Source organism: Arachis hypogaea, chromosome 8 (assembly GCF_003086295.3).
Source record: "Arachis hypogaea cultivar Tifrunner chromosome 8, arahy.Tifrunner.gnm2.J5K5, whole genome shotgun sequence".
Lineage (NCBI taxonomy): Eukaryota > Viridiplantae > Streptophyta > Magnoliopsida > Fabales > Fabaceae > Arachis > Arachis hypogaea.
In genome coordinates, this window is record NC_092043.1 from 15612398 (window position 1) to 15756576 (window position 144179).

General features: G+C 34.5%; 10 protein-coding genes, 2 long non-coding RNA genes and 1 pseudogene across 26 annotated transcripts; 6 read left to right on the top strand and 7 right to left on the bottom strand.

The window, feature by feature from the left end:
* Nucleotides 1-5454: 5454 nt before the first annotated feature.
* LOC112705048 (uncharacterized) lies at nt 5455-7070 on the top strand. Its single transcript, XM_025755906.1, has 4 exons — nt 5455-6243; nt 6327-6704; nt 6801-6918; nt 7015-7070. Exons 1-4 carry the CDS (start codon nt 5455-5457, stop codon nt 7068-7070), a joined length of 1341 nt encoding a protein of 446 aa, XP_025611691.1.
* Nucleotides 7071-22192: 15122 nt separating this feature from the next.
* LOC112706288 (phosphoenolpyruvate carboxykinase (ATP) 1) lies at nt 22193-28790 on the top strand. The gene is made up of 12 exons (XM_025757512.2): nt 22193-22734; nt 22819-22991; nt 23438-23591; nt 23702-23786; nt 26251-26351; nt 26482-26780; nt 26891-27064; nt 27141-27206; nt 27522-27700; nt 27894-28063; nt 28149-28317; nt 28392-28790. Exons 1-12 carry the CDS (start codon nt 22448-22450, stop codon nt 28533-28535), a joined length of 2001 nt encoding a protein of 666 aa, XP_025613297.1. The 5' UTR covers nt 22193-22447; the 3' UTR covers nt 28536-28790.
* Nucleotides 28791-30264: 1474 nt separating this feature from the next.
* On the bottom strand, nt 30265-32645 carry LOC112706289 (ubiquitin-fold modifier-conjugating enzyme 1). The gene is made up of 3 exons (XM_025757514.2): nt 32139-32645; nt 31987-32048; nt 30265-30622 (listed from the first exon to the last, which is right to left on the bottom strand). The coding sequence occupies exons 1-3, from the start codon at nt 32469-32471 to the stop codon at nt 30493-30495; spliced, it is 525 nt and encodes a 174-aa protein (XP_025613299.1). The 5' UTR covers nt 32472-32645; the 3' UTR covers nt 30265-30492.
* A 12430-nt stretch (nt 32646-45075) lies between these two features.
* On the top strand, nt 45076-48697 carry LOC112705050 (uncharacterized). Its single transcript, XM_025755909.1, has 5 exons — nt 45076-46501; nt 46654-46709; nt 46791-46926; nt 47020-47686; nt 48694-48697. Exons 1-5 carry the CDS (start codon nt 45076-45078, stop codon nt 48695-48697), a joined length of 2289 nt encoding a protein of 762 aa, XP_025611694.1.
* A 2132-nt stretch (nt 48698-50829) lies between these two features.
* On the top strand, nt 50830-69176 carry LOC112706290 (uncharacterized). 8 transcript variants are annotated; one of them, XM_029288357.2, is made up of 20 exons: nt 59721-60319; nt 60424-61041; nt 61507-61572; nt 61996-62109; nt 62213-62458; nt 63075-63122; nt 63212-63343; nt 64059-64220; nt 64328-64390; nt 64724-64834; nt 64938-65021; nt 65094-65141; nt 65506-65580; nt 65758-65853; nt 66258-66338; nt 66418-66489; nt 67225-67269; nt 67346-67429; nt 68062-68165; nt 68690-69176. In XM_029288357.2, the coding sequence occupies exons 1-20, from the start codon at nt 59963-59965 to the stop codon at nt 68802-68804; spliced, it is 2721 nt and encodes a 906-aa protein (XP_029144190.1). In that variant the 5' UTR covers nt 59721-59962; the 3' UTR covers nt 68805-69176. The 8 variants fall into 8 exon arrangements, 7 of the variants coding, with proteins under 7 accessions (XP_025613304.1, XP_072056868.1, XP_025613303.1 ...); XM_072200764.1 differs by having other exon boundaries at nt 60037-60319; nt 60424-61379; XM_072200765.1 differs by having other exon boundaries at nt 60037-60319; nt 60424-61379; nt 63212-63337.
* A 1011-nt stretch (nt 69177-70187) lies between these two features.
* Nucleotides 70188-77299, top strand: LOC112706294 (uncharacterized). Of its 2 annotated transcripts, none has more exons than XR_011864566.1 (7): nt 70188-70733; nt 71663-72132; nt 72224-72401; nt 72533-72607; nt 73083-73195; nt 76462-76610; nt 76709-77299. It is a non-coding gene; the product is annotated as an uncharacterized lncRNA (long non-coding RNA). The 2 variants fall into 2 exon arrangements; XR_011864567.1 differs by having other exon boundaries at nt 73083-73183.
* A 1531-nt stretch (nt 77300-78830) lies between these two features.
* LOC112706292 (transcription termination factor MTERF4, chloroplastic) lies at nt 78831-83166 on the bottom strand. Of its 3 annotated transcripts, none has more exons than XM_025757520.3 (3): nt 82727-83166; nt 80951-81052; nt 78831-80606 (listed from the first exon to the last, which is right to left on the bottom strand). In XM_025757520.3, the coding sequence occupies exon 3, from the start codon at nt 80422-80424 to the stop codon at nt 78904-78906; it is 1521 nt and encodes a 506-aa protein (XP_025613305.1). In that variant the 5' UTR covers nt 80425-80606; nt 80951-81052; nt 82727-83166; the 3' UTR covers nt 78831-78903. The 3 variants fall into 3 exon arrangements, with proteins under 3 accessions (XP_025613305.1, XP_072056870.1, XP_072056869.1); XM_072200769.1 differs by having other exon boundaries at nt 80951-81477; XM_072200768.1 differs by having other exon boundaries at nt 80951-81489.
* Nucleotides 83167-83869: 703 nt separating this feature from the next.
* On the bottom strand, nt 83870-87996 carry LOC112706293 (probable beta-1,4-xylosyltransferase IRX9H). The gene is made up of 4 exons (XM_025757521.3): nt 86772-87996; nt 85361-85610; nt 85011-85214; nt 83870-84752 (listed from the first exon to the last, which is right to left on the bottom strand). The coding sequence occupies exons 1-3, from the start codon at nt 87659-87661 to the stop codon at nt 85044-85046; spliced, it is 1311 nt and encodes a 436-aa protein (XP_025613306.1). The 5' UTR covers nt 87662-87996; the 3' UTR covers nt 83870-84752; nt 85011-85043.
* Nucleotides 87997-92437: 4441 nt separating this feature from the next.
* Nucleotides 92438-94808, bottom strand: LOC112706295 (protein DETOXIFICATION 48). The gene is made up of 3 exons (XM_025757522.3): nt 94586-94808; nt 93753-94489; nt 92438-93430 (listed from the first exon to the last, which is right to left on the bottom strand). The coding sequence occupies exons 1-3, from the start codon at nt 94649-94651 to the stop codon at nt 92617-92619; spliced, it is 1617 nt and encodes a 538-aa protein (XP_025613307.1). The 5' UTR covers nt 94652-94808; the 3' UTR covers nt 92438-92616.
* Nucleotides 94809-119556: 24748 nt separating this feature from the next.
* On the bottom strand, nt 119557-123221 carry LOC140174804 (uncharacterized). 2 transcript variants are annotated; one of them, XR_011864568.1, is made up of 2 exons: nt 122760-123221; nt 119557-120255 (listed from the first exon to the last, which is right to left on the bottom strand). It is a non-coding gene; the product is annotated as an uncharacterized lncRNA (long non-coding RNA). The 2 variants fall into 2 exon arrangements; XR_011864569.1 differs by lacking the exon at nt 119557-120255 and adding an exon at nt 122315-122573 and having other exon boundaries at nt 122760-123206.
* LOC140174885 (sucrose transport protein SUC4-like) lies at nt 121369-122209 on the bottom strand (annotated as a pseudogene).
* Nucleotides 123222-127342: 4121 nt separating the features above from the next.
* Nucleotides 127343-130929, bottom strand: LOC112706297 (pentatricopeptide repeat-containing protein At2g20710, mitochondrial). The gene is made up of 4 exons (XM_072200770.1): nt 130581-130929; nt 130264-130296; nt 129559-129820; nt 127343-128702 (listed from the first exon to the last, which is right to left on the bottom strand). The coding sequence occupies exons 3-4, from the start codon at nt 129808-129810 to the stop codon at nt 127848-127850; spliced, it is 1107 nt and encodes a 368-aa protein (XP_072056871.1). The 5' UTR covers nt 129811-129820; nt 130264-130296; nt 130581-130929; the 3' UTR covers nt 127343-127847.
* Nucleotides 130930-136805: 5876 nt separating this feature from the next.
* LOC112706298 (uncharacterized) lies at nt 136806-139923 on the top strand. 4 transcript variants are annotated; one of them, XM_025757532.3, is made up of 3 exons: nt 136815-136952; nt 137128-137389; nt 139570-139923. In XM_025757532.3, the coding sequence occupies exons 2-3, from the start codon at nt 137152-137154 to the stop codon at nt 139797-139799; spliced, it is 468 nt and encodes a 155-aa protein (XP_025613317.1). In that variant the 5' UTR covers nt 136815-136952; nt 137128-137151; the 3' UTR covers nt 139800-139923. The 4 variants fall into 4 exon arrangements, with proteins under 4 accessions (XP_025613316.1, XP_025613317.1, XP_025613319.1 ...); XM_025757534.3 differs by having other exon boundaries at nt 136859-137021; nt 137178-137389; XM_072200771.1 differs by having other exon boundaries at nt 136877-137021.
* Nucleotides 139924-144179: the final 4256 nt, after the last annotated feature.

A 144179-nucleotide genomic window follows, 5' to 3' on the forward strand; every position in this document is an offset into this window, starting at 1 on the left:
TCCACTTCCGGGGTCCACTTAGTGTGTGCTTGGGCTGAGCATTGAAGCTTTCATGTGTAGAGACTTTTTCTGGAGTTAAATGCCAGCTTTTATGCCAGTTTGGGCGTTTAACTCCAATTTTTATGCCAGTTCCGGTGTTAAACGCTGGGAATTCTGAAGCTGATTTGCAACGCCGGTTTGGGCCATCAAATCTCGGGTAAAGTATGGACTATTATACATTTCTGGAAAGCCCAGGATGTCTACCTTCGAACGCCGTTGAGAGCGCGCCAATTGGGCTTCTGTAGCTCCAGAAAATCTACTTCGAGTGCAGGGAGGTCAGAATCCAACAGCATCTGCAGTCCTTTTCAGCCTCTGAATCAGATTTTTGCTCAGGACCCTCAATTTCAGCCAGAAAATATCTGAAATCTCAGAAAAACACACAAACTCATAGTAAAGTCCAGAAAAGTGAATTTTAACTAAAAACTAATAAAAATATAATAAAAACTAACTAAAATATACTAAAAACATACTAAAAACAATGCCAAAAAGCGTATAAATTATCCGCTCATCAATTATGCAGCATATAATCAGTCCAGGGTTAATTCTACATATATAGACAGCAGCCCAGTGTATTAACATCAGATAGATAACTACAATAGATAGGTTGACACTAAATAACTTAGAATTCTTAAGTCACAACCACTGTATAAAAAAGTCACAATAGATTAATTCAGCAACTATAGACAGCAGCCATGTGTTATTATCATCATGTTGAAACACACCCAATAGGTAACTAATAAGTAACAACAAGTGACTTGTTATAACTAAGAAGTATTAAGTCACAACTAGTGTATAAACATCATTTTAAGTCACAATAGATTAATTCAGCATATATAATCAGCAGCCCAGTGTGTAAACATCATTTTAAGTGACAACCTATAAATATTGCATACCTTCTGCATATCTGAGATAAAACAGAGCTTGTTCTTCTTATAATCCCCCAGGTCTTGATGAAGTAATTCCAAGAACCATCTCCAGTTTTCAGTGTTCTCAATAGGGACAATTGCATAGGCAATAACATATATATGATTGTTTGCGTCTTGGCCAATTGCAGACAATATCTGACCACCATGTCGGGTCTTCAGAAAAACCTTTGATTCATTATCCATTCTTTGGATAATGTCTACGAATCACATGATTTTATTAAATCACAATAATTACACTTTAAACCACAACAACTATGACACACAAAAGAGCACACACACACAAGATAAACCAACCACTCCTAACACTACTCATAAAACAGAATAATGTATACTATTATAAAAGAAAATCCATCACTAGCTCCGCTTCACCTGTAGCAAGTGATTTAAGCCATTATGTGTGTGATAGGAACAAAACACAATTTTTTACTTATAAAAATAAGAAGAGTAATAGTTCTCACTCATAATAAGTAATAATAGCAGTACAATAATATTAAATAGCAGCAAAAAAATTACATAAACAAAAAATTACTCATATTTTTGGATAAGCATGGACATTCGGAACTAAAATGATTGATGAGGAAAATAGCATCAGAAGACAAAAGGATACACTTGTGCCTACATGCCATAAATAAAATGTTTGAAAAGAAGATCATTGACAAAAACCAATGTACCTGAACCTGCAATTCTTGAGCAGAAAACTCCAGCAAGGCACCTAAGAGTCTTCTCTTGAATATAGGCAATGCTTCCTCAAGCCTTCAAGACATTCAAGAATAGTAATAATATACATTAGGACCTTTTTTTTTCTATTCGAAAAAGTGTAGTCATTGAAAACTTTTTGGCAAAATAAAAAAGTTTCCAAAAGTCTTCTATGAAAAGCTAACCAGTATCATAATTGTGTATTCCAAGAGAAAAATAGTTAAATGAAGCACATAAAGCACAGAAGCACATTTCAGCTAAACTTCAGATAATGGCTTATCATCATTTAAAACCATTCATGAATTTTCTCTTCTACAATTTTCATCATCACTCTCACTAATCAGTCAAGTTCAGAATCCATTATCAGAGTTAACAAAAAATTTCAACTCCCTAAAAATCTTTACTTCTACTGTGATCATGCAAACTCTGTTAAACAAATACATTGATCAGAGTCATTCTCCTCAAACACATTAATAGTTTGGAAACTCCTCCACTAAGAGCAGTAAACCCTAACACATAGAGAACACATTTTTATATCATCAAAGCACAAGAAACACTCCTACTCTACAATTTTGCTTGGCCAAACCACTACGAAGGCCAGTAGTGATCAAATCCTAACACAGAGAACAGAACAAAGGTGTTCATACCCACCAATTACAATCGAAAAAAAGGCATGAACTTTGTGAATATTAGATGAACAACAACATCAAAAAACAGAGGAATCACATTTTTTTTCATTTTTGGCTTACCTCTTTCAGAGAAACAAGGTTGCCCAACTTTGTGTATGAAGGAGAGGAAAGCAGCGATGCTCCAGAGCCAACGTCTTCCACTGAAATCGGTCCGGTTAATGGAGGAGCACATGCGCCATTGGAGATTGACGGAGGGAGAAGAAGAAACCACACTCTGTGTTGTGTTTGTTTTGTGTGTAGAGAGGAGGGAGACAAAACGTTATGGAAACGTTGAGGGAGGGACATAGTGAGCGTGAAACGACGTCGTTTCATGTCATTTTGGTGCCACAGCCAAAACGACGTCGTTTCTATGAGTCCCAGGTGTCAACGACGCTGCCAGCTAAGCTTTCCGGTTGCACCACGTGTGCTGAAATGGCCGGAAGGACCACTTTGAGTCCCGGAGTGCAAGTTCGGGGATGACTTTGAGAAACTTTTAAGTTCAGGGACTACTTTGAGGCTCGAGTGCAACTTCATGGACTACATTGAGACTTATCTCTTTTTTATCTTTTTAATCTTTATCTCTAGAATAATTAGAGAAGACTACTAACATAAAATAATTAGATCGAATTAAAGATAAATAAAAGAGCAATTACAAGTATTCGGGAGAGAAAAAAGATAATAAATAAAAATTTAATAAAAGCTTATAGTTTCAACAATTTTTTTATTATTTGTTGGATTTTTTAATTACTTATTTGAACATTAACGCTTTTAAAATTATTAAAATATATGTTCGTAAAAATTAATTCTTTTTTTAATTGTAACACATTTAAAATTATTAAATTATACAAAAAATATTTTTAAAATACATCCAAAATTATAAATCTAAAATTTAAATTTAAACATTAAAAGTAAAATTAATTTTTTATATCTTATTTGATAAAAACTCATCTAATATTTCTCTCTTTTTTAATAGTAAGATTTTTTTGTTACTTATTTGAATATTAATGCTTTTAAAATTATTAAAATGTATGTTCATAAAAATTCGTTTTTTTTTTCAATTGTAACACATCTAAAATTATTAAGTGATACACAAAATATTTATGAAACACATCCAAAATCATAAATCAGAAATTTAAATTTAAACGTTAAATATAAAATTAATTTTTTTATATTTTATTCGATAAAAACTCATCTAATATTTCTTATTTTTTAATTATTTGTTGGATTTTATTGTTATTTATTTGAATTTTAAAATTAAAATCTTCAATTTTATTGAATTTAATTTTTAAATGTGTATTTAAATGATAATCGGTTAATGATTAAAAATTCTAAAACTAAAATAGAAATTTTAAATTTTAAATTTTAATTTTATTTAGTTTGTATTTTGAATGTGTATTTAATTTTAAAAAAATACTAAATCTATTTAGATGTATTTGTTTTAATTTTTTTAAATTATTGTAATAAAAGGTTGAATAAATGATGACTTTTAAAGGATACCTAATCGTACTGATAAAATATAATAAATAAAAAAATGAGTAAAGGACAATTTCGTCCCTGACCTTTGTTACCGCGGACATTTTCGTCCCCGAGGATTAGGAAATACTTAAATGTCCCTGACCCTGTTAAAAAGTAGACATTTTGACCCCTCCGTTTGAGTGTCTCCGTTTAAGGTTGACGGAAAACGGTGACGTGGCCCCGTGGCGCTGACCTGGCCTTAACGGGTTGCCATGTCGGCTGGGCTTTGTAAAAGAGGACAAATATGTCCCCAGAGGCCAAAACGCAGCCGTTTCTCCTCAACCTTTCGAAACTAAGCACAACTCACCCACGCAATACACATAACACCAAGACGATCAAAATCCCTCCCCCTGTTTCTCCCTCCAAAAATTGCACTACGTGAAAGAGCAATCGGCGTTCGGTGAGTGAGCGGTCAAAGGCAAGAAAAAAGGTTACCGTGGAGGTTAGCACCGCCGCCTTCCTTTCAAGGTAAGATCGCCTTCCTTACTCCTGAAGTTTCTGTAGTTTGTAGTAAGGGTGAAGTGATCATGCATGCATGTTGACAGTGTATGTAACAGAGGTTTAATGAGGGCAAAAAATGGTTTTTAGAGCATGGTGTCTAGTAGTAGTCGTAGGAGGTACTGTGTTAGGGCAAAGGGGGATTTTGTAATAAATTTTCAATGTAATGTAGTACTCACACATAGTTGTTTCTTGGTAATTTTCAGATGGTGGATGTTTTTGTGGTGCCAGTTTTTCACCACGGTGGTAGCTTCGTGAGAGGTAGTGATGGTGTTCTTGTTTATCAGAATGGTAAAGAAGAGAGGTTCCCGGAGATGGACCTAGATTTTGTGAACTTCGGGGACCTTGTAACCTTATTTAAGGGTTTGGGATACCAGTCCTACAAGGCAGTATACTGGTATGATCGAACAAGTGCGTTGCTTGAGTCTGGGCTGAACGAGTTAACCGGGGACGCAGGGATCAACGCAATGCGGGAGAACTTAGTGAAGTACCAACAAAGTCTTGAGTTCCACATTTACTTTGACCACCCCGTTGATGCTCCGGAGGAAGTATTTGATGCTGGAAAGGATGGTGACAATGAAGTGGATGTGGATGAAATATTAAAGGAATTGAAGACATCCTCTTCATCGGATGATGGGTATGAGAGCACCGAAGATGTATTATATAAACCTCCACCAGCTGGGTTGGAGAGTGATGGAAGTGATTCTGAGAGTAGTAAAGGGGCTGTTGGTGGCAAGAGGAAAAGAGTAAGGGAGCCAAGAAAGAAGGTGATAACCCCCAAGAAGAAATTCACAAAGAAGGTGCAAGATGGTAAAAGGGAGCATCCAACTGGAGAAGATAGCGGTCAGGGAAAAAAGGGGGCAGCTGGTGAAGCTGGTTTAGGGTCTGCTGCTGGGCCTAGTGATGGAGGAGGTGGTGGTAATAGGCCAGGAGTGGATAATGCATGGAGATACTATGTAAGTGAAGTCCCCACAGAGCCTGAGGAAATCATATTTGAGTACGAGTCGGAGGACTTGCACACACCTATGGGATCCGATGATGAAGGTGAAGGCCACAAGTTTCCAGAGTTTGACGATGACTATGCTCATGGTTAGGGCAGATTTGAGTTAGGGATGAGGTTTGCAAGTGTTGAACGGTTTAAAGATGTGGTGAAGGACTCATTCATTGCTGAAGGTATGGAGGTTAAGTGGATCAAGAATGATAAGGAGAGAGTGAGAGTGGGCTGCAAGGATGAAGAATACAATTTCTTGGTTCATCTTTCTTACAACAAAACTCTACAATGTTACCAAATTAAGACCTACCAGCCAGAGCATAGTTGTGCAAGGGATTTAGGGAGTAACGCAGCAGACCAGCATTGGATCAGCAAGAAAATTGTGAAGAGGATGGCTACCCAACCACACATGACTACTAGGGAGGCAACTGAGTTCCTAAGGGAGGAATTTTCTCTTGCTCCCCATCCTAAAATGGTGTATAGAGCAGTGGTTGAGGCCAGGGATAAGATTATGGGAAACGAGAAGGAACAATACAAGAGGACAAGGAATTATTGTGAGCAGATTTTAAGTTCTAATCCAGGATCTACTGCAAGGCTGGAACTTATGATACTTCCAGAAGCTCCCCCTGTTTTCGACAAGATATACATATGCTTAGATGCCTGTAAGCGAGGGTTCAAGGAAGGGTGTAGGCCTTTGCTGCACCTGGATGGATGCTTTCTCAAGACATACTACATGGGGTGGCTTCTATCAGCAGTTGCCCAAGACGCAAACAACCAATTTTATGTGGTTGCATATGGGGTCGTCAGGGCTGAGACGAAGGATGCCTGGAAATGGTTCCTCACTAACCTTCAGGCAGACATAGGAGACGACGCAAACCATGGCTGGAACTTCATTTCAGATCAACAAAAGGTTTGATGTTTTATTGGTTCATTCTTGCACACTTACTATATATTTGCTGAGTTGTAAATGTTGGCTGCTCATGTTCAATGCAGGGTTTACTCCCTGCCTTAAAGGAAGTCATGCCAAAAGCCAGGCACATGAATTGCGTGATGCACATGTGGAAGAACTTCGTTAATAGATTCAAAGATCTATACATAAGAGAGGTTGTCTGGGAGTGTGCCAGATGCACAACAGTTGCAGAGTTCAAAGACTGTATGGAAGGGCTGAAGGCAGTGAATCAGGGGGCTTGGGAATACCTCTCCAAGTTTGAGCCAGAGACATGGGTCAAGGCTTATTTTTCACATGGCCCGAAAGTTGATAACCTCACCAACAACATGTGTGAGGTGTTCAATGCCAAAATCGTTAACTATCGCTGCAAGCCAATCCTCACTATGTGTGAAGAGATCAGGTGTTACCTGATGAGGAGGATGGTAAACCACAAGCGAGTGTTGGAAAATCACCCTGGTAAACTAGCACCAGTGCAGCAAAAACGGATGGAAAAATTACTGACTCTTAGCACAAAGTAGGTGGCAGAGTGGGTTGGAGATAATGAAAGAAAAAGGTTTGAGGTGAGCCGCAAAGGAGTCAAGGTTGATGTGGACCTGATTAAGTACACATGCTCCTGCAATCGATGGCAACTTACTGGTAATTGTTTGTTCACCTATAATTGTTAACTGTTTGTTCACATGTAATTTACCTATTCTATACTCTGAGTTAAGCCTGAATACATTTTTTGGGTAGGAATGCCATGCACACATGCACTTGCTGCTATAATGAAAAGGCGTGACAGGGCATAAGATTACGTGCACCCCTGGTTGTGTATGGAATCAATCAAGAAGACTTACTCACATTGCATCAAACCAGTCCCGAATGCAGAATTCTGGCCCCGAACTGAATACTCACAACCAGAACCCCCCATCATCAAGAGGCCTATTGGCCGGCCAAAAGTTCACAACAGACAGAAAGATCCTGCTGAGCCATTGATGCAAGGGGGAAAATTGAAGAAGTCATTCTCCGTGGCTTGCAGTAAGTGTGGTGAAAAGGGCCACAACTACAAAACCTGCAAAAGAGCTCCATCAAACCCCAATTGGAAGCCGAAAACAAAGAAGCCTAAGAAGAAAGAAGGAGGCAGCTCTCAACAACTGGTTGTGCTTCCTTTGTCACAGTCAGCTCCAACTGCTGGGGTAAGTTTGCATTCCCTATTTCTGGTTTGAAGAACACACTCTTGTGGAATTGCTGAGTTAGAAATAACTTTATCAGGGACTGATCTGTCTTACTATCTAATAGGATAGGGATTAATGAGTATTAGTATGGAATTCCTCAAGGATCAATATGTCTTAGTATAGAAAACCTAGGGGACTCATCTGTCTTATTATCATGCTTATTGATCATGTTCATTAACTCTCCAGGATTCTTCAAGTAGCCATCCAAGCAATACAACACCCCTGCAACAACCAACTACTGTAACTATTTAGTTTCTTGTCTTTGTGATCAATTAGATATATGACTTGTTTGAAACCAGTTGATGTGCTTTATTTTTACCCCATGTTTTGGTCTGCTATTGCGTGCAGGTTACGAGTGCAGCTGCACCAAACCCTGCAAATGTTGCACCAGCTCCATCCAGATTTACTAGATCCACACTTGTGATACCAACTCCGGGAGCAACAGTCACTCCATTCAGGCCACCCGCCCCAACAACAACCCCTCCAAGTAAAGTTCCAGGCAAGGTTCCATCGATGGTTAACAACACTTCTCGCCCTAAACCTTCAAAATTCAGACCAAAGCAGAAGATCTTCAGGCCACCGGCACCACTGACTCAAGGACAATCTAGCACACCGCAAGTAGCACCAGCTCAGGAAGACCCCCAAAACAATAACACCAACTGAACAAATTTCTAAGGAATCAACATGACTGACGGCTGACGATATTATGCTTTTTTTTTGGTTTAGCTATGACCCAATGTAAATGATAACCAGAAGTTCTAGATACTGTTTCCTTTTTTTGGTTTGGGTCTTTATTTTGGTTCAAACAATACTTGTGAAGTAACAAGATGTTAATGGTAGAAAGACATACTACTTTCCTTTTATTTTGATGTTAATGGTTGAAAGTTTGATCTCTTGTAACTTTGCCAACTTTATGTACATGTTAATGGTTGAAAGTTTGATTTCCTGCTACTTTCCCAACTTTCTTTTCATACATACATAATCACAAAAATGACCCAAACATATGTCAGATACACAAATGATTAATACATTTCATTTTCACTATTTGGCCGGTCTTACATCATTTCTTATAACTAAATAATGCAAATATCAGCAATACAAACATCACACATATGCTCCACCCAATTGGATTTTTCTTAACCTCTAACCCTTCTATCCTCTTCTCCAGCAACCTTATCCTCTTTTCCATGTCTTTGTTCCAGTGATGCTCTTTACCATGCAAAATTTGCTCATGCCCCAGGTACCTTGTAACACCAACACCAAGACCAGCTATGTGCTCGTCCAGCCATAGAAAATACTTGCACCATGGTTGTCTAACCTACACAAAATCAATCCTCAAAGTTCAGAAAATCAAGAATTAAGGATAAACCCTACCATAAACGGAGTTACAAAGATTTTCGTTGCTTACCTTATAAAAGGGACATCCCAGAAACAATCTCTTCGAATTTCTGGTCGTCCTTGACATGAACAAGATTGCGTTTTCTCCACAGAAGCACTTTGGTGACACGCACTCATTTCCATCTTTGGCGGTCGGAACTGGGCCTCTTCTCGAGCTTGAGGACACACCTTCGAATGCCATGGTCGGACTACTCCCTTTCTTCCTTCTCCCACATCACCCTCAGAATGCATTCGAAGCATTAGGGCTCTAGGATTTCATAGGTTGGGGATGACTGAGAAACGGCAGCGTTTTTGAGTCCGGGGACTACGTTGTCCTCTTTTTAAAACCACATCCGACATGGTAGCCCGTTAAGGCCAGGTCAGCGCCACGGGGCCACGTCACCATTTTTCGTCAACCTTAAACGGAGACACTCAAACGGATGGGTCAAAATGTCTACTTTTTTACGGGGTCAGGGACATTTAAGTATTTCCTAATTCTCGGGGACAAAAATGTCCGCGGTAACAAAGGTCAAGGACGAAATTGTCCTTTACTCTAAAAAAATTAAATTTTGTCTATTAATATGAAATGCAACCCTTCTTACTTCACAAAGAATATTTAAGAATAGAAAACAAAAAGGGCAAATCACTTATATAAGTCAAGAGGAGAAAATATTTACACAAATCAGCCAAATCAAAAATTGGTTCATGAATGAATCAATAGACATTTTTATATAGTTCAAATCAACCTAATTCGAACTTCATCTCTATGTAATTCGAATTATACCCACGCACGTGTTTCCAAGTAATTCGAATCATGCCGTTAAAAAACTTAATAATTTATTAAAAAATTTTATTAAAAAAATTAATAATTTAAAAATTAAAAAATATATATTTTATTTCATACATTAAAAAAAAGGTAACAAAATATTTAATTACGAGACTTCTTTAAAATATTAATAAGCTATCAATTTGAATTCTATACAATACTCTTTTGTCCATTTTTATTAGCTCATGAATATTTTTTAATAATTTTTTTAATAAATTTATTTAAATTATACTACAAAAAATATTTTATTCTATGCAAAATAATTTTTAAAAAATGGCTTAAAAAAGGTTAGGAGTACTATAAAAATTTGTAATGTTCTAATGACTTAGGTAAATACATACATGTACTCAAATTTTAAATAAAATATTCTACATAGTCAATAATAATTTAGAAATTAAAAAAATATTTTATTCCATAGAAAACAATTAAAAAATATATTTTATTCTATCTATACAAAATAATTTTAAAAAAATTGTTTAAAAGATGTTATAAGTACTATAAAAGTTTGTAATATTCTAGTGATTTAAGTAAATATATGATAAAAATATATTTTCTTTAATTTCTAAATTATTATTGACTATGTAGAGTATTTCTTTAATGTCTTAAGTCATTAGGACATTACAAATTTTTATAGTACTCCTAACATTTTTTAAGCCATTTTTTAAAATTATTTTGTATAGAATAAATATTTTTGTAGTATAATTTAAAAAATTTATTAAAAAAATTTATTAAAAAATATTCATGAGCTATTAAAAATGGACAAAAAAGTATTGTATGGAATTCGAATTGATAACTCGTTAATATTTTAAAGAAGTCTCGTAATTAAATATTTTGTTAGCTTTTTTTAATATATGAAATAAAATATATATTTTTTAATTTTTAAATTATTAATTTTTTTAATAAATTTTTTTAATAAATTATTAATTTTTTAACAGCATAATTCGAATTATACCATGAATAATTCGAATCAGTCAAATTCTAATTACTTGAGAACGCATGCGTGTGTGTAATTCGAATCATCTTTATTCGAATTACTGTGTGTAATTCAAATCAGGTTGATTCGAATTAGTAGGTGTGTGCGTGTGTGTAATTCGAATTGGTGTACATAGAGATGAGGTTCTAATTAGATTGATTCGAACTATATAAAAATATCTATTGGTTAATTCATAAATCAGTTTTTAATTTAGCTGATTTGTGTAAATATTTTCTCCCCTTGATTTATATCAGTGATAAAAAATTAAGTTAAAACAAACATAATATTCAACATCGACATACGGTTAATAAAAAAATATTGTTACATACTTACATAAGTGTCTAATCATATATTAATCTAGTTAAAAAGTATTAAACTTTCATATTTTTTTTATTTTGTACTAAATAAATAATTGAAGAATTGTGTCAACTTTTTATCTTCTTTATTATCTCTTTTTTTTTTTGGAAGGTTTATGTTTACAATTTGACTCACCAAGTAAAGAGAATTAGCATACTCGTTCCTTTTGACATTGCCGTTAAGATGAAAATAATGAGGTCATGCTTTCAACGATGTATCACTTCACTTTGATATATCTCTGCTTATTTCACATTTTCACGGTAATAAATACTTGTGATTTCTACTACCAATCAATCTCTCCTTTTTCTTCATTTTATCATCTAACTTTTTTTTTCCTTCTTTTTATAGTACTACTAATTAAATGTTTTAGTATGTCAACAAAATTTTGTCCTACTAGATGAAGTCGGATACATAAATCAAACGATACTATTAACTTTTATCATGTATGATGTCTAAAAAAAACTGTTTACACCACAAAATTATAATTAATTAAGCAAACTTTCAAGGAAATGTTAGAAAGGCATATATATCATAGAAATTACATATCGACCTAAGTGAACCTAAGATGTTTGGTAAGAACATATTGCTTAGAGAGATCACCATTACTTGATGTGCAAAATCATGAGCTAGTTTCCTTTAATGCAAACAAAACATAGTTTCATTTCCAATCCCAAGCAAACATTGTTTCAGAGATATTTTGCTACCTGTGCCCAACATCTGTAAATAGCTCCGACAACCTTAACTTGGTTCACACTATAGTTTCTTGTTACAATTACATTTTCTCCTCCAACCTTATGGTTTAAGCATTTGCAGCTATGTTCTTACACACACGTCTTGCTGAGGCATTGACTAGTACAATGAGTGCTTCTCAAATTTGTTTCATAAATAATCAATGTTTTATGCATTCCAACTAATTGTGATTTTTATTGAGTTGTCTTTGGCTTGAAATAACTTTCTTTCTATTTATATAGGAATCATGGTTTGTGTCCTAAGGTATACTTTGGACTACTCTTCTCCAAGTGTCACTCATATAATTCCAAAAAATAGAATGATACTAGTATTTTTATCTATAATAACATTACAGGAATATTAATTTTTTAAAATTATGGTCCACTTTATTCTGACAGGATAAATTATGCATAATACAAAAGATTTATAAAATGTAAAAGTCATAGATTGACAAAAGTCTCTGCCTAAAAAGACCAATATATCTGTAGATAAAAAATCAAATAATAAGATTTTTAGTTATTATTTTTATATGAAAAAATTTAATTTTTATTAATAATTAATTTTAACAGTCGTTATCTAAAATTTAAAACAAGTTAACATGTATACTTTTATATTTAATTAGGTGTTAACTGTTAAGTCTGTTACACAAATAGAAATAAGTAAATTTTATACTTTTTATTTAAAAATAATATTTTTTCTCCATGTGTATATAAAAATATAATTAGATATTAGCATAAAAAATTATACTGATAGTTATAAAAATTAACTTGAAATTAATTTTTTCAAAATAATTGAATCTTGATTCTAATTTTAATTATAACATTAGTATTCTCTCCAAATTATATGTAATAAATATTTGAAAGAAGAGAAATAAAAATATAGATTAGAAAGATAAGCGATGAAAATTTAAAACTAAATAAAAAACTATGTATATAATAACAATAATAATAATATTTTTTATGTAAATTATATTATTTTGTTAATTTTGTTTTCTGTAGAAGAGAAAGATAAAGATGAAGAATGAGAGTGAGGGTCAGAGTTTTGTTAATTTTGGAAGAAAAATTTTTATTTTAATTGTAAAAAATATCGGATGACATATTTTGATTTGTCAAATTACTAATATAAAATATAACTTATATATAAAGTAAAAATAGTAGAGAGAACTAAAAAAATAGAGAGAGAAAGATGAGAGAATTTAGGAAGGGAGTTTATTAATTTTGAAAAAAATATTTTCTTTTAATTTTAATAAGAGAGTGTCATGTGACACATTGGATTATTAAATTAGATAGTAATATATGATACATAATATAAGTATATTTTAATTTCAATTTTAAAATTTTAATTTTAATTTTAATGCAATTAAAAAATGTTATGTTGCATATTTTGATTGTCAAATTAGTAATTAGTCATTGATGTTGATAATTATATATAAAATAAATAGAGTAGTTAAGAGAAATAGAGAAAGGAAGAAGGAGGAGGGAGAACTCTTTAATTTTAGAGGGAAAGATTTGATTTCAATTGTAATGAGGGAGTAACATGTGGCATATTTTGGTTGTAAAATTAGTAAGGAGGAGGGAATAATTTTTTAATTTTGGAGGAAAAGATGTAATTTTAATTACAATGAGAGAGTGACATGTGGTATATTTTAGTTGTAAAATTAGTAAGATAAAAAGGAGAATTCTTTAATTTTGGAGGAAAAAAGTTGATTTCAATTGTAATGAGAGGGTGACATGTAGTACATTTTAGTTGTAGAATTAATAAAGAGGAGGGAATAATTTTTTAATTTTGAAAGAAAAGATTTAATTTTAATTACAATGAGAGAGTAATATGTGGCACATTTTAGTTGTAAAATTAGTAAGAAAAAGAAGAAAATTCTTTTATTTTAGAAGGAAAAATTTGATTCCAATTATAATAAAAAAGTGACATGCGATATATTTTAGTTGTAAAATTAAAAATATATAATAAATAAATGAATTAGTAATTACTTTGTGATTTTAGCATATGAATTACTCATCCAGATGCTTTCCAATTATGAATGATATAGAATTTGATGGAGTAATTAGAACTTTGAAGTAATATAAAATAAGAGAAAAGAAACTCAGTTGCTTCTCCAAAGACAAAGGCACTATTTGGTTAGTATCTATGTCTATCACAAATAAAGATATAATGACCCGTGTCTATCATTTGATTAGTTAAAACACAAATTATTGGTAGATTCGGAAGGATACAAAAATATACAAAAATATACTGAGACAAAAAATTTGTATTATTATAAGAAATGGTAAAATACTAATTTTGAGACATGAACACTATTTTTAACACATATTTTTTATATATATCCTCATTTTAGATTCATAAATCTTAAAATACCTTTTTCATATTTCATATTTCTTCCACTCTTTTCATCAAGTCAGTTACTCTCAGCCACCACTCTTTTTATTTTAGATTTTTTTTTACTTTGCTCTTTTTCTTTTTTTTTTGTCTTGGACTAAGACCAAAAATTCTATCCGAATCTACTTCTCCAATCTATCCGAACCAAATTTCAATTTGATTTTTTCTCTCTCAGAATTTTGAACCTTAGCGTCGAGAAGCTCTTTTCATGGCCATCATGCAATGACTATGGTTAACCTTCTTTCCAGTTGATTCTCGGGTCTAGATTCAAGTCGCGAATCGGTTAATGAGATTCGAATCAGGTCTCTCTGCTGGCATCACCTGAGCAAGTAGTTCCGCCTCAGAGGTTAACGAGATGGATTCTGGTGAAGTCCTATCGCCGGAGAACACCATTAAATCTTTCAACCAAGCTTCGTACCCTTCCTTGTTGCTGCTTCAATCTTTGCCTGGTCTATCCCGTGCACGCCATTGTTCGATAGACGTTGCGCGGACAGCTTGATCACTCCCTAGCCACTGCAATGTTCCTCTTACCTTCACAACCTCCTTCATTCCTTAGATCTTGAGTGAATGAATATGATGTTGTACTCTCTATTCAGTGGCGCCGTTCTCATTAATGGCATCCTGACTTTCCTGCCTCCTTGCTTGGTCTGAGCATCTTCTTTTTGCCTAATTTGATTTTTCCTATCATTCTTTATAAATCTTGCTTCACATTTGAAATTCACTTCTATTAATGCTTTGTATGTCTGCATGTGGTTTAGTGCTCCAACTCGTTCGTAATGTTTTTGCTTCTACTGCTTTTTCCACTGCACGGGCTAGACAATTTCCGTTTCTGGGAGTCTAAGTCATTCCCTTTTCAGGTACATTCTTCATTAAAATTTGAATATTTTGGATTATGGTCATTGCCTCTGCCAATGTTGTCTTGGATTTAATTGCTTGAACGAGCTTTAAGTTGTCAGATTCTATTAGAGTTTTGCCCATTTGTAGATTGTTCACTATGATTAATGCTTGCCTTATTGCCTGGGCTTCTACCACAATACTTGATTTGGCTTGAATCTTTTCTGAGAAACCTAAAATAATCCTTCCTTTACTATCTCTGATGACCACAGCTATTGCACCTGTTCCAGTATCCTTTCTGAAGGTTGCATCAACATTTGCTTTCAATCAGTTCTCAGGGGGAGGTCTCCATTTTACCAAGTTAGTTTTGCTCCTATTGGCTTCTGTTTTTTGTGACAGCTGTTTTTCTGCTAGTTTTCAGTATGTTGTCTCTAGTTCTTTTGCCCTGCTGATTGTCCAACTAGGGTTTACTTTCTGTTGTTGAAACAACTTGCTGTTCCTCATTTTTCATATCTCCCACATGAGAAATCCTAACTTGCTAATTCTCTTCTCCTGGTCCTCTCCACCACCTGCTCTCACTTTTCTTATGCATTCCACTATCCAATTTCCGATTGAACTGACTGTCTCAACTGTTGGGGTCCATTGACATTCCGCTCCGAACCATGTTGCCCTAGCCCAATCGCATAACAATAATGCATGTTCTACTGTCTTTAAACTTTTCAAGCATATTTGACAAATTGGATCCGATGACATCTTTCTTTTATGTAAGTTAGAACCTACTAGTAATATATCATGACATGCTTTCCATAAGAACTTTCTGATCTTCTGTGGGACTTCTATTCTCCATACCTCCTTCCATATCTCCCTTTTATCTTCACTTGTTGATTGATTTTCATATTTCATGTTCTGCCCGACTCTTTTTGCAGCATAATATCCTGTTCTTATTGAATAATTTTCATCTTCCTTCCATGGCCAATACAATTAGTCTTCTTTGTTCATTACACTAACATGGGTGCCGAGAATCTCTTTGCAAATATCCTGGAAAAACATGCTCTCAATCATTCTTTTATTCCACCCTTCCCTATTCACAATGAGATCATTTACCTTCGAGTCATCTGTGCTGTTCGCATTAAGAGGCTTGCTCCTCCCAATGATCCAATTGTCGTTCCATATGTTTACTTTTGAACCATCTCCAATGCTCCACTTTGCTCTTTCCATTAATAACTCTCTTCCATGCAAGATGCTTCTCCAGACCCATGACGCGCCCTTTTTACATGTCGCTGCCCAAAAGTTGCCATCCGAAAAATATATCGATTTCAAAACTTGTACCCAGATTGCACTCGGGTCCTTCAATGCTCTCCATGCTTGTTTGGCAAGGTAGGCAGTATTTTGTTTCTCGAGGTCTTTAAACCCTAGCTCCCCATCGCGCTTGCTATCAGTAATGTTGTCCCACTTTTTTCAATGGATGCCCCATTCCTTCCCCGATGCTGCTCACCAGAATTTCGCAACCTTTGTACAAATTCTCCTGCAAAAGCTCTTAGGAAACTTTGTGACATTCATGGCATATGATGGCATTGCTTGAATTATAAATTTTATTAGTGTCTCTTTGCCTGCTTGATTCAGTAACCTTTCTTTTCATCCCTCTAGTTTATTCATGATTTTTTCTTCAATCCATACTAGAGCCTTGTTATGAGATCTTCCCCATATAGCTGGTAACCCCAAGTATTTTTCCGGTGTGTCCCATGTTGTAATTCCTAAAATCTCTTCAATGTCTACTCTCGTTTGTATCAACACTTGGCTTCCAAATGTAATGCCTGACTTGTTCAAGTTAATCCTTTGTCCGGATGCCTCTGTGTATTCATTAAGCACGGAGATAATTTGAAATATCTCATCCTCCTTTGCTTTCGCGAATATAATGCAATCATCTGCGAACAACAAGTGAGTAAGAACCGAGGCTGTTGGAACTATCTTTAGACCTGTTATATAGCCTTTCGCTTAAGCCTTCTGCATTAGAATCGTGAATACCTCAGCTACTAAAATGAAAAGGTAGGGGGATAATGATCCCCTTGTCGAAGACCCCTCTGAGGCATGATCTTCTTAGATAACTCTCTGTTGACCTTCACCCTATAACTTGCACTTCTGACACATTTCATCACCAATTCAACCCATTTTTTAGTGAACCCGAGTTTCATGAGCACCTTTTCAAGGAAATCCCATTCTAACCTATCATATGCCTTGTTCATATCTAACTTGATTGCTATATTCTGTGATCCCTCTCTTCCTTTCTTGTTTAGGCTATGATAAACTTCTTGGACAATTACCTTCCTCCCACAAAAGCACTTTGGGTTGGGGACACTATATCCTCGAGGAGCCCTTTCAACCTTAACACTATGACCCTGGTTATTATTTTGTAAATGAAGTTACAGCAGTTTATTGGTCTCAACTGATTAAGTTCTTCCAGATTCTTGACCTTTGGAATTAAGACTACTATGGTTTCGCTAATCTCTTTCGGTAAGTACCCATTTCGAAAGAATTCCCTAACTACTGCACATACCTTCTTTTTAATTGTCTCCCAGTATTTTTGGTAGAACAATCCATTCAGACCATCTGGTCCCGGAGCCTTAAGGCTGCCCATGCTGAAGACTGCTTTTCTAATATCCTCTTCTGCAACCTCTGAAATCAGCTCCCTATTCATGTCTTCCATGACTCTCACTGAAATTTTGCTTAAGACTGATTCACAAAATCATCTCCCTAGTGATAAATCCATTCCTCGGATTGCTGAACCACGTGAATCTTCCTCCTTTTATGTCTAAGTCCATGAGATATTTCATATCTACAAACTGCCTAAATTCTCTCACCTGGCTTTGAGGCTTTGGATGTAGACCAATTTTCTCCTCTTGGCTCAAAATGTCGTTGAAATCTCCTATGAATAGTTATGGCTCCCCCTTGTTGCCATTATTCGCTGTGATAGCTCTCCATTGCTCTTTTCTTCTTCCAGAACATGGGTTTCCGTATATGAAGTTGCACTCCCATATGTTCCCTTTTCTATCATCAATACGAGCTTTTATGTGATTATCACACCAAAAATAAATATCAATATTATATATTTCATTCCACAAAAGACATAGCCCTCCGGACAGTCCCCAGGGTTCTATGTGAAATACATTCTCAAAATGTAACTTTCTTTTCAGCTTCTTAATAGTACTTTCTCTAGCTCTAGTCTCAATAAGAAATACTATTGTAAGCTTTAATTGTTTGCACATGCTGTGCAGTTCAGAAACTATCACGGGAACCGCTACTCTGCGGCAGTTCCAACTTATGATACTCATGGTTGAGTTGGGGGCTTGTGTAGGCCCGCCTCCTCAGCCATTGAGTCTTCCAAGTCGTCTCTGATATGTGATTCTTCCTCATGCGCTCTTCCTTCTATTAGGCCTCTGCTTCATTTGTTCTTCTTGTTGGCCGTCTACATCTGCGTAGCTTCCTCTTCCTCCTTCAGAAAATTTCCAGTCTGCTCCTATTGGTCCTCTTCCCTTCTTCTTTTAAGCTTCAACTTTTCCTCCATTCTTTGAACAAGTTCTATTTCATATTCTCTGGCCAATACAATTGCTTTGCCATTTTTCTGCTCTATTTTCTCTTCTTCTTCTGCTAGTTTTACATAATAGAAGCCTCCATCGCTCTCTATGACTAGTTGCTTGCTCCTCTGTTCTGACTCTTTCTCGTTTAGTTTATACTGTCAGATTTACCCATCAATGTCCATGTTATTTCTATTTTGGGCCTCCTCTTTAATTTCTCTTTCTGTGTTTTTCTTCCTTTTTTCTTCAGCCATGTTTTTGTTGAACTCCTTCAATATTTGTCCAATAGTGAGGTTCCTTTCTTTTTCATTTGGTCCACTTTTAATTTGTTGTCTATTTCTATTGGAGCTTTGGTTGATGAAAGCCCATGCTCCTCTTTTTGTGCTGTCTATTCTTCTCATACTTGGCCCACCTTTCTCTTTATACTTCCTAGGAATCTTGCGGCTGTCCTCCCCATTCTCCCCTACTTTATCTAATTCCCTGACCTCATTCACGTTTTCCATTGCTACTGACTCACTGGCTTGCTGATTTTGTGGGATGACCTCTTCCATTTTTCCTTATTTGTGGTTTGCTGTCTCATCATCAAAATTGAAGATATTGTTGTGCTTCTCACCATTCAATCCATCATCATGAGCCCCATCATCTTGATCTTGCACTTCTTGTATTGCCACTTGTCTCTCCCCATTTATTCATGTGGGTTTGCTAACCTGTCCCAAGATTTGCAGGGGCACTAGCTTGAGAGCTTCTCACACAGCCTAGACTTGACTCCCCTCTATCTTTCTGTGATTGTCTTTTCAGCCACTCTCTCCCTTACAAACTTTTTTCACGCGCCTCCCACAACTCCTCCACCCAATTGTTTTGTTCCTCCTTTCTCCTCCTGATTCTTGCCTTTCTTGCCTCATTCTCTATCGTCCTCAGCCCCAGAGTTGTGAGTTCATGTCCATATCTAGGCCTTTCTGGGTTCACTAATGACTTCACTAGCTCCTCAACACATGCTCTTTTGTCATGCCCAATTCTCTCACACTTGTAACAATAATCATACAGTTTTTCATATTTAAATTCAGCCCATAAATGACTTCCATCATTTTTTTTGAACCAAAAACCCGTTTTCAGAGGTGTTTGAACGTTTATCTCCACTCTGACCCTCAAAAAGGATCTAAGCATTTTTCCTTCAACAAAGGAATCTTTAGCACTTATCACTCTCCCTACTATGGCTCCTATTTTCTCAGCATTTTTTATATTAATTTTATCATAAGGTAACCCATGTATTTGTACCCAAATAGGAAGCTGATTGTAGTTTACCTCATCAATGGACAGGTTTGAGCTCCACCATTGCAGACTCAGTATATGACTTTTAATTCTCCATGGTCCACCATCATACGCTCTTCTAGCTTCCTCTGGACTTTTGAAGTTCAAGATAAAGGAGTTTGGTCCTGCATTGGTAATCACCAGATCCTGCGAATCTCCCCACATATTGAGAACTGTTTTGAGCACTGTGACCGTATTTAGTACCTTTTTCGTCAACACCCGGCCAACTAATTTCTAATCTGTATTATCTCCATGTTGAGCTGGAGATTCCTCCAGTTCTGGAACATCCCCTTCCATGCCTGAGTTTTCTGTACCTTTCATGACTTGCCTTATTGAGTTGAATTCCTTCTTTTGTTTTGTCTCTCTCAGATGTTTGGTGATTGTCTTTAAATTTGTACCTATACTAGACTTGAAAATTTATTATAATTAAAGACTCGCTTGTCGAAGTAGTGTATCTCCACTTTTGGAGAGCGTGAGGCTCCATACTTGGAGAAGTTTTTTCCTCCAAAGAAAGTCTATTCACGTGAAATCTAGACAATGGCCTTGCTCTTTTCATTTTAGATATTCTTACATAATTAAATTTTCTGAATCAATGCCATTCTTCAATGATCAATGCGATCCCTATTGAAGTTTTTGGTTTTTGGTTTCTGGGTATGTGTGGGGAAAAATTTCTGTCGGGACTTTAAATTTGACCTTTTAAATTGGCCCAATTCAAGGATAATTACTTCCTTTAGTCCAAAAAAGACACTTTATATAAGCCCAAATCCATAGTGCCCGCTAACAAAGATTCTACTCCTGTAAACCAAAAAAAAAAAGAGATTGTACTCCTGTGGTCCTGTCCAAAAATAAAAACCAAGATTCTCCTCCAATGAAAAACAATCCAAAAAAGAAAAAACTATGGAATCCACGCGAATCTGAATGTATGTATATCTAGGAATATAAAAACGATTATTATCCAATATATGGTCCACATGCATGTCATTCTTAGGAAGATACTGACTTTCAACCGTCCAAAAATTTGAAACAGCGAAGAAGATGACGAGGCCGATGAATCAAGATTCAAGACAATAATAATGCATTCATAAAGTTCAAGATTGTGACTAAATATGAAATTATTTGCTGTACATTAAAATTTATTATTAAAATTAATCATTAGTATAAAATATATTAAAATATAAAATATATATTAAAAATAAATTAAATTATAAATATTTGTATACACCAATATGTAATAATTAAATTAATAACTAATTTTATATTTGCACATATCATTTTTTATAAACGTAATCATTTCTATTTATCAATTTTGGTGGGTATGAGTTGTAAAGAGGTGTAATACACTTTTCAAAATATCATAATATATAATCATTTCAATTTTTCTAATTAAAAAAGTTATCCACATAGTGTTAAGTAGTTTTCAATAAAAAAATATTTGTTTATTACTAAGTTTAAATTTAATATATTGTTTCGATTTATATAATTATTATCGGACTTACTTATAAGTAACTTTTATTCTTTGTTGAAAGGAAAAAACAAAGGAAAGTAGTTCTATACTTCTATCTAAAATGCTAACATTTGTATTTACAATTATAACTACATAAGGTAATGTTATGATATACAGTTTTTTTTTTTTTTTTGTAAATTAAATTTAACTAAGATCATTTAACATCAACAAAAATTATTTTTCTCATTTTCACTCATCCGTTTATTTAATTTTATTGTTCAATTTGTTAGATTTTATTTATGAAAAAAACTTGTTAATTTCTTTTTAATTTGCATTCATTTACCACCGTAATGAAGGACAAAACTGTAAAAATAAAATCGCGATAAAATAGGCTGATTTTTTAAAAGATGGAAGAACATTGTGTATAATACTTTGTGATGATAATTTAGTTTATTTTTTTAATATGAATATTAATAAATTTGAGAGTCAGATTTGAAGAATAATATAATTATTTAAAAAAATTGATCTTCAAATTTTACAAAGGCTGAAACTTTAAAATTTAATGGAACACAAATAGAAGAATGGAACATAAATTTAAAGGATAAATTTGTGTATTTATAAAAGAAATAAAAATCTACAAATCTAAGAGTTATACTTGTGTATTTTGAATTTAATCTGATTTATTAATACACATCATGATAAAACGTACCAAATTTTAATAATAATAAAAATAATTAAAAAATTATAATAATTTATTAATTTTTATTATTATCTAATTATTAATTTAATTTTTTTAATTTAATAATTTAATAAAATATTTTATCTTATATTTTTTAATTTTAATAGTACTCTAATATTTTTTATAATAAAACAACACTTTTGTTTGTCCAATGTTAAAATAAAAAAGAGGATAAGATGAGAGGTGAAAACTCAGTGCAATCGACTTCACCTAAAATTAATATTTAAGAGTCAATAAATAAAAATTTAATCAAATCAATCACATTTCTAATGATTTTAAGATATCATCTTTATATAAAGGAAAAAGGAGAGAATTAAATCGCATAACTTAAACATAAAATTAGTTGTGGCGTTGGAGAGAAACGAATCTGACACGTGGTTTAGCAGAAAAGAGTGTGAGAAATGGCGAAGAAGGAAGCATCAACAGAGAACGGTTTCAGCTTCACGAGAAGCGCAAGCAGCAATGCCCGTAACGGCCTCGCTAGGATCCAAACCCATACCAACACGCCGGAGGTCTGTCACGACGACAGCACCCCTCCGGTGAGAGCCCAAACCATTCACGACCTTCACTCTCTCCAGAAGAAGAAGTCATCTGCCCCCTCCACTCCCATCACTTCTTCTTCAGCCACCTCTCCCTTTTCCACCATTCTTGAAGAGGAACGCCAGCGCCTTCAACTTCAATCCATCAGGTACACCTTCGTCAGCTTTGAGTACTACTTTGCGATTCTGATAGCTGAAAACCGTTAGATAATTTAATATGTTTCACTGAATAGCGCGTCATTAGCGTCGTTGACTCGGGAGACAGGGCCTAAGGTGGTGAGAGGAGACCCTGCTAGCAAGGTGGTGACTCATCATCACCATGATCATCACTATATTACTCCTACCTTTGATGCTAGTGACAGTGCTCTCAAATTCACCCACGTTCTTTACAATCTCTCTCCTGCTGGTAAATCGATTAACCCTCTCCTGAGATTTTCGATATCCGAGATTGGCAAAGGTGCATCACATCACGATTAACATGGTGCACTTTTGTTAATTCCAAGGACATAGTTGTGTTAAGTCACCGTGAAAAGTTTTCGATCATCGTATAAATTTTGGGAGAAATCAAATGAGAGAATAAAATAGAAAAATAATAAATAATAAAATAAGGTTCTCTCACTCGATTTTTTCTTAAAATTTCTCTGAGAGAAATTTCGGAAGAAATTAAGTGAGAGAACATAAGATAAGAAAATGCTAAAATAAGATTCTCTCAGTTGATTTCTTCTCAAAATTTCTCTCATGGTCGAGAACTCTTCATTTTAGGGAAATTTACTGAACCATTTTGTTACTAATCTTAATTTTTAGAGACTTTTATTACTCATTTTCGCTTGTGTGTGTTTTTGTTTGGTGCAGAATTGTATGAACAAGCAATTAAGTATGAGAAAGGATCGTTTATTACGGCAACGGGAGCATTAGCCACACTTTCGGGTGCAAAGACTGGACGGTCTCCCAGAGACAAAAGGGTTGTGAAAGATGAGTCCACTGAGCATGATCTTTGGTGGGGCAAGTAAGTGTGTGTTAAGTTACTGATCTTATTCTTGAGCTGCTTGGTGATTAAAATCGATGATTAATCTTGTATTTTGTAAACCCAACATTCATTAATCCATTCCGTTCCAGGGGCTCACCTAATATTGAAATGGATGAGCATACTTTCTTAATCAACAGAGAAAGAGCAGTTGATTACTTGAATTCCCTTGAAAAGGTGAGCAATTTGTGTTGCCCACTTACCTTGTTCATACTTCTTTAGATACAATGTTTGATTGATCCGGTTTTCTAGAAGAATAAATAAATAGACTCAGTGTTACTCGTATTTTAATTGAACCGTGTCAAAAACACATCAGAACCGTGAAATAAGGAAATTATATTAGATTGATAGATGGTAGTATATAGTTACGGCTTTATCTGTGCCTGGATCTTTGGGATTGGTACCTTCCCACTCTTTTTCTTAGTGATCATGACTCATAAATTATTTAACAATTTTGCTAACCGTAATGTTCTTTTGTTAGTGTTAATAAAAAAAATAATGTTCTTTTGAGTTTATACTACTAATAAATAAATAAATAAAAGAAAAATATAGGTACACAATAAAAATACTAAATAATGTGAATAATAGATATATTGAATGTTTATTTTATTATGTGTGCAAATTATTATTTTAATATTAAGATTTAAGTTAATAATTTAAAAATATAATGTATTTTAATTTAATTGATAATTGTTTATGTTATTCAAAAAAAATTATTAATTACTTAGCATAATCCATAGAAGAAACACAGTCTTTAGTGGATCCGATCGGAACTGAGTAAATTGGTGATTCAATTCACACTTAAAACAAGATAAGAAAAATATAAAATCATCGGAAAGCTTGCACAAACCACAAAGCAAAAAATAAAAAATAAAAAAAAATTGCCAATCGAACGGATCAAATTCATTTTTATACATACACCATTAGTAATACAAATGTCAGCATCTTAAATTAAAACAAAAGGAGATATTTGTTGTGAGCTGTGAGGTGTTGCCTTTCTTTATTTCATTGCATTGAGGGGTTGATGGAAATAGATCTTCTCAATATTTTTTTTAAGGTGTAATTTTTTGTTATTGAACATTTTTTTCATAATTTCAGAAAAAATATAATAAAAAATTATACTTTACAAAAAAAATTAAGAAATTTTATTTTCCTGTAATCTTGATACATAACACGGGAACATGATGGTATTCCCACACTTTTGTGATATTTTCCATGAAGTTGACTTTGATGGTGAACGTGTCAATGAGTAATCAGATAAGTTGAGAGAATTAGGATAAGGTACAAGTCACAATTTCTATCTTTCTATCTGCTTTCCCCAATGCATGTGACTTGGGATCCGATTTTGCGTGTGAGTCCCACCACCTCATTAGATAGCGACAGTTTTTCCCTAATTTGGGTTACCACTATTATATCATATAGTAGTGCGAAGTCATTTATTGTGTAATTAATTATGTAAACTTTTTATTAGAAATAAATAGTGTGTATGTAACTATGTATATCAATATAGAATTGTATTAGCAGGAAGGTACATCCTTTAGGCTGCGTATGTTTCTAAAAATAAGACAGGACAAGATCGTGAGAATAGGATAAGACGAGATATTAATAGATAAAGACACAAAATTTTGTATTTTTATATTCTATTTGGTAATAAACTAGAACAAATTATGAAAATTTAATTTATTCTCATTTTTTTCATTTAAAAAATTTGAGATGAAAAATATAACAATAAAAAATATAATTATGAAAATTTAACAAAAATAATGAAAGAAAAAATAAAAAATAAGTTGTGTCCCTTGTTAGTGTCTTCATATCCTTCCTGTCAGAATGGACACAAAATACACTAATTTAATATCTATGTACACATTGTCTTTGTCCATGTCTCCTCTGCCAAACACAATTTTGTGTCTCAGTGTCCTGTAAACAAACGTAGCCTTATATTCGTAACTTTCAAGTGTATCGATACACTGAGATCCACGTTAAATTTTACTGAAATATTAGTATACGGATATAAACTTTCCTATTTTATTTTATAAATTACATCATCCTCTGATACGTCAGAACTAGAAAGTCACCAAGAATAATGTTACTTTTGAAATAAAATATTCATTGAGTGAGACACATCACAATCCATGTGACTAAATTTAATATCTAGTTGGCCATCTTCAAGTTTGTTAACTCGCTTTAGAAGTTTCTTTTAAAAAAAATTGGTTCTAAATAAAAGTGATTTAGCTAAGGTTTCTTGAGGGACAAGTAAGATTTTAGGATATGTAGTTACACTATAAAGACCTTAAAGCAACCGACTTGGGTTGGTCAACTAGTTAGTTTACTTGTTAGTTTAAATAAGTCTCCGGAATCTTCTTATGTATGCAGCAACTCATTGGCCAGCGCAAATCTAAAATAGAGTTCAGATTTGCGGCGGATTAGTCATTGGTTTATTAGACTATGAGATACTGTGAGGTATCAAAAATAAATAAATAAAGACCTTAAAGTTCAAATGGATTGTCTGATTAATTGGAAAATACAATGTAAATATCCATTACTGTTTTATCAATAGTAGAAATCTGATATGATCAAGTAGGTCGTGCTAATGATTATCTATGACTAGTTCTTTTAACTTTGTAAATTGATCTGAGTTCAGGTTTTTGTGAATGATCAATTTCTGAATTGGGACCCAGAACATAGAATCAAGGTCCGAATTGTATCAGCAAGAGCTTATCATTCCTTGTTTATGCATAATATGTGAGTAATGAAGCTAAGCTTTTGAGCATTAGCATATATTTCTATACAATCTTCAAAACAAAAGTTGAGTAGACAATGAAGAATGCTAGATCTATAAGAAGCACAATTTTAAGAGAATTTTTTTTGGCAGGTGCATTCGACCAACTCCTGAAGAGCTAGAGGAATTTGGGACCCCGGATTTCACTATATACAATGCCGGACAGTTCCCTTGTAATCGGTACACGCATCACATGACTTCATCGACCAGCATTGACATCAACATAGCAAGGAAAGAAATGGTCATCCTTGGCACACAATATGCTGGTGAAATGAAGAAAGGTCTTTTTAGTGTTATGCACTACCTCATGCCGAAGCGCAACATTCTCTCGCTTCACTCGGGCTGCAACATGGGAAAAAATGGCGACGTTGCGCTCTTTTTTGGATTATCAGGTGTAGTTGAATGAGTACCTTGTTGCTGTAGAGTCATCTCTTGCATATCCATCAATGTTGTAACCTATGTTGAGTTTTCTTTAAACCCTTTGATGTTGTGATCCTCATAGGTACTGGAAAGACAACTCTTTCTACTGATCATAACCGGTATCTAATCGGAGATGATGAGCACTGCTGGAGCGAAAATGGGGTGTCGAATATTGAAGGAGGTTGCTACGCAAAGTGTGTTGATCTTTCAAGGGAAAAGGAGCCAGATATCTGGAATGCTATCAAGTTTGGGACTGGTAACAATATTGTTATATTTTGGCAAAATATGCTTACCTTACACTTCACCTGATAGATGCTTGCCTCGTTGTGCAGTGGTTGAAAATGTTGTTTTCGATGAGCATACTCGGGAAGTAGATTTCTCAGACAAATCCGTAACCGGTAAGTATTAATAGATCCATGTCGAAGTAAAAAATGTTTAAGGATGTCAATCAAACTAACTGAATCTTATAGTAAGTGAGATCATAGCTGAACTTGTGAACTACTACTTCGTAAAACCAATAACAAAGTTGTCATTGGAATTTTGTACATAATTTTTTAAGCAAAAGTTCCATGTCTAAAATTGCGCAAATATGAAATTTTACATATTACTGTGAATGATGAAATAACTATAATTGAAATAAGTTATATACAAAGTAATGATTCAAAATCTAGGATTTATACTATAATATTAGTTTGAATCTGCTGGTTTTGCAGAGAACACTCGTGCAGCTTATCCTATTGAGTACATACCTAATGCTAAGATACCATGTGTTGCTCCACATCCAAAGAATGTTATCCTTCTAGCTTGTGATGCATTTGGGGTGCTCCCACCAGTAAGCAAGTTGAGCTTGGCACAAACAATGTACCATTTCATCAGTGGCTACACGGCACTGGTAATTTGTGATACCTTTCATTTCTAAGATACTCATGTTTGATTTACAATGTTTGAAAGCTATATATAAAAACAGAAAATATGTATTGCGGATGCTCATAGAACACACACTATTTGTGCTTCAGAATCATGCAAGTATTAGTTAGTTGTTCGAAGAGTTGTTGTCGTTGTTAACTAAGTGCATTGTGAAACAGGTTGCTGGGACTGAGGATGGTATAAAGGAGCCACAAGCGACCTTCTCTGCTTGTTTTGGGGCAGCATTCATAATGATGCATCCTACCAAATATGCAGCTATGCTAGCCGAGAAGATGCAGAAGCACGGTGCTACCGGATGGCTTGTCAACACCGGCTGGTCAGGAGGAAGGTGCGGAATCAAAGACACAATGCATATCAGTTTTTCATCTTTTGTAACACTGAATTTTCTTTTATCTTTCTTTATAAATTGGCAGATATGGAGTAGGCAATAGGATAAAATTAGCATACACAAGGAAAATCATAGATGCCATTCACTCCGGGAGCCTCTTGAATGCAGAGTACACAAAGACTGAGGTATTTGGACTTGAGATCCCAACAGCAATTGAGGGTGTCCCTTCTGAAATATTGGACCCTGTGAACACTGTAAGTTGATATATTCAACGTTACTATTTTCTTTTTTCTCTTGTCAAGTGTTATATTTTGGTTTTATTTTGCAGTGGGCTGATAAGAAGGCATACCAAGATACTCTTATGAAATTAGCGAGTCTTTTCAAGAAGAACTTCAACGGATTCATAAGCTACAAGATAGGGACAGATCAGAGTTTGACAGAAGAGATTCTGGCAGCTGGTCCTACCTTGTGAGTTGTGATTGCATTTGGAACACTTTAAACTAAGAAATGGACCCAAGTTTCTGAATATTCCATCCATTATATGTTTGAGTTTCACTGAAAGATGATCATTTACATTTTATGTACCCTTTCATGCATCTGTCTGTATATTTGTTATTCTGAGCGAGTGTTATTACATATTTAGAATTTTGCATTATGAGGCTACGGTCTCTTCTCTTGGCTATATTTGAATTGAAGTGTGGTATTGAAAAGACATCAATGTTCTGCAGATAGTTGGCTATAGCTATATTCATGGTTGTAGTAGTAACAACTTGAAACTAAGTCACCAATATCTCCAACACACTAACAATGTTATTTGACGAGGGAAGTTTGGATGATTTTTAAGCATGGTGGAGATGCCATATATGGAGGCCAAACATCAGGAATTAATTAAGCTCTGAAAAAAAAATTAAAAAAGAAGAAACAACCCCTTAACAATTTAACTCGCCATTTTAATGAAGCGTAAGCATTGGAGTTTTTTTCCCTTTAACCAAGTGTTGAAAATTCGGAACTTGTTTGTTTTAGTGAGTTTTTAAAAAATAAAAATTTTCGAGTTATCTTTTGTTAAAAATCTTTTAAAAGGGTAAAAATAATTTTATGTTTAGATATTTTATGTAAAAATATCTTTTTACCTATCAATTATGTTTGGATTACAATATGATAACAATATTTTTTTGTTTATTTATTATGTTAACAATATTTTTCAAAAAAAACTTTTAAAAAATATATCAATTGTAACTTTTTAATAAAATATATATTTTTTAATTTTTCTAGTACTTTTACTTTTAGGATTTGTTTGGGTGAGTTTCTAAAAAATATCTTTTTTCGAGTTATTTTCTTTTAAAAGATCTTATGGAAAAGTAAGTAATTTTATGTTTAGGTATCTCATGCAAAAAGATCTTTTTATTTATCAATTAGTGCTTGTTTGGGTGCCATTATCTTGATAAAACTTTTTTCAATGAAAAAGATCTTTTTTTATTTTTTAGTGTGTTTGGAAAATTTCTAGTAGTAAAAGTAAAAATACTAGAAAAATCAGAAAAATATCTTTTTTGAGAAGCTGTAGTTTACATCTTTTTTTAAAAGATCTTTTTTCCTTAAAAAAAGATGTTTTTCATGTAATAAATAAACAAAAAAGTATTTTTATATTGTTATACCCAAACATAATTGATAAATAAAAAAATATTTTTGCATGAGATATCCAAACATAAAATTACTTTTACTTTTCTATAAGATCTTTTAAAAAAAATAACTCAAAAAAAAGATCTTTTCTTAGAAACTCACCCAAACAAACTCTATGTTTAGGTATAACAATATAAAAATACTTTTCTGTTTATTTACTACATGAAAAACTTCTTTTTTTTTAAAAAGAAAAATCTTTTAAAAAAAATATTTTTTATTTTTCTAATACTTTTACTTTTACTACTTAAAATTTGCCAAATACGTTAAAAAATAATAAAAAAGACGAAAAAAAAATCTTTTTTATCAAAATAACGATTCTCAAACAAGCACTTACTATTAAACATTTGCTAAACACACTAGAAAATTAAAAAAAAAGACTTTTTTCATTGAAAAAAAAAATCTTTTTCTATGAATTTAATAACGGTCAAACAAGCACTTTATACTCACATTCAACATGAATAATTTTAAAATTTTGGATCAACTGTCTCATCTATTAAGGTTCCTACAAGTAATGAAGCGTCTCATTTTCCAAACCATTCGGTGATTAAGAATCATGTAGAGATATGTTGCATCAGAATAAATTATCCTTTTACAGAGTTTACAAGGGTCAAACTTTAAATATCAGAAGATACATGTATATAAGGAAGATCCTGTAAAATTGCTGTCACACAGCTAGTTTTATTTCCTTGGATCAATCCAGTAACATTAAGACTTGAGCTCTACTGTTACAGCTTTTACAAGAAATAGATTAACTAAGATTCAGTTGATGTGGTTGCATCGTCTTTGTGCTTGATCATACCAGAATCCACAAGAATGGGAACCTCTGCTGCAAGCCATGGGGCAAGGCCTAAGCAAAGTGCATGAGCTATGCCAAATCTGGGGCTGCAAAAGGTAGTCAAAAATAAAAAGAATATAACCATTTAGAATTCAGCATAACACGAGACCTCAGAATTCAGTATAACAGCGAGAGGTGCTCAAGCAAAATCTTCTATGAAAAACGAACTCAATTCATCAACAAAAATAGGTCATTTATATGGAGATTATGCAGGTTTTGATCTTTGCTATGCCCTATGAACAAAGAATGTAATTGCATTCCCAGGCAGAACAGGAAACATTTCAAATCACCAATCTTGAGATTGAAATAGAAAGCTCTACTCAATAATCTGCTTGTCACAAATCAAGCAATCTTATTGTGCCCAAGCAGTATAAATTCTGGATATTCAAGGTATTATGCAGGGTGGATAAGATAATTAAGGACCACCGGGTATTCAGATCAAGGGTCTACTACTTTACTTTGGTGAATTGTACTGTGACCAGTTCAGGCAGTAAGCACAATCTGTTTCCATCTATTTTCTACAAAAGTACAAAATAATAGGGGTTTGTAGCGGAGGGAGTGGCAAGGAGTGGCCTGGCTAGATTTAAATGAACAATGTGCCGTTAAAGAAATTACCCTTCATTGTCATTCTATTACAGGTCACTCCCTCCCATTACTATGAAATCTTTCAAACATGGCCTAAAGTTGAAAGGAAAAAAACCACTTCAGCTATGTCACTCAATTCCTATGCGGTAAATCTTAAAAAATTTTCATATAACTCAGCATTTTCTTAACCATGTGTATCTATCTTTTCTGCAACAGGTAGCTAATCTAGTGCGAAACCTATTCTTTCGCAATCCATAGGAGCATCAACAAACAACAAGGGAACAGTACCTAGTTTCCTTTCCAGTAACGAAAATCCATGCACAAACCGCCACATGCAGGGACACGGCCATACAACCATAGCCGCCATTATGCACAGGAAATAACAGTATCCCGTGGCAACAACCAAGTCTTTCTTTCCAAATTTAGTGAGCTCAAAAACATGAAATATATAAAAAAAAACCATTGTATCTAAAAAACAAGCATCCACATTGGTACGGGGCCAATTTCCCATCATTTTTTTGGGTCAGAACAACAGAGGCATACAACCCCAAACCACCATTATGCTTATGCACATGAAATAACAGCACCAATAATGGATCTCCTCCTCACTATCAATTTTTACATATAAGGTCAAGAGCGATCCTTCACCATACACAATCCATATACACTCAATTTCCAATAACCAAAGTTTTCCGCACTTGTAGCCACACCATAAATCATTGCTATAAACAAATCCACTCCAACATTCACTCTCTCTTTTTTTCCTAATAGTTTCTTCTACATGTATACATTCCCAAAAAAAATAAATAAACAAAAAAAAAGGTACCAGTTTTTGGCCCAAAGTGGCTTGAAGTGCACAGTCAAGCAAATCTTTCCACCTCTATACATCTGCAAGAAAAATAAATAAATAAATAAATAAACACAAATCCCTAAATTCCCAAAAGAATTAAAATAATTAAGCGAGAAAAGAAAGAACACCTTCTGTGTCTTGCCGTCCAATTGAGGAAGCTCGAGCTCGGGGGCGGTGGAAGGGTAAGTGACGGGAATGTCGAATTGGAGGTCGAACTCGTACTTGAGGAGGTTGTGGACGTACCAGCACTTGCCGGTCCACCGTGTACCCTCGGGGTTTGCGGCGGAGATCCGGAACCAGTCGTTGTCGTTGGACTTGTTCATCTGAGTGTATGCAATCAGAGCCTTGTACTCTTCCTTCAGCCTCTGCGTCCATGCGGCGCCGTCGCGTGGCCCCGCCTTTGTTCCTAGCAGAGGGATCTTCGTCAGCGTCGACTTCGTGTTCGGGTCCCAACCTTCCATTCTCTCTCTTCCTTCTTAGCTTCAAAACCTCCTTCTCCTCCTGATTTGCGCTTCTTCTGCGTGATGTGATTCTATGCTTCGCTTTTTCCATTTTATATTTTTTGATTTTCCAAATCCCAAAAATATTCGGTTTCATCTTTTTGGAAAGAAATTTTAAAGAGTAATTACCAAATCAATCCTTAAATTTAAAAATCAAACATTTTAATCTTTAAAAAAATTAATATATAAATTAATTTTAAGATTTTATTTTGATAGAAATCAATTCTTAATTTATTTTTTAGTAAAATAATTATTCAGATCAATCACCAAAAATTTTGAAAATAGACATTTTAGTCTCCAAAAAATTAATATATAAATCAATTCCTAACGTTTTTTTCGTTAGACATAACAGTCTTTAATTCTAAAATAAAATTATTATTATTATTATTATTATTTATTAATTACACAATAAAAATAATGATAAATTTATTCATTAATCACTCAATAATAATAATAATCAATAAAATTATTAAAAATTATTCTACAAAAAATTCAAAGTTAAAATCATTTGATATTTTTGTATTTAATATAATCAAAAGATGTCCTATATAAAAAAAATATGTTTGTATTAAAAAACATGTATTAAAAGAAAATATTTTAATTTAGATTTATATTAAATATATATTTTTTTAATACAAACATATTTTTTTAAAATATGATATTTTTTATTATATTAAATACAAAAATATCAAATGATTTTAACCTTGAATTTCTTGTAAAATAATCTCTGATAATTTTATTGATTATTATTATTATTATTATTATTATTATTATTATTATTATTATTATTATTATTATTATTATTATTATTATTATTATTATTGACTTTATATATATATAAATCTAATGAATAAATTTATTATTATTGTTGTCTAAAAAATACAAAAATTATAGTATAATATTATTATGCAATTAATAATAATACTAATTATTATTTTATTTTATTTTATTTTATTTTTAAGCAGATGACTGTTATGTCTAACGGAAAGAAACGTTGGGAATTGATTTGTACATTAATTTTTTGGACTAAAATGTCAATTTTTAAAATCTTTGGGAACTGATTTGGATAATTATTCAACCGAAAAATGAATTGGGAACTGATTTGTCTGCCAAAGTATAATCTTAGAGATTGATCTATATATTAATTTTTTAGAGAGACTAAAATATTAAATTTTAAAATTTTTAGGAAATGATTTGGATAATTACTCAATTTTAAATGAGAGAAAAATTAATTAAGGTTCATAAAACCGAATTAGTCATCCAATAATTTTAATTATTAGTTTATTAATTAATTAATTCAATTATAGTTCAACTAAAATAATTATTTTATAATAAAATAATAAATAAAATATAATTATAATTTATTATAAATTTTAAAATAGTATTTAAATTAAAAATACTATATTCAAATTAAACACACTAAAACGGATATCAATATATATATATATATATATATATATATATATATATATATATATATATCATTCATGATATTATATATTATATGTTATAGAATAATAATTAATGAATTTGTTTAGTTATATCTTAATTTCTAAGTTTTTAAATTAAAAAGATAAGTATATTCTATTTTTTATTTTTAATATATATTTAGTTTAAATTAAATCTATAATATTAATATTTTAAAAATAAATATAATTTATTATATAACCAAAATATAAATCATTAATATTTATTGATTTAACAATATAAATATAAAAAAAATAAGAACATAAAAATAAAAGAACAAAGATTCTTTGGCAAACAAAACACTAGTCCATATAGGTACCTACTAAAACAGGCATATTTAAAGACCAAACTTTAACACTGTCCAAAATTAAAAATAAAAAAAAAAGTAAACCTTGACCAAAATGCAACAAAAAAGCAAACCCTAAGTTCATTACGTTGGACTACTCATAAACAATAGATCTTTTCTAGTGAAAAAAAAAATAAATAAATTGCACTACTTATATATAGGAAATAGATCTTTTCTAGTGAAAATAAAAGGGGAAAAAAATTGATACGGTCTAATATTTAATCTGAACCCTTAATAAAATCAACAGTCTTAATTATAATAAATAATTATTATTATGACTATATCTTCTCAAATTTTATAAACCTTTTTTTTTTCTTTTCGATTCTACATTCCACTCGTCTCATTCTCTTCCGTAGCAGTAACAACAAGAAAAAGTTTTTTTCTCGTTTTCTTTCTTCTGCTTCAGCAACTCTGTGGAACAACCGCAGTTGTTGATGGCAAATAGAAATCTCGCATCGAAATCAAAGGGTCAAAATCTGAAGGCTCCATCTCCTAAAGTGTGATTGCATAACACAATGAGCAAGAAGAGAGAGTTGTTGAGGCCTAAAGTAGAATCCAAGGTTGGAATGTACGTATACGGTGTAACCGCTTATGATCTCAGCCATATTGGCCATGCTCGCGTCTACGCCAATTTCGACCTTCTTTTTAGATTATTTTCTCTTTCTCTCTCTCAATCACTAAATTCCTAAATAATATCCTTGTTGATAATAATTATTTTGAATTTGTGTGGTTGATTTTGTAATTAAGTAGGTACTTTAAGCATTTGAAATGTGAAATGTCTTATACTCACAATTTTAATGATGTGGATGACAAGGTGAAAAAAATTAGTTTATTTTTCTTTTTTATTTGAATTTTCATAGTTTGGTTGTAAGTTTTGGATAATGATGTTGTGATATATACAATAGTTTTTTTGCTTGCGATTAGATACTGAAAAAGGAACACAGCATTAGATAAAAAAAAGCTCATTTGGTTGTGTTCGTCATTTTACATTACTTTATTCAATTCTTTTGATTTTTTTATTTGTGTTTGTTTCTGAAAATGCTGTATTTTTTTTCCAAACAAAAGTATTTTTAAAATTCTGTTTTTTTTTAATTAGGCATTTGGTGTCACTTTAAAATGAGTAGAGTAGAGAAATGAGATTCTTGAGAATGTGTGTTATAAATTTTGCCTATCTATATGAACAGCTTTATTATTTATGTAATCATTTTGTGTTCAAGACTCTAATTTATAATAAAGTTCAATGACTTTACTTGTCTATGGCCATTTAAGTAGTACCCTATTTTCATCATTTAGACCTTAATAATATTTAGTAGTGATTGAATTTTGATTATATTTTTTTGTTATGCAAAGTAGTCATTGCTTTTAATTGGTATGACATGATCTAAATATATAATTTTCAATTTCTATAGATTATTGCTAATTCTGTAGATCATTGCCAGAGCAAATGAGTTAGGCGAAGATCCAATTAGTTCGACCAAATGCTTTTGTGAAGAGCTCTGCCAAGACATGATAATAATTAATTATCTGACTCCTTTTGTGAAAATTCTGATGTTGAAGATGAGAAGCATGGGAAGAAAACATCTGCTCAAAATTGTAATAGGAGGTTGAGTACGAATTAGTGTGGGAATAAGTTTATTGCGCAGAAATTTATTATTCAAAGTAATTATTTGTGTGTATGTTACGTAATTTGTGATCCAGTCCCGCTAAGTAGACAATAGAGAATCTGAACAAGGTGAACAACGAGTTAGAAAATTGGCCCAATGAAGTTTTTTAAAAAAAAGTACTCCATCCGAATTACCCAACTAAAAAACCTCAATCAGTAATTCAAAAGTTTTAACCATCCATTATACCCTAATTTACCAAAGCACCAGCTTCTCCCCTAAACTCTCTGTCGTTGCCGTCGTCGTTTTGTCACCAACCAGCCCCCATCATTGCCACTGGGATCATCCTCACCCCCACTGGTTCGTCAACAAAGAACATCATCGGCACTTAAGGATAATCATCCACTTAAGAAAAAAAATAATAATTCGCATACCTAGTGAATTGAACATCCAGTATATTTTAACTGTATCTAACTAAACAAATTCCACTCAAATAACCATCCAGATAAAAATTAAAATAACTATACGCATACCTACTAAAATGATCATCCGGCATATTATGGGTTTCTTTTAAAAACAGAATAAAGGAATGACATTTCACATGTGAGGTCCAAGAGGCATGTGACTTGTGAGATCTTGATATGAGTCACTGGGCAGGTTATGAGGCTCAAGAATAAGCTCCACATTTGGTTCACCCTTAGACAACATGAACTCCATTTCATTAGGAGGACGTTGTTGTTGCGTTGCCAAGAATGGATGAACCGGCATCACAAGAAGCTTTGCTTATCCAGGGCCAAATCCAAGCATCGCCAAGTTCGGTAGAAGAGGTTGATTGACAGAGCTACAAATCGTGAGGGAAAAGGTGGTATGGTGGCTGGGCGGCGCTGCTGCGAGTCGCGAGGGAGAGGTCGCTGCGGTGGTCAGGCGGCGCAGTTGCCAACGCGAGGAAGAAGGGCTACGACAGTCGTCTTTGCTACTGTGAATTGTAGAGTAGAGAAGGATTGCGATAGTCGGGCGATGCTACTACGAATTGCGAAGTGGGGTGGGGCCGAGGCATTCGACGGTGGCTGCGGCGCGTGAGGAAGAAGCCGTGATAGTGGACGGCGTTCGGCGGTGCTGCATCTTATGGTGGTTGAAGCTACGGTGCCGTTTTCGTCGCGGCGTGGTAGAAGGAGAAAACGTGAGTTGAAGGAGAAGGAGGGCTGAGATAGAATGGGAACGTGATGTAATGGAGGATATTACGTTGCCTAACCCTAATAATTTAATTCAAAAATTGATTGTTCTAATAAATTGAGAATCTGATTTCAATAATTAATTTAACCTTTTTTTAAACTATTGTTCACGTTGTTCAATATTTACATTGTCACCTATACTTTCTCTTATCCGAATTACAACGCAAATAGTTTGAAACCTAATCCATACGTCTTTTTCTTTATTTTGCATCAATTAGGATTGCTTCACGAGTCATTATCCAAACGAAAGAATGAAACTTTTCTAGTCCATTCCATTTTTAAGTGAGTCTAAAAATACGATCAAGGGGACCCGTGTCGTCCTGAAGGTGAGGTAGGCTAACTTGAGATTGAAAGTGCCATTGAAGGAGGGAGTCCAGAAAATACAACCAGGACCTTACCAAAATGAAGGAGGGGAAAGGGCTAGAATTTTGTTAATAATTGAGGCTGTTCATACCCTGACCCAATACTATGGTCCAGGTCTAAGTAAGCCAAAAAGGCCTAACCCAAAGATTGGCCTTCGCCACTTACCTGCCTCATCGAAAGAGGTCAGGCTCGACATATGCTCCTCCTCAAAGAGGTCGGGCTCATCATGAGCTGACAGATAATACTTATTCAAATAAGTAACTGTCCCCTAAAATCTTTCAATCCACTACCAGAAGCAATATCTCACTAACCCTAAGATAAAAGAACGGTTATCCACCTTCAGAAGTGAAACTACTCCAACGGTGGTTATTGGATCACCACTATAAACACACTGACACCCTCAGGTAAAACTAAGTTCCAATATTCTCAAAAATCTGCTTACCCCTTTGCTAACTTAGGCATCGGAGTGTATTTGCAGGTACCACCCCCATTCTTTCATATATTCAACTCGAACGGCGGCTCCCAGGCGTAAACCAAGTCGGAGACCCCCTTTCATTAACGTTCGGGCCAACCCCTCAAGCCCAATCCAACTATTTCAGGTTACCCACGTAACATTGGCTTGGGAGAATGACTCATAATGGCAGATGACCAGAACGAGGACGGACATACTGCATCAGAATTTGAGCAAGAACATCAAGATGCAGTCAACAACGATAGAGCCATAATATCTATGCAAGGAGCGGATAGCCAGCACCAAGAAGGTCCCTCGGGTGTGAAAGACCCAAGGGAAATCTCCTCTAGGGCACACGAATTGGAGAAAGAGGGGCAAGCTCATGCTGCCGATCTCATGGGACTGCTTCACGGCCACCAAGGACAGATGGAGCAGCTGGAACAAGAACTAGAGCGACAGCGAGAAGCAAAGAGAAACCTACGGGGAGAGGTTGAGCGACAAAAAGAGTTTGAAGAAAAGCTCTTAAAATTGGAATCCAATCTCCGAGGTAGGGGCTCTCGCGTTGACCGAGAAGATACCCCGTTGGGAGAGAATATCCATTTAGTGAAGACATCATGAGGGAAAAAGTTCCAAGGAACTTCAATGGCCCTGACATAGATTTCTACGACGGGACTACCGACCCAAAGCATCACTTGAGCAACTTCAAAAGTGGGATGTATCTAGCCGACGCCTCTAACGCTACCCGCTGCAAGGCCTTTCCAACGACTTTGACAAAGGCAGCGATGAAGTGGTTCGACACCCTCCCCCCAAGGTCGGTCACCAGCATCGACGACCTCTCGCGCAAATTCCTTATACGATTCTCAATCCAGAAGGACAAAATCAAGCACACGCCCAGTCTCTTGGAGGTAAAACAAGAGGTCGGTGAACCCCTAAGAGACTACATGAAAAGGTTCAACAAGGCATGCTTGGAAATCCAAGATCTGCCTACAGAAACAGTAATCATGGGCCTAGTAAATGGACTCCGAGAAGGTCTATTCTCTCAGTCCATCTTGAAAAGGCATTCGACTTCTTTGAATGATGTGCAAGAAAGAGCTGAAAAATACATCAGCATGGAGAAAAACGCCAGGCTACGAGAACCAAACTGGCGACCTGGGCACTCTCACCCATCAAAGGAGAAGGAGAGAGAGCCCAAGAAAAAAGAAGAAGTCGGGGCTAAGAGACCCAGGAGATATCACTCTTATACTCCTCTACGAGTTTCCATAGTCGACATCTACAGAAAAATTTGTCACACTAAAAAGCTACCTCATCCTCGGCCCATCAAGAACAAAAGGGGGGAAAGTCGTAACGAATACTGTGAATATCACAAGTTATATAGGCACTCACAAATGATTGTTACGACTTGAAAAATGTGATAGAAAAGCTAGCCAGGGAAGGTCGGCTAGATAGATATCTCATGAAAAAGTCGGACTATCATGGAAAGAGGAAACGAGATGAGGAAGATCGGAGAGATCCGCCACTACGGACCCCAGAATGACATATACATATGATCTCGGGAGGGTTCGCTGGTGGAGGACTCACAAAGTCATCTCGTAAAAGACATTTAAAGGAAGTTTATCAGGTCGAAAGCGAATTGCCCAACCTTCCAACAATTTGTTTCACCAAAGAAGACGGACAGGGTATTGCCCTTGGACATGACGATCCGGTGGTAATTACTATGATTCTCGTCAATGCCCATCTACACAGAACCTTGGTGGATCAGGGAAGCTCGGTAGACATCCTATTCAAACCAGCATTTGACAAGCTGGGATTGGACAAAAAGGAGTTAAGAGCATACCCTAACACCCTCTACGGATTGGGGACACACCCATAAAACCATTAGGATTCATACCCCTACATACAAATTTTGGAAAGGGGATGAAATCCAAAACTCTAAGCATCGACTTCGTAGTCGTTGATGTGGGCTCGGCCTATAATGCCTTAATAGATAGGACGACCTTAAATCGGCTTGGAGCAGTGGTATCCACACCCCCACCTTTGCATGAAATTCCCAACACCAGAGGAAAGCGCAACCATCAGGGGAGATCAGAAGCTGGCGATAAAGTGCTACAACGAAAACCTAAACCTGAGGGGTAAAGGCAAAAAGGTTAATACCATTGAGCTCGGGGGAATCTGAGCTAAAGAAGAATTGCGACCACAGCCCGGAGGGAAGACAGAGGAAGTGCAGATCAGGCAAGAGGATGGAAAAAATACCAACATAGGAGCCAATTTGAAAGAAGACTTAAAGCAGAAGCTGATAAGGCTCATACGAGATAATTCTGACCTCTTTACCTGGAAAGCCTCTGACATGCTCGGGATAGATCCCGACCTCATGGCGCATATATCCAGGATTCCGACCTGTTCAGCAGAGAAAACGGAAGCTCGGTCCTGAGCGAGCTCAAGTGGTCAAAGAGCAAATACAAGCCCTCCTAAAAGCCGGCTTTTATTAAAGAGATCAAATACTCGGCTTGTCTAGCAAATGTGGTGCTAGTAAAAAAACAGAACGGCAAGTGGAGGATGTGCGTTGACTACACCGACTTGAACAATGCGTGTCCAAAAGACCCATATCCTCTTCCAAACATTGATACTCTAGTAGATTACATCTCGGGATATCAATACCTGTCATTCATGGATGCGTACTCGGGGTATAACCAAATCCCGATGTACAGGTCGGATCAAGAAAAAATATCTTTCATCATGCCTAGAGCGAATTACAGCTATGTGGACATGCCCTTCGGGTTAAAGAACGCAGGAGCCACATACCAAAGGCTGATGAACAAGGTGTTTGCACCTTACCTTTGGAGTTTAATGGAAGTCTATATGGACGACATGTTAGTAAAAACCAAGGATGAAGCAGACCTCTTGACCGACCTCTCACAAGTCTTCAGCACCATAAGGACACACAGGATGAGATTGAATCCCGCAAATTGCACCTTTATAGTGGAGGCTGTAAAATTTCTAGGGTTTATGATAACACCAAGGATAATGCAGACCTCTTTACCGACCTGTTTAAGGGAGGTCCAGCAACTGAACGGCCGACTTGCAGCTTTCTCCATATTTTTAGCAGGATCAACATTGAGATTCCTACCACTTTTTTCTCTACTAAGAAAAGGATGTCAGTTCGAATAGACCCCTGAATGCGAATAAGCTTTCCTGGAGTTCAAAAGGTTTTTAAACCAACCTCTAATTCTGACCCGACCTAAAATCGGAGAAGAACTCGTCCTGTATTTGTCTGTAACCGACAAGGCTGTGGCATCTGCACTAATATGGGAAGATGAGGTCGGGCAACATCCTGTATACTTCACCAACAAAGTTCTACAAGACCCCGAGTTAAGGTACCAAAAACTTGAGAAGTTTGCGTATGCCTTAATATTGGTGTCTCGAAGGCTACGACCTTATTTTCAAGCTCACACAATAAAGTTCGAACAAACCAGCCTATAAAGCAAATTCTTCAAAAAACAGACATTGCAGGCAGAATGGTTCAATGTGCTATAGAACTATTCGAGTTCAACCTAAGATATGAAACTCGGACAGCAATTAAAACACAATGCCTCACCGACTTCATGGCAGAATATGCAGGAGATCAAGAGGAGGCCTCGACAACTTGGGAATTGTATATGGATGGTTCTTCTAACAAAATTGGAAGCGGTGCAGGCATAGTACTTGTCAACCAATAGGAAACTCAAATAGAAGTCTCCCTGAAATTTGAATTTCCGGCCTCCAACAATCAGGCAGAATATGAAGCCTTGATTGTTAGGTTGAAACTAGCAGAAGAAGTTGGTGCAACCAAAGTAGTGATCTTCAGTGACTCTCAAAGGGATTATTTTAATGAGAAAGAGTGAAGGCAGGGAAGAAACTTTGAAGAGAAGATGAAAGAAAATAAAGAAAGAAGAGGGAAAAGTATTTATAACAGGCTAGGGGCACAACGGTAAAATGATGCAATCATTAAAGAAATGCGCCGTTACCAATGTAACTGCTCCCACGTGTAAATGCGAAACCCCAAACAGACGTGACGTTTGATTAGATACGACGGTTGAAAAATTTGAAAACACGTCGGTTTTCAAAATCACGTCGGTTTCCAACTTGAACGAACCCAAGTTCAACTAATACTCGAATCCCACTCATGGCCAAAAGATCGGACTTGAGTAGGGGGCACTGTTCATACCTGGCTCAATACTATGGTCCAGGCCCAAGTAAGCCAAAAAGGCCCAACCCAAAGATTGGCCTTCGCCACTTACCCGATCTCATTGAAAGAGGTCGGGCTCGTCATGAGCTGGTAGATAACACTTATTCAAATGAGTAACTGTTCCTTAAAATATTTCAATCTACTACCAGAAGCAATATCTCACCAACCCTAATATAAATGGACGGTTATCCACCTTCAGAAGTAGAACTACTCAAACGGTGGTTATTAGATCACCACTATAAATACACTGACACCCTCGAGTAAAACTAATTTCCAATACTCTCAAAAACCTGCTTACCCCTTTGCTAATTTAGACATTGGAGTGTCTTTACAGGTACCATCCCCCATTTTTTCATATACTCAACTCGGACGACAGCTCCCAAGAGTAAATCAAGTCAAAGACCTCCTTTCATTAACATTCGGACCAACCCCTCAAGGCCAATTCAACTATTTCTGGTTACCCATATAACAAAGTCCAATAACCATCTTCGAAGTTTATCAACTTTCCAATTACTTAAAAAAGAGAAAGTCCATCTCGAAGTATGGAAATATAAGAATTAGGTGCAAATGGCATGAGAATGGCTCCAAGAGTGAATATAATGTCAGCAAAGAGGGTGGCCTTCTTTTGTCCAATGGAATCTTCATCCAACCACCTACCACTCTTCAATGATTGAACCATCAATTGTCATGCTTAGAATTGTTTCATGAAAATTTCAATAATAGGATGCTTGAATGATTCAATTTCAATTAGGATCATATTGGTTTATCAAATTTCATTCGCCATCTCAACTAGTTGTTGTTGAATTTAGCATAGAAGACAAAATTCTATCTCACTTAGTATGAGGAGTCACTTAATAGAAAAAAGTTAAGAGATTAATATAATATAATTTTGTCAAGCTTATAGATATAATTAGTGTAATCGAAATTTTATAGACTATTTTAATACACATAATTGATCTTATCTATCACTTTAAGACTTAATTCGTGAATGTTTAATGAATAATTTTATCAATAATAAAATTGCAAATAAAAGAAAATTCAACTTATACAAAAATAATTTCAAACAAAAGAATTAAATTTAATTCTACTAATATATTAATATATTAAAGTCATTTCAATTTATAAAATTAAATTTCAAATAAAAATAATTATTCTTTTATAAAAAGTTAAGAATTAAATATTATTTTAGATTTTTTAATTTTGGCTAAAAAAGTTGTCTCTAACATTTTTTTATGTTCAAAATCATATCTAACATTAATTTTAGTTTTAAAATAATCGTTCTCTAATTTTCAAACAAAAATACTATTCTTCTTCTTGCAAACACTTAGGGTGTATTTTTTTGTGTGACTATACTTATGGTATATTTGGTTTAGTATTTGGAGTATCAAAAACTCGTTTAGTTTTTTCTTTCTCTAAATGTAAATTTGATTCTACCCTTTAATCACGTTTACTAAAAGCTATAATTTCTAATTTTTTGTTCAACGAACTGAATTTTATTTTTATATACCAATTGTATCTTCTGTTATTTATATGATAATTTTTTTTTATAATATTGTTTCTCCAATATTTTCTCATGCATATTATTATTTTTTATAAAACTCTTATTATTGTTTGTTTATAACATTTTTTTTATCGTTATTTTTATTTTTTTTGTATGGAATATTTTTTTTGCTTTGAATTATGATTTTGTTAATCCTATTAGAATACTAAAAAGCATTGAGAATACTAAAAAAATATTAAAATTTATTTAAATATTTAAAATAAAATTATAAAATAACATAAAATAATTATTTAAATTCATGTTCTTTTTAGTAATTTTTTATTTAAAAGTAATTTTAAATAATATAATCCAAACAATATTTAGTTTATTATAATCCATTTTGAATAAAAATTACCAATCATAAACCACGTTAATATCAACTCAATTTTAATTAAAATCAATTTTATACAAACTTCTATTTACAAATGGTAATCCAAACAAACTTCTATTTTGTTGCTGTCTATGTCTTAGGCTGCGTTTGACAGAAGAGACATTGTGTTCAAAGACACTGAATTAGTATATTTTGTGTCCATCCTGACAGAAATGACACAGAGACACTAACAAAGGACACATTTTATTTTTTATTTTTTCTTTTATTATTTTTGTTAATTTTTTATAATTATATTTTTTATTATTATATTTTTCTTATCAAATTTTTTAAATGAGAAAAAATGAAAATAAATTTGATTTTCATAATTTGTTTTAGTTTATCACCAAATAGAATACAATAACACAAAATTTTGTGTCATTATCCTTTGTGTCTTGTTCTCAATGTCTTATCTTCTCTCAAAAACAAACTCAACAGCCTTAGAGACACCGTAACACGTTCTCTATTTGGTTCAGTGAGACAATTATGGAGACAATTCTGTTTGGTTGATGTATAGGATGAGATATAGATACAAAGATACAGACATAAAAAATATAGACATAAAATATTTATATTTATTGGTGTTCGATAAAAATAATAAACAAGATATATAAATATTTTAAAAAGATTAAATTATCCTTCATTCAAAAAAGATTTAAAAAGATAGGAGAATAAATTTTGAAAATTTAAGAATTAAATAAAAATAAAAGAATAAAAATAGTGTCCGAATGTCTCACAGTATAAACGAAATAATTTTAAATGTATTTTGTTTAACATTGTAAACAAAATATGTGAAATATGTTAATTTATACATATTTTATTTATAAGGTAAAAAAATACGTTTAAAATTATTTTGTTTACACTAATACGATGTAATTTTATAAAAGTGTTGCAAATTTTTTTTTATATCTATAAATAATGCATTTATTTAATTTATATATAAACTCCGTACTCTGTACAATTTTGAAAATCGAAGATGAGCGGTGGAGTGAGCGGGGAAGAGACTTTGAGGGTGAAACACGGTGAGGCAGCCGATAATGTCGGCGGAAGAGATAAGGGGGAGAGCGGGGGAGGGATTGCATCAGGAGAAAAGGAGGATCATATTTCGGGAGGGGTTTCTAAGCCTTTGAAGGTTTCTTTCAGGGACAAAGTTGTGGGTTCCAAGATTGCTAAAGCTTTTTCACTTGTTGAAACTTTATCGGGAGATAACATTGCGATAGTTTCTGGGAAGCAAGGAGATCTCTTACCACCGAGTGTCACATTTACTCAAGAAGCTAAGAATTGCTTGGCAGAACCTTATAAGGATGCTATAGTGATTAAGGTGCTAGGTAAACATTATAGCTACACTGCATTGTCTCATAAACTCCGAACGGTATGGAGGATTAAGGGAGGTTTTGATTTATTGGACGTGGGATTTGACTACTTTCTTGTGAAGTTTGATGTGGCTGAGGAGCGAGAAAAGGTTCTCTTAGGAGGTCCATGGATGATTGAGGGAAATTATGTGGCTGTGAAGCCTTGGGACCAAGAGTTTAGATCAAGTGAAAACTGTTTTGGAGCAACTTTAGTGTGGATTAGAATTTCTGGATTACCAATTTGGTGCTCCCAAGAAGATGCAATGCTCCGTGTTGCGGCTGCAGTTGGCATTCCCGTTAAGGTTGATTTGGCAACAAAATTAGCTGAAAGAGGACGATATGCTCGAGCCTGTGTTCAGATAGATTTAGGATTGCCAGTGACTAAGAAGATTCTTGTTGAAGGTGTTGAATATGAGGTTGAATATGAAAGTCTTCACCTTATTTGTGGCTCCTGTCTCAAGTTTGGTCATGATATGAAGGTGTGCAAGACTGACAGCAATGCAGGAGGAGGAACTAATGCCAAGGTGATCAGCGATGTAGCAAAACAGCCAGAAAGCTCAAATTCAAAAAATCCAGTGCATGTGGAAAAGGCCAGTTTTCATTTTGGCAAGAATCTTGGAGATGAGACTGTAAATGTTACTGTCCCGAATTTGGTGGAGAGTGATTTGCATGCTGTTCATGTAGACCATGCACAACATGAGGATTTGGAAGGTTGGACTCAAGTGATTAGGAAAGGAAAGTATAAAATGGGTCAAAAGCCTTCTCCTAGTACCCATCAGGTCCAACCAAAAGCAAAGAAGACTCCTAACAAGGCTACCAGTACTTGGACAAGGCCTAACCACCAACGTACAACACATGCTACTGGATCCAAAGTAAAATTAAGCAGGGGCATCAATATTGGAAAATCGGTTAGTGTGGCTTCTTCGGGGACCCGGCACAATGTTCATTATCAGCAGCAATGTGAGACAACAAATGGCACTGTGCGAAAGCGTCCTCGCCCAAACTCTTTGCAGAATTCACCAGTAGATAAGGATGGAGCATCGACGGCAGGTATGGTGCAAGTTTCGACGGAGAAAATTGGGCTGCCACTTGAGAGTCCATTAAAGGCAGGATTGTCGAAGACAGGGACAACATGTTGAGTCTCGGGTTTGTTATTGGAGCTCCCTTTTTGCTATTTTTTATGGATAGTTTCAATATCATAGCCTGGAATGTGAGGGGTGCGTCTAACAAGATGGCCCGTGTGCATTGCAAAAATTTGGTGAGAATATATAAACCATCTTTCTTCTTTCTCTTTGAGACTCATACCATGTTTAATAATTTAAAAATTTTTTGGGATAAGTTGGGTTTTCATTGTGTTGGTATTGAGGAAGCAGTAGGACACAGGGGTGGCATTTGGTTTCTATCTTCTATTGCTAATTCTTCTTGTGTGGTTATTGATCAAATTGACCAATGTATCACAGTGAAAGTGAGTGTGGGTAACTTAGTTTGGCTTTGTAGTGCAGTATATGGGAGTCCTCAATTCGAAAAAAGATGTATGCTTTGGGATCATTTGCGTTCTATTAATTCAGGCCATAATAGACCATGGATGGCCATTGGTGATTTTAATGAGATTGTGGCACCAGATGAGAGTACAGGTGCTTATTTTTCTTCTCACAGAGCTAGTCTATTAGCTACTATTCTAGATGACTGTGAGCTCTTTGATCTTAAAGTGACTGGTAGGAGATATACTTGGTATAGAGCAGTTCAGGCTAGCAAGGACTTGGCTAAAAGGTTGGATAGAGCCCTAGTTAATGAGGCGTGGATGTCAATGTTTCCTGAGGGTTATTCTGAAATTCTTAGCAGGCTTCATTCTGATCATTGTCCTATTTTAGTTCGTTGTCATGGTAGCCCCAGAGTGAAAGGTTCTCGTCCTTTTAGGTTCCAAGCTACGTGGGCAACACATCCTTCTTATAAACATGTTATTAGTAAGGCTTGGAATCAAGAGTTTGGAGGCGTTACTGAAAGGCTTAAGATGGTTCAACAGGCTTCTTTGGACTTCAACTCAAAGATTTTTGGAAATATTTTTGTGCGAAAAAATAAGCTGGAATATCAGATTGATCAGATTCAACGGCGTTTGGAGGTTACCGATGTGTTATCTCTGAGAATTAAAGAAGCTAAACTGAGGGAAGATTATAATAGGCTTTTATTGCAAGAGGAACTTTTTTGGTACCAGAAATCTAGAGAGCAGTGGGTCAAGTATGGGGATAGAAACACTAAATTCTTTCATCTTCAGACTTTGGTGCGTAGAAACCATAATAGAGTACATGGATTATATGTTAGAGATGGGTCTTGGTCTACTGATCCAGATATTCTCCAGGAAGAAGCCCTCTCTTTTTACAAGAATCTCTTTGGTACAACGGAAGAGGTTGAGGTTGATTGTTTAGGGGATGTTCCGATGCCCACTCTAAGCACTGAGGCTTGTGCTAGGTTAATTGACCCTGTCTCTTTTGCGGAAGTCAAGTCAGCAGTATTCAGTATGAGCCCTTTTAAGGCTCCTGGTCCAGATGGCTTTCAAGCTTATTTTTTTAAAGAATATTGGGAGATAGTAGGCACTGAGATTTGGAATATTGTCCGGAGCGCTTTTTTGGGAGAGTTCTTAAATCCTAGCATCATGGAAACTCTGATTGTGCTTATTCCTAAAATTGATAATCCTACCTTTATGAAGGATTTCAGGCCTATTAGCTTGTGTAATGTTGTTTATAAAATTATCACCAAAGTATTGACTAACCGACTTCGGCCTTTTCTTCCAGATATTGTTAGTCCTTTACAAGGAGGTTTTATTCCGGGTCGTGGTGCTCCTGATAATATTATTGTGGCCCAAGAAATTTTGAATTTCATGAAGCACACAAAATCCAAGAAAGGTACTCTTGCTTTTAAAATTGATCTTGAAAAAGCTTATGATAGGGTGGATTGGAGGTTTTTGGAGAGTACTCTCATTGCTTTTGGTTTTCCTATCATCACTGTTAATTTGATTATGACTTGTGTCCGTGCATCCTCTCTTTCTATTATGTGGAATGGGAATAGATTGGATAGTTTTGCTCCTAGAAGGGGGCTTAGACAGGGCGATCCAATGTCTCCTTACTTATTTGTGCTTTGTATGGAAAGACTTGCCTGCTATATATCTCATAAGGTGGTCGAGGGTGTGTGGAAACCAGTTTCTGTCACTAGGGGTGGCCCAAAATTTTCTCATTTGATGTTTGCAGATGATCTCTTGCTCTTCTGCCAGGCTACAAAAAGTCAGGTCCAAATGGTCATGCATTCTCTTAATATTTTTTGCAAGGCATCTGGCATGAAAGTGAATCTTGAAAAGTCTAAAGCTTTTTGTTCTAAAAATGTGACTGCTCGTAGAAGAGATATTTTTACTAGTGTTTCTTCAATACGTTTTGCTTTGGACTTAGGAAGATATCTTGGAGTTAACCTTAATCATTCCCGTACCAGTAGGGCTTCTTTTCATTCGGTGATTGAAAAGGTGAGGGGAAGATTAGCTAATTGGAAAGGAAGGCTTCTAAATAAAGCAGGGAGACTTTGCCTGATCAATTCTGTTGCAGCATCCATTCCTGTCTATCATATGCAGGTATCCTTTTTTCCAAATTGGGTTTGCGATAAATTATCTTCTATGATGAGACAGTTCCTTTGGAAAGGTCAAGTTGATGGTAGAGGTCTTTCTCTTGTTAATTGGAGGACCGTGATCACTCCAAAAAAATTTGGTGGCCTGGGTGTTAGAGACCCTGCGTGTGTTAATATATCTTTACTTGGTAAATTGGTGTGGTAACTTTTTCATTGTCAGGACAAGCCTTGGGTTGCTCTATTGAGGGCGAAGTATCTGAGGAATGAGGGAGTTTTAGATGGCCCTGTCCCTTGCAATGCTTCTCATGTTTGGAAGAGTATCTCAAAGGCTTTTGGTGCTCTTAAGGATGCCTTCTCTTGGTGTGTTGGGTCACTTGATCAATCTTTTTGGTTTGACAATTGGAGTATTGAGGGCCCAATTGCTCAAGATGTCCCTTTTGTACATATATCTGACTCTGATTTAACTATTAGAGACGTTTGGAAAGATGGTCAATGGAATCTCCATGATATTTTCTCTATCATTCCAGAAGATGTCAAACAGCGTTTGAATGCTTATAATCCGGATTTGAATGCTGGAGAGAGTTCGGGTTGGTCATGGGGTGTGGCATCTTCTAGACTCTACTCAGCTAGGAGTGGGTACAGTTGGCTAGCCAAAAGAAAGTTTGACTGGAATGAGCATGATAATTGGTTGTGGGTATGGCGTCTGCATATTCCTGAGAAGTATAAGTTCTTGATTTGGCTCAGTCTCCATAATGCTATTCCTATAGCAGAGTTTCGTTTGGGTCGTGGTTTAGCTTTATCTAGCACCTGTCATCGGTATCAGAATGGTTCTGAATCCACTCTTCATTGTCTTCGGGAGTGCCCTAGTGCCAAGGAGGTCTGGACCCTTTTAGGCTTGTATTCAGATAACTCGAATTTACATGATTGGCTCTACAGAGGTGCAAGGAGTGGAGATGCTTTTCTTTTCTTTTCGACTATCTGGTGGATTTGGAGAAGCAGAAATCATGACTTATTTAATATAGATGATTCATGGAGTGCTAGTAAAGTGGTGAGTTTGATTCGTAGTTCAGTAAGGGAGTTTCACACTATTTTTGCTATGCATCAATCTCTGTCTCCTCCTTCACTTTGTTTGCATTGGGTTCCACCTCCAGTTCATTCTGTTAAATTGAATTGTGATGCTAGTTGGTTTGCTCCTTCTGGCTATGCTGGTTTTGGTTGTATTATTCGCAATCCTGATGGATGTTGGTTGAAAGGTTGCACTGGAAAAGTCGAAGTGTGCAGTGTTCTTTTTGCTGAATTGTATGCAATTTGGAGAGGTTTACTTCTTGCTTGGGAGAGTGGATTTCGTGAGGTTATTTGTGAAACAGACTGTTTAGAAGCTCTTTTCTTGGTAAACCAAAGAATGCTTAGTAAGGATATTCCGGAATGGGATTTGGCAAAGCATATTCAGGAGGTTATGAATTGAAATTGGAGAGTCTCTATTCTTTTAATTCAGAGGACTGCAAATAGTGTTGCAGATTGTATGGCTAAAGCAGCTGCTTCTGTCGCGGACATTCACTCGAATTGGAGCCAACCATGGAGTGAGCTTCAACATCTAATAGATTTAGATATGACCCTAGCCAATTAATTTGGTTTTGTCTCTTTTTTCTTTCTTTTCTATTTAGTCACCAAAAAAAAATTTAATTTATATATAAAAAATCCTGTTCCAAGTACATAATACAAAATAAAATAAAATAAAATAAAATAAAATAAAATGGTATAAAAGTAGTAGCAGACATAAAAAACACGAGGGTTGAGAGGTCCCAAATTTGTAATCCATCGTTCCCGTCTCATCTAATCTCATATCTCTTCACCCACTCTCATTAGAATTACCCATCCCGCCGATTTTCTTGCTCTCTTCCATTCCCAACCCTTCCCTCCTCCTCCCTCTTCTTTTTTTTTCTTCTTCTTCTTCCATTCCACATTATAATAGTCATTAAAATATAATATTATAAAATATAAGACCAGTTTTCTCACTCTGCCCGCAAACCCTAACTTCTCTGACTCTGAGAGACAGCCATGGCCTCTTCCTCCAGAGACCAAGCCCTCTCTCTCTTCGCCGCCGCCAACAACCACGGCGACGTCAACGTCAAGCTCTCATCCCTCACCCAAGCCAAGGACCTCCTTCTCTCCCTCGACCCTTCTCTCTCCGCTGACCTCTTCCCTTTCTTCCTCGAGCTTCAGTCCTCTCCCGAGTCCCTCGTTCGCAAATTGCTCATACAGTCAGTGCCCTAACCCTAATTCTGTTATTTATTACCATTTTCTTTTCTATTAATTATGTCGCTTTAGCTGTATCGTTACTCGGTTATGAGTTTTCTTGGTTTTTCTCAATATTGATTGGTATTTTAGGGCAATGTGTGGTGCTTAACTGCTTTTTTCTTTTAAATCTATGATTTTATTGCTGCAAACATGCCAACGTTGTTTTTACGCTAAATCGGTCTTTCAAAGATGGTCTATATATTGGAGAAGAAAAGCTTTCTTTGTCAAATATTCATGGAATTCAATCAATTTTATAGATTTGGGTATGGCTTAGTTGGTGCCGGAATGCAATGCACTCGAATATTGTGGCGAATGATGGTTTATAATAGGACTCTACCTGAGAAAAAGGTTTAGCTGTTGTATTTGCTGTATTCTAAAGTGGTTCAGGGCCGTTCCATAGTGCTTGCAGCAGAAGCTTGTAGCTAAGTGCAAGTATAGGCTGAATTTAGTTGTTTACTTCTTCCCAATAACTTGTGCCGTGTCTCTATGTTCTGCCCTTCTTAAAAACTACCAGTTGGTGTGTGTTTCTTGTTTTATTTTAGCTTATAGATGATTCCTCCACTGTATTCCAGGTTAATTGAGGAGATTGGTTTTAAAGCAGTCGATCATTCTCCTGCACTTGTTTCTATACTATTAACATTTTTGCGAGATGCTGATCCGATAATTGTAAAGCAATCTATTGTTAGTGGCACGAACATCTTCTGTAATGTTTTTGTGGAGATGATTGTGCAGGTACCATCTCAAACCCTCTTTAATAAAACTCAGTTGTGCATCATATCACTGGTGACTGTTCATGAATTATATTTTGGATTCTTTAGCTGTTTGATGGATTGCACCTTCTTTATCGTCCTTTGCCAAATGTTTTAGATGGAAGGAAAAATTTGTTTAGACGAGAGCCTTTGCTCATTTTACTTCTCCCATTATCCTGACATTGGTAGGTAGTGTACTTACTGTTGTCTGACGAGTGACACTAATTTGGAAAACTTTACAGTTTCAACAATATGGTAAAGTAGAGAGGTGGTTAGAAGGGGTTTGGATGTGGATGCTTAAGTTCAAGGATGCTGTTTTTGGGATTGCTCTTGAGGTAATTAGATCCTTTCGGTTCTTCAGAATATAATTGCTGTTCTTCAGATATTCTTACTTTCTGGAAGGCTGGTTTATCAGTGTGAAATGTACTAATGAACTGTATTCAACTAATTCAATAATGCAACTGTATGTTTGAAATTCAATTTAAATATCTAGTCAAATAAACATCTTCAAAGGCTTTGCCGAATTGATCTATATCATGACGAGCTACAGTATTGATAAAAATCACTATTCTCTTGTTTTCTTTGTCATGACTCATGGAGTGCAAGATCATTATATAGGTGGTTGTAATATGGTGCTTTGAGATGTTGAATTGATTTATTTATTTATTTTATTTTTTTTAAGGTCTGTGGTGCTCCTCCTTAAATAGGGGCTTGTAAGTTATGCATGTCTATGCATTGGATGGTGTTTGGAGTTTACTTGTCTTTGTTGACTGTCATAAATCATAATCACTTGTAACTTTTTGTCTGGAGTTTTAAACTTAATAAGTCAGTTGCTTAGATTTTAGATAGCAAGATAGCATGTTACTTATGACTTATGTACATAACTAGCTTCAGAGCTTCTATTCATCATCCCTAGAAACATTTTGCATTTTTCTTGTTTTTTGAATATGAATGTCACTCATTATAATTTGGTCTGTCGGTGGTTATTCCTTTCTGATTGGAGAGTTAACTGCTTGATATTTTAGCCTGGTTCTGCCGGAATAAAGTTGCTGGGACTGAAATTCTTGGAAATATTCGTCTTGCTTTTTACTCCTGACAACAATAGTCCTGAGAAATCAACTGGAGAAGGTATTGTTCTTTAATTTTTATGTAATGTTTCTCTATGGAGATCGAGTTGTTTTGGGTAATTTTCATCCATTTGTTCATTTAAATCTTGATCCAATAACAGGATCTAGGCAAGCTGCTAATATATCATGGTTGGTTGGTGGTCACCCTCTTCTTGATCCGGTGGCTCTCAAGTCGGAGGCAAACAGGACCATTGGCATTCTATTAAATTTATTGCAGCCTGGTGCAAGTCTCCCTGGTTGTTTAACAATTACTGTTATAAATTGGTGAGTTTTCATGTGCTAGTGGTTAATAACAAGGGTTTGCATAACATTTAACATTTTGTGCAATCTTCATTTTCGGATAGCTGTAGAACCTGTGCAACATTTCTGGTATGCCACTTCTAAATTAGATGGTTGGATCTAGAGGGTTATTTTCCTTGACTTACTGCTAACTACTACTGGCAGCAGATCATTACAGAGATAAAGCTAGGCATGCTAACAGTATTTCCCCATGGAAAAGTCTTTTATATATCTGTTATTTTTCTACATCTTGGCTAACATTTATTTTCTTCATGTGCTCCCCTGCTATAAACTTGTGAAACGTTGTTGGTTGACCAATTCTTTCCTTCACCTCATAAAATAAAGTACAATAACTATCACAATGCTTTTCCTCGTATTTTAAAACTCTCTACTTGTTGCTGCATGTATGTATTGAGGAATTTGAATGTACTTTTCGGGTTAGTGATGTAACAGTCTAGTGTAGGTATATGACATGCTTTTATTTGTTTCTCTCCTGATATGTGTGTGCATGTGTATGTCATTTAATCTATTTGATTCCTTTCATTGGGCTCTTTTGACTATGTCATGCGTTAAGTCCACTGCTTGTAATGAACCTTATAAAACCTTATAGGTTTATAAGCGTTAATTCTTCACCTCTTAATAAGAAACATTGCAATCATATATGAAATTGCATTTCTAGTGATAATGGTTTATAGGTAGCATCAGATTTGAAGTCTGGGTCTCATAGCATGTGCAGAATGTTTATATCTATTTTGCTTGTCTTCCTTGTTATCAATTTATCATTTGTCCTTATATTTGCAAATTGTTAGTAGACTAAGTGATTTGTTTTCATTTTGTGGCAAGTCATGAAGTCGATGATGACGTGTTGATACAATTACTATTCATGTTATCTCTGTGACTTGGTACTTAGGTTTTGTTCATGGTATTGTGCTTGTACAAACTACTGGATCATGCTCCTCTATTTTTGAGTGTGCTTAGTTACTTATCCATGAAAAAAGATAGAAGGAATTTATGCACTCCTTCATTATATCTCTTTTATTTACCCCTGCCCCTTTGGCTCAATGAAAATTGCTTTCTGGTCTCCCTGTTTGTGAAAGATTTCATGTGTTCTAGGGTGTATGTATTTAAGTTATCTTAGCCCAAAAAGTTAACTTCTATGACTAGAAAAGTCACTTTATATATTTGTATTTTCAAACATAATCAAAATCCTGAAATAAAGTCATTTTTTCCATCCAAAAGTTTAAAAGAGAAATTCAGTTTTAAGCCTTTTCAACGATGTATATAAATTCCAAGTTTTAAAATCCACTTGCTCCAAAAGAACACGTGTATCCAATTCTGTGGCTAATCTGGTGTTTTATTGCTCTTTATCTCTTCCCATTTGATGGATGTTTATTTATTCTTGTCTATTAACAGTGCACACATTTAGCAGCCCATTAAATTTGATGTGTTGATGCATTGTTTACATCTTCAGAGTTACTTTTTACATGGAAACCTTTGTTGCAGTTGTAAGATACACCCAATCAGTTAGTTCCAAATTTGAAATCTCGAATTGTTTCTATTCAGCCTTACTTGTATATATTCATGTAGGAAGGTGACAAGTGTCTCTCCTACAACTCCATTGTACTTTTTTGAATTATGATTTCATGTTTTTGTTAGTAAATGGTGCTGTCTCTTACTCAATACTTACTGATGCAATTAAATGTGTTAGGATCACCTAAAGGTTTTAAAAATTTTCCACATCTTTTACTATGTTCAAAATTATGGAGGGAATCATTGGAGCAGGGTCTCATGGATAGAACAAGTTCAACTGCTTGTTTGTTTTATAACGTTGCGACATGCTGACCAGTTCCTTACGAGGAGTTAATGGCCATGGATACTGCTGCATTGGTGGTTCATATAATGGAAGTTATGGTGATTGTCTATGTAAGATGATTCGTTAATTTACTGTGGCATGCCAGTTGGTCGGGTGATAGATATCGAAATTGAGGCATTAAAATGGTCATCTCATGAACCAAGGATGGTGGTCAAGCAATGCAGTTTATTGTTGTAAACTGTTGAGAGAGACCATTTACTGTTTAAATTTTTGTGCTGTAAGCGCATGCCCAGATAATGTATTTATTATTTTATAACAGCTGATACACAGTTAATATCTCAATAATTCAAATAATATTTTCCCGGGCTTCTATTATATACTCTGGCTCATTTTCTATAAATTTGTGTTTCATTTCTCACTTGTTATCTTTTGCACAAGTTTTACCACAAGTTACTCCAGGTTTGCTTGGAAAATGAGATAATAATTTTACAAACAGTTGAAACAAAGCATATTTTCTGATTGAAAGTTTAGCATTTGATATTCTCTTACAGCAGGACTCATTGAGGTTCTATTTGTAGCGATGATATTTTATGTGCATGGTCTTAATAATATGTTTGATTTTCTGATTGTCCTTTCCCCGCAATATTGATGCATGCAGAATATTTTCATTCACCATTTTTGAGAAGAATTAATGTTTGAACACATCAGTTCTTTCATTGGAATATTGACAGTGGTGATGCCAAAAGGAATTCAGTGATTGATTTAGATCAAGTGAAAAGTTAAAGTCTGATGTCTCGGAAGTATAATTTTGGATAATTGTCCGGGACTCCAATCTAAAATACCTAAAACTTGGAGTTTTTCAAGATATTCTGTGTTTATTTGCAACTGTATTGTTCAAAGCTGAGTGAAGGTTTCAGAATGTATATACAGATAACTTTTTATGCATTTTCACTTGGTAGGGAGAGTTTTAGAAATCCTGTTTTCCAGTGCTTTTTTGTCAACATTTGAGCCTGTTACACTAATCTGTGAAGGTGTGTAATCATATTTCATGTGTTCTCTTTGATTTTGATTAGGACTCATGCTGGATATTGAACTGATTTGTTAGCTGAGGTGCTGGTGTCAGATATATTAAAATGATAAGATTTTTTTGATTTTTTCTGAAACACAAGTTATGGTTTGCTACTTTTTTACTTCTGGGAGCTAAACAATCTAAATTGGCATTTGGCTTGTTTTCTCTCAATTTCAGTTGATGGATTCCGTTGATAATTACAAAAATTCCATTGTTTTGTAACTTAATTTCCTGTTTGCCAAACTTCTGTAAGGAAATTGTGAAAACAACTCTGCCTTGATTCCATCATTTTCTGCAGAAATGTTTTAAAAGCATGCAATAAATTGAAAATGAGGTGATGTTTGTAATTATTAGTGAGAACATACCTGAAAACTAAACAGAAAAAAGCCATGCACCCTTTGAGGTCCTTCCATATTATTTCAGGTTAAGTATAAAAAAAAAAGCTAAATACCTCACATACTTTTTTCACTCCTTTTCTTTCTTTTTACTTCATGAGAGCCTCCTTTTAAACTAAACTCCTTTTGTTCTTATTTTCTAGTCACATCTTCATATTCTAAGGAATGTTGTTTCAATGGAAGTTTTGATCTGAAACTGCTTTATGTGATCTTTTTGATTCTCTCTGTATCTTTCCATCTCAATCTGGAGTCACTATCAGATCATTTATAATGTACTTATTGACTAGTTTGAATTGTGGAATATAAATGGGTTATACTCATACCAGTTTGCTATCATCTGTTATCTTCATCACTGAGGTTCTTTAAGGCAATGTTCTTTTGGTGAAAAGAAATGCAAGGGATTGGCATGTGTATATTTTCTACTGTTATTTAATTTTATTGTGGATCCCTTTTTTATTTATTTTTTAAAGGATACATGTTTTTGTATACAGGTAGTTGTGGCACTATGTTTTTATCTTGTTGCAATGACTTGTGTTTGTTTTGGCCCTATTTTTGTTACAGTTTTCTTCAATTTTCTGCAGAATTATAATAGGATTTCATTTTATTAATTTGTATGTTCCCCCGAGAAAATTGATTTCAAGAAAAAGGAGAAAAGAGAATATGCTCCTTAATTAATATATGATGCTGTGTCTGATTGAAAACTATGTTATTTCTACTATCCACTACATTCCTGTCTTTTCGCAAAAAGTGGATGTATTTCTGGAATCTTAAAATCTAGCCATCCAAAGCTGCTTCTAGAAGTCTCCAACATTTCCTTTTTAATGTCTCATTATTCACTTTAATTAATTTTATATTTGTCTTGGTTTATAAGTGGAGCATAAAAATCTAGTTTGTTGAAACAACAGCACACAAATCTGATTCTGTTGATGTAGGTTTGGTCTGCCATTGCTGCAAGCTTATCTCTGTAATGGAATGAACTGTTCCCATATTGTGCTTCAGTTTTCTATTTCTTGCATGATCACTACCTTTGTGACTTTGAGTTTGTTTATATGGAAATGGCTGAAATGAACAAGTTTAGAAGTTATATGGAGACGATAGGGTAATTTCTAATATTGTGAATCGTTTCACTCGTATTTGTTCAAAGATGACTGTAGAATACAGGGTTAAGGACTAAGGAGATTGTTCAGCATTTAGGCTAAATTTTTGTTTTCTCTTTATATATATATATATATATATATAAAGCATAAAGTTCTATGAATTAAAAAAAATGAATCTGCTTTCTAGTGCTTCTAGTGAAATTCCTTGATTCTTCTGAGGTGCAAAAGGGAATAGTATAAGTGAATCTATCTATATCAACTATTCAGTGGCAATGGGTTCTATTTGAAACTCCCATTTTATTGACATATTATCTATGTATTTAAGTGAGCATTTGGTTATTTTTGTCCGATAAAGATAGTTTGCCCACCACCCAAGTATGCATTTTTCTACAATTTCCTGAGCTGCCAATAATTTGAATTCAAATGATATATTGGTTAGGAGCATGATCACGTATTTTCAAATGAAGAAAGTTAGAGAAGTTTGCTTAACTTAATGGATTTTATGGATATTCTAAATAAAATATCCCTGTTAGGGGCTTAGATTGTGTGCAGGTGTAATGCTGAATGATGCCCAGCTGTTACTTTTGGGGGTTTTGATACTGATATGCCGCTTCGCTCTTTGGATTTAAATTTCCTCTAGGCTTTCTACAAAGTTTATGTAGCATTGCTTTTAGCATTAAATGTAGTTGCTGTGGTTGGGTTGCTGGGTTTTTTTTGGCCTACCACATTGTCACTTGAAACCTAACCAACCGTTTATGTGTTTCTTTTGACAGTTTATCAGCTATTGCAAGGAAACGGCCGCAACACTACGATACAATTTTTTCTGCATTGCTCGATTTTAATCCAAATTTTCAAACAGCGAAAAGATATCATATTGCCAGTGTTCAGTACTCTTTAAGAACTGCTTTTTTGGGGTTTCTTAGGTGCACTTATTCACCTATACTAGAGGTAAATATGTGCTTGAATTTTGCATTTCACTTGGCCCCTAGCATTCTCTGTTCCCTGGTTATTTATTCATTCTGTCTTGCTTTATCATAATCCTCTTTACAGAAGCTGTCTAAATTATTTTACAATTTTGGTTCCTGCTAAAGATTGAATCTAAATTTATTACTTTTGGACCCCCAGTAGTTGGCCCAATGGAATCATTGATTCATTATGGTAATTTATTTTGCAAGAACTACTAGTTTTGCCTTACATATTTATACATCACACCTCCAAATTGTATTTTAGTATTACTATTAAGCTTCTAGTCTGAGGTTTGCTATAAGCTTCTCATAAATTTCACATGCTTATGGCAATTATACTCTGCAGATGACATCCTAGGAATATATCATCTAGATTACAAGTCTGTCTATTCTGTGTTATTATCTGGTGCTCCTAGTATATAGTTTAGTTAAGAACAAAGCACATCTGAGCAAGCATGAGTGGCAAGAGAACAATAGTATATAAATGGCTTTATTGTTACCTCATAGGTTGAATTGGGATTTGGGAAGGACTGGTATCTGTGTGGTTAACCATGATGAGGTGTATTTTCTTAAATAAATAATTATTCTCTTGATGTTTTGCAGTCTCGAGAAAGATTGATAAAGACCCTGCGGGCCATGAATGCAGCGGATGCTGCCGATCAGGTCATCAGACAAGTTGACAAAATTATTAAAAACGGTGATCGTTCTACACGTGATGCTCGGGTTATCAAGGTATGTAGCCACTTAGTGCATTTAACAGCAAGCTGCCATTATTGAGCACAAGTTACTTTTATCCAAATAAAACATTGAGCATGAGCTGCGATTCCTTCTCTCCAATTTTATCACATCCAGTTTGATTTCTATCTTTCAGGATGATCAATCATCAATTCAGTCACATGTTTCAGGGGAATTATCTAGAAAAGAGCTATTCCTTTGGATAATGAACATCTGGCCAATGGTCATGAGGCAATCTCTAAGCGGATTCGATCTGGTCCTGACCCTCACTTAACTTTACCAGTTCAAGTAAATGACTTTGGACAGGATCTTAACTCTGTTAATGGAGTATCACTTAATGCTACTGCACTAGATGGTGAATTAACTGCAGTGGAGCAAATGATTGCTTTGATTGGTGCTTTGCTTGCTGAAGGAGAAAGAGGTGCTGAATCTCTTGAAATCCTTGTTTCCAAGATTCATCCTGATCTGTTGGCGGATATTGTGATAACAAATATGAAGCACTTGCCTAAGACACCCCCACCGCTAGCAAGGATTGGGAATTCGCCAGTACCTCAACAAGTTGGTTCCCAATTCAGTCAATCAAAAGTTTTAGCACCATCTGCTCCCGTAAGTTCTATCCAATCCTTGGCTGTTACTGACCAAGCACCATTCTCTTCAACTACAATCACTGCCACTAGTTCATCACTGTCTGACATCAATAATTTGCCTGCTGATTCTAAGCGCGACCCACGCAGGGTAAGATTTGTTATTCGTTGTAGAAGTTTTTGCTGCTGGTTAATATTTCTATTTTAAAATGCCAATTTTGCGTTTACCTTAAACCATCTGGTTCAAATTTTCAGGATCCCCGTCGCTTGGATCCACGGCGTATAGCTGCAACTCTTGGTGGAGCAGCTGGGTCTGTTGGAGATGATATTGTGGCAACAAAATTAGAGTTAGATGATCCTGTATCTTTGATTAAGCCTTCTTCACCTCCTGTTGCCTCCGCTGAAGAAAATAATCAATCTGAGGCAACAATCAATCTGAAAAATGAGGATATCATTTCTGAAGGTCCCTCACTTTCTGGACCTGATCGGCTAACTCCCAAGACAGAGGTTCTGGAGAGGCCTGGAGATACCCAGCACATTGCGGAAGCAATTGCTTCTTTGGATTCCTCAGTCATTCCCTCTGATGCAACTGATGAAGATCGTAGTACAGTGAAGCTGTTGGAGGATACTGAAGCAAATGAGACCGACTCATTAGATTTTGATCAGTTTTCTCCTGATGTCCAAGTTGCATCTACATCAGAAGATACCTGTCTAGAATTACCACAGCTACCACCATATGTGGATCTAACCTATGAGCAGGAAACTAAGGTGAAGCACCTGGCTATTAGGCATATTATAGAGTCATACAGGCATTTGGATGGGACAGGATGTCAGCAATTTTGCATGCCACTCCTTGCTCGGCTTGTAGCTCAGGTAGAGAATTGTTTTTTCCTTTTAATGTTTATCAGCTATTTACTCTGTGCGCTGTTGTTCGTTTAGATTGGTAGTCTAATATCAATTTACAGCTGTTTTTGCCTGGCCATGTTTTACATGTTACACGTGGTACAATACCTGTATAAACCATTGGGAGGAGAAATGACAAGTTAGAGGAGAAGCCTTGGTTATGTTCTGGACTGGCTCTTCATTGTTTTCAAATACATGCCCTTTGGGAAACAAACACACGCCCCTACTTTTTTTGTACTTAAGAAATGAAATGGGAGGAATGTTTTAACCCAAAACAGAAAGCTGCTGCTATTCACTTGACATAGAAAGTATGAGCTGCATCGCAAGATGCGAATGAAGAAATGTGTATTTTATCATGTATCTTTTTCAGTCATTCTTTCGGCATCAGAGATTATAAATAGTATTAGCAAATAATTTGTTGCTCCTACCTTGCAGATTGATGACGATAATGAGTTCATTGTGATGTTGCAAAACCAAATTGTGGAAGACCACTGGCAAAAGGTGCCCTGTTTACATTTTAATATCCTACTACAAATTTTTTTAATTATTATTATTATTATTATAATAATATAGAAATTGAATTTTGCTTTTTCTTGTTTTATAATGTTAGAATATTGCTGAGTCTTTTTTAAGTGAAGTTGCTGATAATTATTACACGTCATTGAATAATTTGTATCTGTATGAGGGATTTGATACATGCGAAGTATGATCTTTTAGTTTACATGCACCAAATTCCGGCTTTGACAGTATTGTTGCATCAAAGATCCTAAATGGACTAGTTTCATACTCGAATCCCGTTGCTTGGAGTTCATGATCAAAATAGTTCTGAAATTTGTATTTTTTTTGCCTTTTTGGTTACTATTACTACTAATATTATTATTTTAAATTATTCTGACTCTTGGCTACTTACAAATGGCTTTGCAGGGTCATGAACTAGTGCTGTATGTTTTGTACCATCTGCACTGCCTCACAGTATTGGATTCAGTTGAAAACTCTTCATCTTCTTCTGTCTTGTATGAAAAGTTTCTCTTGGGAGTGGTATGTTCATTATTGATTGTTTGGATTTATTTAGAAACATTGATTTCTATCCTTTATTTTTTATTTATTTCTCAGGAAACTTAGATTTACCATTTCCTTCTAGGCCAAATCTTTGTTGGAATCTTTTCCGGCTTCAGACAAATCTTTTAGTAGGCTTCTTGGTGAAGTTCCACTTTTGCCAGAATCTGCCTTGAATATTTTGCGTGATCTCTGCTGTTCTGACGTTGTTGATCATAATGGAAAAATTATTCGTGATATCGAACGTGTAACTCAAGGTCTAGGTGCTATATGGAGTTTAATTTTGGGGCGTCCACAAAATCGCCAAGCGTGCTTGGGCATAGCATTAAAGGTATATGATCATTTACAGGTCTCTGGTAGTTGAATATATAACTCATCTGAATTGTATGTTATATTCATGTCTATTTAGGGTTAATCTTTTGTATTGGCCAGATTGTGGCGGCATACCCATTTAAAATATTTCATGTTGCGTCATTTGTCTAAATGTACAGTAGGGATGCAAATATTCTTTGCAGTCGATCATATATTGAGTTTTCTATTCATGTCTATTCTTTTTAGCAGCATGTTATATCTGGTATACTTTTATCATACACACTCCAAAACTTCTAATTGGCTGTTCACCTAGTGCAACGGGTGTAGCATAGGTCCATAGCATCTCTCAGAGGATGTTCAATGAAACTTGAGGCTGCAACTTGCAAGTTGCCCTTTAGCATGTCGAGAATGTTTAATTTTGCAAGGTCGCTTTAGGGGTTGGATGTTCAATTTTGACGTCCCATGATTTTTTTGACGATGTTAATTTTATTCTTGAAAAGTTGTTTTCTAGTTTCCCTGTCTTAGTACCAATTCATTAATTTTGTGAAAATGGTCATTCTGATTTACATAGGCTTTCCTTCTTTCTCTTACATCTTCACAGTGCTAATGTATTGATTGGTGTATAATATTGACAGTGTGCTGTTCACCCACAAGATGAGATTCGAGCAAAAGCTATTCGGCTGGTATAAACTGTGAAAGCTTATGATTGCATGAAACCTATTGCATATTTCTAGCTAATAATATACAAAATTCTTTTATTTGTATTGAACAGGTGACAAACAAGCTCTATCAGCTTAGTTACATTGCAGAAGATGTTGAGAAATTTGCCACTGATACTCTTCTTTCTGCCGTAGACCATGATGTTTCGCAATCTGGACCCTCTGAACAGAGACCTGAGGTAGAGGTATTAAGCTTGTACTATTGTTCTAATATCTATCTCACTTCAATTGTTTTTAAAATATAGGTTATATTCTTCGTGTTGTCTGCTGTTAAGAGATCGATGATATTTTTTTTGAATTTGATTCTGATCCTGTAGCTATCATCAACCATTTTCTGTCTCATACTCCTTTATTTTTAAAGAAAATGAACATCTTCTTACTAGAAGAGAGGAAAAGAAATAAAAAAGAAAAGGGGATCAGATATCGTTACAAAGATGCAGAAATAACAACTAATTTCTATAAGGATAAACCTTGTATCAAGCACATCATTGATACCAATCCCTTTGCATATCAGCTAAAGCAAAACTATAAGCAGGCCATGAACAGCGACTCCAAAAGGATGCCAAAAAGTGATCTTACTAGAAATAAAATGAATTGAAAAATTCTAGCATTCCTTTCCATCTATATACAACCCAAAGCACAAAAGAAATCATGGTTTACCATAGTATCTTTACTTCTTTACGAGAGCTAAAGCTGCTGACCTAGAGAAGGGAATCTAATACAAGGCCTTACGGTTAAATTTACAATTCTTCAAAAATCTAAAGAAGCTTCTTTTATCAACCCCCCCTCCCCCTCACAAAAAGAAAAAAAAGCTTCGTCATGTGGGGAGTAGATTCGGTTGCTGTTTTGCTGACTAGACTGGTTTTTATTCATGGCTGATTTTCCTCTTCCACTTTCCAGGTTGCATGTCAGGAAATAAGTGGCACATCACAGGTCTCAGAGTCTACCCTTTCAGAACACGACTCTGATAGAACCACTAAGCCAATGGCTCAAAGTCTTCCGTCTATAACATTCTCTGAAGCTCAACGCTTAATTTCTTTATTTTTCGCTTTATGTACAAAGGTTTGTTTATGCATACTTAAAAGCTAGCTTATAAATTGACATTGGCTACATTATAATTTCTTCAGACCAGTTCCAAAAAAACTGACCCAATTTTTGCATCCTTTCAGAAACCTAGTCTTCTTCAGATTGTATTTGATGTCTATGGGCGAGCCCCAAGGATGGTTAAGCAGGTCTTATTTTCTTGAATATATGTTAATTTACTAGAATTCTTTTTGGTCTATATGTTATGCTCACACAATAGTTAGCTGTCAGTCTTTTAACTTAGAATACACCTTTGCCATGGTTTATAGAATAATAGCAGGTTTCCACAAAATGTTTGTGGTTTGAAACTGTTTGTTCTATCTTTTGGATTAGGTTTAGGTATGCAAATATATGCTGCTTCACATATGATTATATGAAAAACAGATTTCATTGTGCATTTTGATTTTGCTTTTGCTTTTCATCTAATGCTGTCGCCAGTGAATTTTATTTTAATGCTTCTTTTTGTTCACGTGTTTTTGCAGGCTTTTCATCGCCACATTCCTATTCTTCTGAGGGCATTAGGGCAATCTTATACTGAATTGCTTCATATTATATCTGATCCACCACAAGGAAGTGAAAATCTTTTGACACTGGTAGTTTTCTGTTTGCATTGTTCAAAATAGCCTATATTTTGGTTCATGGAACTTAGATGAAGATGATCTTAATGAATTAACATTGACTTATGTGTTCTTGAAGGTACTGCAAATATTGACTCAAGATTCAACACCATCATTGGAACTGATATCTACTGTAAAACGTCTATATGAAACTAAATTTAAGGTATGTCGTAGGTGGAGAATGGTACGATATGTTTTGGCTTGTTTCCTTATCCACACTGGTTCTCCATTTCAGGATGTTTCAATTCTGGTTCCACTGCTGTCATCACTCTCCAAAAAGGAGGTCAAACTGTTGAACCTTTTCTGCTGTTCATTGTATATTGTTAAATTTTCCTTGTTCCCCATTATTTAATGATAAGACATTTCTAGGGTTTCTTTTTTTTTTTTGCCATGCTATTCTACAACTTCAAACTACTACATCTTTTCCATCTTTAAAAATTTCCCCATATCAACATTCTTCCACCATTTTCTACGGCCCAAATTAGATCAGTAAATTCTTACAAGATTGCTTGCAATTAGTCCATTTACACATGTGATAAAGTATTATGTGGCTAGAAAAAATATGACTATCGTAACATGTTTTAGGATACAATTTATTCTGTAATTAGTCCATTTATACCCCTGATCAAGATTATTTGGTTTTGCAGGTGTTACCAATATTCCCCCGCCTTGTTGACCTACCATTGGAGAAGTTTCAGAGGGCACTTGCTCACATACTACAGGTATATGTGAATTATCAAGCTGAACATCATATTTAATATGAATTATGCTCTTTCTGAGTTGCCTTGAATATGGGGCATTGAACATTTTTTCCATATTCCAGTTTCCTTCTTGGTACATGGGACCTGTTATTTCTCTATTCTTCTAGATAAGCTAAGCATTCAATGTGTTAATCACAGGGATCGGCTCATACAGGTCCAGCATTAACGCCGGTTGAAGTGTTGGTCGCAATCCATGGAATTGTTCCCGAGAAAGATGGCCTTGCACTTAAGAAGGCATGCATTTTATTGTTTTATATATAACGAAAAATGTTATCTCTCTTCTCCTGCGCTTGGCAAAGTTAAATTTCCCGTATTAGAAGTGTTATACTATACTTCTGGTTGATTGTCTATCAAACTTTTGCTATAAGTACCCAAAATAAATGGTTAGTTGTATAATAAAGGAGTCATGTTGCAACCCTTTCTGATAAAAGAATACATTTATGGTTTCTTAGCCTAATTAGATATTACGGAATTTGGTTAGGTCGGTTGTATTTTCTATTAGGATTTAGCTAACCAGAGTTTGTTGACTGTATCTGTATAATCTGATTCATCATCAGTTGCGTTTCATATTGCTTCAACTTTTTAAAATCCTTAATAGTGTAAGTTGTGACCTCTGAATTATTCTTTTGCACCATCAGATAACAGATGCTTGTTCAGCATGTTTTGAGCAGCGTACAGTGTTCACACAACAGGTTCTGGCAAAAGCATTGAACCAGATGGTACGAAGATTTGATTTATATGACAAGTTTACGTATTTATTTCAACACTATTTTTGTTCCTTATTGTGGAAACTTTCAGGTTGACCAAACTCCGTTGCCTCTACTTTTCATGAGGACAGTTATTCAGGCAATTGACGCTTTCCCTGCATTGGTAACCCCTCCGTCTCCCTTTGCTACTTATGTTGATTAGGTTATTGATTGCTAACTTTTTCCTTCTGAATTCCTCTATAAAGCACGGACATTTTGCTGCCGTGTCCGCGTGTCGGAAATATTTTGGACATGACACTCATTGGCACTCGTTTGACACGCATGTCTTCTGACTCCAATCGTGTCTTAATAAAAATAAAAAATATTTCCGGACCTGTTTAGACACACCAAAATACCATCACGTGTCAGCGTATCCATTATTATTCTTAACGTATTTTTTAAACGAGTTTAGAAATAATATATATTATTATTTATTAAAACAAAAAAATATTTTAAATACTTTATATAATTTAAAAAACACTAAAAATAATTAAAAAATAAATTTATATTTTAATACAATATCAAAATATCATTATAATTTATCTAAAAAATATTTTATATTTTATATATATACCATGTTCCCATGTCTTGTAAGAACTTAAAATTCACGTGTCCCGTGTGCCTATGCATCATAGGATTTCCTCGAGTATGGTTCAACCAATATGTTTTTCTCTTTAACCTTTATTTCGAGGCTTATATATATATATATATATATATATATATATATATATATATATATATATATATATATATATATATATAAGCCTGGATATATAATAATCTTTTTCCTATGGATATATACAAGGTGACATCACAATGTACCATTTTGATCTTTTTGACAATATGCATATTATTTCAGGTTGATTTTGTTATGGAGATACTTTCAAAACTTGTGACTAAACAGGTATGCTTCATTCCAGAAAATTAGCTTATTTTGATTAAACTCAAGATTGCTGATGTTCACTTTATACTTACTGCAGGTGTGGCGCATGCCAAAACTTTGGGTTGGTTTTTTAAAATGCGTATACCAGACTCAACCGCGTTCTTTTCATGTATTATTGCAGGTACTGTATAAACTGAGACTATTAATATATTTAAAGGCTAAAGTACTGATTTAGTCCCTAATGTTTGAAACTTTTTTTTTTCGTAAATATTTTATTTCGTCTTATTTTTGTCTTTTGGTTAAATTAGAATTTTTTCTCTCCCAAAAATGCCCATTTTTATCCATTTTAATTTTACTTTTTTCTTAATTTTTCTACCACTTTTCCTACCAAATCACTACAACCACCAGTCCACCACCACGACTACCATAATTACAATTATTGCCGCTACTTAAGATGATAATGGAGTAAAGAGATATTTTTAGAAAAAAAAATTAATTTTTACCAGATGACTAATATATGATGTAATAAAACGTTTGAGAAAAAATAAGATGTTTTAAATGTTAGGGACTAAATTAAGACTTAATTCAAACTATAGGTACTAAAACAATACTTTAACTGATTTTGAGGGAAAAAAATAATTGTGAACGAGGCCCATAAAGAAGGAAAACACTATTTGAGCTACAGGGTTGAACTATTATCCCTCAGTATTTGAAACAGAAACTGAGGAGCATTACTTTATAAAAAGCTTCCAAAGTCAACAAAAAAACTCTCACCTGCCAGCGGATTAAAACCATTTTTTGTCATTCTTACAGTTGCCACCGCCACAACTGGAAAGTGCTCTTAACAGGCATGCTAACCTCAGAGGTCCCCTTGCTTCCCATGCCAATCAACCAGCAGTAAAATCTACAATTCCTAGGTAAAACTTTTCTAGTAGACTCGATTTGGTTGTTCATCAACTTATTCTATAGTTAACTTTCAGTGCATCTTCACTCATCAGATTGCATCCCATAACTTCTGCGTTGAACATTTGAACCAAAATTGTCCACTGATCACGTAAAATATATTGGGTTTTTGTTTTATTACTACGATGGTTCATGCTCTTTTTTCAATCTAGTGACTCCTATTATAGGGAAAAGATGCTCAGAAGACTGGTAAAGTAAAAAGTGAAGCTTTAATTACTAATAAATTCGTAACCTTTATAATGTGTCAGCTTAGCTATCTTGATTCAAGGATGATTAGATCTTCATTTTTTAAACTTTATTAACTTACTCATTTTAGAGAAATTTGATTCTTCCACCTATTGAACAATGGAATGATTAGTTGACAAAGCCTAGCAAAAAATTATTTTCTCGCTAAAGTCCTTTGCATTTTACCTTTTACCTTGTACAAACCAAGTCTAATTGCTGTGGATAATAAAAAACTACATGTACCAATGTACAGAGCAACTTTAGAAGTTCTGGGTCTTGCAAGTGAATCTCACGTGCAGCAACATTTGCCAACATCACTGCACCCATCTGACACAAATTCTTCAGTTCAAGGAGCAACACTGACATGATAGTTAAGTCTCTGACAGGAATTCAGTAACCTGGTCGGCATTGAAAGTACTGTTGGGGACAGATTGGCCAAAATATCCCGCGTTTGCAGCCATTGAAGGAGATCTCTCATAAATGGATATTGCGCATTTTGAACCAGAATGTTGATGCATCTGGTTCAGTGTATATTATTTGAGGCACTTAATGATATCAAGATTCTGTGACCAGAATCTTATCTCGGTGCTCCAGTAAATCCAAGTATGCTTAGGGTTCCAGGAATGTATCATAGATGTATTTTTTTTCTTTCAATTTTTGTTTCCATTGTTTGTAATATTATTCATCCAATTTTGTTTAATTTAATTCCTGCCTTTTCCAAGGGAAGAAACATTGAATTTTTTTTGTCGTGTTACAACTTACCCACACTAGACACACACACAAAATACCAGAAGGGGGTTCACATCCACAACTGGACCTTGGCCAGTTTTCGAAGATGTGGCCTTGAATCGCGAACACACAAAACATTGAATCGCGAACATACAAATTTGGTTGTGCAGTGACGAATCTAGAATCAGACCTAGAAACTTTTAAGGTAGGGGTTTTACAGTACGAAAATGTAATTGACTAATTGTTATTTGTCTAAGTGAAATGATTGATGAATCTTAAGACTGTTGATCAATTATTTGATATAAAATATTCACATGAAAATGATGTTAATCATGGCCTTGAGAAATGGATCGATTCTTGGTTTGACTGGACTAAATGAAATTGTCTACAGATTGGTGTGATTTAATGCAACTCTATGTATTAGTGTGTAATTTGATACAATTTTAAATAGTAATCTCAGATTTAATAAACTAACAGGTAAACAAATAATATATTTTAAATAGTTTGTATTTTGGTAGTTGTCCCACTACTTACAGATGGACAGCTTACTATTATCGAAAGGCAAGGGGCAATTTAAGCCTATAAAAGTTCATTCTAAATTTCTAATGCCAACCAACTTGGGTAGATTTAACAAATAAGTATTGGGGGTTTTAATTGTTGTGTATGAATCAACTCATTAATTAGTAGCAAATCTTTAAATGAAATCTGTAATGAATTAATTCTTGATTTTTCGGATTTTGAAACATTATGGAAAACGAAAAGGCTTATTCTAATGCCTAATGTCTCAACTATGCTAGTTCGTAGGTCTACTCTTTCTTGTAGAATAAATATAAATATCTCTATTAGAAAAATTACACAAAAGTGGTATTAAAGTTGATGTAAAGGGTCCAACCGTCCAAGTGATATTATATTATTGTCTCCCTAAGTATAGTACACAGACCTTGAACTTGTTAATACATTTCAATATGGCAAAGTCTTTGGTATAGACACCAAGATAGTATCTACATGTGTAGATAATGGGTGGCAAGCTGTGGCGATGACATGTGGCATATGGAGGAGACAAAGTGATCAGGCCTTGACAGGAGTTGCAGGAAAAGCTGATGGGAGCACGTGAGGGAAGGACTTTGGTTAGATGGGGTAATTAGGTGTTAAAACTGGTAATCAGTTTTTGCTGATTAGGGGCCCAAGCCTTGTGGCCCGTTTGTTGTTGTTGGAAAAAAATATTTTGATTTTTTCTGAATCTGTTAAAAAAAAAAAGGACCCAGGTAAAGCTCAAAGCTCCCTCGTGACCCAACCCCCTAACCTTGTTCCCTGAAACAATAATTCACACGCGTACAGGAGACAACCGATTCAAAGAAACCCCGACGGTGTTGACCTCCGCCTAGCCCTGCATGGTCGGCGACTGACAGAGGTCGTCGGCGCCGACGCCGTCCAACCTCCCAACCACTGCAGCTTCTTCCTCCATCCGCGCCGCCTAACCCAGATCCTCCATCGTGACCGCCTGACCCAGTAAGTCGGCAGCTCCTCGCCGGGTCATCATCTTTGCTGGCTTGTCCGCACGGACCCCGGTTAGTGGCTTATCGTCCTCATCTTCACTGAGGGTGTGGTCTTCTTCTTGAATTTTTGTTTCTTTTTTTCTTCAAGTCTTCTTCGCTTTTGGCTTGCATTTTTGTTCCGAAGTTCGATTCTTGCATTCTTCTGCTTGGACCTTGGGTTGGGTGTTGGTTTGAAGATTGATTCCGTCTGTTATTTGCAATATTAGTACTGTGGAACTTTATATGTATGGTTGCTATGGGTGAAAACTCACTGTGTTAGGCGGAGTTTACACTGTGAGGTTGCTGATGGCAGAACGTTAGTCTTATGCTAATGGTGGAAATTTGTATATTGTTGAATGCTATGAGCAGAATTTGAATGTCTCTGAAGTGCCTGGATTATTGGATTTGAATGTCTCTGATTCATTGAGTATTGAGTTGTGTTTTTGATATGAAATTTGGGATAAAAGATAAGTGACTTCTCTTGATTATGAAATTTGTGTTTTCCGTCTAGTTAATTTTGGTTAATGTGATTTAATTGGGGTTTAGGGCAGGAACCGAAGAGGTTTTTTTAATTGGATTTGGAAGGTGAAATTTGGATGACTTTTGGTTTAATTTGGTAACAGTGTTTATGATTGGGTTTATCTGGTTTTAATTCTCCTTGAAGTTGGTAATAGTGTGATTTCCTTTTGCTGTCTTGTAGTGTTTGTTGCCGAATGATGGTTGTTCTCTCTTGCCTCTGTTTAGTAACGTTTATTGAAATTATGTACATGTTCAATGCATAGAGGTTAAGGCTGTTGTGGTTCTCTGTTTGTTAAGTTGTTGTTGTGTAGAGGCTAAGGCTGTGTATGAATATAGCAACTTAAAAGTTATCTTCTCGAATAATTCGAATGTTGTGTTTTGAATTTTCCAATGAATGATGATTTGGCTATGGCCAATTATATGGTACGGAATTATGGATGCAGATTGAATAAGTTGATGAGAAGTGGCAAGAAGGTTGGTTGGACGTAACAGGCTCCGCAGAGCTCTGTAAGCCTGACTCCGTTGGTTGCGGAGGTTGTAGCCGGCTAATGAAAACAAGGTAGAATGACAAGAAAGTTAATGGAACCCCAATTGGATTATGAAAATGGGCTGGGCCGTGGTATTTTGGTTTTTGGTTTGGATTCATCGTTGGTGCCAGCAATAATGGTAAGTTTTGGCTTTGTGACACGTCTATAGTATCCGCGGACTATGAGGGTGGATTTGGATTGGGCTGGAAGGGTATTGGGTTGGGGTAATTTTGTTTGGGCTTAGGCCAAGACGGGTAAGACTTGATAGGTTTAAAGAGAGTGCAGCAGCTGCCGTTCTATAAGAAGGAGAACCCTAACCCCAGGTAATGAAACCTAGCAGCAGAAACGTCGAGCCATTGTTACGGATGTAACGGTTAAGTCTCTAAGTAAGTCGTCGGTCGTGTCGTTTTGTATTTCACAAGTCTGAATTTCTGAATTATATATATTGTAACGCCACTGTGTGTCGCTCTGATTCAGTGTTTGATTAATTGTGAGGTGGGGCTATGAGTTGGGGAGAGATCTGGATAACCTTGAAAGAAAGACAACGTGGGATAAGGAAGAAGAAATCCGGAGCTATCACGGGGGCGATTACCGTTGGTATGTGCGATGAGGAGGGATTTGTGTAGGTGGCGTCAAGTACATATTGAAAAAAAAGGTACGTTGAATTACGAATGTTTTTTCTGATATGTGAATTTTGGTAACGAAGGAGGTGAAAGGTTTGTCGAGTTGATGTAGTTATCTTATTTTATATAAGTATTCTTATTATATGCTGTTGTTGTTCCCGAGGTTGTGATTGATGAAGACCGTGACCGAGTTTGTGTTGGTGGTGCTTTTTAACTTCAACCGGATACCAACTGAAAGGTTAGTGTTGATGAATCCAAGTAAAGTGACCAACTCCATACCGTTCTTGTGACTATGTTATGTATGAGTTAGAGATTCAAATGTAAACCTAAATTTACGTAAAAACTGTGTTTTCAAAAGACTGACCATACATTTTTGCATGTATGATTTGCGATCAGTTTGGTTGATGCTTGCATGTTGTCCAGTTCAGTAGGCAAGAGATCTGTTAAAAAAAATATATAAAGAGTGTAGTCGAACATGTACAATTAATTAATGTTAGGATAGTCGTGGGTGACGGAATGGAACATTAAAGGAGGGTATCTGTGTCGGGGGAATTGCATTATGGAAGGATTTTTTTACGAACCATGATTGCTGTTGATGTTGGATTTTATGTCCATGTTTATCGGCTGACTGATTATTGATAGTCCTATCTAATTCGATTTTCTATTTTTTGATTGCTTATTCGGTTCCCCCGCATTGGAATGCCTCGCCTCAGCCCCGAGAGGAGAACGGAAGGAGAATTTCAACACAGAGGAGCAGCTGGAAATATGTTTTGCTGGCTCGTGGTTCCCTCCTTGTATACCTGTTGACCTATCGGTTAGTAATGTAGTAAGTTTTCATGGGTATGAAGCTTTCCTGGATGTAGAAAAGATTTTTGTGTTCCAAACGATCATTTGTATTGTGGAAAAAAAGAAAAGCGAAATAATCACTCAGGACATGTATAGATTGCATTCATCATAGTGAAAATTACCGCATAAATTAGAAGTCGTTAGAACAGAGAATACTGTTGTGTGCTTAAGATTTCTGTCCCTGTTGTTAGTAATTAGTTGAGTACGTGCTGCCGTAAAGTCAGGTATATTTTTAAAGGATTTTTGGAGAGGGGTGTCCGATCCGATATAGGTGAAGGCATCAGGCGGAGAAGGAATAAAGGTAAAATGGAGTAAGAAGGATATGTTAGTGTTTGGTTTAATGAATGTTGGTACAGAATTGTAAAGCTATTGGGTCTAGGGCATTGGTATTTTGTGATTTTAGAGTGTACCGGAGGACCTAAGTTTAATCTCCATCGGTAACGACTACAGAGGGCAGCTTCCCACACATGACTTCTAACAAGTTCTCCAACATCCACTTGTATGAACTTATTGTCTCATCTAAAACCAAACCGAAACCAAAAATTGTTGTTTGCTTGTGATTGTTTGAACCTAAGAATATGACAAGGGGTCTATTGTACTTGTTCTTCTTATACGTCGAATCGAATGCAACTACGTCTCCAAAGTGTTGAAAATCAACCCTGCTAGGACCATCAGCCCAGAACATGTTTCCCAACATACCTTCTTCAGTCAAATTGTACCGGGCCATAGACATGGGATCGGCAGCTGCCTTGCCTTCCAGGTATACTATAGCAGCGTTCATGTCTCCATCAACCACCTTTGCACGCTTCGACCGATCCATATAGTTGTATGCGTCTTTCTTGGTAAAACCCAAAGAAGAATAACCACCCGCAATCCCAGCCATGTACCCCAATATCTTAGATGTCGGAAACCCATACGTATGCATTCTATCCATGTGGGCCTTTGCAGAATCCGATATCGCTCGGAAACTTCGGATCATATGAACCATTCCCGTCGGTATCAACTCGTGGTTATGCTCGAGGATTATTTTCCGAACCTTCCAAACCGAGCTGCCCTTATCAAGGTATACAGACATCAGGGCCTGGCAATTCGTGCGTGTCTCAGGCCTATGGCATCTCTTCCTGTCTAGCCTGTTGTAGTGTTTTCCATCCCTTAGGCCAGCCCGATTACAGAAGAACCTCCTTCTCACTACACTCCCATCTTCATCCTTTGCATAGTCTCCCTTACGGACCCCAAATCCGTTGCATTTCCCTAACCTACCATAAAACTCATATGCATGCTCTTCACTTCGAAACACCTTTTTCATTATGTCCTCTGCAGTCAACCCAGTCATGTAACCATATTCACGACCATCTTCATCCGACAACAACTCAACCTTTCTTAATTCATTCTCGTCAACAACGTCGTTGTTTGAAAGGCATAACTCGTTTTCACTTTCATCTGGAGACAAACCGTTTGCCTTGCCCATCCCACCATAGCACTCCATCTATTAAGTTGTAATAGTTGGTTTTTTAAATAATAACTTTTAAGTTGCTATATTCATACACAGCCTTAGCCTCTACACAACAACAACTTAACAAACAGAGAACCACAACAGCCTTAACCTCTATGCATTGAACATGTACATAATTTCAATAAACGTTACTAAACAGAGGCAAGAGAGAACAACCATCATTCGGCAACAAACACTACAAGACAGCAAAGGGAAATCACACTATTACCAACTTCAAGGAGAATTAAAACCAGATAAACCCAATCATAAACACTGTTACCAAATTAAACCAAAAGTCATCCAAATTGCACCTTCCAAATCCAATTAAAAAAACCTCTTCGGTTTCTGCCCTAAACCCCAATTAAATCACATTAACCAAAATTAACTAGACGAAAAACACAAATTTCATAATCAAGAGAAGTCACTTATCTTTTATCCCAAATTTCATATCAAAAACACAACTCAATACTCAATGAATCAGAGACATTCAAATCCAATAATCCAGGCACTTCAGAGACATTCAAATTCTGCTCATAGCATTCAACAATATACAAATTTCCACCATTAGCATAAGACTAACGTTCTGCCATCAGCAACCTCACAGTGTAAACTCCGCCTAACACAGTGAGTTTTCACCCATAGCAACCATACATATAAAGTTCCACAGTACTAATATTGCAAATAACAGACGGAATCAATCTTCAAACCAACACCCAACCCAAGGTCCAAGCAGAAGAATGCAAGAATCGAACTTCAGAACAAAAATGCAAGCCAAAAGCGAAGAAGACTTGAAGAAAAAAAGAAACAAAAATTCAAGAAGAAGACCACACCCTCAGTGAAGATGAGGACGATAAGCCACTAACCTGGGTCCGTGCGGAGAAGCCAGCAAAGATGATGACCCGGCGAAGAGCTGCCGACTTACTGGGTCAGGCGGTCACGATGGAGGATCTGGGTTAGGCGGCGCGGATGGAGGAAGAAGCTGCAGTGGTTGGGAGGTTGGACGGCGTCGGCGCCGACGACCTCTGTCAGTCGCCGACCATGCAGGGCTAGGCGGAGGTCAACACCGTCGGGGTTTCTTTGAATCGGCTGTCTCCTGTACGCGTGTGAATTATTGTTTCAGGGAACAAGGTTAGGGGGTTGGGTCACGAGGGAGCTTTGAGCTTTACCTGGGTCCTTTTTTTTTTAACAGATTCAGAAAAAATCAAAATATTTTTTTCCAACAACAACAAACGGGCCACAAGGCTTGGGCCCCTAATAAGCAAAAACTGATTACCAGTTTTAACACCTAATTACCCCATCTAACCAAAGTCCTTCCCAACGTGCTCCCATCAGCTTTTCCTGCAACTCCTGTCAAGGCCTGATCACTTTGTCTCCTCCATATGCCACATGTCATCGCCACAGCTTGCCACCCATTATCTACACATGTAGATACTATCTTGGTGTCTATACCAAAGACTTTGCCAATATTTAACTTAACATTTATGATTAAGAGTAAAATTGAATTAAAAGTGAAGACTATTTTTTTAGTTTAATTTTGATGTACTATCTTTATTGATTACGTAATAAGATGTACATGTAAAACTATTTTACACTGTAATATATTAAAATTAAATTCTTCTTTTTATAATAGAAAAATATTAAAAAATAAACATAATCTATTTAATATATAAAGGTAGCTAGCCCAACAGTAAAATAACACTGTTTTCCATTGTTTATGCTTCATGCAATGCCGACGCGTGGATTATCCCGGTAAGCCATGTTGGTTTTCAACGTTTCAAGTGGAATTAGTCTTTTGGAAGAGGTTGTTGATAAGAAATTTCTCTTCAAGTTGTCTGTCACCTCCAAGAAGATGAAATTTGTGGATCCGGTTTATAATTGCTCATCCATTGTGGTATTATCTAAGGTGAATTTTGATTGTTTGCTATTGATCGTTGTGTTTTTGAATCATGTTTGAAAAATATTGAAAAGTAGCCAACAATATTTTATTGGATAATTATTCAGGATTCCGCCGCAGATAGTAACGGTGATAGTGAGGAACAGACTCCTCTTATAACTCTTGTGTTCATCCATTGCGACATCATCTAAGGTATTATAATGCTGTTATGTTGATTGATGTTTTTTTTTACCTTTGTAATTATATAAAAGAACTGAACGCCATTGTGTTCGATTCTTTTGGATCTTGGCGCCGAGAGTAATGCTGACTATGGGAAACAGACGCTTGTTAGAAGAGTAGTTCCTGCTCCATTGGAAGCATCACCCTTGCCTGAGATGTTTCCAGTCGAAGTTCAAGGTTCTAGCTAGGGGTGTACATGGCCAGGTGAAGCTGAGTTTGTCTTGATCTGGATCCGGCCCTAAATAATGATTGGGTCTATTTTTGAGACCCTTACCCAATCTTAAACCCGGTGAAATCATACTACTTTCAGGTTTCACTAAAATCGGGTCTAAATCGGTGAAGTTCGGGTCTTGATAAATTTTATGTCAAAAAAATGATGCACTTATTTATAAAGAAGAAAAAATCCTACTTGTTATCGAGAAGTTGATATCTATATTTGAATTTGAATTTGTCTATAAATTTTAATTATGTTTTTTTTATCTATTTTCTAATTCAACTAAGTATGATTAAAAATAAACAATAAGCTTATAATTAATATAATATAATATTAAAATTAATTTAAAATATATATACATTTTTTAGTCTTCGTAAGGTGCACATGGGGCTAGTTGAAACCGGATCCGCCTTGATCTGGATCTGGTTCTAGATCCCATGAAATTACACTAAATTATCTCCTAAAATATTCGGGTTCGGACCAGACCTTCGAACCGAACCAGGCCAAATATACCCCTAGTTCTAGCAACAAAACGTTTAGGCATGGGTCAGGCAAAAGAAAGATTGAGTAATTAATATAGTAATCTGCTATGTTCAACTAAGTTGTCTCAATGGCAGAATGGCTTCATTTTCAATGCTAGAGTAGTTTAGGAGTATTTTCTTTTGTGTTTCGCTGAACACTGAACAATGGGATGTGTATGATCAAATACATACAGCTGCTAATTCTGATTGTGGTCATATTTTTTCTTACACGGTTATGGAAGAACTGAAAAGATCTTTGTTTGGAAAACTCTATCAGCTGCTCTTAGATCAAAAGGAGAAATTGTATTACTCGTTGCCTCTAGCGGTATTGCATCACTCTTAATACTCGGAGGAAGAACAGCTCATTCTAAGTTTGCAATTCCTCTTACTCCTGATAAATATTCTACTTGCAACATAAAACAAGGTAGTCCACTCGCCGGATTGATTTTAAGTTTGGGGTTGCCCTTCGGAGGAAAAACTGTAGTTTTTGGTGGAGATTTCAGACAAAATTTTCCAGTTATTACAAAAGGATCCAGGCAAGATATTGTTAATGCATCCATTAATTAATTCATCTCATTTGTGGCATGAGTGTAAAATATTGAGACTTACATAGAACATGCGACTACAGTGTACAGATCAAGATGAAAACGTTGAAGAATTGAAAGATTTTGCAAAATGGATCCTTCATTTGGGTGATGGCAACTAGGAGATTCTGAGGATGGATGTTGCTTGATTACAATACCACCTGAACTTTTTAATCACCAACTTCAATTATCCAATTCAGGCAATATGTGAAGCTATCTATGGTGACTATTTAAGAGATTTAACTAACCTGAATCATCTACAAGGTCGGGCTATTTTGGCTCCGACCATTAATGTCGTTGAAGAGGTGAACACTTACATGCCTCGTTAAATCACAATGACATGAAAACATATCTGAGTTCTAACTCAGCTTGCTTTAAAGACGGCGTTAATTCAATATTTAAAAGTATGCACACTCCTGAATTCTTAGCCAGTCACTTGGACTGCCCAACCATGAATTACAATTTAAAGAAGGATGTTCTGTTATACTTATTTGAAATATTGATCATTCAACAGGTCTTTGCAATGGAATTCGATTAGTTATCACACAGCTTGGAAATAAAGTGATTGAGTGAAAAAGTTTCATTCTTAAGATGACACTAACTCCATCTGACACCAGACTATTTTTTAAATTTCAACAGAAACAATTTTCTTTTATATTGTCTTATGCCAGAACAATTAATAAACTACGCATTTTCAAACTACGCTTTAAGGATAATTTACCTAAATAAAATGGATTGTTAGACAAAAAGAAGGAAAAATTGTTCTATAAAGAAACAGTTCTTCGGTATAGTACTTCATCATCACTCTCCTCTTCCTCATCTGAAAGAATTGCATTACCTGGCAGGTTCAATTTCCCACCCATTAAAAATGTCGGACCTGTACTTTCAGTCTCAATATAATTACCCTGCAACCTCTCTTCAAATCTCTGGTCACTACAATTCAGCATCCAATTCAATGAACACCTTATCCCCTTGCTCTTTAGCCTTTGGTATCTTGGTTTGACCCTAGACTCCAGACTGTAAGTAAAGTATTCAGGGAACTCTACAAGCTCTTTCAGTGGTCTTCCCATCTCACTCTTAAAGAAGTAAAAACTGTTCTTCATGAGCTCCACTCTCAGTGCTACTAACTGCGGACACTTGACCACCATGCTAGCCACATCATGCAGTGCTATAGCCCTTCCGAGGAGGAACTCGACCGGCTTCATGATCACGTTTTGGTGAAGGCTAACCACCTGCGGCATCTTCTCCACGACTCGCGCAAAACCTTCAGGATCAATCTTAAGCTTTAAACTGAAGAAGTACTGCTGCGAAGACAACTTGGCTTTGAGGGGCAATCCAAGAATCTGAGGATACTGTGCAATAACCGAAGGCAAACACTCCCTCCCTATCCCAAAGCTAATCAAACAATCCACATTTGGCTTGATAGTCTCTTCAAGATCATATCCAAGCAAATAGCTCCTCTTCTCCAACATCTTAGCCAAAATCTTCTTTGGCAGTCCCAAAGAGACTAAGTAATCAATAAAAGGCTTGATCACAGTCCCAACTCTCATCCCCAAAAAATAAGGATACTGAGTCACCATGGGACCAATATCCCTAGGATTAACCCCAATACTAACAAGATAAGCCACTGATGTACTCATAGTACCCTCAAGCTTGAACCCTAGAAGTTCAGGGTACTTCTGCAACACATACCCAATATCCTCCCTCTCCACATCAAGTCCCCTAAGGAACTTCACAACAGGGACAAGCTCAACAATCACACTAGCATGCAATACCTGCGGGTAGCTCTTAATGAATCCCCCAAGTTTGGATCTTGAAATCCCAATTTTTTCCAAGTACCCCAAAACAGGAATTATGTTCTTCCTCACACTGCATCCCAACATCAAAGGGTAATCGTTGATGTCATCAATTGTTAGCCCTAGTTTCTGGAGGAACTCCACGCGCTCCCTCATGACTTCAACTGTCGAAGGTAGCTCAAGGTCCTGCAACTCGTTAGGGACAATTCCCAAACCCCTGAGGAAGTCGAATACGATGACCCGCGATACCAGCTTCTCCTTGCGACCTTGAATCACACCCCACGTCACCGATGGCATCTCGTATTCGGGAAATTTCGATGCTTGCGTCGAATTCCATGCGCACAAAAGAAAAACCCTAAAGGGGTTTAGGGTTTTGTGGATTTCAGAATAAGGGTGCGAAGGAACTCGTGATAACTTCGAAACTGCATTGAATTGGTGAGAAGCGAATTGGGTTGAGAATAAATTGAGGATTTTTCTTCTCGTGAGCATTGAAATTGCAGAGTGTGCGCTGGAAGTTGCAGAGTGTGCAAAGGCTTCCAACTTCGAACAGAGACGAAGAGGAAACTGAATGGAGATTCGGTTGGTGAAGGAGGAGCAAGCGGGCCTATTTTGAGGTTTACCTACTGCAACCTTTGTCAACCCAGGAAGATCTATAAGGGTTAAGTTTACAACTGCAGGCAAAGCCACAGAAAGTTAACCATAGAAACAAACTGCCAAGAGAAATTTAGCAGAGGTACATACGAATAATGTATTGAGACTACTCTAGATATATGAGCTTTGCAGGCAACTTAAAAGAAATAAAGCAGAAGCAAAAGAATAAAGGACTGTTCCGCTACTCTAGAAAAGATAACCTTGCATTATTTGAACCCTAAATCACCATTCATCCCCACAATCAAATGTTCAATGACAAGGTATGAAATGGTAAGGGAAGAAAGAAAGGTACATACAGAACAATTTGACAAATTATAAGGCCTATATAAAATTACATCCATCAATTGATAAGCAAACAACTTACCATGTGGCGAATAAATGCCGAGTTGAATTGGAATGTTAGAAATTTGTTTCGTCTTCCCGGTTATGCGATCTGTTTCATCTGAAATTTCCTTCCTCACAGCAGCTGCAAGGTCATAAAGTAACGCAAGACATTAAAGTAGTTGTGAAGTTACAACATTGTCACGCCAGTTAACCACACTGAAAAATAATGGACACAGACAAACACCATAATTCTACATGCTACAGGAGACCCATAAGAGTCCAAATTTCAACAACAAACATAGCTTCGCTCCCAAGACATATAGTGCATGATGCCAAAATGACTGACACCGAAAGTTCTGCTACAAGTGTTTAAATCAAGGTTCTAAAAACCGGACCGGTCATCAAACCGTTTTAATCACTGATTCACTGGTTTACTGGTCCAACCAGTCCAACCAGTGGTTCAACCGGAAAAACCGTTTTAGAACAGCAACGCGTGATGGAGAGGGAAGATTGTTGGCTATTTGTCCATAGTTGATTCCAAAATCAGAACCACTTGTCTGTATAAAACTATAAATGTCTCTTGAGAAAAACACAGTTTTGAAATATCAGAAAAATAAAATGCTTAAATTCCTATGCTGAATAAGAAGAATAAGTACACAACCAAATTGATAGAATCATATAACTAAAATAAATAATATATAAATTAATTAATGGTTTTTGATTCCTCTGAGGATGCAATGTAGTTTCTCTTTCATTCCATGAAGCTAAGAAGGAATAACATTCTGATCACTAAACAACTAGACTAGAATGTTCCATTAGCAAGAAAACATAGACAGAAACAGAATAAGATTACCCCAGATAACAAAATCAGTTTTTTTCATCAACTTTGTGTGGAATCAAAGGAGAATCATGCAGAAGTATACAAGTTACACACCAGAAATAGTGAGAAGCAGCATAAGCAGTTTGAAATAGGAGGAATTGAATGAATTTGCATGGCCTTGACATGACTTTGACTAATAACACATAAAAATATGCATTGAAAAAGTACAAAATTTCAATAAACATTACTAAACAGAGGCAAGAAAGAACAATCATCATTCAGCAACAAACATTACAAACAGCAACAAGTAATCACACTATTACCAAATTAAAAAAGAATCAAAACCAGATAACCCCAATCATAAACACCATTACCAAATTAAATAAAAAATAACCAAAAATCACCTTGCAAATCAAAAACTCAATCTCTTGAACTCAATAATTACATCAGTTATCCAACTAAATAATTGCATCACAGTTATCATAAACAGATTTCAAAGCCTAGAAGCAGAGTGAAATTAAAAACATGAAGCATATAATAAATCAAAAGATCACCAATTGCAAATTTTTTAATAAGAACAGAAGTTAAGAACAATGAAAAATGAAAAAAGATTCAACAGTTTTCAACCCAATTTTAATAAAGCTCATCACAATGATTAACAACAACAAAAAGGACCGAAGGAACGGTGAATCAGTAACACGCAGTGCAAATTTAAAATTAAAAGTTATCAATTTAAAATTTATCATCAAATACAATCAGTGAGCAAAACCAATCAACCAAGCACTGACTGAGTATTCTATTCTGATTCTGTGACTGGGAAGCAACAAATTCAAGTTACAGCAACAAATTTAACAAATCCAAGTAAAGTCCCGACTTACAGCAACATTTAGATTAGCAACAAGGCAAATTTGATTAGCAATTCAGCAACATGCAAAAATACAGGGAGAAGGAAAATCTGAAAAGAGAGAACAGGGAAGCGATGGTGCAGGGACTCACCAACGGTCGACGGCGAGTCGGCGACCACCCCACGGAAGGCGACGAAGCAAGAGACAACCCCACGAGTTGCTTCTACCGCCGGCGACGAGACAGACGAACCACGAGATGCCAGTGACTGAGACGAGACTCGAGTGAGACTGGGAGGCAGAATCGAGCAGAGACAACCACGGACGACGAGCAGCAACCAACACGCACAGCTCGAGCACTCACTGGCGGAGGGAGGCGCGAGCAGCCGAGCACAGAGGAGAACGGCGAGATGCGAACACCCGACGTGGAGGATCCGGCGAGAGGCCCAAGAGCACGAAGACGGAAGTTCTTGAGTGCGATGGACGGCGGCAGCAGTCTCTCATCCAACAGACGGCGGCAGCTATTGGTGGAGGCTAGGGTTTGCTGAAGGAAGGAGTTGGAGAAGGGGGGAATGGGGGATAACGCGTGCAACTTTTTCCCTTTCAAGGAAGTAAACGAGGTCGTTTTCTGTAAACCGGCCGGGTTCTGATCCGATCCGATCCGACCTGCCAATAACCGGCCGGTTCAACAGTTTATGAGTGGTTTTTTATTTTACGGTTTTGCACATTAGATTGGATCGTTTTTTTTGTCGGTTTTTGATTGAACCGGTTCGACCAGCTAATCCGGTTCTCGTTTCCTTCACCCAATTTTATTCTTCACAAATTAAAAAAAAAAATCCCTTTACTAGCCTCCTCAAAATAAAGTCTACCAAATCACTTATCTTTTGATGGAAACCAACCTGCTTCGTTTGTTTTGACTTCACCCACAAGGTGTCAAAATTATATATTTGGCAATGGCGGTTCTCAGATCACAGGTTCCACTCAACTGAAAAATTAGAGTAAAGTATGTTTTTTATTTGTACCATTTGTGACCTAACATTTAATTGTATTTAACTTTATCTTTAATATTTTAGGTTTATATCAAAATTATCCTTGAATATTAATTTCATCTGAAATGTTGAGGACAAAATTGAAAATATTTAAAAATAATTTTAAAATAAATAGAAAACATTAACGATAAAATTGAATAAATCGAAAATATTAGAAACAAAATTAAATAAAATTAAACATTTAGAATTTTTAAAAAAAATTATAAACCTTAAAGAACAAAAAATATACTTTATAAAAAATTAAAAGATAAGATAAATGGTGATCGAATTGGTCCAATTTCTCTAGAGGTTGAGCACTGCACATTTTTATCATTACAACTACCACTGCCCATGTCGGCTTCAAATTTGGTCCCAGATAAACATCAAATTTAAAATACTAAAAGTATATATATCTTACAAAATTCATTGATCCAAGACTGGACAACAGGTCATTTACAGTTGTCAGAATTGACGACCAAGTAACCATGTTATACTAAATACCACAGAAATTTGAACAGCAATTACATACTTTGCCGTAGTACCCTAATTGTTGTCCTTGTAACAAGTAAATAATTGTCTACCATCAGAGTCCGTTCAATGTAGAAATATTCGCCTTCAAAGTTCAAACTGCTTTACATATTATCGTGCACGTCATTTAATATGTAAAATTCATCCAAACTACTCAAGTATTGCAAGAATACCATCAATTGAAAGAATGAAAAGGAATAGAGTACAAAGTTGAGAAGTTACCCCTCTGCAGATTTTGATAAGGCCTAAATCAGAAACAGTTTTGGTCCACATCAAATTAGCCCCCAAGAAAAATCTATGATCTATATATACCTAATACATAGCTGTGTATAACCTTGAACATCATGTAATTTGAATAAAATCCTTGTCCTGTTTTCCCCACTTTCCTTCTTCCTCCTCTCTTTTGTTTTTTTTTCTTGGCAGACGATCTTTGTCTCCTTCAAACAAACAAGGCAACATATTGTACAAAAATTTTGCCTCTGCATAGAATTTTGTGCAAGGGAACTCATGAAAAGACTAGTAACCAGTTCCTGTCTTGGCGTGCAACATAATGCATCAGTGCCAAAGATGGCTAACTGATGCACCCATCTATTCAGTGACGAACCAATACCAAATATGGGCAAACTGTCATGAACAAAAGCCAGTTAATTTGCTTACAATGAGGTTAAAGCTATAAAGCTATATGAATTTCAACTTGTTACAAGGCGCAGAGCAAGCATGACATCCTCCGAAAAGTTTAACTTTCTTTGTCAAATTATTAACATTGTTTTTCTATGGTATCACTTCATAAGATGACATTTTAGATGTGACACGTTCTGTTTTTCCTTAAGTATTTACAAATAATATTCTATATACTGCATTACAAGGACAATCAGGTCATACCCATCGCATATTCACAATAGATTCGGAGAAGGATTAGTTGACAGGGACCACAGCATCTAGGTTTTTCTGAAGCAGCCAACCCTTTGGATAAACTACGTTATGAGAATCCAAATGGAGATGCCAATTCAATACTTTGGAACAACCAACAGGAGAACCTTCCATTTGATTCTCATCTTCCACCAATTGCTCTATAAAGGTCGTCTCCTGTAAAGACCAAAGGCAAATTCGGCTAGTAATTATAACAAGTACAGGTGATATTTATTAGTTAGCAGAAAAACAAGATGAAGCAGTAAGGACATCAGAAGATATTAATGGGGCAGGACAGCAAAGAGAAACAGTCGGAGCCATACTTGAAAACCCTCTTTCACCGTATCCAATTGTCGAATAGGATTTGTAGTAGGGCGTCGCCATCGCTTTGGATCCCACAGGATTGTGCTATTAAAAGCAAATCCAGACATATCAACATGAAACCTACGAAGTCTTTTACTTTTCTCGTTTGTATGCCATCCAATCACTTGGCTTGCATTGCATACAGGGCCCTCCAAAATAGCCTTGTTCTTGCTGGGTGCTAGCATAGCAACAGGCCAAGTGCCAAAGCGACTACAAAACCATTAGAAATATCTGAGGACAACATCCAAATGCATAAAAAGTAGGGGAGCCGATCTAAAAAAAACTTCATGACTATATGTTTCACACATAATTATTTATATGTAGTATCCCAAAACGCTGAAAATCATTAAAGCTCAAGTTCATGTCATCATGAAAAGGTGTTAACCAAGACAAATTTCATCAGCTCTAATTTTTAATGAAAGTCTGTCAGCAACTAGCTAGTGATATCATTGTTTGCGTCTTTCACCAAGACATCTGTTGAACACTCTCAATAACAGGATATTCATATTCCACCATTAATTGCCTTCTCTAAGGTTTTAAGTTTGGTTCTCTGATGAATAGTGTGGGTTGCTTGCCACCAATCCTAACATGTTTGGTATAGTTAGTTTGTTAGGATTGAACCAATAGTGTCACTCACTGCGAAAATGTAATTTTCAAGTAGGATTGGCTCAATCGGAAGTACCAAATTATGTCAACAAAAGGAACATAAAACAAAATTAGGATAGGAATCATCTCAATCATATGGTAACTGCACAAGTAGACGAACAGAGTTCTTGAATAGATGCCTCAAAATGCTAGATCCACAAATATACTGCTCGTTGATTCCAGAAACCACAAAACAGATAGTGGTTTAAGATGGTTTTAAAAACTGCAACATAAATGATCCGATTGCAAGAATAGAAGGTAGCAACTTCAAAAGTATACTAAAAGATAATAAATAAAACCTAATGATCACAGATGGCATTTAATGAATTGTCCCACAAAACATTGCATTTATTAAGTTCACGAATATTCAAACCAATTTTTCTTGATACTTGTTTCCCTACCCGTGTTTCTATGGAAACCATTGATACTATATAGTAATCCTAAAAAAGCTGGCAAGTATATGGAAGATCAAAACATGCAATCAACTTATGCTAAAGAGCAATAGTGAGTAAGGAATCAAGGATCAAAAAGCCAATGGAATGAAGTTACACAAACCATGATAACTGAAGAAAGAAGATTAACAAAATTTAACAAACAAAGGACTGAACCTTCGTCATATAATTGCAACAGCCACGGATCACAAACACATCAATATAATAAAAATTAAAATCACATAGAAATCAAAATCAACAGGTGCAGAAGACATTAGGTTAGATTCTTTTATACCTGATGTCTCTCAAGGTATCGAACAACTCAAGCGAATACACATTATCATCATCCGCAAAGTAAACGATTCCATCAAGCTTATGGCGCTCAATGTGCTCCAACGCCGTGTTCCTCTGATGAACTCCTCTGTCCTTCACATCAGTCGAGTTCTTAGCGCAAACCAAGTGCCTATACATCACTCCCGTTTTCCTCAGCAACTCCGCCGTCTCCATTGACGCCGCATTCATCTCCACCACAACCCACAGCACTGGCGGAGGCACCAGCCGCAGTAACTGCCCCAGCCTATTCAAGAAATACGCCTGTAAAGCACGGTTATAGGTCGGTGTTACCACAATCAGCTGCTTCCGCGGCACGAAATCGAAGCGCTCCGCTATCGAGTGATGGTTCGCTACGCTCAGGCTCACCGGATCGATGATGAAACCGCTCTCTCTGCCGCTATCGCTGCCGCCACCGACCGCGGCTTCAACTACTTCGGTTCCTTCTTTTCCGCCGACGCGGTTCTTGAGAACGTGATTCTCCTGAAGCAACTGCGCGTTGGCGTGAGGTGGCTTGATCTCGAACGACATGTCGCTAGGGCGAACGTCGTCGACGACGACGTGGTGGCCGAATGGAAACATTCCGAGCATGAAACCGACGAAGAAGCATAGCAGGCAACGGTACAGAGCCTTCCTCCACTGTCCTTTCCGGCCGTACCTCCGGACAAAGAATCCGGCGAGAAACTTCCGGAGCGCCGCCGCACTCGTCGCCAGCGCCGGAAACGGAGATGTGTACTTGGCGTTTGTGGAAGAGAACTTGTGAGACGGAGATGAAACAGATAAGACACCGCCGGCGCCGTTCGGGTACTGCCGATCATGATACGCCGGCGACAGAGTTCGCCGGAATTGAGCCATTAATTTACCTGACGCCTTAGGAAAAAAAATTAATAGCACCTAGTTAACTGAAAAATTCACTACATGAGCTGAATCTGATTAGATTGTAGATTATTAGAAATGACTATTAGCAATCAGTTGGATCAAAGAAGAACAAAAACCCTAGAAAACAGGAGCTTGTAAAAACTTAAAAAGTAAGAACCGAAATTCAGAGAGGGAGAGAAGAATTGTATTAAATGGTTTTAGAGAGAGAAAGTGAAAAGTTTAAGAGAGAGAGAGGGGGGTGGGCGGAGGTGAGTTGTTTCCTTCCAACTTCCAAATTGGGTTGGTCCATTTTACAGATCAAAGTCATCAAACATAAACAACGCCTCTAAACACGACACTATGTCTCGGGTCGGGTTTTGGATTCGATTCGGTTTGGTGAAGATCCGTTTACCACTAAAGCTAGTAAGAAACACATGGGCAGCTCAGAAAAAGGGTTTTTTTTATACCATTAAAAAAGAAAACTAAAATTAAAATTTAATGCGTGTTTGGTTTGTATTTTAATATTTTTATTTTAAAATTTAGTAAAAAAATAAAAATAAGAGATAAAATTAGAAAATACAATTTTTTTGTTTTTAATATTTTTACAGAAATTTAAAATAAAAACACAAAACAAATCTTAAAATTTTTAGATTCGGATTATATAATTATGAAATAAAATTAGTTAAAAATATCTTTTAAGGGCATTAATGTTAAAGTAGAAACCTTTTATTTTTCCAACATATTTAAAAATTTGTGTTTTTACTTATCTATTAACATATTATGAATTGATGGTGTATTAGTGTCTCATATTTTAATTTTCTATTTATGCATAATTTTGTTTCCCTAAAAATTAAGTCACATGGAGGCGCTACTAATAAACAAAGCAAGGAAGAAGCAACAATAATAATAATTTCCATAAAAGCTTAAATTGTTCACCAAAAATCGAACTCTTGATCTTTTGGATGTAGAGTTTTAATACCATATCATGATACTACTCATCTCAAAAATTTTAGCCGATAAAAAAAAAGTAACACTAATAATTATATCTCTAATACTCCTTAAATCTTTATTATACAATATTCTATTAGTTTCTCGTACTTTCCCATAATAATAATAATAATAATAATAATAATAATAATAAGGACGTGAGAGAATACATGTGACTCCTCTCCAGTTAGACAGGGAAGAGGTAGTATAATATGTAAACACCGTCCAAAGAAAAGCATTTAATCAATATTTTAGAATTTATTCTATGAACAATGCAAAATGGTTGAGGCCATATTTTTTACCTAAACTTCTGATGATTATATAAGAAACAAGAAAGAACAAAGTCAACCAATTGCATTTCACAACAAAAGTCAACCAACTGCACTATTACATGCATAGTTGTCCGGTAATCGAACTGATCAGGTTACTGAGTCAATGAGTTACTGATTTAATCGTTAGGTTATTGGTTGAACCGATTGACTCGGTCCTATATAAATAAAAAATAAAAAATAGTCAAAAGTTTAAAATTAAAATTTAAAATACATATTTTTACTAACATTTTAAAATATCAAGTTATTTTAAAATAATATAGAAAATGAACAATAAATATTTTATTATTTTTACTCTATCATAAATATTTGTATTTTGTTTTTATATTAACATAACTATTATTTTTAATATTTAATAATTTATTAATTAGTTTATATCTTTTATACTATTATATACTACAAGTATTTATTAAAAAATAATATTAATAGATATTATATAATTATAAAAAATAAGTGAGTTTATAATTATTGTTAAATAAAAATATAATTAATTTAAGAATGAGTGAGTTTATAATTAAAATTAAAATAAATTAAATAAAAGTAAACTATTTGATGAAAGATATTTATATGTATTATAATTTGCATTAATTTTAATAGAAAATATAGTGGTTTGGTGGTTGTGGAGCCTTTTGGTTTCTTTGAGGGCAGGAATTCGAACCCTACCTCAAGCATTTTAGAAATATTTTCTCCCAAACAGTTCGGTCAGACCACCTCACCGCTTTTGACCGGTTCAATTTCTTATACGGTTTAAACACTGGATTGGACCGATATAGAATCCAGTTCACCAATTTTTCGGTCGAACCGGCCGGTCCGGTCCAATTTTTACAACTATAATTACATGTGAATACAAATATTATATGTATATCAAAAATTAATTTATATATATATGTCATAAATTATTTTTAATATGGAGATAAAAATAGTATTTTGATTGAATATTAATATTTAAAGTGTATTATATTATTGTAAAAATATTCAACCTGTCTTTTACGTGTTTCAACACGCCTCCTACGTATTGGTTGGAATATTGTCACATGTTCAACATGCTCTTCACGTGTTGTAACATGCCTCACTTATTGATTTCAGAATTTAATAAAATTACTAGTCCCTAAACTTTTCTTATAAATTCTCTCGTCTATAATTACACCAATTAATTCCAATTCTAACAAAAATACCAATATTTTTTTATATAAAAAAATTAGACTATATATGTATGTATATTACTCTATACATTTTTAATATATTTCATACATAATGAATTACTGCCTCAACAAATTAAAGATACGAACACACTTTCCTTGCATTGAACCCAAAGTCACGAATTAGTTTTAGTGATAATTATTGTTCATTAATGGTGTAAATTCCTGTGTAGGTTTTGCTAATTTGTGTTCTAAAGTTATAGGTTAAATATATTATAAAAAAAATATTTTATAAAAATTATTATAAAATTAATTTTTTTATATTTTTAATACATTAAATACATTAAAAAATATTAAAAAGTTTTTATTATTATATTTTTAAAATATACCCTTAAGATATAAACTAATTAAATCCTAAAATATAATAATCAAATTGGAGGCTGAAAAAATGGTGGTTATTATTCCCATTTTTCAGCAAGGATGGGCTATTCAGCTATTGATTGTTATTCATCACTAACAAATTAAGACATGGAATTAATGTAAACAATATTTAAATATAGAATTTTGTTATAATGTGTTTTAAGAATATAAATTAAGCATTTCATAAAAAAATGTTTTAATGTTATTTATTATAAAAATAGAATTTTTTATGTTTTCAATATATAAAAATAATAAATAATATTAAAATCATATGCCAAAAGGTCAGCAACCTTCAACAGTTCACATTTGTTACTTGTTAGCTTTTAATTTCCAAAGTTCATGTGCTTCTTATGCTGTAATATTAGAGAAGTTGGTTGCTCAAGTAAACTGTTTCTGTTTTGGTCAATATCTATCTTCAACTAAAAAAAATTAAATATTTTTACTGGAAATAAAAAGGCAACTACTTGTTTCTAAGGATTTTGCTACGTTATTTGATTAATAAAATTATTAATTATTAATTATCAATTTATTAGACATATTGAAGGAAAATCACTTTCTATTTATGTCTTCTCAATCAATGTATTTAATAAAATCCTATTTGTAAATAGAAAAATTAGTCAAGCCAGCAAGGCATGATTTAAACAAATTACAAAATATTTAATAAAAAAGTTTAGCAACTAATTTCTGTTCTTATGGTACATGTTAAGATTATAAATTAAATTTTTTATTAAAAATACAAAAAATATAAATTTTTAATATTTTTTTATATTTATTAATAGCAGTCTTATCATGTGACTTTTGAATATATGTTAGTTAAATCCTTAATAAAAAAAATAAAATTATTCATCAATTTGTTTTTTTTTTTTGTGGTAATTTTTTTATGTGCATTGATTAATTTGTTTTGATCTATAACCATCGAAAATCATATATTTTTTCCTTGTAATTTTGTGAACACAATTACCCAATAAACCTTTTTCAAAACTCTTAGAGTTGTTTCTTTTTGGGTCGCTAAAATTTACATTTTCAAATAACTTTTTTCATTTTTGAATCAATAGCAGAGTCCAATAGCAAAGTCCTTCTATTCCCCAACAAAAGCCCATATTAGTTGGGTCGATATAAGGATTCATGGGCCTACCATATTTTTGGTGGGCCAGATATTAACTGAGAGAGGCTTCATTTCCTCAACAATGTTTTTTCTTAATCTAAATGACTAAACAATCTTTTCCCTGTCAAAAAAAAAAATCCCAGTCAAAAAGAAAAGGTTTTCATCTATGCATAAACTTAAATACAACTATACTAGGTGTGCATTGAAATTGGTCACCAAAATAATATATATTAAAAATAAATTAAATTATATATGTATTTATATATAATATATAATAATTACATATTAAATTATATGTATTTATATGTATTTTTATGTAATTACATAAAAAATTTTGAATTAAATATAATCTATGCTAAAAAGATTATAGTACTTCGTTTTTGGTAAGTGCTTTGGTCTCATACACAGTTACACAAGCTCTCGTTCACTTTTAACTAGGGTTTTGGGTTATGTAAAAAAAAAAAAAAAAAAAGCTAGGGTTTTAGGGTTTAATAATTTACTATCACCTTTTTTTTTCTTCTTTTCTTTTGTTGTCAAACTGTATAATAATAATTGTTTCAAAAAATGAAAATTTAAAATTAATCTTCACAGTGTTAACTTTTTTAATCAGCAAAGGGATCACTTAGTAAATTTTAGAAGAGGAGAAAATCTAGTAACCCTAAACTTCTATTGAATTAATTAATTGCCTTTTGATCCTCAATGTAGTCTTGGCTTCTAAGCTACAAATTGGACTATATGATACGCATAAAAGCAGTGTTAAGTGATGGGTATGCTTCCGTATTAATATTACTCATTGCAACCAAGAATAATACCATTGCATTAACACGTAATAAACCACATAATAACTTTAGCCCACAATCCCTGGTCTAAAATGTCACAAAAATATTGACCAATTTATTAATTTTTCACGTGAAGTCGACTGCACCTCTGAGTTTTTACCTAATTAAAAAGCTAGTTAGATAGTTAATTAATTCAACAATAATTAATTAATTTACACTGTTTATTATTGGTAGTAGGTGTGATCAGTGGGTCGGTTTCAAGTGATGATGATTGATCTGTGATCTTGCCAAGTTCATCATTCTCTACGGCGATCACAATCTTCTCGAGATGATTATGATGATGATCATTGATGTTCTTGTTACCCTCTCCTTTCGTTTTGGAATTATTCACAGAAGAAGAAGCAGCATTGGTTAGTTCCTTTGCTTTTTGTGCTTCAGCATTCCAATCAGTCTTGCATAGAACAAACAACATGAGGCCCGCACATGTTGCTTGGGCCGCAAGCAACCCAAACCAAAGCCCAACAAATCCCATCTTACTCACAAATCCAAGTACTACCGCGACCGGCATACCCACCAAATAAAACGAACTCAAATTTATGTTAGCTCCAATGGTGGGCCTTGCACAGCCCCGCAGAACCCCGCAACCTGTAGTTTGTGGACAGTTGCCGAGCTCGCAAAGCCCGACAATTGGCAATGCTATGGCCGTAAGGTTTAGAATTTCTTGGTCATTGGTGAAGAACCTTCCCCATTGGTGCCTCATCAAGGTGGTGAAGATCATCGCCGTGATGCCCAAGCCCATTGCACAAAAAAGTGAAACTATCATGCAAATGCGGGCCTTGGCGGGCCTATTGGCTCCCAACTCATTTCCCACCCTGGTGGAGACGCCAAGGCTAAGAGACGATGGGAACACGTAGACCAAAGATGTTGTTTGGATTAAGATTCCCATTGATGCAACGGTTGCTTTTGGATTCACCAACAGTCCACAAAGCATTATCATAAATTCGTACCTATATTCACATAATAGTAGAATTTAAGGTAAAATGTTAATTAAAGATAAAAACTCATGTGTAATTAACTTTATATAAAGTTGATAATTAAAAATTGTTAAATAATTTAACTAAATTGTTATCTATTTCAAGTAGTACTTTCATGTGATTAAATATGTTAAATTATTTAATGATAAAAATTCAGGTGAAGTCGATTTCACGTAAAGTTGATATCTAAACATGAAGTTAACTGCACCTGAGTTTCCACTTTATTTAATAGTTCTTCGCTGTTATTTTCAGCGTAAATAATATTGGCTAAGAATGAAATAGTTTAGATTGGTACCACCACCACTCTAGGCAAACGGAGACGCAGGACGGCACAGCCAATGCAAGAAGCGATGACCATCCTTTGAAGCAGTCAATGCTCGGAGAAACCCAGGAATCTTTATAGACGCCGGAGAAGTAGACGAACGAGGAGAGGAAGACGAAGAGATTGAAGTTGAAGCACACCATTGCAACGGCCACCCCGGCAACACCCATCTTAAAATGGACAACAAGGAGGAAGTTCAGCGGAACGTGGAGGAGAACGGAGACGGCGGAGCAAAACGTTATCGGAAGCGTAATGCTCTGTGCTCTGAGATAGATTCTTAGAGGGTGAAGGAGGGAAAGAAAGAACAAATCAGGGATAGAAAAGAGGATGAAAATTTGAGCTGTGGACGAGATTTGGTGGTCTTGTCCACACCATAAGAGTATGTTCTCCATGTTGAGCCATGCCACGCTGATGGGCACGGTGGCCGCCAGTAAGAGGAGGACGGTTCTTTGAAGGGTGAGTCCCAGAATCTTCAACTGTTTGGCGCCGTAAGCTTGTCCACAAAGCGGTTCCATTCCGATGGCTAAACCGGAGATGACAGAGTAGCCGGTTATGTTGGCGAACCCAATGGAGAGGGAACCCCCGGCTAACTCGGCATCACCGAGGTAGCCGAGGAATAGCATCGAGATCATTGATCTTGAATACATAAGCAAGCCCGTTATGGCTGTTGGGCCTGATATTTTCCCTATGGCCTTCATTTCTGCAAACGCCTGATTTGTATACAAAAGAAACAAGTAGCATTTAGATAATAATTTTTATTCTCAATTTTACCTGAAAATAAAAGCACATGAGAATTTACTACGTACCTCGTTAGGACTTGGCCATTTCTCAAGGTTATGTTGAACTTGATCGTTATCAAGAAGAGGGTTCATTATCACTTTGGGATTAAGAACCTAAATTGTGAAGATGCTTTTTGGGAGGAAGAGTATATGAGGATGATGAAGGTCACTGGGGGTATATATATATATATATACACACACAAGTGTGCTCCCTATAAACGGTACCAATATAATGCAATTGATGAGACTCAAAGTTATGTAAATTAATATTTAATAATATGTAAGTATTGCCTTTAAGGGATGTGGCGGCAAAGAAGGGGAATGTGCTAACAGTCACCGTCCTTCATCCATGCAAATTATAATAATATTTTTTGGTGAAAACTCAGACGAAGTCAATCGTAAAATTGATATTTGAGAGTCGTTTAATAAAAATTTAGTCAAATCAATTAAATTATCTAATAGTTCTCAAATATTAATCTTACGTGAAGTCGATTGTATTTGAATTTTCACCTTATTTTTTATGTATATCAAAATTAATTACTAGTATAAAATATATATTAAAATATAAAAATATTAAAAAATTATCAAAATTTATTATTTTTAATTATTTATTAGTCATTGATATTTAAAATTATGAAATAAAGTATGTTATTAAATTATTTTAAAAGAACTAGATAATTAAGTGATGACTAAAATAATAAATTTTGATTATTTTTAATATTTTTTATATATTTATATATAAATATATAATAATTAATTTTAATAATTGGTTTTAATTTGCGGTTAGCATTTTTTAAATTCCAAATTAAGAAGGTAACTAGTAAAAATTATTTTATTTTTGGAAAGATACCCGCCCCAGCACTGCTAATACCACACGATTTGGCATCTTTCCAAAGTTGAACAGTTATTAAATTAATGAATTTGTACATATTCTTTTCTCACTCTGCTGCGTGCTTCTTTATATAATACAGAAAATAAAATTTCGTTTATGGTTAAGTCATCAAATTAAGCGACATATATATTCTCACTGGGAAAAAATAAACAGAACAAATTGAGAGCTAGAATAATGGAAAAAAAAACGTTTTTTTTTTTTATATTGAACTAAAAGTTGAATAAATTAAAGTAATAAGTTCCTTTCACTGTAGGGATGACTAAGCATTTCAAAGTTGAAAATATTCACAGAAAAATATGAACTAAACTTCTCGTAGAAAGGATAACAAGTTCACAGAAGGGAATTTAGAAATCACTACACAAATAAAAAAAACTAATGAAAAAGTTGAAAACCAACTCTTTAATCGACACAATCAGATTTTTTTTTTAATTTCTTTATCTCTTTATAATAATAATAATAATAATAATAATAATAATAATAATAATAATAATAATAAATCAAATAGTATAATCAACCTCTGTTTTCTATTTTGTTGGTTAAATATGAATTAATATAAAGAAATAATTTTCTAACAAAATTGTAATTTTCATTAAAGTGAAAGCCCAGGTCGACTTCACGTGAAGTTGATATCTAAGAGCCGTTGAATGAAAATTTAATCAAATTAGTCAAATTATCTAACGACTCTCAAGTATCAACTTCACATAAAGTCGAGTTCATCTAAGTTTTCACCTTTCATTAATCATATGGTTTTTCATGCGTACGTGTTCTTTGCTAACGAGAGAAGTTAATGGTATATCATCTTTTTATAAAGGCACTCTGAAAACTAAGTACCAAGTTCTTAATTACAAAGCTTTTGGCTTAGTTAATTATCTATTGGATGTTAACATATGATCGAGGATATTACTGTTTTTTGGATTAAAAAAAAACTAAAAAATTAATACTATTAACAATTAATTTTAACTAATATTATAGTAAATTATCAAATAATTTTTAATATAAAATCTATTAAATATTAGTTTTTATTGAGTTTAAGTTTTAAATATTCATTTTTATAATTTTTTATATTAAATGTTAGACTCTTTGTTTGGATTAAGAGAATATAAAAGAAGAAAAAAAATGTAAAGAAAGAAAATAAATGAAAATATGAATTTTTTGTTGTTTGGATGACGAAAGAAAATAGAATAAAAAAAATTATGAGATCCATCAAAATATTTTTTTTTCAAAGATGAGATAAAAATGAAAAAAATGTATAAATAAGTACAAAATTATTAATTTATTCTTTGACCAATTAAAAAAATAAAAAATTTAAAGATATTAATGTGATTTTTTTTATTACAATTTTTTTTATTCAAACAAAAGAATTTTATTTATTTATTTATTTTTATCTAAATAACACATAAAACAATTTATTTTTTCTTTTCTTTTTTATTAACTTTTTATTTATTTATTTTTTATTTTTTATTATCTATCCAAACAAAGCGTAATATTAACGAGGGGATGTTGTTTTCTAATACTTTTTGTGACAAATTGACACAATTAAAAAAAGAAAAAAAACATAGATAGGCACTACTCTTTATTATGCTAGTGAGACATGTAGCTCACACCATAGCAACTAGCAATCGAATCATGTGTGTGTAGGGGGCGGACACAAAATAAAAAGAGATGGATACATGAATGTTTGTACCTACTACCAACTCTAGAGTTCAAATGGGAATAATAATGCACCTTCCACCTTAGAAATATTATATAGTATTTTAAAAAATTAACTTGGGTTGGTCGAGTAGTCGGCTCATTTGTTCGCTTAAGCAAGTGTTGGAAGTTCGAATTTTGTCTTGTACATGCAGTAACTCATTGGCCAACAGCTCAGATCCGCGATGGATTAGTCATTGACCTGTCGAGTTGGAGAATACCATGAACAAAAAAAAAATATAATATTTTAAAAGAAAATTTTTTATAATAATATTAAACAAACAAAATCTTTTTCAATTAAATATCTAATTAAGGTTTTTTTTCACATTTTTCTCCTCTTAATTTTTTTTCTTTTTACCCTATTTCATCTTTTTTTTGTTTCTTTTTCTTTTTATTTTTTTTGCAGTTTTTTTTCTTCTCTTTCTTCTTATTTATCTTATTCCTCATCTTTTTTCTTTCTGGTTTTTCTCTCTTTCATTTTTTTTATTCTCTTCATGTTATGTGTTTTTTGTACATAATCTTTTATGTTATTTTATTATAATTTTTTGTGTTATTTATAAAAAAAATTGTATTAATTTTTAGAAATTTTAATGTGGGGTTAAGATTGAAACAAAAATTCAATAAGTAGCTTTTGAAAATTTGTTGGAGACTTGATGATAAAAATAGTTTTTTATTCTGCATTTTTCAATTTTTATATATTGAATGTATTACTAAAACCAATACTTAAAAAAAAAACAAAATCTACAAATATATAAGTATCTATATTTAGTAATATTATTATATTTTATATTCATACCCTTACATTAATGAATGAAAGAGAATAAAAACAACAAATAAAGTGTAATTGTTGCTATATCTAATGTAATTTTTAACTTTGACGACTCCATTATATTGTAGTTATTTATTAATTTACTTAAAAAGTTAAAAATGAATACCTATTGAGAACCAAAGAGGGGGTTACAAAATATGATAAGAGTATAAGATACATTAACACATAAAAAAGGTAGACACTTATGTGCAATCGACTTCATGCGAAGTTAATAACTAAAATTCGTTAGATGATTTGATTGATTTAACTAAACTTCCATCTAACGGCTCTTGACTATCAACCTTACGTGAAGTCGACTGCATTTGAATTTTCACCAATAAAAATACAGAAGAAAAAGAATTGTGTTCAAAATTTGTTTCTTTTTCACATTTGAGCCTTATGCATGCATTCCCTGTAGGTTACAAGAGTCATAGGCCGGAAACTAGGACTTTATGTTGGGTCTTTTAGTGCACTGCCGTAAATGGAGGGTTACCTTTTGGGGTTTTTATTTTTGTATTGTACTACAAGTAGTGTTTTTTAATAATACGAAAAATTAGTGTATTTTTATTTTGTATAAATACTACAAATTTAAAGGTAAAAAATCTGAGATCAAATTTATAATTTTTTTTTAAAAGAGTTTACAAATTTGAAGGTCAGATTTAAATTTTAATATTAAAAATATTTTGAACAAACAAATCAGATCCTCTAATTTGGTTTTCTGAATTTTTTTTATTTAAAATTGACCCTTAATTTTCTACCTCCACCTAAAATCGATTCTCAATTTTTACTTTCATTCAAAATCCGACCTTCAATTTTCTATCCTCACTTAAATTTGAACTTCTAATTTGTAACTTTTAATTTAAAAAAAAATCTCGATATCCATAAAAAACACAATAACTTTATGTAATTATACATATATAACACATTTCTCTAATCTATTAAAAAAAATTAGCCTACTTTTTTAGAGCCATGTCAAATATTGCCTCAAATAATACTAGATTCATACAAAATTGCAAATCATTTTTTTTTTACAATTTTTGTTAACCAGTGCTTTAAGGTTTATTTGTAAAAAATTTAGGATATATTTAATAAAAGTATTAAGATATCAATATTTTTAGTTAACAATAAAAAATTAATTATTTTTAGCTCAAATATAAAGTAAATATAAAAGAAAATGTTAATTACGCGTAATATCTTTTAGATTTAATTAAAGAACAAATTTATCTAAATGTGTTTTATTGTAAAACTTGTTTAGGTAAAGTTTATAATATATTCATATATTTACTATTTTATTGAAAATAAAATTTACTTTATGATATGTAAATATGCCAAAAAATATAGAAGAATTTAAATAGCAAAAGACAATGTGTATCTTTTATATGATTGTCTAATTATTTCATTTTTTATAATTATTTATACAATTAATATAAAAAATAATTGTTTTTATTGACATTACAGTAAATGTTTGTATAAAATTATTTTATATTATAAACATAGAGTGTCTGTTAGTATAATATACTTTAATAAAAGAAAAACAGATATAAAGACAGCAAACAAATTAAAGAAAAGTGTGTCTTTCGGCATTAGAGAATATATAAGAGCAATTAAACCAATAATAAAACAAATTAAATACAGCCATACATGGGCTTGATACCAAAAAAGGATTTAATTTGCTTTTTTTTCCCAGAGCAGAAAAGGCTCACACTTGTTATGGTAATAAAAGGCTAATAAAGAAACATGCTACTTCATCCTCCATTCATTCATAATAGTTAATAATATAATATTCATATTTATCATTTTGAAGGAAAAGAGAGGCATATATACCGTTTTTTGCCACATTTGGTTGGGTTGAGTCTATGGCAAATTTGGAATGCATACATTATTAGAAAATTCGCATTAAACATGTTGCATACACTACTATTATTTAATTAATAACTCTTCTTTATATATACCCTTTTTTCCTTGAATTCTTTAGAATTATTATTTTGAAAAAAAAAATTATAAACAACTCCTAACAATTATTTTAAAAAAATAATGAGATTTTTGACAAAAAAATATCCAACTCAATTTCTGAATTTTATTTTTATAGGATTGATTAGTCTTTGTGTCAAAAAAATTTAATATTATTTTTTTATACAAAAACTAATTAATCCCACAAAAAAAAATTAAAGACCAAGTTGAATATTTTTTTTATCAAAAATCTCGTAGTCTTTTCAATATAATTATTAGGAGTCGAATAGGTATTCACTCTATTATTTTACATAAATTAAACCATGCATGTCATTATAGTCATGGACTATTTAGTGAGGCCATTATTATATTTAATTTAATATTTATAATTCAAGGGGCGGGCCTCACCGCTATGTCCCTTCTATACCTATTTTATTTATTTATTTTAATATGTGAAAAGTGGAATTTTACATAATGCTTCAATTGGCCATAACTGGGATATTTTTTATTTTAATAATGGTTCACTTTTTATATTTATCTATCAAAACGTGTCTAAATGAAAGAATTTATCTTTCAATATTTTCAATGGCACATATTTCTCAATTTCTAAGTTTGTAGATATTATCCGTTTGATTAGATAAAAATGTTAAGTCGTAAATTTACCATACTCATTCTAATTTAGGTTTTTATTCTAAACGATAAGAATAATGACAAAACTTTTATATTTTATCTTTTGAAAATATCTAAAAAAATATTTATACTTTTATAAGACATGCTTCATTACATTCTTTAACCAATATGAGATGTTAAATTAGGGTTTCTTTACCATTAATGCAAAAAATTGAAAAATCAACCTTTTTCGGTTTAACCAATTAACATTTATATTTTTGTTGATTTTTGTTTATTTTTAGTTTTTTGTGGTATTTTTTCGTCCGACATGTCAATGACTAATTTATTATTGATCAAAATTTCATTTAAGGACTTACAACTGACCAATAAATTATTGCATGCACAAAGCTAAAATTCAAACTTTTGATACTTACTCAAGTAAATTAGTAAACTAATCACTAATTCAACCCAACTTAATTTTTGTTTATTCATTAAATGTTGGGTAAAAATTAATTATGAAAATAATTAACGTATTAAATGATCAAATTAACAGAAAGTATAAAAAATTGATTTTTAATTAGTCAATATTAATCAATTTTAATACTCAGATATATAATTTAGAATTTAAAATTTAAAATAAATAAAATATTTAAAAAAAATTGTTCGATCTTGGCTAAAAAAATTTATTTCCCAACACTAATTTAAAGAGTTTAACTAATATATGTTCTAAAAATATATAATAAGTTTACTATTGATACAAAATTTAAAATAAATGTATTAAAAAATTTAATTTTTTATATTTTGAATAATTTTTTTTATTTATAAATTTAACATATATTCTAAAAACACAATATAGATAAACTTTAATCTAAAATAAAACGTTCTCCCATGTTAAATGCGCCTAAGAATTCATTCCGACAAACTATTATGAGATTAACGATATTAAAGTTAAGTGAGTTGAAGTATGCAAGACATGTGCCATCTTCTCAACGGTTAGTCATGGAATTAGGCCATTACATTGTCTTTTTCTTTATATACATTAAAAAGTAGAAAGGTAGTAAGCATATTAAGAGGGAAAATATTTAACCAACTTGAGTTGGTCTCACTCGTCTATTTAAGTAAGTGTCTGTAGTTTGAATTCTGCTTTATAAATTTATTAACAAATAGCGGACCTATAAATAGACCTGTTGAATCATTTTGACACGTAGATTGACTCGGATTATGACCATTTTAAGGCTAGGTAAATTCACTAATCAACCACGCTAATTATTTTGTTTAGGGATGAATAACTCACAACATGAAAATAGTAAATAATAATTAAAAAGAAAATTAAAATTTAACAAAGGCAAAAAATTAAATCATGAAAAATTGCGTCTGTAATTTAGTTATGAGAACAGAATAAAATAAAATATTTTAAATAAGATATAAAAGATAAAGATATAAAAATTAGTAATTTTATATTTTATTTAGTGATAAATTAAAATAAATTATAAAAATTTAATTTATTTTTATTTTTTATTCAAAATATTTTAAAAAATATATTATAAAAAATTAATAAAAATAATAAAAAAATTAAAAATTATTTTTTGTTAATATTTTTTTAGTTTTTTTTATCAAAATAAACACAAAATACACTAATTTAATATTTTTGATTTTTTGAATTTTGTAAAAGAAAAAAAAACAGTAAAAATATTAAAATTTTATTTTCTATTTTCATCTCTTGTTTTTATTTTTTTCACAAAATTTAAAAAAAAATATAAACCAAACGGCACCTTTAAATTTCTAATGCATTTGTTTTAATTTGTATCTATTAAATGAAAAAATATAAAAATGTTTACTAATAATAAATTTACCATGTAACCTTAGCTAAACACCCCTCCCAAAAAAAGAGAATTTGAGGTCCAATTATATTTATTTCAAATTAATCGTTAAAAATTTTTAGATGACAATTTAGTTTAATATGTCAAATTATCTAATTAACAATTTTTAACTATTAATTTCATATGAAAATAATTGTATATGAATTTTTACCACACAAAAAACCTATTTTACCCTTTGCTTTTTTTTTTGAAAATCCATTTTGCCTATGATAAAATTGAGAAATTACTGTTAGTAAATTAAGCTTTAACAATTATTAAGCAAACATTTAATAATAGTGTAAAAGAATAACTACTTCAGTCTCTATCACTTCATTCTCCACGTGTTGTTTTTAAATTGGTAGGTCAATTTATAGTTATTTTTGGATATCACAATCTTAGCCACCAAAGATATATCTCACTCTCTCTCTCACACACACATTTATATAACACAAAATTATTACACCTGAAATATGAAAAATATAAGTATATGTTTTATTTTATGATTTAATAATTAAATTTTTATCTAAAAAACTTAATTAGAGAAATTTTAATACCTTATTATGATTTACAACAATTGCAAAAGTTTAACTTATTAAATAATGGCCAATATTTTTTGTCCAATATAGTGGGATCTTCCTATACGGCCCTTACGGCTAACTTAATTTAATAATGCCTCATGAATTTTAAAAAAGCAAACTATTATTAAAGAAGAAAAAATGTAAAGATATAATTATTTATGTTATTTTTTTTATCAGTTTAATTTTTTAGAAGAAGTAGTTTTATGACATAATATTAAAATTTTATATTTAAAATATTTAGAATTCAATCATTGGTAATCTTAAAAAAAATAAAATAGCACGGAACAAATAAAAAAATTATATAAAATTTAAGTAAATCTAAAATAGACTCTTAATTAAAGAAGAGTGTAGAGATATAATTATTTATATTATTTTTTTATTAATTTAAACTTTTGGAAGAAGTAATTTTTTATATTCTAATTAGGCAATAAAAAGTCATAGAAAATCTAAAAGTTAAAGTTGTTCACCCCAAATTCATGTTAGCTGAAGATCTGAATGGCTGATGTTTGTCCTTCTTCCATATTTTCTATTATTCAAATGGATTTGACAAAATATATTTTCAAAGATAAAAATTAACATTTGGCAAAATTATTTAGAAAAATGCTCACATGGCTATTTAACGATGGTGATGACAGATGAGATTCCAACTGATAAAAGTAAGTTATATATATGTTGGGGAAAATGGTGGGCATATATAAACAGCTTTCACTTATTTAAATTTATGAGAACTGCAAGTTCAGTGTATATAACAATTTCTATAGGTATCTTTGTTATTTACGGGAATTATTACATTATTATTTTGACTTACTAAAATTTATAAAACAACCCTAATTCACATATATACCAAAATGGATATTAATTCAAAATAATTGGTCACGCACGTATATTTGTCGCATTATATGCTGGCATGCATGGTGCAAGTTGATATATCTTATAGGTACATACATATATAAGGTATAAGTGGGGGTGGTGCAAGTTGATATATCTTATAGGACAGTGTAGCATAGTACATATATAAGGATAGAATTAGGGGTGACAAATGGATAAAGTAGGGTAGGATAGGATTTGGAGTCCATATTAATTTTATTTGTAAATTGAGATTTTTATATAAATTTAATTTTATTTTATTCGTGGGTTATCTCAACTCTAATTTATCTGTGAGTTATAAAAAAGATATAATATTATTATATAATTTGATGATAATTTAAAATAAAATTGATTTTTATATAAAAATAAATATTAAATTATCAATTAGTAATCTTTTTTTAGTGGCTAAGGATCGTTTGTATTTAGTGAGAGGTCTTTGATTTAACATCTATTTGAAATATATTTTTATATAAATATATAACATATACATATATAGAGCGTGAATAGACTTGAGGCTCAACTCGCATCCAATCCGACCCGCACAAGAATCCTACCCGCACCCTACTCTACCCGTTGCGGATTAGGTTGGTAACCCTAACCGATCAAATGGGATCAGGTTAGATATCTACAAATAGAGTGTATGTTGTCACTCTTAAATAGAATAGATCAGAATTTAAGTTTGATTCAAATTTTATTTATAGTTTTAAATTTTATTTGCTCTTTAAATTTCTAAATTTGACTCTATTTGATCTAATTTACAAAAATAAATTTAATTTTACTTAAATACAATATTTAGCTCTCTTATATTTTATAATAACAAATATTATTTAAATATAGTACAGTTAGTAAATTTATAGAGAAATGATTATTTATGTAATTCTTCTGTTAGTTTAAATTTTTAAAAAAGTAGTATTATAATAAGATATCAGAATGTTTATATTCAAAAAGTGTAAAGTTTGATAATTATATTGGTGAATTTTAAAAAAATTAGCATAAGACAAATGAAAAAAGTCTATAAAAAAATTTAAACAAACTTAAAAAATCTTATTTAAGGAGCGTGTTAGAAATATAATAATTTATGTTTTTCTTTTTATCAGTTTAAATTTTTAAAAAAAGAAATATCGTGATAAAATTAAATTACTAGTTTAGTATAACCAGACATGAATTTAGATTTTAAATTTTTATTTACTCATCATATGTATATATATTATTATGTACATTCACATTATATGTTAAAAATGTGGGTTGCGTGAACAAAATTAAATACATGATTTAGCTTAATCATTTTGAATATTTCGCCATATTTATGCATGGCTTTCTAAAGAATATTTTTAAAGGAATTGATTCAATATATAAAAGTCTGTGGACATTAAATAGATACATATAAAGATAATTAAATATCGATAATGTCAGAAAGATAATAATTTAAAATTATTTTATTTAATTTAATATTTATAAATTTATATATATAATATTTATTAATATTATCTATTTATTATAATAATAATTAATTAATTAATATAAAATAAAATAATTTTAAATTAATTTAAATTAATTTTTATTGTCTCAATATTTTTTAAATATATAATTATTTATATATTTTTTATCAACTTAAATTAAAAAAATAATATTATGACAATGACAATGCTGTTATTAAGATATTTTTCTACCACAAACACATATCTGAAAACTAAATATATATGGATAGAGATGAAGATATTGTTTATACAAGTTGAAAAGTAGAAGATAAGGTGCACTGAGAAGTGGTATCAAGAAGCACTAGCTAGCTAGTAATAAAATTTGGAAACATACATTACTAGTACGAAGTAAAATCCAAAAAATAATAATAGTTGTGTTTGGTGGTAGAAGAGAAACAAATGAAGGGTGGTGGTGGTGGGGAGTGGTAAATATAATGCAGCAGATAGAGAAGCAACTGCTCCATTTTATTTTATTTTATTTTATTTTTGTTTTGTTATCTAAGAAACAGACAGAAATTATCATAGCTGGATTTTGTTACTGCAGTTCCAAACAGGGCCTATCCATGTTCTTCCATTCTCTACTACCAATTATTGTTTTCATTTTAGTGTGCCTTTTTCTGTGTCTTTTTGTCTTTAATTAATAACCTCATCACTACTCATTTAATTTCTCATCATACATGATATTCTTTAGGGTAAAATATGCCTTTTATCTCTGAAATTTAGTAAAAATTTTAAAAATATTCTTAAATTTCATTTTCTTTCAATTTTATTTCAAAAATTTTCAATTTGTGTCAATTATATTCTCGACAGCTAAATTTTTAAAATATTTAAGACCAATTTAACAATAATATATGAAAATTATGCTTGATTTGCTCGTGTTGACGGTTGTTCTTATGAAATTGTTGTTGAATTGGTCTTAAATTTTTTGAAAAATTAGTCATCAGGAACATATTTGATGCAAATAAAAAACTTTTAGGACGATATAGGGCTTCACATGGATCGGATAATATCTGGGGTAATTATCCGCATCCAATCCGAATTTTGCGGATATTATCCGATCCGCAAAGCTATCGGATCGGATTGGATCCTCACTATGGTAGGATCGGATTGCGGATTTAGCAGTGATATCCGCGGATCCGATCCGCAAATCCGCATATCCGCACATCACATATAAATAGCATAGTTTAAGAAAATAAACTCTAATGTGATATGAATTTTAGTGTGTTATTTTATGAATTTTATGATATTTTGTTTTTAATTTTTTATGTTGTACTTCAACTTAGAATAATTAAACTTAAATCTTGTGTTATTATTTTATTTTTGTTATTCAAGAGAACTATTATTGATAATATTTTAGAAATAAATAGGTTTAAACAGATAAAAAATAAATTTTCTGGACATTTTTTTGTAAAAACAACAAAACAGAATCTTAAAATAAATTTTTTTGAATTATGCGGATATTTCCGATATCCGATCCGACAAAAAAAAAAAACGAATATCGTATCCGATCCGATCCGATCCGATGAGTGCAGTGCATATCGGATAGAATTTTAGGTTATATCCAATCCCATATAAAACGAAATTAAAATAAAATAAAATTTAAGGATATTTTTAAATTTTTTATCAAATTTTAGAGATAAAAAATATATTTTATTCTAATTCTTATTATTACCGAGTAACAACAATGTGTGACAAATTATTATTATTGGCCGGTACCATTATATTATCTAGCCAATGTATTCCTTTTCAATAAAATATAAGTCAAATAATAATAATAATAATAATAATAATAATAATAATAATAATGTGTGGGATATGGGACACAATCAAAATAGCAATCTCAATTCTCAACTTTTATGATTTCACAATTTACTACGTCTGTCGTTGTCTGCATCTGTTTGTTGTATTTGAAGCTCAATCCCTTCTTTATTTGCCGTACAACAGACACTCTGAAAAAGGAGCATTACAATGAATTGCATATCTTTCTGCATGTTCCCCATTGATACTATCATCACAACTTCTCTACCACAAATATGTCATATATGCATTCATTATATTTCTTTTTTTGTATAAAAAAATACACAAACACATAACACAAATTAAAAGGCATTTTTTTCCTTCATTATAAAAAGTTAAAAATAGATAATAATTACACAAATATATGCATTGTTTGTCGCACTTAGACATGTGCTATCATACATAGAGTGGTCCATTGGTAGAAAAAAAAAAATTGCTAATGACAAGATGGTCGGTTCAGAAATGGCAAACTCGTATACAAAAATACTATGGTAGCGTTTATTTTGAGGTATAGAAACAGAGACGGAGAGACTGAGATTCAGTATTATATTTGTTAGTTTAGAGATTGGTACTAAAATTTCAGTATTTTAATACTTCCAAAAAGTAGGGACATTTGGGACTAAAATTTGTAGAGATAGAAACTGAAACTTTAATAACATTTTATACCTAAAATATCCTCATTTTAATTAATTAATTTTAATTTTACTTTTCGTGTAAATTAAATTAGAGTTTTATTTTTATTTTAGTTTTGTCTCCAACTTTACACCAAACAGACTACTAAAATTCATTTCAATCTCTGTCTCTTAGTTTCTGTCTCTCAATCTTAGTCTTTTTATCTCTGTCTCTTCACCGAACGTTAATCAATTACCAAAATTAGTCACTATATATTTATATATAAATTAAATATATTTATTTTTAATATATATTTTATATTTTAATATATATATATTATATTAGTCGTTAATTTTAGTAACTGATTTTAGTATAATATATCTGTCTACCCATGTATGTGGACAATTTTTGTCAAACACATTACAGAAGACCCATGTTTCCTCCAAGCAAGTCGACTACGAACCCGAGTTAAGTACTTGAACCCAAACTTTAAAGAAAATTTGGGCTCAAGTAGGGGCACTGTTCATACCCTGGCCCAACGCAAAGGCCCAGGTCCAACTAAAAGGCCTAATCTGAAGGATTAAGCCTAGCTAAGTACCGACCTCCATGTAAGTAGTCGGTATCAACCACGACTTGATCTGTTCATACCCTGGCCCAACGCAAAGGCCCAGGTCCAACTAAAAGGCCTAATCTGAAGGATTAAGCCTAGCTAAGTACCGACCTCCATGTAAGTAGTCGGTATCAACCACGACTTGATCTGAAGAAGTCGGATGTGAGATTAGCTGGCAGATAAACACTCATTCAAATGAGTAACCGCCCCTAAAATCTCTCTAACCGCTTCATAAAGCCATATCTTAACCTCCCCAAGATAATGGGGACGGTTAACACCCTAAAGATACGGCACTACTCCAACGGTGGTTATTGGCTCACCACTATAAATACACTGACATCCCTCAGGTATCTCTAAGCCCAATACTCTCTAGACCTGCTCACACTCTTGCTAACTTAGGCATCGGAGTGTCTTTGCAGGTACCAATCCCCATTCATCCACGCGAACAAGTCGGACGGAGCCTCCCGAGTTGCAGATCCATCCGGAGTCCTCCTCCTTCTTACGTTTGGGCCACCAAACGCCATCCATCTTATTAATCTCCGGTTACCCACCGTAACATTGGCACCGTTGCCGGGGACCCGAGAGATCATCCATTGATGGCGGACAGATCCCACGAAGAAGGCCATGCGGAAACAGATTCTGAACAAGAGGATCTAGGCATGGGTAATAACGACAAAGACCTGGCCCTACACCAGGAAGATAACAATCAACACAGAGAGGGTACCTCCGGAGTGAAGAATCCGAAGGTAAATTCCTCGGACGGGCGCGAATCAGAGAAAGGCGGACCATCCCACGTAGTTGAACTAATGGGATTAGTCCACAGCCGCCTGGAACAATTGGAGCAAGAGCGGGAGAAGCAAAAGGAAACTGAAAGGTACCTCAAAGAGGAGATGGAGCGGCGAAAAGAGTTAGAAAGAAAGCTCTTACAGCTAGAATCCTCCCTCAAGAGTCACAACTCCCGCGACGAACAAGAAGATCAACTCTCGGGCGGAGAAGATCCTTTCAGCGAGGACATAATGAGGGCAAAAGTTCCGAGGAACTTCAAAAGCCCTGATATGGACCTCTATGATGGAACTACGGATCCAAAGCATCATCTAAGTAACTTCAAAAGTCGGATGTATCTAGCTGATGCCTCCGACGCTACGAGATGCAAGGCTTTCCCGACCACTTTATCGAAAGCAGCGATGAAGTGGTTCGATAGCCTTCCCCGAGATCAATCACTAGCTTTGAAGACCTCTCAAGGAAGTTTTGATGAGGTTCTCAATTCAGAAAGATAAGGTAAAACATGCACCGAGCCTCCTGGAATAAACAGGAGTATGGAAAGGTTCAACAAAGCATGCTTAGAGATCCAAGACCTGCCCACAGAGGCAGTCATAATGGGGTTAGTCAATGGACTTAGAGAAGGTCCCTTCTCACAGTCCATATCTAAAAGACACCCCGTTTCTCTAAGTGATGTACAAGAAAGGGCTGAAAAGTACATCAATATGGAAGAGAATGCAAAACTAAGATACCTGAGTTGGCGACCTGGACCCCCTCCCTCATCTAAGGAGAAGGAAAGGGAAGTCAAGAGAAAGGAAGAACTCGGTCTCGAGAGGCCCAGAAAATATCACTCTTATACTCCGCTAAAAACTTCTATAGTGGATGTATACAGAGAGATTCGCCACACTGAAAGGCTGCCACCCCCTAGACCTATCAAAAATAAAAAAGGGGGAAGCCGCAGCGATTATTGCGAGTACCATAAAATATATGGTCACTCCACTAACGACTGTTACGACCTTAAGAATGTGATAGAAAAGCTGGCCAGAGAAGGTCGGCTTGACAGATATCTCATGGAGAGGTCGGACAGCCATGGGAAGAGGAAGCGAGATGATATGGATAGAAGAGACCCACCACCGCAGACTCCAGAGAGACATATCCATATGATCTCAGGAGGATTTGCGGGAGGGGGACTCACTAAATCCTCTCGCAAAAGACACCTCAAAAGAGTCTATCAAGTCGGGGAAGAGTCGCCCGACCTCCCCACTATCTCGTTCACAAAAGAGGATGGGCAAGGGATAGTTCCCGGGCACGATGATCCCGTGGTGATAACTATGATCCTAGCCAATGCCCATCTCCACAGAACCCTAGTAGACCAAGGAAGCTCGGCGGACATCCTTTTCAAGCCCGCCTTCGACAAGCTAGGGTTAGATGAAAAAGAGTTGAGAGCCTACCCTGACACCCTATATGGATTAGGGGATACGCCGATAAAACCACTGGGATTCTTGCCCCTTCACACCACTCTCGGAAAAGGGGAAAAATCAAGGACTCTGAGCATAGACTTCATAGTCATTGATGAAGGGTCAACCTACAACGCCTTAATTGGCAGGACTACCCTTAATCGCCTTGGAGCAGTGGTATCCACTCCCCACCTTTGCATGAAATTCCCGACCCCAGGAGGAATAGCAACGGTGAGGGGAGATCAAAAATTGGCAAGAAAATGCTACAATGAAAGCCTAAATCTGAGAGGAAAAGGCAAAGAAGTCCACACCATAGAGCTAGGCGGCACAAGAACCAGAGAAGAGCTGCGACCCCAACCAGGAGGAAAAACCGAGGAGATACAAGTCGGTGAGGAGGAAGGAAAAAACACTTACATAGGAGCCAACCTAGGGGAAACCCTAAAACAAAGGTTGGGTGAACTCCTAAGAGCTAATTCTGACCTCTTCGCATGGAAGGCTTCCGACATGCCCGGGATTGATCCCGAGCTCATGTCCCACAGGCTCTCGGTTTACCCAGGGTCCCGACCTGTACAGCAAAGAAGACGCAAGCTCGGCCCGGAACGAGCTCTAATAGTAGAAGAGCAAGTACAGGCGCTCCTGGAAGCCGGCTTTATTAGAGAGGTCGAGTACCCAACATGGCTAGCCAATGTAGTGCTAGTCAAAAAACAGAATGGTAAATGGAGAATGTGCGTCGACTATACCGACTTGAATAAGGCATGTCCTAAGGACCCTTATCCCCTACCAAGTATTGATACCCTGGTGGACTCCAGCTCGGGGTACCAATACTTATCATTCATGGACGCCTACTCGGGATACAACCAAATCCCGATGTACGAACCCGACCAGGAGAAAACATCTTTCATCACACCGAGGGCAAACTATTGCTACGTGGTTATGCCATTCGGGTTAAAGAATGCGAGAGCCACATATCAAAGGTTGATGAATAAAGTGTTTTCTCCCCACCTAGGGAGCCTAATGGAAGTATACGTCGACGACATGCTAGTAAAAACCAAGGATGAAGTCGACCTCTTAACCGACCTCTCACAAGTCTTTGACACCATAAGGTTGCATGGGATGAGACTAAATCCTGCAAAGTGCGCCTTCGCGGTCGAGGCAGGGAAATTTCTAGGATTCATGCTAACGCAAAGAGGGATTGAGGCCAATCCTGATAAATGCAGAGCCATCCTAGAAATGAAAAGCCCGACTTGTTTGAGAGAGGTTCAACAGCTCAATGGCCGACTTGCAGCCCTCTCCAGATTTTTGGCAGGATCGGCATTAAAATCCCTTCCACTATTCTCCTTATTAAGGAAGGGATGCCAATTCGAATGGACTCCGGAATGCGAGGAGGCGTTCCAAGAGTTCAAAAAATTCTTAAGCCAACCTCCTATCTTAACCCGACCAATACCGGGAAAGGACCTCGTCCTATACCTATCCGTAGCAAACAGAGCTGTCTCATCAGCCCTGATGAGAGAAGACGAGGTCGGACAACACCCGGTCTACTTCATCAGTAAGGTCCTACAAGGCCCCGAACTAAGGTACCACAAACTAGAAAAGTTTGCCTACTCCTTAGTGATAGCCTCACGAAGGCTACGACCTTACTTCCAGGCTCACACAATAAGAGTCCGCACAAACCAACCCATGAAGCAAATCCTCCAAAAGACGGATATTGCAGGGAGAATGGTTCAATGGGCGATAGAGCTCTCCGAGTTCGATTTGAGATATGAAACTCGGACAGCAATTAAAGCCCAATGCCTCGCCGACTTCGTTGCAGAATATGCAGAAGATCAAGAGGAAAAGCCGACTACATGGGAACTCTATGTAGATGGATCCTCCAACAATACAGGGAGTGGCGCAGGCATAATATTGGTAGATGAAAGAGGAACCCAGATAGAGGTTTCCTTAAAATTTGAATTTCCGGCTTCAAACAATCAGGCAGAATATGAAGCCTTGATAGCCGGATTAAAGTTGGCAGAAGAAGTCGGTGCTACAAAGGTGATGATATACAGCGACTCGCAGGTGGTGACCTCCCAAATAAGCGGAGAATATCAGGCAAAGGACCCTAATATGAAGAGGTACTTGGAAAAAACCTTGGAGCACCTCGGGCGCTTTGCAGAAACCGAGGTTAAACACATAACTCGGGATCTAAATAGCAGAGCGGATGCCCTATCCAAGTTAGCAAGCACCAAACCAGGAGGAAACAACAGAAGCCTGATTCAAGAAACCCTCCAAGAGCCCTCCGTATCAAAAACAGAAGATAAACAAGAGGTACTTGAGGTAGTCGGTTTAAACCTCGGATGGATGGATCCCTTAGTCGAATACCTGAAATTCGACATCCTCCCTAAGGAGGAGAAAGAAGCTAAAAAGATCCGAAGGGAAGCACAACATTATACTTTGGTGAGAAATGTCCTTTACAGAAGAGGGATATCAACGCCATTGCTAAAGTGCGTACCGACCTCAAGAACCACCGAGGTGTTGGAGGAAGTACATAGTGGGATCTGCGGAAACCATCTCGGAGCAAGGTCGCTGGCCAGAAAAGTAATCCGAGCAGGATTCTATTGGCCGACCTTGCAGAGAGATGCCACAGACTTTGTGAAAAAATGTCAACCATGTCAGATGCATGCAAATTTCCACGTAGCTCCACCAGAGGAGCTCATCAGTATCACTTCTCCCTGGCCTTTTACAAAATGGGAAATGGATTTGTTAGGTCCTTTTCCCCAAGCACCAGGACAAGTCAAGTACTTGATCGTGGGAATAGATTACTTCACAAAGTGGATAAAAGCAGAACCATTAGCCACTATCACCGCTCAAAGAAGTCGCAGGTTCCTCTACAAAAACATCATCACAAGGTATGGAATACCTTACTCCATCACGACAGACAATGGAACCCAATTTACCGACGCCACCTTCAGAAGTCTGGTAGCCAGTATGAAAATCAAGCATCAATTCACCTCGGTGGAACACCCACAAGCCAATGGGCAAGCCGAGGCAGCTAACAAGGTCATACTGGCAGGATTAAAGAAGAGATTACAGGAAGCAAAGGGAGCTTGGGCCGAAGAGCTCCCTCAGGTGCTATGGGCTTATAGGACAACCCCCCAATCCGCCACAGGAGAAACACCCTTCCGACTAGTCTACGGCGTAGAAGCCATGATTCCAATAGAAATCAATGAGCAAAGCCCAAGGGTAATTCTCCATGACGAGGTCGGAAATATACAGGGGCACAAAGAGGAGCTCGACTTGCTCCCCGAAGTCCGAGAAGGTGCCCAGATAAGAGAAGCGGCATTAAAGCAAAGGATGACTACCAGATACAACAAGAAAGTCATTCGAAGAACATTTGTCCCGAATGACTTGGTCCTCATCAGAAACGACATTGGAGTCAACAAATCAGGAGAAGGAAAGCTCGCCGCAAATTGGAAGGGGCCATACAAAATCAAGGAAGTGTTAGGGAAAGGTCATTATAAAGTAACCGACCTGAATGGCACTGAGCTACCAAGGTCGTGGCATGCTTGTAATATGAAAAGGTACTACAGTTAAAAGCAAACTCTACTCCCTGATGTACTCTTTTCCCAACTTCATGATTTTTTTCCAAAAAAGGGTTTTTTCTGGAGAAGGGTTTTTAACGAGGCATCATAGTAGAGGCTAAGGGAAAATATGCTATCAAGACCCTTAGTAGCAAGAAGGTACCTTCCCAATTAATAAAGATCTTTTTCATTCACAATATCTCTTATAATATCCTCCTTTATTTTTCTAAGTCTTTCTACGAAACGCGCCGACTTAAGCTCGACAAAACGTGAAAATCCCATGAACCGACCTAAGATGGTCGTCAGGATAAAACGACGAGGCACAAGTCGGCGTAAAGAGGTTGTATGAGTTGATCGTAAAAAACTCGGGAACAGTCCGACTCGTAAGTCGAGATAAGAACCCGAGTAGACAAACTCGGAAACACTCCGAGTAGATGAAAACCATCAAAAACTCACCAAAGCAAAGTTGAGTATAAAGGATAACAAAAAGAGATTGGAAAACCTAAGAAGAGCTTAAAGGCTGCATAAAAGCCCTTAAACAAAAAGGCTCGAAAGAATGATACAAGCCAACAAAAAAGGTTTCCAGAAAAAGATCAAACGGATTTTCGAAATTAGAAAAGCATGCACGCGCAAGGTAACTTAAAACCCTTATCCAAAAAAAGGGCATTTATTTTTACACCCTTATTCAAAAGGGCACTCGCCAGAAATACCTTTGTTTACGGCCTAAAAAGGCCAAAGAAACATTGTTCGCACAACCACCAACAACACATAAATAAGTTTAAAAAAGGGGGCTCACAGGCCGAGCCCCCATATAGCCATAAAAAGTTATCTTTTCAGAGGAGTAGAGGAATCACCACCGCCAGACTCAGGAGGAGCGCCACCAGGACCAGGAAGAGAAGCTGAAGAGGAAGTCGGAGCAACGGTTGAAGAACTCGGAGCATCTTTGGAACGAGGAGGAGACTCAATAAGCCTCTGCCCCCGAGTCTTCAGGTCTGACTCAGAAACAACCTCGGGGACAGGAGGATCAACGATGGCGCCATCAATAACTACCTTGTCAGGATGTAGAGGAGAAAGATCCAAGTCGGGAGCGATAACTCTGACTTGCTCCAGGAAAATTCTCCAAGACTCCTCGGCCCCATCGGCAATAGAGTCCTCCAACTCGGCATAAGCGTTCCGAGAGTTCATCAAATCCTTCCTCACAGCCACCATATCTCTAAATAAACTTTGGTAACTTTCCTGGGCTGCCTTCCTCAAATTCGCCTCCATAGTACATTGGGCTTGCAGCTGGCTCTCCCTCTCCCGGAGGTTATCTCTCTCCTCCCTCAATTTATCTCTCTCCTCCTTCAACTCCCTCTCATGTTTTTGAAAAACAAGAAGCCTCCCCTCCAACTCCTCAACCTTCGAGGTTGCCCCCAAAGAGCTGAGGGGAGTCTTCTCAAAGATGTCCAAAAGTTTGCCACAAACACCCGCCGCCCTAAAACTCTCCTCGGCCAGAGTGGTGAGGTGGTTCCGAATAGAAACATCATCCATATTTATAAAAGGATAGATGTTCTTTCGGACGAATGCAAGAGCATCCGCCTTAACCCCACCATCCCAAGAAGAGCCAGACTCTGAAGTCTTGCGCTTCTTCTTCTCTGGCTCGGAAAGAAGTTGGGCGGAAGGGAGTGGTCGAGACAAACTTGAGGAAGAAATTATAATGGGTTGAGAGGGAGTGCCCACATTCTTAGGAGGAGGAGGAGGAGGAGGAGAGATGACTGCTTTGGCGCCCCCAGACCTAGCCCGGGACTTCGCTTTAGCCTCCTGAACCCTTTGGTAAGACTCCTGAGCATTCTTCTTCACCATATCTACAAGAGAAACAACTAGCAAAAGTTACAAGTCGGTAAAACTCAAGTCGGCAGAAACAACTCGAAAATAAGGAATGCATGCACTACCTAGTTGAGATTGAACAAAAGTCGGCGTTCCTTGGAGGATTTTCCTAGTATCCAAGTATGGGGCCCTCCCCCACGCTTCTCGGAAAAACCCCACAATGGCCGCCTCCACCTCATCCAGGTCATCTGGACCATACTTTTCACAAGGGGAGGCCGGCAACCAATAAAGGGGAAAGCGAGGGGAGGAATGTTCATCCAGGAAAAAGGGGTGGTGACCCTCTACAGCTTGCACTTTGAAAAAATAGTTTTTGAAGTCATGGAAGGATTCGTCAAAAAGGGTGAAAATCCTCCGACCTTGTATGGCTCGGAAGGATACCCACTGCTGTTTGTTGTTTAGCCCACTAAAGGGCTTAGTCATATGAAAAAGAAAGAAGAAAATCCTCAAAGAGGTCGGAAAGTCCAGAGCGTGACTAATAAATTGATAAATCTTCAGAAAACCCCAAGAATTGGGGTGAAGTTGAGTAGGGGCAACTCTACAGTGGTGCAAAACAGATATCTCGAAATCCGAGAAAGGAAGAAAAACACCCAAGCGGGTGATCATACATTCATACATAAAGAAAAAATGAGGGGCCGCCTCATTAACTCTCCCAAAACAAACCCGGTCTTCCGGACCCGGGATTATCAGTTCATATTTTGGCTCGTCCTCCTCCGAAGTACAGAGCCTGTGATGAGTACGAAGATGAGTGATAAACTCAGCATCGACCAACGGTTCCTCCCCTAGGTCCGTAACATCAACCCACTGAGAAAGAACGTCTACAGAAGCCATTTTTGTTTATATAAAAGATGACAGAAACCTACAAAAAGGGAAAAAAGAAAAAGAAAATCAATCCCTAAAGAGAGAGGATACGAAGCCAAAACCTACAGACCAACCTATCCACACACAAAACGAAGCATGCAAACACGAGGCATGACGTGAAAGAAGCAAAAACTAACCTTTATCCGAGAAATGAAGGTTGGAGAGAACAGAAATCTTCGAACACAAGAATACAGCACGAGCAAGCAAAGAAGAAGTTTGAAAGATTGCAGAAACGGAAAAATAAAAGAGAGGGAAAGTATTTATAAACACGCTAAGGGGCATAATGGTAAAAGCGAAGCAGTCATTAATAAGATTGCACCGTTACCAAAGCCCTTAATGCTTCCCCAACGGACACGACGCTTGAATTGACGTAACTGTCAGAAACAAAAGGTCGCGAAAATCACGTCGGTTTCTAAGACCCATGTTTCCTCCAAGCAAGTCGACTACGAACCCGAGTTAAGTACTTGAACCCAAACTTTAAAGAAAATTTGGGCTCAAGTAGGGGCACTGTTCATACCCTGGCCCAACGCAAAGGCCCATGTCCAACTAAAAGGCCTAATCTGAAGGATTAAGCCTAGCTAAGTACCGACCTCCATGTAAGTAGTCAGTATCAACCACGACTTGATCTGAAGAAGTCGGATGTGAGATTAGCTGGCAGATAAACACTCATTCAAATGAGTAACCGCCCCTAAAATCTCTCTAACCGCTTCATAAAGCCATATCTTAACCTCCCCAAGATAATGGGAACGGTTAACACCCTAAAGATACGGCACTACTCCAACGGTGGTTATTGGCTCACCACTATAAATACACTGACATCCCTCAGGTATCTCTAAGCCCAATACTCTCTAGACCTGCTCACACTCTTGCTAACTTAGGCATCGGAGTGTCTTTGCAGGTACCAATCCCCATTCATCCACGCGAACAAGTCGGACGGAGCCTCCCGAGTTGCAGATCCATCCGGAGTCCTCCTCCTTCTTACGTTTGGGCCACCAAACGCCATCCATCTTATTAATCTCCGGTTACCCACCGTAACAAGTACCATAAAGTCATAAACCATAATGTGAATTTTGATTTAGAGAAAAAACAAATTCAAAATGTCAAAGCCAGTGGATATGGATATATATGAAATGGTGTAGGTTCTCTGAAAGCCATGGCCATCCCATGTCAGATAACATGTGTAATTAGTAGATGTTCGTCACTCAGTTTCTGTGCATGAAAGATATGTATCATGCAAAAGGAGGGAACCGATGCTTAGAAGGTAGAGATTAAGATAAAGTAATTAACAGCACAAATTCTCACAGTGAATGCGAATTTGGAAATGAAACAAGTTGGTGTTAGTGGAGATTAGACTGAATTTTTATTTTGCCAAAGTGTATATTGTCTTTGACAGTAACAACAATGATGCTCCTCTAGGCTCTAGAACCTTCAACGGATTCGTTCATGTTGAATACATCGATTCAAATCTTAAGTTTGATGTTTGATTAACACACTAATTTCTTTAGACATGATTAAATTGTGAGTTTTACCTATAAAGAACAGACCCTAACATGATGCGGATATACTAATTTAAATTTTTATCAAGGCATGGGACACAACATATATATATATATATATATATATATATATATATATATATATATATATATATATATATATATATATATAATTTTTTATTTCTTATTTCTTATTAAATGTTATTATTTTTTTAATTGTATAAAGTATTTAAAATAATTTTTTATTTTAATAAATAATAATATATACTATTTCGAAATTCATTTCAAGAATATAACTTAAGAGTAAGGTATACGTGATGGTATTTATTAGATGTGTCCAAGCGTGTCCGAAAAATTATATTTTACTTTTTTAAGATAGTTGGATACGAAAAACTTATATGTCAGACTAGGGTCGAATAAGTGTTGTATCTGGAATTTGTTCGACATGCAAATACGACAACTCAGCAAAATGTCTATGTTTAGTAAGTTTTTTTTTTTTTTTTACCGTTTCTTAAACATAACTATATATCACCGAATTCAAAATCAACATACAATTTATTTATTATCGATATGGGTGTGAGGTCCAATATGTAATGTATCTACATCCCCCATCTCATTTTATGGTATGTTAATATAGAATGCTAAGAATAGGAGGATAAAATGTTAAAACCATGCTAAGAATTTATTCACTCGTAAACTGTTGAGGATATGCATGATCTAAATCCAAATCAACTGTTAAGAGAAAATGGTTATACCCAAAGAAAAAAGAGCATTAAATCCATCAGAGCAATTGACATATTCACTGCTGGCCACTAAGCAAATTCAGCTAACCTATACAAAAAGTAGCAGAAATTTCTCAGATTCCAAACAGAAGATCATGATTGAAGCTGCAACTTGTAATTGACATTGCTTCAAAAATCAAAAGAATTTTTTTCATGTGGAATATAATTCCCAAGCACCAGCAACTCATCTTGGTTGGAAAGGATGTTTGCCCATATGAGCAATTCTTTTGAAGCCCCAAGCCCCAGTTACGTTTCCATCACATTTTAGCATTTAAAGTCAAAATCTTTACATAGGTGGGACTGATTTAGTTTACAATGAGAGATTCTCCACTGATTGCACAAGTTAGATTATTATTCAGTACTTTGGTGACATACAGCTTTTATGATTACATTTTGGGTTGCCAAGATGATTGGAAAAATAATGCAAGTTGCTTCTCTTACATTATTCCTTAGACATCAAAAGCAAATGTATTACATGAAAGTAATGACTTATGATAAGATAGAGAAGATGAAATTTACACCATTTGATCCAACATGAATGTTCAAACTTAAAATACAAAGTTGCATGACTTTTTAAGTGATAATGTGATCTTTTAATCACTTTTAATACCATTCATGCAATCCATTCTAGAGAAAATTAAAAGAATGATGAGTATTCAATTATTCGGATTAGAGAAAATGAAAAGAAAGGCTCCAAAATAACTGCAATAAAATAGAAGTATGGAAAAGATAAATATTTACAAGACATTGCTAGCTATTCATTCTCTTACCATGATCACTTGTGGAACGAATTGAGTGGCAAAATGAAAAAGGAACATGATACCTCACAGGCTCATACATATGTGCTCTTGCCTTTTGAGGTCCAGACCGAGGAATAACTATGAAGAGGAGCGTTGGACCAATGGTTGAGTTGTTTCCGTGTACCCTCAAGGTCACGGGATCAGGCCATGGAAACAACCATGGATGTAATTGTCCAGTTAGGCTGCGTACATTACACCCTTTGGGTGCGAACCTTCTCAGGACCCTGCGTTAGCACCGGATGCTTGTGCACTGAGCTGCTCTTTATCGAGAAATAGCTGACAGATATGAATCCACTAATAAGGGCTGCAAGAGCTGCCACAGCAAAGATGGGAGTTTTTCCCAACAAATAGTTGACCCCATGGACACCACCATCTATTACAGGCATCAACATGATAAATGTAATAACCAGTAGCTCAAAAAAAATACAACAAATTCTATATCCAAAGTTTTTGTTCATTTATACACTCAGAAAACAAAATATTTGCCTTTCCTCCTTCACCATCTCTCCTAAACAGACCCTTAGGCTTAATTAGTCTTAAATACATTATCACCAGAATGAAATGATTTTCATATCCAAAGTGTTATGCATTGAACATGTGTAAATCACATTTTTTGGGCCTTGGTGCTCATCTTAAATTCAAAATTCAATGCTCCCCAAGAGAATACAAAATTTGGGTTTTTTCTTCATGGCAGAGTAAATCTTAATGATACACACTATATTTCTCATGGAAGTTGAATAAGTTCTAAATTGACTTACTCATTTACTGAAAATAAAGCAATGCAAAACAAGATGTACCATTGGGATAACTACATCAAGATTTAGCAATCCCATTGACAATCCTGAAGTATCAGCAGTTAATATAAATAACTCAAATTTATATCCCCAAAAAACAATAAATTAACACAAGAAGCCTGCCCACCTTGCCCAATAAGGCATATGGAACACTATAAGCGACCTGAAATAATTAGTCCAATAAGTCAGATAACATATTAAACTAAATTTGTGTGTATCAGACAATGAATGACATAATTTCCCAAATTTTCTTTTGTGTCACACAATGTTTTCCTCAAAGAACGATGTTAGATGACCAACAAATATTATCATTTTTTTGCCAGCAATAATTTGTACCCATATCTACAGAAATTTTGTACACAAGAAGCATAAGTTTGCACCTATATTTAAAGAGTTTTGCATACATAAATCAATACAATTTGCAACACATTTTTCAGAGTTTGCACACATGAATTAGTAAAATTTATTTGTTAAAGACAATTTAGTATTTATGTTGTTCAAATTATGACAAAAAATACTAAAAATTGCTTGTCCTCAAGAATTTCTGTTTCTCAAATGAATAGGTATGGCAACATATATGTCAGTTTAAAACACTTGACATCTTACAGCCAGAGGAGATCCAAGAATGGTAAAGATTGTGGATGCAGCAGCAACAATGGTGAATGGTGGTAGATCTTTGCCTAAGTAGCCACTTTTCTCTTCCACAACTTCAATATCAATTCATTAATTCCTTATGTGATACAATGATAAGAGTTCTTTATTTATACTCTTAAAAGACTAAGTAATTCTAACGGGCTTAGTTAGTACCCCTCCTAATATTAAATCCTAAATTATAAGATTTGAAACTCCCCACAAAAACCAAATGCCCCTTCTAACAACTGATATTAGGAGGGCTTAATTAGTACTCCTCCTAATATTCCTGCATAGACTCTTCATTAGAACTGATATTATTCCAAGAACAACTGAATTCAACAACAAACCAAATGCCCCCATTCTAACTCCCTTTATTTGGTTCACCACCGTAAATCTCTCGTCGCATCCAATCTGTATCAGAAAGAAGAAAAGGAAACCAGGCAATCCATGTTTGAGCAGAGACAGATAGTATTATCTATAGTCTTTGAGAAATACTTGAATGTCCCAAATAACTCCCACAGGAAAGGTTCTTCTGAAGCACCTCCTGACTCCCCAATTGAACCTTGGGGGACTTCATGTGCAACCATGATGCTGATATAAAGTGGTGATCACCATGAAGCCAACGTCGAGATAGAAAGCAGACTTGAGATTTGCACAACTAATGTTGCATCCAGCTGTGTTAAAGGAAAAATTTTGTGCCAACCACTGTACGATCCAGTTGCATAGCCAAGAATGTTACCAATGACCATAAACAGGGAAAATTAAGCATGTGCAACTCGCGTCCTTCAGTGATCCTTGGCTTACATTCCGAAAAATAGGGTGCCAATATACTGTTTCAGATGATCAGTGTTAATTATAAGGGATTTAAACCGACATCAAAGTCCAAGAACATAAGGGCATTTTCTTTAGGTAAGGTTGTGTGTTGAGGAAGTTCCGTTCAAACATAAAAGGTCACCTTCACAAACACAGCTTATGCAAAATGCTATGAAACTATGCCAAAACCAATTTGGAACATTTCAATTTGATATGATTTATAAATTAAGAGTATTTCTGAACATTTCATTCCAAACAACTTCAAGTTCCAAAATCTTGAGATTCAAGTAGGCCATTGAGCCATTCCATTTTCAAAGGCTTGACAGAGTCACAAAGTATTAAAACCCTGGTCAAAGTTAAATCAGTTTCATGAATCCAGAGCCTCTTGATTTCATGCTTAGTTCACGACGAACTTTCACAACTATTGTTTGATTCCAGACGAAAAATCAAGCTACAACAGAAAGATGAATTGCATCACTAACCATGCAATTCAACGGTTTCACTTCACTCAATCAGTGAAGTAAATCCAATTAACCGACAGAGCATGATCAAATTCCAAAAACGAAACCGCAATCAACGACAAATAAGTGTGTCAGCAACCATTTCAAAATTGAACTACTTTTCCTATTAATTTTACCAGTGATATCGCCGAGCAATGCTCTGCAAGGGCTTTAACTGACGTTGTTGGCAACATCAAGGATCCAAAGCCCGAACACGAAAACCGCAATGGTGCGTCGTGTCGCCGAGCCACCACCCAACTTCGGCAGCGTGCCAGAACACGAGCACCGAGAACACAATGGAGGGCCTTCGACGGCCGAACCGGGTCCTACAGCGGTAGCTCACGTGGCCCACGAGGGGATGGACGAAAAGCCCGGAGAGAGGCCCGCAGAGCCATATGAAACTGTCCCACGCGTGCGAGATCCCTAGCTGCTGCACTACGGCGTCAGAAGCGAGAGCTATAGCGCCCAGCCGAACTGTATGCCGCCGGAGACGGAGGCTACTTTAAGGAGCTGCCTGAGCGCACCCGGGGGCGGGGTCGGCGTTTGGAGAGGCGTTGCTGCAAGAGGCTGGGACGGTTAATCTCGGGATTCACCATTTTCTGTAGTCAAACAATAAATAATAAATAATTAGTTAGTGTGTGATTAGATTAAAATTTACATGTTAAGATGATTTGTGTTTGATAATTTTGTATTAAAATAAATTTTATAATAAAATGAATGTTATTTAAATTACATCATTTAAAATTATATTTAGACAAAAATTATTAAAAAAGAATAAATTTATATAATTTAAAATTATATTATTTTAACATTCTTTTACTATAATTTTTTTAAAAGAATTTAATTTATGCATTGAAATTTAGTACTCTTTTAGTTATAATTTGTTAGTATTCTTCTTTAGGATTTTTTTGTATTTAATTATATTTTTTAATAAAATTTATATTATAAAAATTAATAATAATAAATAAAATATATATTAATTTAAGAATTTATAGTGAAAAATATATAAAGTCAAATAAAAAATAAAATTTTATAAAAAAATATGTATTAATAAAAATGATTAAAAAATTTATATAAAAAATGAATACTAAAAATTATATTAAAAACTACAATAATATATACAAGTGAACATAAAAAAAAGTTCTAAATAAAAATATTTATACTATTAACAAAAAAAATAAAAAAATAATTGATAAAAATTAAAACTTAATAAAGAGTAATAATAATAATATTAAAAAAATATTTATTTGTAAAGCATAGCAATGAAAAAAAATCTAAGAACTCTCATGATTGTTTTTTGTATTTTTTATTGTAAATGAAATTGAATGGTAAAATTGGTAAAATATCAATTAATTTTTTAATTTATCAAGTAAATGCAAAAGCTACGATTTAATTGAGAGTTCAAATCCAGAATGATGTTCGCCTTTAAAGAAAAAAAAAGTTGGTGCCAAACAAAAATTATAAACCCTCCAACATGTTCAAATCTAGAAGAGAAATGTTAGGTAAATGACTATCTTAAACAACATGAATAACCACCAATCAAATAAAAATACACTACATCCTAATTTAATGCTATTAATTAAATTTACTCATTTAATTCTATTAATTCACATTATTTACACATTATTCAAAAAAATTATTGGTTACCTCTACTTTTCCAATCTAAAATTATATTTTTTAGAATGAACATGCTTCTTGTAATTTTAACGTGTTTACCAAATATACATTTAGTGGTTACGGACTGCGGTTTTAGATCCTTAATTTTACTTATTAATTAGTTGGTTGGTAATGAGTTAATTGATACATTATCTAACAACCCTCCACTAATGTAAAATAGTTTTTGGGAATTACGTGGTACTTATAATTTTTTGGTCAAATTTATCTATAATTGTGTAAAATTTCAGAATTATTTTAGATATGGAAAAAATAGTGTTTTTGTTAAATATTAGTTTTTAGGGTGTTTTGCATAAATGTAGATATTTATAAAACGTTGACACAATATGCATCATACGTGTTACTTTATCAGAGATTTGTAGAATTTTGAAGTAATTTTATCAGAGATTTTCATCAGAAATTCACCACCTGTCATCTCTCTGTGCAACACGCATCCTGCGTGTTACTTTAGAAAATTTTTTTTGTAGAATTTCGAAACAACTTTATCAAAGATTTTCAGTAGAGATTCGTCAGTGGCAGCTCCAAGGCAACACATACCCTGCGTGTTAACTTTATTGAGATTCCAGCATATTTTTAATATATCTTTATCAGTGTCTCCAAGCACGAGAACACATTGTGGCAGCTCTAAGGCCACTTTGATAGCGAGAATGTCCTGCTTTCGATTGCGCCACTTTGATAGCGAGAATATTACAACGACGACTTTCATATATTTAATAATAAAATATGAGCCTTTAACTCGAAACTGTATCGATATTTTCTTTAAAAAACCAGAAATAATTTTTCTTTTTAAACATGCATATGTAACCAAATTCAAATCACAATCCTCTTGTGTGTGTGAAACCTACAAATATGCATACATACATATTATTACAAATCATGGTTCCTATCCCTCTTACAAAAATATAATGATAAAGACAAGAAAAAATTAGTGTATATATATATATAATGCTAAACATCACATTCAAATGCAGAAAGAACTCCTCTAAAACTCTTTGTCCATCCTAAAAAGGAAAATCTATAGGGGTTGAAAACATCGTTCTTTATAGAGTTCTCAGTAAAGATTTTTAAGAATTGTCATAAGAGAATACGTATAAAAAAAGAATTGATTTTAACTGTAGTGATTATTGTTCGTCTTATGAATCTATTTAAAGCATTATCAATTAATTATTCAAAATTCAAAGTTCACATCTTTAGTTATAAGAATTTCAAAACTCAATTAATATCTCATAACATAATCAATTACGACCTTCAACCCATCATATAATCAAATCAAATTACAGCCTCCGACCTAAATCAAATAAGCTCGGCTTCTGGCCCAAATCAAGTCAAAACACAGCCTCCAACCCAACTCAAATCAAATTATCATCAAAACTCAGTCTCGAAACAAAATCAATCACAGGCATCAAACAATACAAGGCAATTATAATCAGGGAACAATTATTGACAGTACCACATCAAGAAAATCATCAGCGTCACCACCACCAACATAAGAAATCTTTTAATTGTTCAAGCACAAACAAAACAATACAAAGAATACACAATAGAGAGGACAGTTAAGGCAATTAGTTCAATTAGCATATAGATACAATTATGCAAATAGGCAAGTCAAATGCAAGATGCACACCGTAAACAATACACACAAATGTAAATGATGCATTCCTGTCCTATGGCCAATGAGCTCATCTGTCGGTTATAAGCCAAAACCTAACAGTCCGGTAGCAAACCTTGGACAATTTCTCGGTGCGTGCATCCCAAACTCAAACTCGTATTCATTTATTATATATCCATGGGGGAATCATTCGGGAAAGTCTAAGTGTCCGACCACAGACGGAGGGTTAACAGTTTCAATTCCATCCTAGAGCAAACGGAACAAAACCACTATCCTTGTATCTACTCAAAAAGCTCAAATACTAACTGAGAGCAAGCGGGACAAAATCATAATTGTTCATCTACCCCAAAAGCTCAAATACCGACAGGAACAAGTGGGATAAAATTATAATTTTTGCATCTACCCTGAAAGCTCAAATATCATACGGGAGCAAGCTAGACAAATCACGATTCTTGCATATTACCCTGAAAGTTCAAATATCAAAATCTCTTTTAAAAACAAGTTAAATCCATTTCTTTTTCATAACCCATTTTCACCAAATCAAAAATCTCAAATTTAACTTCAATAACCTATCCTTAAATTCCATTTGAAATTCCTCGAAAGCATAACTCTCGGATTCAAATTAGTTGCACAAAACTCACTTTCAACTTCATTCTCAAGTGTAATAATTTCTCAAAAATATTCAAAATCATCTCTCTTTATCAATCAAACTCAAATATTGTAAATTCATTAAAATTTCTCAAAATATGATTCTTTAAATCGAACTCAAATATAATCCTTTTCTTAATAAATCGAACTCAAAACACAAATATTTTTTTAATAAATCAAACTCAAAACATAAAACTTTTCTTAATAAATCAAACCCAAAGCATAATCCTTTTTTTAATAATTTGAGCTCGAAACAGAATTCTTTTCTTAATAAATCAAAATCAAAAGCATAAATCTTTTCTTAATAAGGCAAACTCAAAGCATAATTCTTTTATTAATAAATCCAACTTAAAACATAATACTTTTTTCAATAAACTCAAAACATAATAATTTTTTTAATAATTAAAAATTAACTAATATAATTCTTAAATCTAAGTCTTTCTAAATAATCACTTCGAACGAAGTCTCTAATTTTTATAAAAGAACAAGAAAACACCTCCCTGATTGCATAATCCGCTTCTTGTAATGATGTTTAATAAGGAAACCATCTAAAAAAACACTACCTACCTCTAATTATTTGGTAGACTGAATTGCTTTGGCATGTTTCACGTAAACCTAAACATTCTTCTTTGTAAAAAAAGAATCACAAACACCACCCAAGCAAGAATAGAAATACGCTTGACCAATTTTCAAATAAACTGACAAATCAAAACATACTCTTGTGTCATAATTATAAGCATTGAATGTATACGAATATAAAAATTTAAATAATAATAAAAAGGATTAAGATACTTAAAAATCCAATGGTAATCATTGATCAAAATAATTAAATATATATCAATTATTTGAGCTTTCCAGAAGAAAGGGGAAATTTCATGTAATACAGCTGATCTATTCATGGAGTTGAATTTCATGTTGCTTCTCTCCATCTGGAAAAAGTTCATCATTCTTTGAATGATAGTATTCTTCCATCAGATTTATGGCCTTTGTTTCTGGGGTTTTTCCATGCACATAGCTTGATAATCTATCATGTATAACAGTAGAAAAATATTCTCGTTCAAGACATAGCCTAAGAATCTCTGATGCCCCCTCCAAATCTCCCTTGTCCTTAAGGTAATCAATACATGTAGCCAAAGTAAATCGATAGGGCTTCCATGTTGATCCAGGTTGACCTGCCAAAATCGCTTTCTTCATTGTTTGAATAGCATTATCCATATCATTGTTCCTGTAATAGCCATTTGCTAATCGATCCCATATACTACCGCCTAATTCATTGCTACTCTTTGAAAGCCTATCAACAAAATGCTTCAGCTTTTTCCACCAGACCATTCTTACAATATGCACTCATCATCACATTCGGAATCCTGATGTCGAAGCATGTATTTCCAAACTCCCATTCCTCAAAAATCCTCTCAGCTCCATCAACATCATTAAGCCTAGCTAATGCGGTCAGCATACAGATGTAATTCGTGTTGCAGGGTCTGTTTAACCTTTTGCACATATCCCAAATACGATAAACATCGTCCTTTTTTCCCATGGAGCCGTACATAGTTAGAAGAGATTCATAGGCAGCCCTCCTCCTCTTGGGTTCAATGAGGTCCTCCGATTTCCTCAGCATTGCATATGCTTTCTCATGTTGGCCAGCCTGAATATAAGCCTTTGCTGCAATAGAGTATGTTATCCAATCAATAGTTGCCTTAGAATCAGCTTCCATCCGCAATAGTAAGCTCTCCATCCCATCTATGTCCTTAATGGCCGCATACGCATCCAGCCGAGTATTAAGCGACACAGAGTCATACATGTCCTTGGATAACATTTCTCTCATCAAATTGTCAAATTTCTCAAATTCACTTACTCGAACATAGAGCTTTAACAGAGCATTATAACTCAATACCAAACTTATTGTATGCTTACAAGCATACTCTTTTAGTTTCTGCATGGTAGCCTCTGCTTTCTCCACAGAGTTATGTTGTGCATAGCAATTCAAAAGAGCACCATAGACCTTGAAATCTTTTACAGAATCTGAAAGGCTATTAAAGTATTTCTCTGCTGGAACTAAGCCATGAACTTTTGCTATCAAGTCAAGACGTACAGCTATGTCTCCAGATGTCAAATGATGTTTCCTTTCATCACCCATCCATTCTAATACCTGATACAAAAATAAAAATGATCAAATCATTATTGGTCCTAAAGACAATTCATACCAACCAAATGCTCTAGATGAGCACAATCCTAGCAAAATTTGGGATATGATAGATTAAGTATAAGCAAAACAAAAACAACAAAGTTATGATAGAGAAATGTTAGCCCTTAACCATTTATAATAGTATTTGTTCTAAATAGTTTGTCCGCAGTAGGAATTGCCCATAGTTTCAATAATATATGTATATATCAAATCAAATTGTTTGATCCTACTTATTTAAGTAGGACATTTGTTTTAACATAACTTAGGGACCCGTACTCGGTACCATTGCTGATGGCAACCTAAAGAGCGAACTCCAAGCTAATGTTCTTAGGGTGCTAGCTGATCCCGGATCAAGGGTTGTCAACATAAAGTGATCCAAATCTTCCGAGGATGTTGGAACTACCTTCCAAATGCGACTTAGCATCACATGCCTTTAGGTGCGGTCGAGCTTTCAGGAGAGACTCTGATAAGGACTCTGTTGGGATCTTGCCTTGCAATGGGGTAGCATGTGCCACAATATTAATCTAAAACTCTTCTGCCCAAGAATTATACCGGATCAAAAAAATAAATCTAAAACTCTTCCACAATGCCATCTAATCATGAACTCATTTTCAATATATATATATATATATATATAAACCAGGCACTTAACGATTCAAAGAGTTAGTTCCAATCCAATATGAAGGAACTCATGTCCTTTAGGCATATTGTATTAATGAAAATCAAATCCTTCTCAAATTCAATAAAGCTCAAATTATATTCAGACATTCACAAATGAAAATGTTCAGCTTTTCGAATTATTAAAACAAATTTAACTAACCTGAAGGGCATGGTTGAAGCGACGATGAGACCTAAGCTGCTTGATGAAGAACTGGAGCTCGGAATGCCTGACGTGTCCGCCCTCTTGGACCCATTGATCCAGAATATGGTTCATGGGAGTGTTGGGGTGTCCAGCTCTCGATATTCGAAGGAAAAGGTGATCGCTTGGAGCTTGAGAGTTGTGCAGCATAGCCCTCTGAACCACCCAAGAACAGGTGCTGAACAGGTTCCATTTCTTCAGAAACAGATTCATTATTCTTGTTCTGCAAATTGTTCAGCTTAAAACCCCAAACTAAAACCCTGCCTCAGGTAAAAGGGGAGGGCAAAAGACTAAAATGTCCTCTACCTCAACTGTTTCTTATTTTGTTTTTTCTTTTTTTTTCATTAAAAACTGGCCAAAGCCCAAAAGGCCAAAAAAGACACAGCAAACAACAATCAAAAGCACAAAATGCATTCCAAACCAAAAAACAAAAAACACAAAATGTCAAAGCTCAATTAGCCATCATCTTATGCAGCCAAGACGCAGGAGATTTCATTCTAATTGCTGGTGTCACGCAGTAACTCAATTGCCACTATTTGAGGTGGCTCCTCCCAAATTGATTTGATGTACTCCCCTCTTCCAAATTAAGTATATTATACTCACACTCTAAATTTTCAAAATTACATACATAATCCTATGTTTGATTAATATACATACTGACCTCACCTGACTTCACCTGGTCGAACTTGATTTGTGCATCTAAATAATACAATTAGATTGCTTAGTGCTAATATAAGAAAATAATCCTATGAAAATTGAAATGAAGAAATTTGTAAAATAATAAAAGAAATCATTATTATTATTTTTAAATTTGTATTTTTTTATTATATATGAATTTTATAACCTTAATTTTTAAAGCCAGTAAATTAAAGACAATAAAACCACAGAATATCAATTCTAAACCAGAGGCAACAATAATTGAAGAATAAAAATGAAAAATCAGTAAATCACAAATTAAAAATTAAAAATCCAAAAAAGATTACCTTCTAGAGCATAGAGGTGAGGGAGCACCGTAAGGCTGGACGCGGCAGAACTGGAGAAGAGGTGGCCCGGACCGCTGCGGAACTGGGGCTGAGGGCGGTGGTGCGCGACGGAACTGGAGCAGAGGAAGGAGAAGCGTGGCAGGAATGGAGCAGAGGAGGGTTGAGCGTGGCCGAACTGAAGCAGAGAAGGGCTGGAGCGTGGTTGAACAGAGCCAACGCGGCGGAACATCGGCTGCTCGACGGACGAACGATGCGAGATGATTTGCAGTGGAGACGGCGGCTTTGAGCAGTGGCGGATACTGGAATAGAGCGTAACAGGGAAGGCGGCTCCGAGCAGTTGCGACGGCGGTGGTGTTCTAGTGAGTTAGTGAGTGAGTCAGGGAAGGCGTTAGGGTTACGGATGCATGAAAGATACCCCTCACTAATTTTAAAGTTTAAACTTCAATAAAATAAGAAAAATGTATATTACCACGTCTATTTTGATAATACTACTTCTTTTAATAAATTCATGTAAATATATAACATAAAAAGATCGAGTAAAATAGTATTATTAAAAATAAAAATAACATTATCATTTTTTTATAATAAGTTCTGATTTCTGATTGCTATTTTTGAGTTTAATTTTAATATATTATTAGTATAAAATATTTTATATAATTATTTAATTATATTTATTTTTTAAATTATTATTTATACAATAAATATAAAAATATTATTTTTACTGATGTACTTTACAAAATTAAATGCATTTATAAATAGTTTTACATTAACAATATACTAAACTTAAATTCTATTATTTTTAATTTTTACAAATTTTTCTACGTATGATATAATCAATTTATAAAGATAGAAAAATACTATGAAAAATTGATTTACTTTTAAAAAAATTTGTAAAAAGCAAAATAAATTATATTTATATTAAGGGTTAAATTATTCTGAAATAAAGAATTCGATAAAAATTATTTTTAAAATTTAAGATTATAAAATTCATATATAATGAAAAAATACAAATTTAAAAATAATAATAATTATTATTATTATTTCTTTTATTATTTTATAAATTTCTTCATTTCAATTTTCAAAGGATTATTTTCTTATATTAGCACTAAGCAATCTAATTGTATTATTTAGATGCACAAATCAAGTGAAATCAGGTGAGGTCAGTATATATATTAATCAAACACAGGATAATATATGTAATTTTGAAAATTTAGAGCGTGAGTGTAATATACTTAATTGTATTATTTAGGATTGTTGTTTGCAGTTTTTTTTTGGCATCAACAATGGACAAGAGTACCGAATACGGGTCCCTAAGTTATGTTAAAACAAATGTCCTACTTATTTAAGTAGGATCAAACAATTTGATTTGATACATACATGTATTACTGAAACTATGAACAATTCCTACTGCAGACAAAAAATTTAGAATAAATACTACTATAAATGGTTAAGGGCTAACATTTTTCTATCATAACTATGTTGTTTTTGTTTTGCTTATACTTAATCTATCATATTCCAAATTTTGCTACGATTGTGCTAATCTAAAGCATTTGGTTGGTATGAATTGTCTTTAAGACCAATAATGATTTGATCATTTTCATTTTTGTATCAGGTATTAGAATGAATGGGTGATGAAAGGAAACATCATTTAACATCTGGAGACATAGCTGTATGTCTTGACTTGATAGCAAAAGTTCATGGCTTAGGTCCAGCAATAGCCTTTCAGATTTTGTAAAAGATTTCAAGGTCTATGGGGCTCTTTTGAATTGCTATGCACAACATGACTCTCCAGAGAAGGCAGAGGCTACCATGCAGAAACTAAAAGAGTAAGCTTGTAAGCATACAATAAATTAGGTATTGAGTTATAATGCTATGTTAAAGCTCTATGTTCGAGTAAGTGAATATCCGAAATTCGATAGTTTGATGAGAGAGATGTTATCCAAGGACATGTCCGATTCTGTGTCGCTTAATACTCTGTTGAATTGATAATTATTAGTGACTAAGAGAATGAGGGTTGAATTTTTTTCCTTTTTCTTTCTCGTGTGAACTTGCTTTCTGTTGAGATAGTAAAGGAGATATTTAGGTTTTGTCTCTTAACTTGTTAGGAGATTCTTTTGTTTTGTCTCTTGTTGTGCAGATTCAGAAACAGAGATAAGAGTAGAAATTAACACACTGATATATTCTGATTTAGTTACTTCGTGCAATATATTCTATATCTAGTCTCAATCACAACTATGACAGAATTTCACTATCTTTTCAATAGATTACAATCACTAATTCTCCCTAGGATTCTACCCAATCTTATCTGGGTCAAGTCCAGTTTCTAACCTAAACCGAACTTGACTAGGACTCAAATCTAATTTTCAACAGCAAAGTGCTAACTCAACTTGTAAGGGAATCCCCACAGGATCATGACACAAAACAGAAATACATACAAAGAATTTCTGAGATAACTATGACTTTTTCTCCAAGTCTAGTTCACTGTTTTCTACTCATTGACTTTTTCTTACAAACCTCGCAATGTTTTCCTTTTTCAATGAGACTCCGACAGACTAAACTGAAAAAAAGAAATACAAAATGGCAACCATGAAGGAGAAGAACTTAGAATAGCTTAGGAAGCTATGAGAACCGAACCAAGTACTTTGTTCCACTCACTTACTCACCCATTGAGTGTTCACCTTTATTATAGAAGAGTGAAACCTTCAAGGTTTGAACTAAGTTCAACACTTGAGTTGTCTTCTTCCTCCTTCACCAGAGCTCACAGTGGCATGGTCAGTAGAGAGAGAGAAAAGATCGAATCTTTGACATGTAACATACCTTTCTCTTTCATCCTTTGTCTTCAAGTTCCTTTGATCTTGACCATGAATGTTTTCTTTGGCTCCAAGTTTGGTTTTGGACAATGGATTCAAGGCAGAGCACCATTGAATTCTTCTCTTCCATTATTGCTTGATTTGTGCTTGAAGCTCAATAGATTTCTTCATGATTCCTTGGTGTAGTACAAATAGAGAAAGTCACTTTTGAGGATGCTCTCTCAAGATGGAATTTGCTTCTTTGTTGTAGCCCTTTTTCTTGCTTGAAATTGGAAACAAACTTTTGTTTCTTCGCTAAGCCCTAGCTTCGCATCTTTCTTCTTTCCTCTTTCTCGGTTCAGTAACTTGATGTGATATGTAAGGAAAAGAAGAGAGAGAAGAGAGAGATTATGTTCGGTGGAAGTGAAATAAAATTTAATTGAATTTTGAGTTGATTACCTGGTTAGATACTGGGTTGAAGAAAGATGGATTTGAATGTCATCACCGAATTGGACTTGGATCTTTATCTAAGCTAGATTTGATTTCTTTCTTTCTTATAGTTCAGCTTGTCCCAGCCTTCATGGATCAAGTTTGAAGTGAATGGAGTGGTATGGTTGAAATATGTGTTGACCAATATGTTTATGTTTGAGTTTGATCTTTTGCTTCTTGGGCCATCTTTGATTAAATTATTTTCATGCATACTTAAACAAAAACATCACACAATCAATTGATAAAAATCAATAATGTTTGATCATCACTTTAACCAAGTTTTAGTTTTTCAAACTCAACAAATGCGTATGCAGCCATTAAAGACACAGATAGGTTGGAGAGCTTACTATTGCAGATGGAAGCTGATCCTAAGGTAACTATTGACTTGATAACATACTCTATTGCAGCAAAGGCTTATATTCAGGCTGGCCAACATAAGAAAGCATATGCAATGCTAAGGAAATCAGAGGACATGATTGAACCCAAGAGGAGGAGAGCTGCCTATGAATCTCTTCTAACTATGTATAGCTCCATGGGAAAAAGGATGATGTTTATCGTATTTAGGATATGTGTAAAAGGTTAAACAGACCCTGTAATACGAATTACATCTCTATGCTGACCGCATTAGCTAGGCTTAATGATGTTGATGGAGCTGAGATGATTTTCGAGGAATTTGGAGTCTAAAAATACATGCTTCAACATCAGGATTCCGAATATGATGACGAGTGCATATTGTAAGAATGGTCTGGTTGAACAAGCTGAAGCATTCGTTAATAGGCTTTCCAAGAATCGCAATGAATTAGGTGGCAGTATATGGGATTAATTGGCATATGGCTATTACATGAACAACGATATGGATAATGCTATTCAAACAATGAAAAAAGCGATTTTGGCAGGTCAACCTAGATTAACATGAAAGCAGTATCGATTTACTTTGGCTACATATATTGATTATCTTAAGGATATGGGAGATTTGTTAGGGGCGTCATAAATTCTTATGCTATGTCTTAAATAGGGTTATTTTTCTACTGTTATACATGATAGATGATCAAGCTATGTGCATGGAAAAACTCCAGAAACAAAGGCCATAAATATGATAGAAGAATATTATCATCCAAAGAATGATGAACTTTTTCCATATGGAAAGAAGTAACATGAAATTTAACTCCATAAATAGGTCAGCCTACTGTATTAAAATGAAATCTTCTACGTCTTAGCTGCATAAGATGATGGGTTTTTCATTTATATAAAATAATCTTATTCTAAATTTATTTGATTCTCCTAAAGTCATATTCGAAACGTGAATACCTCTTTTCTAATAATATATAAATTATGGATTTTGCTAGGTAGACAATAGTTTTTGTGAACAATATAAACAATAGGTTCTAAAATTGACCCAATAAAGTAAAAACACACTACACCTCTAAATATACACCTAAATCTTAAAATTAGGATAATCATCTGCACACTTAGTGAATTGAACATCCAATATATCCATTGTTCACATTATTTAATATTTTCATTGTTTACCTATACTTTTCCATAAATTATCCTAGGATCTTGTGGTTTATATAATACGTTAACCACTGCACCCTAAGACGATTTATACATGAATGGCTTGTGAAGAGTAATACATAAATCGTCTCAAGATGGCCAACTTTACCAGTTTGTTAGTAAATCATCCCAAGATAGTCTGTTTTGCATATTTCAAGATTAAACCACAACAGTCTGGCACGATTTAATTGCATCTCCTAATTCTCGGTAGGGTGCCACGATTTATACTCAATTTGGCACACTCTCCATACTCAACCACAATTTACCCTCAACTTAATAAAGCTTAAAACTCAAAATGATTTTCAAAGAATATGAGTCTATAAATATACGAGAATGGTATAAACGTTCAAATGTAAAATTTATTAAGTTTGAGAGAAATTTAAAAGAGATGTAATTTAAAGTATTATATACATCTCTATCTTTTGTTGAGATAGGTCATATTTAAATTTAAAAATTTTAAAATTATAGGAGCACTTTTATTTGTAATTTTTTTAAAAACTAATTCGAGTGCATTAATTTTTCAATTTTTTCTAAAACTAATACGAACACTTTTAAGAGTTAACATTTCTCTATGATAATTATGTTATTTTTGTTTTTTTATAAAAAATTCAATATAAATCAGACCATCTAATTTGTTCATTATAAAATTTAACCGTCAAATTTCTCAACTAATTTTATTATCTTTTAAATATGAAAATCCAATTTATTAATTAAAATTTTTTAAAAAATTAAAATCTATACTAAAAAAAATACTAACTAATCATTACAGTGAATTACACGCAATCTTCTTCCTTTTCTAAAAAAAAATTAACCGCATCTAACACATATTTAAAAAAAAAATGGATAAAAGTACGTATAAATTTTTACACAGTAAACAAATATATACTCTAATTTTTTAATGAGCCATGGTATACACCAATATTAAGTTTTGTTGTCAATTTTACGGCCTTCTGTTTTCTTGAATAATGACTGCCAAATGACTTTGTACATTGTATAATATGACTCTTTTGATAACACAGTATCTAAAAACTAAATAATAAATTGTTAAATTTATTAAATTTGAATAAAAAAATATTTACAAGCCACATTTTTATTTTTGATTTGCATCCTTGATCACATTCAAAAAAAGAAGAGAATAAAAATTCTAAGTCATTTTTGTAAAATTTTTTTAATTTAAATTTAACAAATTTAATAATTTATTATTTAATTTTTACTATGTCATAAAAAAAGAGCCACATCACATAATACACAAAATCATCTAATAATTATTATTGTCAAAAAAATTATTCAGACAATTAAAAAGTAAAAATGATAATAAAACTTAATATTAATATACACAGATAAGTCATTAAAAAATTAAAGTGTATATCTATGGGTGTAAAAATTCATATGCAGTTTTTTCCATTATTCTAAAAGGGAAACAAGTAGGAGGCTTAAAGCCCAAAGAAAACCAACCCAGCTGTCAGAGTCACGCAGTAAGCCAGTAATTTGGACGACAGAAGCCGCGGAGGATCGTCCCAGACAGTGTCCCTTTCTCAAGGTATGGCGGAACAGCCCCGCTGCTCATTAATTCGGTTTAGGAGAAAACCATGGCGATAATTCTATGCGGGTGGGGAGGTCTTTTTCGTAATTTTAATCATACACCTCTCTGTTCCTCAGATTCAAAATGCCTCTCCAATCTCTATTCTTTTTCTGTTGTTATTTAATAAACACAGTTTTGGTTGGCTTCCTCGTGAATCATGGCGATTATCGCCGAACTTAACAGGAACACTGAAAACCGTGCTAAGTTAATTGAAGAAATTGTGAAGTTGGAGAGAAAGATCTTTCCCAAACACGAATCATACGCCGCATTCTTTGACAACGAACTCAAACGGAAGAACGCTGGACTTCTCTACCTCCACGCTGATGTCGAACTTGTTGGCTATGTCATGTATTCTTGGCCTTCTTCCCTCTACGCCTCCATCACCAAGCTCGCAGGTTCCAATACCTCCACTTCTCTTTGTTTCTTTGGTTGAAATCCAAGTAGGTGAAATCAATTTGCGTTGTTCTGAAATTGATTATGTTGTGTCCTATAAGGTGCTTGATGAAATTCTCCAATGAAAAATGTGGAAGCTCTTATTTTACGCTTAGGGCAATGAGAATGTAACATGTATTCATGTTAGTTTGGTTATATAGAACGAGAATATTTAACGGGGGATAAATTTGGAATATTAAGAAAAAGAGTGAGAGTAAATTGGAACTACAATTTCTTTTATCATCTCAATCCCTCTATGTCAATGGTCCACTTGTTTTATGGGACTCAATATTGTGTTTGGTGATCAGAAACTCAAACTAAAATTTCAGTTTTGGAACATAAAATTTTAGTCCCTTCAATATTTCTAGACACATGGGACTAAAACTTCTAAGTAGCGTTTGTTTTGAAGTAATGGGATAGAGACTCGGAGGCTGGCACTCAGTATCATATTTGTTGGCCCAAAAACTGATACTAAAATTTCAGTTTCTGTTCCTAAATTTTTAGTATTTCAGTACCTCCAAAAAGTGGGGACACAGGAGACTGAAATTTTTCGGAACGAAGACGGAATCTTTAATGACTTTTTATACTTAAAAAACTCTCATTTTAATTAATTAATTCCAACTTTACTCTTTATGCAAATTAAATTAGAGTTTCATTCTTATTGTAGTCTTTGTCTCTCACTTTACATCAAATACAATACTGAGAGACTTATTTCAATCTCTATTTCTCAGCTTCTGTCTCTTAGTCTCAGTCCCTATCTCTCTTCCAAACTCTACCTATGACAGAAACTAATACTTTGGGGCTTGTTTGGGTGAGCTTTTAAGAAAAGATCTTTTTTCGAGTTATCTTTTTTTAAAAGATCTTATAGAGAAGTAAAAGTAATTTTATGTTTGGATATCTCATGTAAAAAGGTCTTTTTATCTATCAATTATGTTTGGGTATAACAATATAGAAGTACTTTTTTGTTTATTTATTACATGAAAAACATCTTTTTTTTATTTTACTAGTGCTTTTACTTTTACTACTAGAAATTTGCCAAACACGTTAAAAAATAAAAAAAAGATCTTTTTTTAACAAAATAATGGCGCCCAAACATGCACTTAATAATATTTCTTTCAAAAAATATTCTCACTTAACTTTTTACATTTCAAATCTACTTCCCAATCTCCATATTTATCTTAAACCAAACATAATAATGAGACATAACTCAGTCCAATATATTTTACGCCAAATACAATCTAGAGACTTAATTTAGTTTCTCTCTCTCATTTTCAGTTTCCTTTCTAAATACAGCATTAGTGTCCTGTTATAATAACCAAACAGAGCCTTATTATCAATTTGTTGAAATGATAAAGTTCTCCAGAGTATTAAAATTAAACTAGTTAAATATTGAGTAAATGTGCATTTCAATCCCTAAAATTGGATATCAGGGTCTGTTTAATTTAATCTTTGAAATTTGAAAATTAACACTTTAATCCCTGAAATTGCAAAATGTCTCATGTTAGTTGTTATCTTCATATTTATTACTGTGTTGTCGTTCTTTTCTGTTATTTGTTGTATTAAGTAACACGTCGGTATTTCATATGATGTTTGAAATCGTATAGATAATGAGTATGTTCAAATTATTGACTGAAATGGGTTTTGTTATTACTCCACTTGATTCGCATAGCTGGCCTTTTTAGTATATATTCAAAAATTTCAAGAACTAATTCAAACTCCTGCTTCATTTATGTCAACTTAAATGTCGCATGTAATGTTAACACATGAGTTAGACATATGAATGAAATAGACAACACAATGAAGAAAACGGAACTAATGTAACTTATGTTGGCAACTTCGGAGACTATATATATAATTTTAGGGTGTATATGTACTGAATATTTCATGAACTAAATATAACGTTGTTTTGAATATTGAAGCATGAATATGGTATATCCTTCATGCTTTCTTCCTTTGTATTTCTGTTAGAAGAATGGAAGTGAAAAGGATTGTTTTTAAATGGTTTTATAATAGAGTTTTGATAAGTTTTTTAATCAACATTTTGAATTGATAGGTGAAGATATAAATGATTCTTTTTATCAGTAAAAACATAATTACTTTTGGGTTTATTCACCATGTGGAGGGTATGGTTTGGTTTTGTTAGTGAAGGAGCAATGGAGGAAGCAAGGCCATGGCGAGGCACTGCTGAAAGCAGCGATTCAGAAATGCAAGACCAGGAAGGTTTCGCGCATAATGCTTCATGTGGATCCCTCGAGGACACCAGCAGTGAGCCTTTACAAGAAACATGGTTTTCAAGTTGATCGCTTGATTGAAGGTTACTACTCCTTGGAAAGACATGCATATGTAATGTACTTGGAACTTGATTCAAATTGAAGTGGAAATTGATAAAAGGATCTTGTGTTTGTTTTGCCTCAATGTGAAACAAAGATCAATTCTGTAACATTGTTGATTATATATACAGGCTTGAAGGTTATGATAGACAAGCAATTCTAATTTACTTTATTCTTTTTGGGGTAACATACATTCATATTTCATAGACAAGCATTTGTGCCTACTTTTGTATTCCAAAGTAAGAGGGAAATGATTTTTATGTATTATGAGGACCAGCAACCTTCTTTCTACAAGCAGAGAGAGATTGGATCTTAAGGTTTAATTATCTCCTCTTATTTTTTCTTTTGATTATCAACAAACCAGAATCATATCATGATTACTACAAAACTAGAAAAACTAGACAAATTTCTGTGATATTCAACTAAAGATATGTGTTATTTGAATAAAAATTCGTTATAGTTTGAGATTTTGGCAACTTTTCACTTGTATTGTTGTACATTTAGCTTGACTCTCTTTTTTGAGTTCATTGGTGTAAATTCACATATATTCGATAGTTGAAAGTCAACCACTAATTCTACATACATATTGTCTTTTAAAAATAAAACACAAAATGATATTTAAGTAATCTAAATAAGTATCACTTGTTTTTCCATGCATGATATCTTCTTAGCAAACTGCACCACCTCTTCCAATTATCCATCTTCGAGCCCCAATAGTTTTGACCAAATTGTCGATGGCTCTATTGACTTTAATGGAAAAACTTAGGAGCATTTATTTTGGCCAACAGTGTCAATCCTAGTGATCCTGCAATATATACATATATGAGTAATGAGTCTCCAATGTAATTAAAGCAAAAGTAAAATATACAAGAAAAAATCTTCAATTCTCTCTCATTACACTCAAGTTCATCAGGAGTCATTGTTAACATTCTGTTATTGATGTGCTCTAAGAACCATTATAGTCTTAGTGACGAGTTGAGTAAAAAGTTTGATTTAACATAATAACATGCTTTCTTCAATGAGTGAATGGGATGGCAAGGCATATTAAAAATAATGTACGTTATGGTTATGTAAGGAATTATAAATATGTTGTACGAGTAATCAGCATGAAGTATATGATGTTCCTAGAGTTAGAGCAAGGTATAAAGAATAAAGATTGTGTTTAATAAAATCTCAAATGAAGTAGAGTGCGCATATATATATATATATTTTTTTTTTTCTGGTCATAACGTTGTAGCATGAAAATTTAAAAAAATGATGGTCCAAGATTGCTAGGCCTACCAGGCCATATTGGGCCTGAAGAACAGCAGCCTGTGTTCCCTCCACTGTTGGGAGCAGGAAGTGATCGCTGCTCTGTTAAGCCAGCCTCACGCATTGCCCTCCATTATAGGAGCCAAGGGGCCTTGGGCCTTCGCCCAGACTACCAGGCCCAACTCTCAACTTGGAGTGGGCAGGCCAACAATTTTTCCTTGCAAGCCCAACCTAGCAGGCCAGAGCACTTGTTCCATCACTTTAGTTGCCCCCACTTGGGTCATAAGCTAGCATTACACAGCTCGGCGAGTATCTAATCACTAGTTAGTTGATTATAAGGACTATGCCTTTCTTTTATCTCCCCGACGTGAAACTATAAAGTATAAACCTTAGGTTTCTCAAATTCAAGGAAAACAATTTTGAGTCCTTGCAGACCTGAAACTTATAATAGAATTTAATTTTAAAATACCAAATAATAGGCAATAGAGAGACAAATTGTAATATATATATTTTATAATTAATTGTAAGTATAATATTCATAGTACATTGAAAAGACAAACCAAAGGAAGAAATATAAAATTTGAAACTATCTTTTTAAGTAAGATAAGATTAACATTGTCAATTTTCATTTTCATCCTAATATAAATGCTGAGATTTATCACTTCCGAATACCAGAAAACTAATAGAGGCTAGCTATAGTCCCTGTAAATGCAAAATGTTTACTCATATTACATTATAAATTTAGCTTACCTAAGATATCTTTAAATGTAGTATAACTATCTGTGTTTTGCAATTAAGTTTTTAATAGAACTTAATCAAATTGGCATGACCCTATATAAATAAGTTTTTACTTTTTAAACCTTGTAAATTTACATGCCACTATAGCAAACCATTAATGTGTTAAAGTAGACAAAGACATTTCAGTTGATAAGAACCGAGACAAAGACATGATTGAAATTTCAGTGTCTTTACTACTGTTTGATATACTAGGATGTTTCTCGCACTTCGCACGGGCTGTTTTGCAAATCAATTAATCCATTTTATCTTTTGATTCCTTAATCTATTGCAAAGCATTTTTTATATGAATAGTAAAGTTTTTTGCATGTTACACAGATTGAATAATTAATTTCTCTTTATTATATTGATTCTTTTAGATTGTTAGTAAAGAGTTCGACCCTATATAAAACTATGACATATGATTATCCTCTTTGACAATGCAAGTAATAACACAAAACAATAATCAAAATACAACAAAATAATCGCACTCATTAAACATATTTCTTCATCACCAAACTCTCACCCCAGAGCTCATAGGAAAATTAATACATAAAAGAGAGCAAGTAATACATGACATGGCTACTATTTCTACTTGTAGTATTGTAAGTGTTATCATGTCCAAGCCAATACATTATGCAAGTTTATATTAGCTATCATTCACTTATAAAATATTTTACGTAGAAGATTTATCAAATAAACAGAAAATTATACTACACACATTACAGTCCAAAGCATAACATTATATGCACAGCCATATCACTACTAGGAATGCCAACAAAATAATTCCCAAACCTCTCATCACCTCCAAACCCTTCACCATCTTCTCATCCTAAAGCACCACCAAACCCTCCACCACCTCCATCACCATCTATACCTCCACCTCCTCCACCTCCACTTTCACCTTGACCTCCATCTATACCTCCACCAACAGAACCTCCATTTTCACCTCCACTAGCTCCAGCTAAAGCTCCACCTATACCTCCACCACTATCATCTCCACCTCCAACTCCATTCCGGTCCTCATCTATACCACCATTATCTCCACCATCATCACCACCCCACCTAGCACGTTGACCTCTACCTCGACGGCCCTTGGCCTCGTCTACGGCCCAAAACCCTCCGTTCCATGACATCTAATGCATCATCAAGCCATCTCCACTCACATTTATCGGTTCGTGTCCGAACACGATGTCTGCGCTCCACACGATGCCTATCAAAAACATCTGGCACCTGATCCATAGCATTTGCTCTGAGGCCTCCAAGATAGATATCAAGCGATAAGAATCCCTTTCTAGCCGCATGCCACCACTCCAAGTAAGTTTATAACTGTCCTCGGTCTACTACAACGTCAAATCGTAACACATTGTTGATCATGTTGGTCCTACAGATGTGCCAACTATGTAACGTGTTCAAAAATTACCGGTCTCCGCCTTTGTCATCCTTCGACTTGAGAAAATCAATGTCGAGTGCGAGCCATTGTCGATGCTATACTCCACTAAGCTGTGGTAGCACCCTACTGCAGCAAAGTAGATCAATGTCGTCACAACCTTCTATATTGTCGTATGCCGGAGATCCATGATCTCGGGATGAACCATCTAATCGACGTCTGGTGTGCTATATGGCATCCACGTGAACTGTTAAAGACAGATGAGTATTGCATGTCAAATTATACCCCGTAAGTAGTTTAAAAAAAAGAAAACTTAATTATAAAAATCTGAAAGCTAAAACACTCATATCCATGGTTCGGAGTAAATCTATTCTAAGCTTCTAATGTACGACTATGGACCCCTTCTCACTCAATGTTGGCTGATAACCAGACCACTTGACACCAAAAACATTTTATGAACAACAGCAATAAATAGAAAAAAATAACAAACATAACAACTATAAACATTAAGCACCTCTCGCCAACGGCTAATGAAAAACGTCAAATCCATTGAGCCTGAAATCCGAGACTGCCAAAAGATCTAAAACTGGAGAAGCTGCAATGAACCGACCAACTTAATCATGTTTTTGTTGGCCACACAGCACAAGCACCAATATAACCACGAAAGAATAGCGGATTCCCAGCTGCATCTGTCCATGTCCTCTAATCTCGCCACATACGTTTGTGCCCTGAGGAAGGTCACTAAATTTCTCTTGCATCTAAGTGCACTTCACAGTGAATCTATCGATGTAGTCTACCAAAAGCAGCACACCCAATAATTTCTCAAACCAAACCCAGGTAGGTCGGCTGCCCTCAAAGTAGTGTTCGAAGTAAATTAGACATCCATTGAAATACTTTCTGTTGAATGGGAGGCCTAAATGGTACGCAACATCCTGAAATATAATTGTGCACTATACGAATGGCATGTGGATGTCATTGCTCGATGAATGCACTGACCAGCGGATCATC

What these genes read in the sequence shown, in the direction of transcription:
- LOC112706288 (XM_025757512.2), top strand. Translation starts at nt 22,448, where the DNA reads ATGGCGAAGAAGGAAGCATCAACAGAGAACGGTTTCAGCTTCACGAGA. An exon ending in TCAGTGGCTACACGGCACTG is followed by an intron (nt 27,701 to 27,893) that starts GTAATTTGTGAT and finishes ATTGTGAAACAG; the next exon opens with GTTGCTGGGACTGAGGATGG. An exon ending in TATTGGACCCTGTGAACACT is followed by an intron (nt 28,318 to 28,391) that starts GTAAGTTGATAT and finishes TTTATTTTGCAG; the next exon opens with TGGGCTGATAAGAAGGCATA.
- LOC112705048 (XM_025755906.1), top strand. Translation starts at nt 5,455, where the DNA reads ATGAGGTTTGCAAGTGTTGAACGGTTTAAAGATGTGGTGAAGGACTCA. An exon ending in TCATTTCAGATCAACAAAAG is followed by an intron (nt 6,244 to 6,326) that starts GTTTGATGTTTT and finishes TGTTCAATGCAG; the next exon opens with GGTTTACTCCCTGCCTTAAA. An exon ending in CAATCGATGGCAACTTACTG is followed by an intron (nt 6,919 to 7,014) that starts GTAATTGTTTGT and finishes TTTTTTGGGTAG; the next exon opens with GAATGCCATGCACACATGCA.
- LOC112706297 (XM_072200770.1), bottom strand. Translation starts at nt 129,810, where the DNA reads ATGAATCTGTTTCTGAAGAAATGGAACCTGTTCAGCACCTGTTCTTGG. An exon ending in GCTTCAACCATGCCCTTCAG is followed by an intron (nt 128,703 to 129,558) that starts GTTAGTTAAATT and finishes TTTTTGTATCAG; the next exon opens with GTATTAGAATGGATGGGTGA.
- LOC112706295 (XM_025757522.3), bottom strand. Translation starts at nt 94,651, where the DNA reads ATGAACCCTCTTCTTGATAACGATCAAGTTCAACATAACCTTGAGAAA. An exon ending in AATGGCCAAGTCCTAACGAG is followed by an intron (nt 94,490 to 94,585) that starts GTACGTAGTAAA and finishes TATACAAATCAG; the next exon opens with GCGTTTGCAGAAATGAAGGC. An exon ending in GTTTGCCTAGAGTGGTGGTG is followed by an intron (nt 93,431 to 93,752) that starts GTACCAATCTAA and finishes ATGTGAATATAG; the next exon opens with GTACGAATTTATGATAATGC.
- LOC112706298 (XM_025757531.3), top strand. Translation starts at nt 137,152, where the DNA reads ATGGCGATTATCGCCGAACTTAACAGGAACACTGAAAACCGTGCTAAG. An exon ending in CTCCATCACCAAGCTCGCAG is followed by an intron (nt 137,390 to 139,569) that starts GTTCCAATACCT and finishes TGGTTTTGTTAG; the next exon opens with TGAAGGAGCAATGGAGGAAG.
- LOC112706290 (XM_029288357.2), top strand. Translation starts at nt 59,963, where the DNA reads ATGATTGCTTTGATTGGTGCTTTGCTTGCTGAAGGAGAAAGAGGTGCT. An exon ending in TGGAAGACCACTGGCAAAAG is followed by an intron (nt 61,573 to 61,995) that starts GTGCCCTGTTTA and finishes ATGGCTTTGCAG; the next exon opens with GGTCATGAACTAGTGCTGTA. An exon ending in CTTTTCATGTATTATTGCAG is followed by an intron (nt 67,430 to 68,061) that starts GTACTGTATAAA and finishes TCATTCTTACAG; the next exon opens with TTGCCACCGCCACAACTGGA.
- LOC112706289 (XM_025757514.2), bottom strand. Translation starts at nt 32,471, where the DNA reads ATGGAAGGTTGGGACCCGAACACGAAGTCGACGCTGACGAAGATCCCT. An exon ending in TGGACGGCAAGACACAGAAG is followed by an intron (nt 32,049 to 32,138) that starts GTGTTCTTTCTT and finishes TTTTTCTTGCAG; the next exon opens with ATGTATAGAGGTGGAAAGAT. An exon ending in CCACTTTGGGCCAAAAACTG is followed by an intron (nt 30,623 to 31,986) that starts GTACCTTTTTTT and finishes TACCTTTTGCAG; the next exon opens with CCCCAGATTTGGCATAGCTC.
- LOC112706292 (XM_025757520.3), bottom strand. Translation starts at nt 80,424, where the DNA reads ATGCTCACGAGAAGAAAAATCCTCAATTTATTCTCAACCCAATTCGCT.
- LOC112706293 (XM_025757521.3), bottom strand. Translation starts at nt 87,661, where the DNA reads ATGGCTCAATTCCGGCGAACTCTGTCGCCGGCGTATCATGATCGGCAG. An exon ending in GATACCTTGAGAGACATCAG is followed by an intron (nt 85,611 to 86,771) that starts GTATAAAAGAAT and finishes ATGGTTTTGTAG; the next exon opens with TCGCTTTGGCACTTGGCCTG. An exon ending in CGGTGAAAGAGGGTTTTCAA is followed by an intron (nt 85,215 to 85,360) that starts GTATGGCTCCGA and finishes TGGTCTTTACAG; the next exon opens with GAGACGACCTTTATAGAGCA.
- LOC112705050 (XM_025755909.1), top strand. Translation starts at nt 45,076, where the DNA reads ATGAGCGGTGGAGTGAGCGGGGAAGAGACTTTGAGGGTGAAACACGGT. An exon ending in GTGTGCATTGCAAAAATTTG is followed by an intron (nt 46,710 to 46,790) that starts GTGAGAATATAT and finishes TTTTGGGATAAG; the next exon opens with TTGGGTTTTCATTGTGTTGG. An exon ending in CACAGTGAAAGTGAGTGTGG is followed by an intron (nt 46,927 to 47,019) that starts GTAACTTAGTTT and finishes CTATTAATTCAG; the next exon opens with GCCATAATAGACCATGGATG.